At 41.0% G+C, this 144,179-nt stretch overlaps 5 protein-coding genes, 2 long non-coding RNA genes and 1 other non-coding gene across 16 annotated transcripts in view; 5 read left to right on the forward strand and 3 right to left on the reverse strand.

Moving 5' to 3' along the window:
• Positions 1-10,696: 10,696 nt before the first annotated feature.
• LOC129049683 (uncharacterized) lies at positions 10,697-36,969 on the reverse strand. 2 transcript variants are annotated; one of them, XR_010141744.1, is made up of 3 exons: positions 36,466-36,969; positions 13,033-13,194; positions 10,697-11,316 (listed from the first exon to the last, which is right to left on the reverse strand). It is a non-coding gene; the product is annotated as an uncharacterized LOC129049683 (long non-coding RNA). The 2 variants fall into 2 exon arrangements; XR_008512933.2 differs by lacking the exon at positions 36,466-36,969 and adding an exon at positions 13,620-15,029.
• ADORA3 (adenosine A3 receptor) lies at positions 14,991-95,970 on the forward strand. Of its 5 annotated transcripts, none has more exons than XM_024246761.2 (6): positions 15,034-15,214; positions 88,568-88,674; positions 90,299-90,646; positions 92,675-92,741; positions 93,481-93,581; positions 95,557-95,970. In XM_024246761.2, exons 1-6 carry the CDS (start codon positions 15,108-15,110, stop codon positions 95,625-95,627), a joined length of 801 nt encoding a protein of 266 aa, XP_024102529.2. In that variant the 5' UTR covers positions 15,034-15,107; the 3' UTR covers positions 95,628-95,970. The 5 variants fall into 5 exon arrangements, with proteins under 5 accessions (XP_054385541.1, XP_024102529.2, XP_024102533.2 ...); XM_024246754.2 differs by lacking the exon at positions 15,034-15,214 and adding an exon at positions 73,745-75,415; XM_024246765.2 differs by lacking the exon at positions 88,568-88,674 and having other exon boundaries at positions 15,073-15,214; positions 90,456-90,646.
• LOC129049688 (uncharacterized) lies at positions 41,549-43,415 on the forward strand. The gene is made up of 2 exons (XR_008512940.1): positions 41,549-41,724; positions 42,977-43,415. It is a non-coding gene; the product is annotated as an uncharacterized LOC129049688 (long non-coding RNA).
• Positions 88,907-89,013, forward strand: LOC112130962 (U6 spliceosomal RNA). Its single transcript, XR_002913130.1, has one exon. It is a non-coding gene; the product is annotated as a U6 spliceosomal RNA (small nuclear RNA).
• A 4,756-nt stretch (positions 95,971-100,726) lies between the features above and the next one.
• Positions 100,727-118,722, reverse strand: C1H1orf162 (chromosome 1 C1orf162 homolog). Of its 3 annotated transcripts, XM_009246370.4 has the most exons (7): positions 110,881-118,722; positions 105,177-105,252; positions 103,187-103,234; positions 102,378-102,447; positions 101,812-101,906; positions 101,465-101,514; positions 100,727-101,257 (listed from the first exon to the last, which is right to left on the reverse strand). In XM_009246370.4, exons 3-7 carry the CDS (start codon positions 103,221-103,223, stop codon positions 101,117-101,119), a joined length of 393 nt encoding a protein of 130 aa, XP_009244645.1. In that variant the 5' UTR covers positions 103,224-103,234; positions 105,177-105,252; positions 110,881-118,722; the 3' UTR covers positions 100,727-101,116. The 3 variants fall into 3 exon arrangements, with proteins under 3 accessions (XP_009244645.1, XP_054385553.1, XP_024087865.1); XM_054529578.2 differs by lacking the exon at positions 105,177-105,252; XM_024232097.2 differs by lacking the exons at positions 101,812-101,906; positions 105,177-105,252; positions 110,881-118,722 and having other exon boundaries at positions 101,465-101,589; positions 103,187-103,231.
• A 124-nt stretch (positions 118,723-118,846) lies between these two features.
• Positions 118,847-130,549, reverse strand: ATP5PB (ATP synthase peripheral stalk-membrane subunit b). The gene is given in 7 exon segments (NM_001131164.2): positions 118,847-119,260; positions 120,536-120,715; positions 123,297-123,422; positions 123,794-123,957; positions 125,669-125,814; positions 130,122-130,158; positions 130,414-130,549. Coding segments are annotated over 7 exon segments (771 nt in total). The 5' UTR covers positions 130,454-130,549; the 3' UTR covers positions 118,847-119,182.
• Positions 130,550-130,654: 105 nt separating this feature from the next.
• WDR77 (WD repeat domain 77) lies at positions 130,655-139,706 on the forward strand. 2 transcript variants are annotated; one of them, XM_024249574.2, is made up of 11 exons: positions 130,655-130,944; positions 131,196-131,381; positions 132,431-132,572; positions 132,863-132,912; positions 135,870-135,940; positions 136,073-136,127; positions 136,599-136,670; positions 137,212-137,320; positions 137,880-137,948; positions 138,583-138,658; positions 138,714-138,776. In XM_024249574.2, exons 1-11 carry the CDS (start codon positions 130,830-130,832, stop codon positions 138,774-138,776), a joined length of 1,008 nt encoding a protein of 335 aa, XP_024105342.1. In that variant the 5' UTR covers positions 130,655-130,829.
• Positions 139,707-139,820: 114 nt separating this feature from the next.
• Positions 139,821-144,179, forward strand: part of OVGP1 (oviductal glycoprotein 1) — a 25,727-nt gene continuing 21,368 nt past the window's right edge. The window contains exon 1 of the mRNA XM_009246382.3: positions 139,821-144,179. This exon is cut by the window's right edge and continues 8,612 nt beyond it. The gene's annotated coding sequence lies outside the window, so the exon portion shown is untranslated.

A 144,179-nucleotide genomic window follows, 5' to 3' on the forward strand; every position in this document is an offset into this window, starting at 1 on the left:
GCAACCGCTCTGCCATACCTTGCCCTATGCATCTCTTCATCTGGCTGTTTTTCTGTATCCTTTGTAATATCATTTGTACTAAACTGGTAAAATAGTTAATAAGCTGGTAAATGTTTCCCTGAATTCTGTGAGCCATCCCAGCAAATTAATCAAACCCCAGCAGAAAGTTGAGGGAATCTCAGTTTATAGCCAGTTGGTGAAAAATAAAGGTGGCCCAGACTTGCAATTGGCCTCTGAAGTGAGAGCAGTTTTGTGGGACTGAGCCCACAACCACTGGGATCTGATGCTATATCCAGGTAGATAGAATCAGAACTGGATTCTAGGATACCCAGAGAGGGTCTGCTGGAGAATTGCTTGGTGGGGGAAAAACACACATCTGGTCTAAGAAGTGTTCTGTATTGAGTAAATAGGGAGCAGAGAGAGTAGGAAAAAAAGTTTTTTTTTCCTTTTACACTCTGTTATTCTCTCTGGAAAACTCACTCCAGTACATTATGAGTTGGGTATTAGTAGTGAGTTCATATGTAATTTTTTTCTTGTGTTTTTTTTTCCCCATTGAAAATAAACTATTTTTGCAACTAGAGAAAAAATTTTCCTTATGACACTTACCCGTATGTCTGACCAAACCACTCCCCTCTTACTGGCTTTTCATTGCCCAAGCTTCTAAGTATGGCTTACAAGATCCTCTGTGAGTTGACCTTGATCTAGCTGTGTAACCTTATCTCTTGCTCTACCACCTTCCCCACACATCCTATCCTCTGGCAACTTCAAACCTCTTCCAGGTCTCTGACAAGCCATGCTGCTGCTCGTTTCTTGGTGACCCATGCCCACCAATCCTCCCCTTCCACCAAGTGCCCACACACAAAACACACACTCTAGAATACCTGGCCAATTCTCATTTCTCAAAACTCAGTTCAAACACATCCACTTTTAATCCTTTTCTTATTTAAGTCTCCAAACTAAAAGTAAACATGCTCTGCTTCATCACTCCTTGTCCATTTAGACATTTGCCAGAGCACCTAAGATACTTGATTATATTTATTTGCTGACTTATCTTGTCTCCCTCTAAGTGACTGTGGACTCCTTTAAGTGCAAAGACTGTGTCTTTTAGTTGACATACAGGAGGTGCTCAATTAAATATTCTCTAACAGAGAAGCAGTGTAGTAGAATTTAGGATGGGTGGAGAGAAGGGAAATAGGCCCACAGCCCCAACTGCCTTTATAAAGCCCGGCATTACTTCATGGGAATAATGTAATTAAGTGGGATAAGAAGAGAAAAAATTATAATAAAAGCCAATCACTTGATATGCTTTATGTCTCATTTAATCCATTATATAAATATTATTTTTTTAAATTTGGGAAACTGAGACTTCAGAGAGGTTAAGGATCTTGCCCAGGTGAAACAGCTAGCGAACCTCCAAAATCCAAGCTCCTAATCTAAACCCAATAATATATTTGATCTTACAGTTTGAATGAAGCCCTAAAAAAATCTGTTTATGGAGAAATTACCATCAGGGATCATCTTGACCACTTAACCTACAAGAAACTCATGTTTCTACAAAAGAATACCCATATGTCAGCTGATTAATCCAAGTTTTCAGGGTCTGGAATTTCTGCTATTCTTTTTTTTTTGAGACAGAGTCTTGCTCTGTTGCCCAGGTTGGAGTGTAGTGGTGTGATCTCGGCTCATTTCAACCCCTGCCCCCTGGGTTCAAGGGATTCTCCCGCCTCAGCCTCCCAAGTAGCTGGGATTACAGGCGCATGCCACCACACCCAGCTAATTTTGTATTTTTACTATGGACAGGGTTTTGCCATGTTGACCAGGCTGGTCTCAACTCCTAACCTCTGGTGATCCGCCCGCCTCGACTTCCCAAAGTGCTGGGATTACAGGCATGAGCCACCGCACCCCACCGAATTTCTGCTATTGTTTCATAATTCATCCTCCAACTCTAGAAAAACCACTAAAAACATAAACATCCCCAAGTGTTTGGATCCACATCTGATTGCCCCATGGAACTTCCTGGGTCTCAGGGGACAAGGAAAGTCTGACCTGTGTGTGGTCAGGTACCTGGAAGGGACCACATCTTGGAGCATAGTAAGAGCCTTAGTGATGCAGATTCTGGAGCTCTAGTAAATATGTTCATCTTAGGTAACCCAAGGTTGAGTTTGTTTTCCCTCTCCATACTCTTGGTTCCTCCCGCTTCCTAAAGCTCTGGCTGCAGGCCACGTGGAGGCCTACCTCCTAGTAGCTTCGTTAATGACTTTAGAGTCTGATTGAGATCAGGTGGCCTCCAAGCTGGCACCAACACCCATTACACTCTCCAAAGATAAGGAAACCAAACATTAGCTAGCCGGAGCAAACAGTGCCATAAGCACACCCACATGTTCCTCCCTCCCCTCACCCTTCCAGAGGAGCAGCAAAATGCCGCCCCTGTACTTATTAGCGTAGGGAAGTAAGGAACTAAATACAACTCAACTTGAACTATTTAAGTTCACTTTAACCCAGAGGGGGTCTCCTACAGAGAATGTTTTCTTTATTTTCCCCTGCTAAATCAAGTGTCTTCCTTTCTTCCTTCAGGAATTCTCCAGAAGACTTTACCTGCCTGAGCACTTTAACTCCATGGTCCTGAATTATTATATATATACTTAAGTGGCACTGCCATCTCTAGTCATGATATATACAAATATAGGATTCAATTTACTGAGTATTTTCTAGCCACTTGAGGTATTTGGTTTTGTGTCTTGTGTATCCAATGGTTTATAACTCTCCTTAGGACTCAGAAACCTATTTCTTCAGTGTTGCCTGGTGTGGTCCTGTAACCAGCAGCATCAGAATCAACTGGGAGCTTGTTTGAAATGCAGACCCTAGACCCACTGAATCAGAATTTGCATTTTAACAAGTTCTCCAGGTGATCCATATGCACTTTAGAGTTAGAGATGTTCTGGACTAGAATGTTGTTTGTGGATACACTCTTGCATGATCCCAGTGCAGAGAATAGTATGCAGGGCAGGTCCAGTTTTCTCTGTCCCCCAAGGTCCTCAGGTGTAGACAAATAATTCTACTGATTCCCTTTTGTATGTTTTTGTGTATATTATATATTTTTCAGTGCCCTGCTCAGATATTTTTATTATTAGAAATATTTACTGAGCATTCATGTGCTAGGTGATTTATGGACATTATTTCTTCTATTGTATTAGTTTGATAAGGCTGCCATTACAAAATACCCTAGGCTGAGTGGCTTAAACAGCAGAAATTTATTTTCCCACAGTTCTGGAGGCTAGAATTCCAAGATGAAGGTGTCAGCAGGTTTGGTGTCTCCTAAGGCCTCTCTCCGTGGCTTGCAGATGGCCACTTTCTCACTGTGTCCTCACATGGTCTTTTCTCTGTGTGCACGTGTGCCTGGTGTCTCTGTGTCAATATTTCCAATTCCTATAAGGACACTTGGAGGTATTGGGGGTTGACTTCAACATATAAACTTGGGCAGGGGGACACAATTCATTTAGCCCATAACAACTACGAAGTGGCTAATTATTATCACCCCCATTTTACAGATGAAGAAACAGAAGCTTAAAGATGTTTAGTACCTTCAGGCTGGGTATGGTGGCTCACACCTGTAACCCCAGCACTTTGGAAGGCTGAGGCCGGCATATCACTTGAGGCCAGGAGTTTGAGACCAGCCTGGCCAACATGGCAAAACCTGTCTCTACTAAACATACAAAAATTAGCTGAGTGTGGTGATGCACGCCTGTAATCCCATCTACTCAGTTTTAGACACAAGAATCACTTGAACTCTTGCACTCTGGAGGCAGAAGTTGCAGTGAGCCATGATCATGCCACTGCACTCCAGCCTGGGCAACAGAGTGAGACTCTATCTCAAAAAAAAAAAAAAAGATAAAAAAAGAAAGAAATTCGGTAACTTAGGTAATGTCATACAGGTAGTAATGATAGAGCCAGACAGAGCTGGAATTCATTTATTCATTTACTTCACAAATATTTATTAGAATATTTACTATGTGGCTTGCATTGTAGTAAGTGATAGAAGTACACAAATAATTATTCCTTCTCTCATAAAACATATATTTTTGTGGATTTTTATTTTGGAGTCTATATGCTTACACTATCTACTGCTATACCGATTCATTTTTTTGTGTAGCCACAGATCACATAATTATTTCTTGCCAAATTCAAAAGAACAGTATAGCAGAGCCACTGCCTTCCAAACAAAACCAGTCCCTGAATTTGGCTTCCCAAAAACCTATCTGGGACTATACTTGTTTCAGGTCAGTTCCAACTATTTCCTACAGTTACTGACTCATCTTAGTTTGTCTGGGACTTTACTAGTTTTAGCATGAAAGTGCTGTGTCCCAGGAGAAGTGAAAGGTCTCTACAGTGAGAATTACAAAACACTGCTCAAAGAAATCAGACATAACACAAGCAAATGGAAAAACCTTCCATGTTCATGGATCAGAAGAATCAATATCATTAAAATGGCCAAACTGCTCAAAGCAATTTACAGATTCAATGCTATTCGTATCAAACTACCAGTGACATTCTTCACAGAACTGGAGAAAACTATTTTAAAATTCATATAGAACTAAAACAGAGCCTGAATAGCCAAGGCAATCCTAAGCAAAAGGACAAAGCTGGAGGCATCTTGCTTCCCAACTTCAAGCTATACTGCAGGGCTAGAGTAACCAAAACAGCATGGCACTGGTACAAAAACAGACACATGGACCAGTGGAACAGAATAGAGAACCCAGAAATAAGGCCGCACACCTACAGCCATCTGATCTTCGACAAAGCTGACAAAAACAAGCAATGAGGAAAGGACTCCTTATTCAATATATGGTGCTAGGTGAACTGGCTAGCCATATGCAGAAGATTGAAACTGTACCCCTTCTTTACACTATATACAAAAATCAACTGAAGATAGATTAAAGACTTAAATGTAAAACTCAAAACTATAAAAACCCTGGAAGACAACCTAGGCAATATCATTCTGGACATAGGAATAGTCACATATTTCATGATGAAGATGCCAAAAGCGATTGCAACAAAAGCAAAAATTGATAAATGGTATTTAATTAAACTAAAGAGCTTCTGCACAGCAAAAGATACTATCAACAGAGTAAACAGACAAAGTATAGAATGGGAGACAATATTTGCAATCTATGCGTCTGACAAAGGTCTTATTTCCAGCATCTATAAGGGACTTAAACAAATTTACAAGAAAAAAAAACCCATTAAAAAATGGGCAAACGACACGAAAAGACACTTTTCAAAAAAAGACATACATGTGGCCAACAAGCATATAAAAAAAATCTTAATATCACTGATCATTAAAGAAATGCAAATCAAAACCACATTAGATACCATTTCACACCAGTCAGAGTGGCTATTATTAAAAAGTCAAGGCCGGGCGCGGTGGCTCATGTCTGTAATCCCAGCACTTTGGGAGGCTGAGGTGGGCAGATTGCCTGAGGTCAGGAGTTGAAGACCAGCCTGGCTAACATGGTAAAACCCTGTCTCTACTAAAACTACAAAAATTAGCTGGGCATTGTGGCGCATGCCTGTAGTCCCAGCTACTCTGGAGGCTGAGGCAGGAGAATTGCTTCAACACGGGAGGCAAAAAAAAAGTCAAAAAATAACAGATGCTGGTGAGGTTACACAGAAAAGGGAATCCTTATACACTGTTGGTGGGAGTGTAAATTAGTTTAACCATTGTGGAAAGCAGTGTGGCAGTTCCTCAAAGAGCTAAAAACAGCTACCATTTGTCCCATTACTCAGTATATACCCAAAGGAATATAAATTGTTCCACCATAAGGACACATGCACACATACGTTCATTGGAGCACTATTCACAATAGCAGACACATGGAATCAACTAAATGCCCATCAATGACAGATTGGATACAGAAAATGTGGTACATATTCACCATGGAATACTATGCAGCCATAATAAAGAATGAGATCATGTCCTTTGCAGGAACATGGATGGAGCTGGAGGCCATTATCCTTAGCAAACTAACAGAGGAACAGAAAACCAAATGCTGCACATTTTTTCTTATAAGTGGGAACTAAATGATGAGAACACATGGACACAAAGAGGGGAACGATAGACACTGGGGCCTACCTAAGAGTCGAGGGTGGGAGGAGGGAGAGGAGCAGAAAAAAATAATTGGTGGGTACTAGGCTTAGTACTGGGGTGATAAAATAATTTGTACAACAAACCTCTGTGACACGAGTTTACCTATATAGCAAACCTGCACATGTACCCCGAACCTAAAATAAAAGTTAAAAAAAGAGAAAGTTCTGTGTCCCAGTAACCTCTTCAGTCCTGAGAAAACAATGATAGTTGGTCACCCTCCTATTTCTTAGCCTGGGCCTTGAAAAGATAGAGGATGAGGAAAGATCAAGCATTGCATGAATAGGTCTAACTTCAGAATCGGAGCAGATCGATGGGGTAGTGAAACTTCGGCTTCACCCGGGCCTGTCTCTACTGCTGAAGTAGAAATAATCTGGTCCAGCCTATTGCCTCCAAAGATGGGAAGTGAATCAGGGGATAAATGGAACATCTCAAGCATTATCCATTCTCAGTGTAGGCATGCACGCTGTAAATGAACAAGATGATCTCTTGAGGTACTTCAGGCTGAGGAATCCTGAGTTGCAAACCTCCAAGCATCTTTCCTTAATCTCAGCTTCAATTCACAGCATGTAAGAAACTCGAATGGTAGGAAGCTGTGGGGTGGCCCAGGCAATCCTCTCTGAGTTTGCCATCTTGAGGAGAAAAGAATGCTGTGTGCTTTTTAATGCAAGAGCCTTTGGAATGTGGTGAAAGGAGCTTCTGAAAGGCAGCCAAATCCTACTACATAATTGATTGCCGCGGCATACGCCGGCTGACCTGCTCTGATACCTCCCTGGTGCTGATGCATCTTTCTGCTGCCAGTTGTCTCTTCACAACTTGCCCAGATGCAGCTCTGGCAAGCTTCTGCATATGGAAATAGCAGGTTTCTCAGCCGCAGAGGTGCCAAGGGCACTGTGCTGCAGCCCCGGCTTTCTGTCATTCTGTTAGCTCACAAGGATTCAATAAAGAGGGTCAGGGAATAAGGAATAATCAGAGAGCCTCATAATTAGCTAAATCTGGGAAAACTCCCAAATAAGAAATTTAGCCTTTTTAAATTACAAAAATAGCCAAAAATGTATGCCATTTTATCTATCCTCTCACCAAATTCAGGGTTATGTATGGAGTTGGGGTTATATGTTCTTCTAGCAGAATGACCTGTCCCAAACTAAAGGGTTTCCCATAATCTTTCTGATCCCAGAGATAAGGGATTTCTTAGCCATTTTTAGCCCCTCATCAGGCTTCTTGTGTTCCAAGCTAGTCAGTGAATTAACTGATACGTGTTTAATTAAGAACCTGTGTGCAATTGTGGTACAATAAAAAATATATTTAGTTTTAGTCTCTTGTTCAAGTCAAGAAGTTCCTAAAACCCTTGGAACTTCCCTGCTGACAGGAGTGCCTTTTGTTATTCACAAGGAACCCCTTTAACCACATCTGGATTTATGCTAATGAGATGACTCAGGTTGGAGCGCCTAGATATCTCCAGGATGGAGGCTGGTCACCAGAAAGGCTGAACTTTCAGTCCCATCCCCTGAACTCCAGAAAGGGTGGGAGGCAGGGCTCTTGAAATTGCTTATAAAAAGTCTTGAACAATGGGACCCAGGAAGCTTCTGGGCTGGTGAACACAGGGATGGGCTGGGACAGGGTGCACCTGGACAGAGCATGGAAACTCTGCATGCCCTGCCCCATACTGTGCCCCAGGCATCTCTTCCATTTGGCTATTCCTAAGTTGCATCTTTTAAAATAAGCTAGTAAATGTAAGCAAAGTGGTTCCCTGAATTCTGTGAGTCATTCTAGCCAATGATTAAACCTGAGAGGCAGTCATGGGAACCCTTGAATTTGTAGTCAGGCAGAAGTGCAGGTAACCTGGGCACCTGAAGTGGGGGCAGTCTTGTGAGACTGAGCCCTTACCCTGTGGGGTCTGTGCCAGCTCCAGTAGTTAGTGTCAGAATTGAATTGAATTGTTGGACTTTGCTAGGGTTTGTCTTCACCAAAACTCATGTTGGAATTTGGTCCCCATGTGGCTGAATTGGGAAGTGGGGCTTGGTGGGAGTTGTTTGAGTCACAGAGGTGGCTTCCTCATGAATGGCTTGGTGCTGCTCTTGTGGTAGTGAGTGAGTTCTTGCTGTGGCCAGACTGGGTTAGTTCCTGCGGGAGTGATTTGTTATAAAGCCAGATGTCCCTCAGGCTATTCTCTCTTCATACATGTTTGCTTCCCCTTTGACTTTCTCTGTCATGTTATGACAGCACAGAAACCCTCACCAGAAGCCAGGGCCATGCCCTTGAACTTCTTAGCCTGCAGAACCATGAGCTAAATAAACCTCTTTATAAATTACCCAGTCTCAGGTATTCCTTTATAGCAGCACAAAATGGACTAAGACGGACACCAAGTTGGTGTTGGAGAATTGAAGAATCAGTGTGGAATCCCTCCTCTGCCTGCTTCCCCACATTTGGCATCAGAAAATACAATGAACATACTAAGTACCAAGGAGGAGACACAAAAATAATAGATGGTTACTTACAGAGTTTACAATCAACTGCGGGTTCAAATGCACATGAAAAAATACACAATTCAAAGCCATTTTGATAGGTGCCCAACCTTCAACCTTGGTTTGACCTTGAAGTCCCTTTCAACTTTAGTGTATTTTCACTCTATGATTCTCAGGCACACAGACAATAGGACTGTGAAATGTCTCCTTGCCTCTTACGTGGCCTCTGAGGCTTGGTTTTGAAGCCTGTTTCCAGGAGGATCTGCCACACTCACCAATCACGACACTGGCATGGCAGTGAGAGCAGGGTGCTGGCTGTTTGCTCACAGGGCATTTGAGATCTCATGCCAAAATGCAGGTTAGGTTGGCACAACTTTGCCTGTCCCCTGGGACATTAAGAAGGTTCCCCTTTCTACACAGTCAGGACACAGCACTCAAGCAGTTTCCTCCCTGACATTTTACACTTTGCTTTTATATTTTCCCTGTCCAAGTGGAAGGAATACCACAGAGACTCCTGTTCTCACTGGGAAAAGACTTTTTAATATTTCTTGTTAATCAGAATCTTCCAGTGAGACCTTTGAATTCCTCTGTCCCCCAAACATTTTGTGGATCCAAAATTGCTAAAAAGTGGGAGATTCTAATACTTCTGAGCAGGTAGTACAGCTACCTGCACACCAAACACGATCTGAAGACTTTGGCCAAAGGTACCTCCTCATCTTAGAGAATGATTCCTTTATGTGGGCCTTGGAGACATTCATGAAGTCTTTGGAGGCTCTTAAAAGTGAACCCCAGAAAGATAACAGTTTAGAACCCTGGAGTCACCCACGTAGAAGACAGCCTAGGAATAATCTAGCTCATGTCCTTAATTTTCCAGTACAGAGACAGAACTTGATCTGCCTGGGACCTTGCACCCAGTACAGCAGCTGAGCTAGGCTATTTCTAAGTAAAGTTGACCCCTGAATAATGAAGGGGTTAGGTTAGGGGTGCTGACCCCTTGCATAGTTGGAAATCCAAGTGTAACTTTTTTTTTTTTTTTTTTGGAGACGGAGTCTCACTCTGTCTGGAGTGCAATGGTGCGATCTCGGCTCACTGCAACCTCCACCTCCTGGGCTCAAGATTCCCCTGCCTCAGCTTCCTGAGTAGCTGGGGTTATAGGTGTGTGTCATCATTCCTGGCTAATTTTTGTATTTTTAGTAGAGACAGGGTTTCACTATGTTGCTCAGGTTGGTCTCAAACTCTTTACCTCGTGATCCGCCCACCTCGGCCTCCCAAAGTGCTGAGATTACAGGCGTGAGCCACCGTGCCTGGCCTCCAAGTGTAACTTTTGACTTTCCCAAAACTTAACTACTAACAGCCTACAGTTAACTAGAAGCCTTACTGATAACACAGTCAACATAAACAGTCAATAATATGCAAAATAAAATTTTGTATATTATATGTATTATGTATTGTATTTTTATAATACAGTAAGCTAGAGAAAAGAAAATGTTATTAAAAATCATAAGGAAGAGAAAATGTATTTACTGTTAATTAAGTGGAAGTGAATCATCAAGAAGGCCTTTATCCTCATCATCTTCATGTTGAGTAGGCTGAGGAGAAGAAGGTGGAAGAGGAGAGGTTGGTCTTACTGTCTCAGGAGTCGCAGGGGTGGAAGAGACAGAGGAAGTGGAAGGGAGGCAGGAGGGGCAGGCATACTGGGTGTAACTTTTATTGAAAAAATCTGCATGTGAGTGGACCTGTGCAGTTTGAACCTGTGTTGTTTAGGGGTCAAATGTATTACCAGAACTCTTTCAGCATTATTAGGCTACCTCCCTAATGAATGAGCAAAGAATCATTAGCTAGCTGTGATTGGTATGGTTTGGATGTTCATTTCCTCCAAATCTCATGTTGAAAAATGTGAATCCCAGTGTTGGAGGTGGGGCCTGGTGGGAAGTGATTGAATCGTGGGAGTGGATCCCTCATGAATGATTTAGCACCATCCCCTTGGTGATGAGTGAGTTCTTGCTCAGTTAGTTCACTTGAGATCTGGGTGTTTAAAAGAGTCTGCCCTCCTCCCCACCACGTCTGGGTTCCTCACTGGCCATGTAACCTGCCTGCTCCTGCTTTGCCTTGCACCATGAACAAAAGCTCCCTGAGGCCTCACTAGAAGCTGAGTAGAGATGCCAGAGCCATGCTTCCTGTACAGCCTGCATAACCATGAACCAATTAAGCCTCCTTTCTTTATAAATTACCCAGCCCCAGGTATTCCTTTAAATAGTAATGCAAGAACAGACTAACACAGTGACTATGACCCTTGGGGGATGACTCTAAGAGTAGCCTAGAGGGGCTAAGGTGTGAGAAGGAAGGAATAAAGCCCAAGGTGGTAAAAGGACACTAAACATCATTCTTGCATTTCCCCTGGAAATATGGACAAGGAGGCACAGCAATGGCCCACTGTTTCTGGATATTCTGCTCAGGGGCCAGGCATAGGGAGAAACGGACCATATTTGTCTAAAGATCTTTATTAGTCTGCTCAGGCTGCCACAACGAAGTACCATAGACTGGGTGGCTTAAACAACAGAAATTTATTTTTTCATAGTTCTGGAGGCTGGATGTCCAAGATCAAGGTGACAGAAAATTTGGTTTCTGGTGAGGACTCTCTTCCTGGCTTACGGAGAGTCACTTTCTCAGTATGTTCTGGCAAGGCCTTTCCTCCGCCTTTCCACTGCCCTGCAGAGGTTGGGAGTGGTGGTGGGGAAGATAGAGAAAGAGTAAGAGTGACAGAGAGACACATATACGTCTCTGGTGTCTCGTCCTCTTCTTATAAGGACACCCATCCTATCAGCTCAGGGTCCTACCCTCATGACTTCATTTAACCTCAGTTACCTCCTTGAAGACCTTATTTCCAAATACAGTTACATTTGGGTCTAGGGCTTCAGTAGAAGAATTTTGGGAGGACATAATTCAGTCCACAATAGGATTGTCATTTTATTCTGGGGAGAATCTCCAGCTAGTAGTACAGAGTTAATCTACACAGTGATGAGACTTTTAGCAAGAACTGGGTTTGCCATTTACAGCCTTTCTAATTTTAGCTGTCAAAGTTTCCAGCTTCATGGGGCACAAAATGTTATCCAAAACCTGTTTTCTACCCAGTGTTTAAGTAATTCACGTATCTTACACATCCTGCTGGTGGCACATCCCTCAGGAAGATACCCAAGCAAGCACCTTTCACCTCAGGTGAGTTGAGTGCTCCTCCTCTCTGCACCCACTACACTCTGTGGATAGAGCTCTTATAACTGCATTCATAATGTAGTTCTACAATGACCTATTTATCTATCTCCTGCTCTGAACGGTGGACTTCTTGAGGGCAGGGCCTATGTCTGTTCTTATTCATGTTTATATCCGTATGTCCTGCTCAGTGCCCATAACCCATCAGCTGATATATGTTTAATGGATGAAAAAAAATGGCCTTCTAAAACTATTGATATACCATGACACTAATGAAGCTTAAGTGTCAGGGCCCCTCATTTGCATGAGATCCTACCTAGTGATTTTAAATTCATAATTGGATATTATTTTACTTAAAGAGACCCTTCCTCCTCCCCACTCCAAAAAAAAAAAAAAAAAAAACCCAACCAACAACTATATAAATTTTAGGCTCCACAAAACCTGGGCAAGACCCAGGTGAGATGGAGTGTGGCTCTATTTAATTTATGTTCCCTGTTTGCCATTGGAGAAGGAAGCACCCCAAATACATTTCTCCTTTCCTAAGATTATTTTTGAAAGATATAATCTTGTCACTTAGCCATCATCTGATCAAAGGAAATGAAAGTGCTGGAGCAGTGTACCTGGCAGCATGGAATACATTGACTTCCAAAAATTATACTAATCAAAGACAAACAAGATGCCCAGGTGAAATTCCAGGAGATGTTTCTTTATTCATAATGTTTACGGTCAGGGAGAAATATGGCCACTGAAGTCAGCCGTCACACCCTGCATCCCTTTAGGAGCTCAGTCATTTGCTTGGACACCCAGCTTTGGAGGGCAGTAGTCATTTGCTCCTCAGAGCCTACAGTGTTAGGGACTGATCTTTAAGCCATCCTGTTACCCTCATTCTTCATACCTATCCAATGACAAGTCTAGCCAACCTGACCTCTCATAATATCTCACATTAGCCCACTTCTCTCTTCTCCACTGTCACTGCCCCCGACTCTTGCTTCATTTTTGCAGCCAGCACTCACTGGTCTTCCTCCTTCCATTCTTGCCCCACTTCAGTGTATTCTCCACATGATAGCCAGAGTGACCTTTGCAACAATCCCAGCTGGCCGGGTGTCTTCCCTCGGTAGCTCCCTGTTATACTCACAATAAAGCTCAAATTCCCTTGAATTACACACGAGACTTTCAGACCCAGCTTCTGTTTATTTTTTCTTTCTTATCTCCGCCTACCTGCTTGCTGGCATTTCAGGACTCATCATTCTGAGTTATTTGTTCCTCCTCGAAGGTGCCATGCTCTGTCTGAGATCTGGACGTTGGCACATGTAGTCCCTCTGCCTTGAGGTTTCTTCTACATCCCTGGCTTGTCTCTTCCACTTTGAGTTTAGATTAGTGCTGTTCAGTAGAAATATTATGTGAGTCACATATTTATTTAACTGTAGATTTTGTAGTAGCCACATTTTTTAAAAGTACATGAGCACTAACAAAACAATCATGAAATCTTATGGGATGCAACGACAAAAGTAGAAGTAGTCCTACCAAAACTGTAAGGTTGAATTTAAAGGAAAAATGTTTCACACTGCTTCAGTTTTATATTTAAATTAATTAATATTAAACATTTGTTTCCCCAGCCATACTAGTCATATTTCACATCTTTGGTAACCCCACTGGGCCAGTGGTCTCCTTCTAAATGGCACAGGTTTAGACTTCAGTTTCTCTGACATCCCATCTGCAGTAGGTGCCCTCCATATGTTACTACAGGAATCAGGGCTTAACCCTCTTGCAGTACCAGTTACACTGTGATATAGCTGTCTGCTTACTTGCCTCTGTTCTTCATCAGACTCAGCTTCTTGACAGTAACGCCTTTGTCTTATTCATCTCTGTATCATCAGCACCCAACAATTCTGGCCTGAAATAATTGCTTGGTTTGTTTGAACGAGGTTGAATGCCTGAAAAACAACAATCTTCTATGGGCCTATGAGGCATTACAAAATCAGGTCCCTCACTTGCTCACTCTGACCTCATCTTCTACCACACTCCCCTTTGTTCATTCTGCTCCAGCCACACTGGCCTCCTTCCCATTCTGTGAATAACCTAAGTATGAGTGAAGCTTAGGGCCTTTGCACTATGTTCTCTGTGCCTGGAAAACCCTTCTCTTGAGGGCCAATTGGCTTTGCTTCTTCCCTTATTGCATTTAGGTGTCTTATTAAATCTGCCTTCCCTGACCAACTTCTTTCCAACATAGACCCCATTCTACCAGTTAATTTCCTAAGTTTATTTTTCATCACAATGTCCATCACCATTTGGCATGTTAATTATTTAGTTAGTCTGTCCCCACTGTAATGCAAGTTTCATGATAGCAAGCATGGGGGGCTTTTTCTGGGGTGATCAGTGATGCATTCACCCAAGTAAGTTTTTTTTTTTTTAAGAGTTGGGGTCTCGCAGGCTGGGTGCGGTGGCTCATGCCTGTAATCCCAGCACTTTGGGAGGCTGAGGCGGACGGATCACGAGGTCAGGAGATCGAGACCATCCTGGCTAACTCGGTGAAACCCCGTCTCTACTAAAAATACAAAAAATTAGCCAGATGTGGTGGCGGGCACCTGTGGTCCCAGCTACTTGGGAGGCGGAGGCAGGAGAATGGCGTGAACCCGGGAGGTGGCGCTTACAGTGAGCCGAGATCGTGCCACTGCACTCTAGCCTGGGCGACAGAGTGAGACTCTGTCTCAAAAAAAAAAAAAAAAAAAGAGTTGGGGTCTCACTCTGTTGCCCAGGCTGGAGTGCAGTGGTGGTGCAATCATGGCTGACTGCATCTTCAATCTCTGGGGCTTAGGTGATCCTCCTACCTCAGCCTCCCAAATAGTTAGGAATATAGGCATGAGCCACCATGCTACGCCTATACTCCCAACTTAGAATAGTTTCTGGCACCTAACAGGTGCTTGATAAATATTTATTGACTGCAGGAATGTTAAGACTATCACAGAGAAAGTTAGGGAATGGGAAAAGGCAATAAGGTACTCAGAAGTAGAGTCCCAGAAATTTCAATGTTTCTCCCATTTCAAGTTTCACAACGTCCAAATGGCTTGGAAAGCCACACAATGGCCAGCTTTTCATTGATGTATGTGTAAAACTTGAGGCAGGAGTAAAAAGATAGTCATGAGTTTTAGGAGCTTGAGGCTTTCTGAGTATGTCCAATTTTCTACTCCCAAAACCAGGGAATTCCTGGTTCTCTAATGGCAGAAGGGTTGGATGGGTGGAATGTGGCTGTTGGAAGCTTCTGTGGCAGTTGGTAGAGACCACCAGTTGGACCAATGGAAGGGACTCCAGCAGGACCCATTGAGCAGAAGGAGGCCAGGTGGGAAAGCTCCTGGGAAGAGCAGCCAGACTGGACACTGGGCTGCCCGAGTCCTGAGTCACAGTGAGTCATAGCAGAAAATATAGTTGCTGGGAGGCAGAGATTGGGGTCTGAGTCTGCATACTGACCACTTTGGAACATTTATTTATGATATGGGGCAAGCTACTTAATCAATGCTTTGTCCTAGCTTGTAAAATAGAGATAATTTGTATTCCCACAGGGTTGTGAAGATGATGTGACATAATATATGTGAAAATGCTCTGTGAACTGGAAAGTGTTTGACAAATACAAGTTATTAGCTCTGGGGGCATTTTCCCATGAATTCTCTCATCTACCTACCCTACACCTTCGATCACTGAATTTATTGTATATGACTCAGGGCTCTTGTAAACTGTTATTTTGCTATATAAAACTCAGGCTCATTTCTCCTGAATGTCCCTCAAGGTTCAGAAAAACAAACCTCAATCTGGCCTTGGAGAACTTAAGGAGCCACATCCTGACATTTCAAGGAATACTGTTTTCCAATTATTTCATATGTGAATGTCTTATCTCCCTAGATAGACAGTAAGCTGCTTGTTGTTAAGAGCACAGACTTCAGTACTGGGTTTATTTATTTATTTATTTTTGAGACAGGATCTTACTCTTTCGCCCTGGCTGTAGTACAGTGGTGCTAATCACGGCTCATCGTGGCCTCAACCTCCTGGGCTAAATCGATTCTCCCGCCTCAACCACCCGAGTAGCTGGAACTACAGGCACATGCCACTGCGCCCAGCCTCAGTATTGGGTTTAAGGTTTAGCTTTGCTTACTTACTAGCTGTGTAGGACTTTGAGTACGTTGCTTACTCTCTTTAAGCCTTAATTTTCTCATCCACAATATTGACATTATAATAATAGTTTATAAAGAGCTGTTGTGAGAATTACAAAAGACAATCTATCTAAAGTTCTTAACCCAGTACCTGGTACATAGTAAGAGACTAATCAATGTATCTTCTTGGCAATAGCTATCAGCACAAGGCTAAGCATCTACCAGTATTGGGCTTTTCTAAAATACTTGATTGATTGAGAACTAAAAGCAAACCAAAGAAGCAGAGTAATTCAATGCTAACCTTGGTTTTAGTCTTGCAGCCTATCAAGAGGAACTGAAAGGTGTACGGCCTTCTGATCCAGGCAGAGAAGTAAACAGCAATATAGAGGCAATTTATTTTCTTGGATTCACAATGGATAAATTTCATTTGAAACATGGCAGTGGGTTTAGGTAGAGTAAGGGAATATTGGCAATTTTAGTCCTGAAATGTTGGTGGGATGTTTATGGGACACAAGTATGGGGCAGCATGACACAAATTTTCTAGGACATTTTCCACTTTCAAATCATCTGTCACATTTTCAAACCACACATTTTGATTTTTGTTCAGGAAATCTGATGGACACAAATGCAGATGTACATGACCAATAATGATTAACATTTTATTTCTATGGTTATTTGTTTAATTTAATCACACAGACAACAGTTTTAAAACTCTTACTGAACTCTACCAACAGGTTCTAGGGGTCAAAGATAAGGTATAATTCTCGACCTCCTATTATGGTTGAGGAAACAGCCACATAACTGTACTGAAATGCTGAAGTGCTGTTCTAAGGGTTGCGTACAAAATGATATGGATGTGGAAGACAGGGGAAGATGTGGTGGAGTCAGAACAAATTTCACAGAGGAAACGGCATATCTGAAGAATAGCTAAGATTTGTCCACGTTGCGCACAAGAAAAGACAATCTCATAGAAAAGAAATGGCACAAGCAAAGACCTGGAGACACATGTGATGTTATTGAATCACAGGGTGGGGTGGCTGTCGCAGTTGAGAAAAAAGATTGAAAAGTTAGTTTGGGTTCAGAGTGTGGAGGGTTTGAATTCTATTGTAAGCAGAAATTTAAACTAGGGATGACCTGGTGTCAGTAGGGAGGGTAAATGCAGTAGGGAGAGGCCAGGGGCAAGGAGAAGATGAGGAGGAGTGTCGAAAAAGTCCAGGCCAAAAATGATTGGCCCTGAATTAGGACTATAGCCATGGGAATGGAGAAAGGGGATCAAATTCAGACATACTTCTGACAGAACGGACCCAACACAGGGCCCTCTTCCAATTATACGTACACACACGTACACACAAATACACACATGTATGAGAGAAAGACTCCATTAAGAGACATTTCCATAAATGAGAATGAAAAATTACAAAAAATTCTATTGTAGTGAGCAGTAGGAGAGAAGAGTAATTGCCTATGATTGAATAAAATTCTGTGACCTTCTGCTCTGTGTTTGACCTGACCTTGTGGCCTTGATGTGGAGACTATGACCTCTGCATCTCAGTTTGTATTTCCTCCTCCCTTCCTCCCTCCTTCCCCCAATACACACACAATCTGCTTCTGTGTCACATATTAATAATAGCTGCCAGCTGGTCACCAGATCCTCCATCTAAAATTAATGATTAGAGCTGGGCACGGTGGCTCACGCCAGTAATCCCAGCACTGAGAGGCTGAGACGAGTGGATCACTTGAGCCCAGGACTTTGAGAATAGCCTGGGAAACATGGCAAAACCCTGTCTTTACAAAAAATACAAAAATTAGCCAGGCGTGGTGGTGTGCACTTGTACTCCCAGCTACTTGGGAGGCTGAAGTGGGAGGATCATCTAAGCCTGGAAGTTTGAGGATGCAGTGAGCCATGATCATGCCACTGTACTCCAGCCTGGGTGACAGAGGGAGACCCTGTCTCAAAAACAAACCAACAAACAAACCAACAAACAAAATTGTGTAGGGAAGAGCTTTGAAGACGGAAAGTCCTATTATTTTCTTCTTCAGGGTATGGTCCTCTTTCAAGTCAGCCTTGTTCACTGGACACAAGGCGAAACTCAGCCTAGTATAGGATGGGCTTTCAGAGGATGACAGCACTCTTTCACCTGACTTCTGGACCAGCCAGAGATCTGGTGCGGTTGTTACAGGAGGAAGAGCAAATTGGGCTACAGGTCCTGAGGCAAGAAGAAAGGTCTGGCAAGGGTTTGGGAGGATGGAGGGAAATTGGCTGGATACATTTTCCTTGGTCTCTAAGACAATCAAGAAGTATTTACGCAGCCAGGTGCTGTGGTGTATGCCTGTAATCCCAGCAGTTTTGGAGGCTGCGGCTGGAGTATTACTTGAAGCCAGGAGTTCAAAACCAGCTCTGGCAACAAAGTGGGTCCCTGTCTCTCCAACAAATGGAAAAAAAATTAGCTGGATGTGGTGAGGCATGCCTGTAGTCCCAGCTACATGGGAGGCTGAGGCAGGAAGAGTGCTTGAGCTCAGGAGTTTGAGGCTGCAGTGAGCTATGATCGTGCCATTGCACTCCAGCCTCGGTGACAGAAGACCCTGTCTCTAATTAATAAGTAAAACATTTAAAAAGTATTTATTGGCTATTGTGTACCTGCTGCCAAGGGCTTCTTTCAATCTGTTCCACACAGTCTATTCATTTACCCAACAAATATTTGTTAAGAACTTAGTGAATATCAGCCCCTGCCTTAGGCCTTAGAAATACAGAAACAATAAATGAGACCAGGACCATCTACCTCTGCCCTCACTCTCCGTTCTTGATTTTAGCCAAAAGGCTGAGAACAATTGACCTCACTCTCTTTGTTAGTTCAGCTCTAAAGATGGTAAGACGAGGCTGGGCTTGTGTGTGGGTGGAGGAGTCTTCTCTTGTGCTCTCATGTGTTTAGATAAGTATGCTAAGAGAATGCTAGACAATTTTGTCAGCCTCACCAACTAAATTGTAATCTCTGAGTTTCCAGTGCTCAGTCTATTACCTAACACATAAGCAATGCTCAGTAAAAGAGTGTTGAATGAAAAAAATCGCCTACTCTGAGCGGCAATTTTTAACTCAGTGTTTGATGTGTCAAGGACCTTTGATCTTGAAGTGTGGGACAGGACAACTGATAAGTGCTAAATCCTACTGTGAAAATTCCACTGTTCAGAGTTGCAGAAATACAAGGCATACATGAGAGTAGACTTAGTAATTTATGCTGCATCTTTGATTTCACAGTGACAGGTGACCCAACACTCAGTCTCTCCCAGCATTAAGATTTGAAGCCACCTCATAGCTAGACTCATATTATGGCTTTTAGCCAATTGAAGGAAGGAAAGTTTTAAATGAAGCAGTCATTTTATTTCCCTAAGACTAGGAATGCAGTGATAGCAAAAGGAACATGGATGTTTTAAATATTAATAATAATAATTTTATATTTGCATAATGCTTATACTTTTCCAAAATATAGTTTGTGTCGTTGGATACCATTTGATTATATCATGATAGATAGGATAGAAATTATGATCTCCTTTCCAGATAAGAAAAAGGAAGCAAAGTGAGAAAAAATGATTTACCTAAAGACACACAGCTGGGTACTGGAAAAATTGGACTGCAACTCAAATCTCTTGATGACCAGTATTATGCTGACTTCCATATTTGGTTTTGGAGGCACTAAGTTTCATAAGGAAAAGGATTTTTTTTAGGTCACTGCTGAATTGTAAATGCCTAATAGTAGGTGTTCAATAAACATTAGTTTAATGTGTGAATAAATTCCTTCCTTCCAATTCTTTGAATCTGTTTTAATTGCTTTATTCCTAATTTCTTGTGTTAGTTGATTATCTCATTAATATTTGTGTTTTTTCTTGCTAATATAGGCAATTAAGACTGTGCATTTCCCTCTAAGTACTAGTTTAGTTGTATCCCACAAGTTTTGATATGTATTTTCATTATTATTATTTATCACCTAGTTCTAAATATTTTCAAATTCTAAAGAAGTTTCAATACATGTTTTTTAAAAATTATCTTTTAAAACTGGATATATATGGTAATTTAATTGCATTATGTTCAGAGAACTTGGTCTCTGTGAAACCGATTATTTTTAATATGTTAGAATATAATTTATGACCTCATATATGCTAGATTTTTGTAAAAGTATACTTTTCACTTGTTACTATGTTTTACATATAATCAGTTGGATCAAACTTATGGTGTTGTTTAAATAATCCCCTGTAGATGTTTTAAGCAGCGATTCTATCAGTTCCTGAAAGAGGTATGCTAGAATCTGTCGCAATGGTGGTGTATTTGTCAATTTTTTTGTAAGTTTGTCATTTTTTACTTTATATAGTTTAAATTTTATTAGGTACATAAGAGTTTAGAAGTTTATATCTTCCTGGGAAATAAAAACATTGATGGTTATGTAGTAACCCATTTATTTTAGCAAAATTTTTGTCTGATAGTCATGTATTATAACTACACAAGCTTTCTTTCAGTTACTACATTGCCATTCTTTAAGTTTCAACCTTTCTTTGTCTCTTTGTTCTGAGTGTTCACCTTATAAATAGCAAATGTGGATTTTAAAAAGTGTTTTTTTAAAATTATTTCCCTCCAGGTGCTTTGGCTTATGCCTGTAGTCCCAGCACTTTGGAGGCTGAGGCAGGCGGATTGCTTGAGCCCAGGAGTTCAAGACCAGCTTGGGCAACATGGCAAAACCCTGTCTTAAGAACAAAAAAAAAAAATAGAAAAATTAGCTGGGAGTGGTGGCACCTGCCTGTAGTCCTCGCTACTCAGGGAACTGAGGTGAGAAGACCACTCGAGCCTGGGACATGGAGGTTGCAGTGAGCCAAGATTATGCCACTGCACTCCAGCCTGGACAACGGAGTAAGACCCTGTCTCAAAATAAAAAGAAAAAAATTTCCATATTGACTTTTTTAACCCAAAGAATTTGGTCTGTTTATTGTAATTACTATTTAGATTAATTTCTGTTATCTAAATGTGCACTTTCTATTTCTTCTGCTTTTTCTGTTTGCTTATTCCCATTCCTTTCTCTCTTTCTTTTGGATTCGGACTTTATGCCTTTATTCAATTTTTTCCCCTTTAATAGATGTTCTATTCTTATAATGGTTACTCTAGAAATCTTAACATGCATAATTTTCTTAATACAGGCTAAAGCTATTTGATACATTTCTCTTCTAACAATTCAAGGAAGCTTAGAGTGCTGTTACTCAGATTAATCTCCCCCAATTTCTATGCTGTCACTGTTCACATTTCTGTTTGTTTTACTTCTTATGCCATAAATTAGCTATTTTACTTATTGTTTTATATAATCAATTGTTTTTAGATTTCTGTCTATGTCTGTACATTTGTCAGGCTATTTGTTTAGTATCCCTTCTAGCATCTCAAACCTTTTTTCTGATATCATTCTACTTCTCAGAATGTATTCATTAGAAGTTCATTTGGTCTATTAGTAAAGTTCCAATTTTTAATTATCCAAAATTTTCTTTATTTTCTTCCTTATTTTTGTAAGATTTTTTTTTTTTTTTTAATGGAGTCTCACTCTATTGCCTAGGCTGGAGTGCAGTGGTGCGATCGCGGCTCACTGCAACCTCCTCTTCCCGGGTTCCAGCGATTCTCCTGCTTCAGCCTCCCGAGTAGCTGGGACTACAGGCTGGTGCCACCACGCCCAGCTAATTGTTTTTGTATTTTTAGTAGAGACGGGGTTTCACCGTGTTAGCCAGGATGGTCTTGATCTCACCTCGTGATCTGCCTGTCTCGGACTCCCAAAGTGCTAGGATTACCGGCGTGAGCCACCACGCCTGGCCTTCTGTAAGATTTTTAAAATATATACATTTTTAGGTAAACTTATTTTTCATTTCAGTCTTTTGAAGAAATGATGCTTTTCCATCTGCCTTCCACTGTGGTGTTGAAAAATCAGTTGTCAGTCTAAATATCATTCCTCTGTAGGTAATATCTTTCTAACTATTCTTAACATTTCTCTTTGTAGATCTGTGGTTTTACAAAGACATTTTACAAAGTGTCTAGATATGTATTTCTTTTATGAGGGATTGTTTGTAATTCCTTAAGTAGAATATTTGCATCTTTTTTCAGTCCTGGAAAATTCTCAACCATTATTTTTCCCCAAGTTTTGAAAAAACTGTGGTTATATATATATATATATATATATATATGATGTAAAATGTACCATTTTAACTATTTCTAAGCGTACAGTTCAGTGACATTAAGCACATTCACATTGTTGTGCAATCATTACTACCATTCATCCCCAGAACTTTTTAAAAAGCTTCCCAAAGTAAAGCTTTATACCCATTAAACACTAACTATCCATTCCTCCCTCCCTCAAGCCCCTGGCAACCTATTATACTTTCTGTCCTAATTCTACTACTCTAGGTACCTCATATAAATGGAATCATACAATATTCATCTTGTTGTGACTGACTTATTTCACTTAGCATAATGTCCTCAAGTTTCATCCATGTCGTAGCTTGTGTTGGAATTTCCTTTCTTTTTAAGGCTAGATAATATTTTATTGTATGTAAATGCTACATTTTGTGTGTCCATTCATCCATCTATACACATTTGGGTTGCCTCCACCCTATGGCAACTGTGAGTAATGCTGCTATAAACAAGGGTGTACAAATATCTGTTCAAGTCCCCGCTTTCTATTCTTCTGGGGAGTCACATGATAATTTTATTTTTAATTTTTCGAGAAACTGCCATACTATTTTACATAGCACTTATACAATTTTACATTGACATCAGCAGTGCACAATAATTTCAATTTCTCTATATCCTCACCAATACTTGTTATCTGTGAGAGTGTTTTTTTTGGTAATAGCCATACTTATAAGTGTAAAGTGATATCTCATTGCGGGTTTTATTTGCATTTCCCTAATAACTAGTGATGTTGAATATCTTTTTATGTACTTACTGACCATTTGTATATCTCTTTGGAGAAATGTTTACTGAAGTCCTTTGCCCCTTTTAAAAATCAAGGGTATTTTGTTGTTGTCATTGTTGAGTTGCAGGAGTTTCTTCTGCATTTTATATGTTAATTCCTTATCACATACATGATTTACAAATATTTTCTCCCATTCTGTGAGTTTCCTTTTCAATCCATCAATAGTGTCCTTTGATGCACAAATGTTTTAAATTTTGATGTAGTTCAATTTATCGATTTTTTTCTTTTGTTGCCTTTGCTTTTGGTTTCATATCCAAGAAATCATTGCCAAATCCAATGCCGTGAAGTTTTCCCCTTATGTTTTCTTCTAAGAGGTTTATAGTTTTAATTCTTATGTTTAGGCCTTTAACCCATTTTGAGCTATTTTTTGTATATGGTATAAGGTAAGCATCCAACTTTATTCTTTTGTTATTATCCAGTTTTCCCAACACCATTTGTTGAAAAGACAGTTTCTCTTTGAATATTACCTTTTTAATCCCTCTTTTGGGAAGGTGAATAGGTACATATGTAGCTCTCACTTCATTCTCCATGTTTCTTAATATTTTCCATTTCATGATTTCTCTAAGCTGAATTCTGTAAAATTTCTTCAGCTATTCTTCAATTTACTAATTATTCTGGGTGAGTCTACTATTTAACCTGTCCACAGAGTTTTAAATTTAATTATTACATTAAAAATTTTTTTTCTGGATCTATTTGGTTATTTTTCAAATATGTCTGGTAATTTTTTTTTTTTTTAACAGAGTCTCACTGTGTCACCCAGGCTGGAGTGCAGTGGCACAATCTTGGCTCACTGCAACCTGAGCCTCCCGGGTTCAAGCAATTCTTGTGCCTCAGTCTCCCGAATAGCTGAGACTACAGGAATGCACCACCACACTCAGCTAGTTTTTGTATTTTTAGCAGAGACAGGGTCTTGTCATGTTGGCCAGGCTGGTCTCGAACTCCTGGCCTCAACTGATCCTCCTGCCTCGGCCTCCCAGAGTGTTGGAATTACAGGTGTGAGTCACTGTGCACCGCCTGTCTGATCATTTTTTATAGCCTCTTTTTCTTTTCTCCTATTTTCAATTAGCTCTCTTACTTTTAAATGTGTTATATATACTTAAAAAATATTCTGTAGCCGTTAATAACTACATTTAAAGTCTCGGTAGGTCATTTTTTCCTTACATGGTGTTTCTGCCGTCCCTTACTCAGGGAATTTTGTTTCCTTGTGTATTTTGTGACTTTTGTAAATTGTGAGCTAACATTCTTTGGAACTTTTTTAGATTCTTAGATTCCTGAGTGGAGAGAATTTGTGTTTGCTTTTGCCAGGGGCTTGGGGTCTACCAACCTGAATCACTTTGAAGAAACATGAAGGAAATATGAATTCAGGCTGTAACCTTATTTGAAGTCTCACAGGTGGTTAAAAATTCTCAAGAGAAGACTATTGGACCTTGTACCAAGTGCCATTATTTTTTTCACCATATTCCTTTGAGGGGTATATGTGTGTCTCTTTTAATTATTCACTGAGCATATGATCCTTTGCAATCCTGGATAAATGTTTGGGTTTCTAATCTTACTTTTGAATTTGCATAGACCTGAGACTTACTGTCCTGCAGCCAAGTGGCCACTGAAACAAATGCTCTGGATTACTGTGGACCAGCAAATGTTCTAGAACAGCTACCAGCTTCAGCATTCACCCTCCTCTTTAGATTTGTGCCATGCCACCTTTGACTTTTGAATATTTCCTATATTTTCTTGTCAGACAAAAGATGTTTTTAATTTTTTATCTGGTAGTTTTGAGAGGTTTTTAAGAAAGGTTTTTCAAATTGCTCTGTAATACTATATACCTCCACAGGTTCTTACAGTTCTAAACTCCGGGATGTTTCTAACTTGGTCTATGTTTTTATGTGTGTTAATTCAATTTTCACAAGAAGTCTATGAGATAGGTATTATTATTATAATTATTTCCATTTTAAAGATGGAGAAACTGAGGCATAGGGAAGTTAAGTAATAAGCCCAAGGTCACATAGCTAATAAGTGGTGGGAATCTAAATCTGGGAATTCTGGCTTTAGTGCATATGCACGTAACCATTCCAATAAGTCACATTCCATTTCTGCTTTGTGCCTGCACTCCTCCTTCTGGCTTACAGTCAGAATGGGGAAGCAATGCATGCCCACATGGAACCACTAGAAAATAACACAATATATATTCAAACTCTTTGTATAGGTTCTTAAGTTCTACAGATGTTTTCAGAAAGAGTGATCAACTAGGAAATTTCTTGACAGTTTTGGACTTGATACAGGTGTTAAGAGATGGATTTGAGTTGACTAAATAGGAAAAAAGGGAAAAGGAAAGGAATTCCAACAAAAGGGGGTGGAGTGGAATTTGAGCCTAATGTCGGAGGTAGAAAGGAACATCACAGTATATGTGTGAAAATACTGGTCTATGAAGCAGAAAGTCTTCTTCAAGAAGAAATAGATATTCAGCTGAGTAGGTAGGAAGGAGCCTGAAAGCCAGATAAAGAAATTTAGATGTAATCAGTAGAAATTAGGTTTAAGGAAGATGCCTTTGTAACAGCATACCGGCTAGAAGTTGTCAAAAACTGAAACACCTGAGATTTTACTCTGCATGTAAGCTAAAAAGTTATCCTGTTGCATGGATGATGGTGGAAGACGTGAGACTCCTGAGTCAGAGACAAACGACTCTATTAATCATAGCATAGTGGCAGCATGAATGTCAGTTTCATATCCATTCCGCATGCTCCTCGAATTCCACAGAGGTGATGCAGAATGAATGCTGTATATGTCATGAGTTTTTGCCAGAGCTGAGGAATCCCAAGCCTAGGAAACTCAAATCTTCTATAATGGAATGTATACATACCTGCCTAGCCTTTGCCTTGGAGAAAGACATTTTTATTATACTTTACAACAAACAAATCTGTTCTCTGCTCCAGAGGAAGACAGTCCAAAAATAAGGCCATCTGTGCCTCTGCTTACAAGATGGGAAGAAACATAAGAAATTCATGAGAAATTGTTTCCCAGTAGAAGTCATCTGAGAAATAGTAATCTGAATATGAAGTGTTTGGGACATTGCATGTAAGCTCCACAAAAGTAGAGATTTACCTGTTGTTAGTCTTGCTCATTGTAATAGTCCTAGAGATGAGTATATAATCTTAATAAATTTAGCTTTAATAAATGTTTGCTGGATGCATTTAGTGCCTAACAATTTTTGAGTGTTCACTATATGCAGGCCTAGTACTAATCACTTGACAAGTGTTAACTCATTTAATTCTCATAGCAATACTTTTATTATCTCATTTTACAGATGTTAAAACTGAGGCATAAAAAATTTTAAATGGCTTGCTCCAGGTTATACACATAGGAAGTGGTAGAGCTGGTATTCAAACACCAACATATGATTCCAGAACTGGTGGTTTTAAATAGTATAATAAATTGCCTCTCAAGGCCTGCCTGGTGGTGGTAGTGATTAAGAAAAATAGATAAAGATGACTTTTAAAGGAATAACTGGCTGGCTTTGGTGATTTTCTGGATACAGTGGATTAAAAAAATGGTGAGTTATGGTCTCTGTGAAGATGGTAGAGTAAGGTACTCTGAAAATGAACTCCAACATAAAAGCAACTACAAATTCGCCAAAAATGACCAGAATCTACTTTTTCAGAACGCTGGAAATTAACCAAATGCTTGCAGCAACTCAGGGAACACGTATTCAGGAAAAATAGCCGAGTCTTCATAGGAGAGACAGACTTGTGACATGATAACTTTCCTTCGTTCCATCTCTAGCTCCCCAGCTCAGTGGCAGATAGCCACTTGAAGATAACAGCCTGCATTCTAGCACCAGTACCAGAAGAAGGAGAATGAATGTCGTCATTTGGAAATATTTGTCCTTGGTTGATTGTCTGGTGACTCCCTAAGAGATGGGCTCAAAAGTCATGTTTTGTCTTGTTTCAGAGCTTGCCCAGCCCTAAAGTCACTATCTGGAGTCATTTGTTGAAAACACAAGTAAATGTTTTAGCCTTTGCTACTGAGACAATGGATAACAGTTGGGGCAAACAATAGATAAACCGAATATCTTGGGAGAAAAGCCTAAATGAGATGCTTTGGCGAATAAGGACTTTGAAAAGCTCTTACATTTCTGGAAATTTAGAAGGCCATGTGCATGCCGAGAACTGTTCACATGCTCAAGAAAGACCAGAGAAAGTCCCAATTTCTCCCCTCTAGTTTACCTGAGCAAACAGTAAGTGAAGGCCAAGGCCGAGTTGTAAACCGCTCTGCTGAGTGCTGAAGGCATGCCCCAATAAAGTCACAGAATCCCTCTGTAAAGACTCCATCTCAAACAAAAAAACAAAACAAACAAAACCAAAAACCACAAAACAAAACCAAAAAACCACTGCCACTGGTAATGATAACTACATAGATAAATATAAAAGATGTTATTAATGTATTTTTGTTTGTAACTCCCTTTTTTAAAATCTGATTTAAAAGACAGCTACATAAAGCAATAATTATAAATTTATATTGATGGAAAAACAATGTATTAAGAAGTAATTTGTGACAGTAACAGCATAAAGCAAGAAACTGAACTATATAGGAACAAAATTGTGTATAATATTAAAAGTAAGTTGGTATTAATCTGAATTACATTGTTATAAATTAAGATGTTAATTATAATTCCTAGGGAAATCGCCAAGAAAATAGCTCAAAAGTATGTAGTAAAAGAAATGGTAAAGGAATTAAAGTGGCGCCCTAGAAAAGTGTCTGTTTAACACAGAAGAAACTAGTAATGGAGGAACTGAGGTGCAAAAAAGATATAAGACATATACATAATACATAGCAAAATGGTAAAAGTAAGCCCTTTCTTTTCAGTAATTACATTAAATATTAATGAATTAACTCTCAAAAGGCAGAGGTTAGAAGAATGAATTAAAAAAAAAATCATCCAACTATATGCTCTTTGTAAAAGTCTCGCTTTAGATTTAAAGACACAAACAGGTTGAAAGTAAAAGAATGAGAAAAGATAAGTATTTCCTGCAAACAGTAGCAAAAAGAGAGTTGAAGTGGCTATCCTAAAACCAGACAAATGTATCAGACTTTAAGACAAAAATTGTCATGAGAGACAAAGAAGGACATTTTATAATGATAAAAGAGTCACTTCACTATGAAGATATAACAATGATAAACATGTATACATCTAACAATATGGAACATTCTCCAGGTTAAACTATAAGACAGGCCACAAAGCAAGTCTAAATAAATTTTAAAATGTTGAAATTATATAAAATATGTTCTCTGACCACATTAAGATGAAATTGGGCTGGGTGTGGTGGCATGTGCCTGTAATCCCAGCTACTCAGGAAGCTGAGGTGCAAAGACTGCTTGAGCCTAGGAGTTCAAGGCCTGCTGGGCAACATAGTGAGACCCCATCTTTAAAAATGTTGGAAGTCAATAATAGATGTAAATCAGGAAGGTTCCTAAATATATGGAAATTAAACAAATAAACTCTTAAACAACCAATGGGTCAAAGAAGAAATTGCAAGAGACATTAGAAAATATTGGGGTGAATACAAATGAAAACATAACATAGAAAAATGTATGAGATACAGGGAATGTTGGAAGAATACTTAGAGGGAAATTTACAGTTAGTTGAACACCTTCATTAAAAAAGAAGAAAGATCTCAAATCAACAACATAATCTTCCATTTTTAGAAACTAGAAAAAGAAGGGCAAATTGAACCCAAAGCAAGAAAAAGGAAGAAAATAATAAAGATTAGAGTGAAAGTAAATAAAAAAGAGATTAGAAAAATATTAGAGAAAATCAATGAAGCCAGAAGTTGGTTCTTTTAAAAGGTCAACAAAATAGGCAATCCTTTATGTATGCTGACCAGAAAAATAGGGAGAAAACTGAAATTACAAAAATCAGGAATAAGAGCAGGCACCTTACTATCAATCTTAAAGAAATAAAAAGAATTATAAGGCAATACTATGAGCAATTGCATGACAACAAATTTTATAATCTAGAGAAAATGGACAAATTTCTAAAAACACACAAAGTACTAAAACTCACTCAAGAAAGACTAGAAAATCTGGATAGATATATAAAAAGTAAACAAATTGAATCAGTAATCAAAAAACTTCCAACAAAGAAAAACCCAAAACAAGGCGGGCTGTGGTGCTCATGCCTGTAATTCCAGCACTTTGGTAGGCTGGGACAGGAGGATTACTTGAGGCTAGGAGTTTAAGGCCAGTGTGTGCAACATAGCAACACCCTGTCTCTACAAAAAAATTTTAAAAAGATTAGCTGAGCATGGTGGTGTGCACCTGTAGCTCTAGATACATGGGGGGTGCGGTGGAAGGATCTCCTGAGTCCAGGAGTTTGAGGTTTCGGTGAGCTATGATTTGTCCAATGCATTCCAGCCTGGGTGACAGAGAGAGAGAGAGACCCTGTTTTTTTTTTTTTTTTTGAAACAGAATCTCACTCTGTTGTCCAGGCTGGAGTGCAGTGGCATGATATCGGCTCACCACAACCTCTGCCTCCTTGGTTCAAGCGATTCTTCTGTCTCAGCCTCCCCAGTAGCTGGGACTACAGGCACATGCCACCACACCGGGTTACTTTTTGTATTTTTTAGTAGAGACGAGGTTTCACCATATTAGTCAGGCTGGTCTTGAACTCCTGACCTCAGGTGATCCACCCGCCTCAGCCTCCCGAAGTGCTGGGATTACAGGCGTGAGCCACCATGCCCAGCCTGACCATGTCTTAAAAGGGGGAAAAAAAGGAAAAAGACAAGAAAAAAAAAAAAGCCCATGACTAGATGGCTTCACTGATAAATTCTGCCAAATTTTCAAATAATTATCCTTGAGCTTTCACAAACTTTTTTAACAAAATAAAGGGCAGGGGATACTTCCTAACACCTTCTATGAGACCAATATTACCCTAATACTAACACCAGACAAAGACAACAGGGAAAAGAAAATAACAGACTAATATCCATTGTAAATATGGATGTACAAATCTTCAACAGAATACTAACAAATTGACTTCAGTAGCATGTGAAAATGATTATCTGAGGGATCTTCAAAAGTTCATGGAAAACACATATGAGAAGAGAATGCATGGATTTCAATTTTTTGCACTAAAATAAACTTGTACTAACTTATAACATGTCTGAACAGGATCTAGATTGAGGCACTAAGAAGGATAAGGCATCAGTTTGAAAAGAGCCCATATCAGAGCAACATGAATTTTGTTAAAATTGAAGCAAGAACAAACATCACATTTGTCGTGAAGCTTGAGTTGGAGAATGGTGAAATCATCGGTGCTTTACAAAAAGTTTATAGGGACAACGCCCCAAAGAAATCAGCAATGGATAACTCATTTTAAGAAAGGATGAGATGATATTGAATATGAAGCCTACAGTGGCAGACCATCCACATCCATTTATGAGGAAAAAATTAATCTTGTTTGTGCCCTAATTGAAGAGGATCAACAATTAACAGCAGAAACAATAGTCAATGCCATAAACATCTCAGTTTGTTCAGCTTACCCAGTTCCGACCGAAAAATTAAAGCTGTGCAAACTTTCCACTTGATGGGTGCCAAAACCATTGTGCCCAGATCAGCTGCACAAAACAGCAGAGCTTTCAAAGGAAATTTTAAACAAGCAGAATCAAGATCCTGAAGCATTTCTTTAAAGGATTATAACAGGAGATGACATATAGTTTTACCAGGATGATCCTAAAGACAAGGCACAATCAAAGCAATGGATACCAAGGGTAAAAAGTGGTCCATGCCAAGTGCAGTGGCTCACGCCTGTAATCCCAGCACTTTGGGAGGCCGAGGTGGGTGGGTCACTTGAGGCCAGGAGTTTGAGACCAGTCTGGGCAACATGGTGAAACCCCATCTCTACTAAAAACACAAAAATTAGACAGGTGTGGTGGCACATGCCCGTAGTCCCAGCTGCTCTGGAGGCTGAGGCAGGAGAATCTCTTGAACCCAGGAGGTGGAGGTTGCAGTGAGCCGAGATTGCGCCACTGCACACCAGCCTGGGCAACAGAGTGTGGCTCTGTCTCAAAAGACAAACAAACTAACAAACAAAAAAAGTGGTCCAGTCAAAGCAAAAGAGAACTGGTCAAGAGCAAAGGTCACAGCAACAGTTTTTTGGGATGCTCAAAGCATTTACTTGTTTACTTTCTGGAGGGCCAAAGAATGATAGCATCTGCTTATTATGAGAGTGTTTTAAGAGAGTTAGACAAAGCTTTAGCAGAAAAATACCCAGGAAAGCTTCACCAGAGAGGCTTTCTCCACCATGACAATGCTCCTGCTCATTCCTCTCATGAAACAAGGGCAGTTTTGTGAAAGTTCTGAAGGGAAATCATTAGGCAACCATCTTACAGGCCTGATTTGGCTCCTTCTGACTTCTTCCTATATCTTAATCTTTAAAAAATCTGTAAAAGGCACCAATTTTTCTTCAGTTAATAATGTAAAAAAATGGCATTGACTTCAGATTTCCAGGACCCTCAGTTCTCTAGGGATGAACTAAGTGGCTAGTATCATCACCTACCAAAGTGTCTTGAATTGATGGAGCTTAATGTTGAGAAATTAGTTTATATTTTATATTTTTTAACTCCATTTTCATGAACATTTGAAGTCTCCTTGTACATCACTACCAAGTGGAGTTTATTCCAGAAATGAAAGATTGATTTGATATATAAAAATTAATCAATATAATATTAATAGGATAAAGGGAAAAAAAAATCATCTCAATAGACACAGAAAAAGCATTTGACAAAATCCAGTACCCTTTCATGATTTAAAAACACACCAGACCAGAAAAAGAAAGGAAATTCTTCAATCTCATAAAGGTCATCTTTGAAAAACCCACTGCTAACATTATACTTAATGGTGAAAGGTTGAAAATTTCTCCCTAATATCATGAAAAAAAATGAAAATGACTATTCTCACTACTTCTATTCAAAGCTGAAGGATACAAGACCAATATACAAAAATTAGTTGTATTTCTATATATTAGCAATGAACAATCCAACAATGAAAGTAAGAAAATAATTTTATGTACAACAGCATCAAAAAGAACACAATCTTTGGGCATTATTCCACTTTACCCTTCTTAGGATGGCTATTATTAAAAAAAAAAAACAGAACAGAAAATAACAACGTTGGTAATGATATGGAGAAATTAAATTCCTTGGGAACTGCTAGTAGGAATGTAAACTGGTGCAGCCACTGTGAAAACCAATATGACAATTCCTCAAAAAAATACAAATAGAATTACCATATGATCCAGCAATTCTATTTCTGGGTATACATCTGAGATCATTAAAAGTAGGGACTTAAGTAGATATTTGTGCACCCATGTTCATACCAGCCTTATTCACAATAGGCTGGAAGGTGGAAGCAACCAAGTGTCTATCAATGGATGAATTGATAAACAAAATGTGGATATACATGCAATAGAATAATATTCAGCCTTGAAAAGGATGAAAATTCTGACACATTTTACAGTATGGATGAACCTTAAGGACATTATGCTAAGTGAAATAAGGCAGTCACAAAAGGACAAGTATTATGTGATTTCACTTATATGAAGTACCTGGAGTAGTCCAATTCACAGAGACAGAAAGGAGAATGGTGCTTCCCAAAGACTGGGAGAGGAAGGAATGGGGAGTTACTGTTTAATGGGTACAGGGTTTCAGTTTGGGAAGAGGAAAACAGTTTTAGAGATGGATGGTGGTAATGGTTGCACAACAATGTAAATGTACTTGAGGCCACTGAGCTGTACAGTTAAAATACTTAAAATAGTTAAAATGGTAAAACAAAACACCAAACAAATTGAAACAAGAAGAGAGGAAAAAATGATGGCAGTACTTTCTAAATCGCTCTGCAGTTTTAATGTAAAACTTAAAAAAATTCAAACTGCCTCCTTTTTTTTTGCAGAAATGGACAAGTAGATCCTAAAATCCATATGGAAATGCAAGAGACCTTGAATAACCAAAATAGTTTTGAAAAAGAAAAAATTGAAAGACTCACAATTCCGTATTTTAAAACTTAACTACAAAGCTACAGTATTCTAAAGGGTATGGTACTCGCATAAGGCTAGACATATAGACTAACTGAATTAAACTGAAAGTTCAGAAATAAATCCATCCACCTGTGGACAATTGATTTTCAACAGATTTCCAAGACCGTTCCAGGGGAGAAAGGACAGTCTTTTCAACAAATGGTGCTGGGACAACTGAATACCTACATATCAAAGAATGAAGTTGGACTCCTAGCTTACACTGTATACAAAAATTAAGTCAAAATGAATTCAATAACTAACTATAAGAGCTAAAATAACAAAGCTTTTCAAAGGAAACAGGTGTGAATCTCTGTGACCTTAGATTATGTAATGGTTTCTTAAATATGACACAAAAAGCACAAGCAACAAAAGACAAATAGAGAAGTTGGACTTCATCAAAATTAAAAACTATAATGCACCAAAGAGCACTACCAAGAAAGTAAAAGTACAAACCAGAGAACGGGGGAAAATATTTGTAAATCATATATCTGATAATAGTCTAGTAGCCAGAATACATAAAGAACCCTTAAAATTCAACAATACGGCCGGGCGCGGTGGCTCACGCCTGTAATCCCAGCACTTTGGGAAGCCGAGGCGGGCGGATCACGAGGTCAGGAGATCGAGACCATCCTGGCTAACACGGTGAAACCCTGTCTCTACTAAAAATACAAAAAATTAGCCGGGCGAGGTGGCGGGCGCCTGTAGTCCCAGCTACTTGGGAGGCTGAGGCAGGAGAATGGCGTGAACCCCGGGGGGCGGAGCCTGCAGTGAGCCGAGATCGCGCCACCGCACTCCAGCCTGGGCAACAGCGAGACTCCGTCTCAAAAAAAAAAAAAAAAAAAAAAAAATTCAACAATAAAAAGACAAATAATCCAATTTAAAAATGAGCAAAGGACTCGAACAGATATTTCTGCAAAGAAAATATACAAACGATCAATAAGCATGTGAAAAGCTGCTTAACATCATTAGTCATTACACAAATGTAAACTAAGACTACAATGAGATACCACTTCACATCCACCAGGATGGCTTTAATAAAAAAAAAAAAGGAAAAGTAAGTGTTGGCAAGGATAGGGAGAAATGGGAATCCTCATACATTGCCAGTGGGAATGAAATGGTGCAGCTGCTATGGAAAACAGTTTGGTAGCTCCTCAAAAAGTTGAACACAAAGTTACTGTATGATCCAGCAATTCTGCTTCTTGGTATATACCCAAGAAATTGGGTAATTTCAAAAATGGATGTTCATGTACGTTTTGAATGTATAATTCAAAAACATATGTTCACACAAAAACTTGTACACCAATGTTCATAGCAGTGTTATTCATAATAGCCTGAAAATGGAACAAACCAAATGTTCATCAGCTGATAAGGGGATAAACAAAATGTGGTATATAATGGAATGTTATTCAACTACAAAAATGACTGATATACTGATACAATACATGTTACAACATGTATTGTATCAGTATATCAGTCATCTTCAAAACATTATGCTGAAAGAAATAAGTTAGACACAAAAGACTGCATATTCTATTATTTCATTTATAGAAATGTCCAAAATAGTCAAATCCATAGAGACAGATTGTAGATTGGTAGTGCCAGGCTGAGGGGAGGAGGAAATTGGGAAATACGGGAAATACTCTGGAATTGGATAGTGGTGATGGTTGTACAACATTGTGAATATACTAAAAATTACTGAGTTGTACACCTTAAAGTTGGTAAAATGCTGAATTTTATATTATGTGGATTTGATCTCAACTTTTTAAAAAAGGGATAAATCAAAGATGAGTGACTCCACTTTAGATTTTATGCCTGCATAAATTTAGAGAATAATATTGCATTAACAGAGATAAGTTAGTTTGAAAAGGAGCCTGCTATTTTAGGACAAACGGCAAATTTGACTTTAAACATGTTCAAATGCTTCAAACTGAAGGCTCTACATTTGATTGGAAACTATGACTTCCAATAGATGCCTAGTGAGACTTCAGGATTAGAAATAAAATTTAGAAACCTTCAACACAGACTCTAGTAGCGACTGGGAGTATGAAATGCCTCCTAAGAAGAGAGCCCCGTCTTTGCCTATCACCATCTACTCTCTCTCTGAGAAGGCCCAATCCTTTAAAATAAACCCTTGCCAACTTCAAAATGGCCCACCGTGGGATAACAAAATGAATGAAATGTAGGAGTAGGGGTAATGCTATTTTTGTTTGAAGCTGTCCAATCTGCCGTAGGGCTTCTTCCCTCCTCTTCTTCCTCCTCTTTCTCCTCCCTCTCTTCCCCCTCCCTCTCCCCCTCCTCCTCTCCTTTTTCCTCCTCTTCTTCCTCCTCCTCTTCCTCCTTCTCTTCCTCCTCCTCTTTAAGACAGAGGGCCTAATCTTTTAATGAGGAAAATCTACTGTTCATTTTCTCAAAGCATTAAGACACCTAGAAAGGATTGTGTTAACATTTTGGTGAATACTCTCCATTGGGAGTTTTCAGCAGAAGAGTGATATGACCCAATGATGTTTCTAACAGATCACTCTGGTTGCTGAGTGGCGAATAGACAGGAGATGGTATTTGGTGAGACCGGACAGGATGGTTTTTCCCTTTTGGCAGTGAATCTCCTTGGAAATAAAATTTGTCAGTTGCTCTTTCAAAATCAGGTTCTTCCCTGATTTTAAGGTTAAATATATATATATATATATTTATACAACACACACAGAAACATGCACGCACACCAGAGTTCACACAGAATCACTGTAGTTTGATCTTTCATCAGTGAAAATATTCTAAAACCCTATACTTCACAGTTGAGTTACCAAAGAGCTGTCACCTGCACTGTGTGTGTCTCTCTGTGTATGTGTCTGTGTCTGTGTGTGTGTAGCAGAAATAATTTCTTCAGAAATATTCCAGATTTTATAACCCACTGGGAGAATCTACAGACAGACTTTTGATTTCTGTTTCTCATGGTTATAAAACAAATACATGGCCGGGCGCCATGGCTCACTCACGCTTGTAATCCCAGCACTTTGGGAGGCCGAGGTGGGAGGATCACCTGAGTTCAGGAATTCGAGACCAGCCTGGCAAACATGGTGAAACCCCATCTCTATTAAAAATGCAAAAACTTGCCAGCCATGGTGGTTCGTGCCTGTAGTCCCAGCTATTCCGGAGGTTGAGGCAGGGGAATCACTTGAACCCGGGAGGCGGAGGTTTCAGTGAGCCAAGACAGAACCACTGCACTCCAGCCTGGGTGACAGGGTGAGACTCCATCTCAAAAAAAGAAAAAAAAAAAAAAAACAAAGACAAGTTTTGAATCTAGGAACTGGTCTGGATGTAGACAAACATGTCCACTATGGTTAGTTTGCACATAAGAGAAATGCTCCCTTTACAGTGTAAGTCACAGAAGAAAGGGCATTCATACTTTCAGCTGCATGAAGTCTGTACTGCTGTAAATGAAATAAAAATTTCCCACCTTCTGTTGACTCTTCCAAAATTTCATTTCTCTCCTCCAACTCCTACACAGCCCTCAACTTGCTCTCTCAAGGACGGAGTCCAGTTTTTTACCAAACTAATGGAGGTCCTCAGGCAGCTTCCTGCTCTACCACCACTCAGCTGGCACAGTCCTTCACCCACGTGGAAGGAGCCACACAGACACTTCTCTTTTAACTTCTTTGCTCTTGTCGCGTCTGTTCGAACCGGCACGGTCTTATCCTGAAATATGGCCTCAATATGTGCCGCCAGTGTTTCCGTCAGTACGTGAAGGATGTCGGTTTCATTAAGTTGGTCTAAACGATCTTCCTTCAAAGGATTATCCAAGGCATCTACTCAGTGAAAAACCATGATAGTTCTTTGTACATAAAATAAACATTTGAAAAAAACCCTTCAAAAAAAAAAAACAAAAAAAACAAACTTCTTTGCATCACCCCGAGTTAAGCTGTTAAGAGAGGTATTCCTCTTTAAAGAAAGGAATGCTTATGGAATGAATGGTGTTCCTGGTGACACACCTCATAAAAATTCATCACCTTGCCTTTCCTCTCCAGTTGTTTCTTTTGAAGGCAGTGGATCTTTTGTTTCAATTTTGACTTAGGACTTTCTCGTCCTCTGCCATGTGCAGTTTTATTGCAGTCACTCACAGTTTCTTGATACTCTCCAGTTCCTTCCTCTTGGTGATGCTACTCTCTTCTGGGGTCTTCAACTTCTCAGGCTCTTTTATGGGCCCCTCGTCCCCTGTCCCTCCACTGAATGTTGGGTTTCTTAGGGTCTGCTTTAGCCTCCTACACTTTCTCTCTCTCTCTCTCTTTCTCTGTCTCATTTTCGTTGTTACTCTTTTACTCTTGTGATTATAACAATTGAGTACGTGTGAGTGATTTCCAAAGAGACATTTCTCCCAGAGTTTCAGACTACGCATCCTACTGTCTGCCAAGCATCACCACTTGGACACTTCATTGACACCTCCAACTTGGCATGTCCCAAATTACCTCCCCTACAAATTTATTGCTTCTTTTTAAAGTTAGCCTGCAAAACATCTACTGATTTTAGTTCCGTCATCACTGTATCAGTCAGAATTCTTTTAGGGTAATCATAGAAGAGTTTAGCTTCCTTATATAGACCTTGAGCTGAGAATGTAAAGCCCAGAGCTCATCATTTTCTTTTCTGAAGTTCTCCAGCACACTTAGAAGCAATTAATCAATCCCATTATGGTTTGTATTTTCACTGAAATATTCTATGGCAGCAAATACTTGTTCATCCAAAGCTTTCCTTCTATGGCAGAAGTCAGCAAGCTATGCCTCCTGGGCCAAATCTGGCTTGCCACTATTTTTGTAAATAAAGTTTTATTGGAACATAGCCACATTCATTCATACACATATGTCTGTGGTTGTTTTTGTGCTACAACCACAGAGTTGAATAGAGACAGAGACTATGCAGAGTCTAGGTGGAGTGTAAGCAGCAGAGACTATATGGCTTCCAATGCCAAAAATATTTATCATCTGTCCCTTTTCAGAAAAAGTTTGCCAGCCTTCATTCTATAGGCATTTGATTAAAGATGTCAGTGTGATAATTTGTGTAACTGTTTGCCACTGCATAATGCTAATGTCCTCTTAACCACTGGAAACAGGGCATTAGGAAAATCAGAGGATGAATTCCAAGTAACCTGGAACCTGTTTAGACAACTCATTCTTCAGGTTCTATACCCCTGGAATCTTGTCTGCTACCAAATTCTTTATAAGGGTTTGTCAGGGAAGCAAAACCACCAGAAGTTGAACCTTACACAATTGTGAGATGTGATTAGCTAGTCTCTGTAAGGCTGTTGTCTTTGTGTCTCATGCTGGAGCATGAAGTTTGTATGACTGGCAGTCAGGAAGTGGGAAGACGCATGTAAATGGAGAAAAGGAGGAGGAACAAGCTGAATCCTAGAACCACCAACTGGAACCCAGAAAGACGGATGGATCCTGTGTCAGTCTCTCTCACCTCTAACTTTGATGATATGGGTGTCTACAGGAGAAGCTGGCACACTTTGTCTTGGAGCTAAATACTCCCCAGCTCAAGAGTTAGAAAAGCTGAAGGAAGATCCAGGAGGAGGTGGAGAAGCTAACTGCAGGACTGGCTGCTGCCCCTTGCCAAAGAGATGAAGCAGCAGATAAATGACATCACGTACACGTGAGCTGCATCAGTGCCTAGTGCTCCTGCACCAACCCTTTGCATGTCAAAACATTCTGGGTGCTGCTTCACTTCCACCTTGCAGAACTCACACAAAATGTCTCCTATGGTTTACCCCAGCCAGAAACATATAAGGAAGAGCAGTCTGGGAAATAGCCATTTTAACCAAGTTAACAAATTACAAGCCACCATAATCACATTCCCAATTATCAATTGTAATCAAATTATTTAAAATTTAAAATATTTAAAATTTCTAATTAAATTATTAAATTTCAGTTTCCCTGTGTATCTGGTCTCAAGTAATGGTGCATCACTAAGTTTCTAAAGCTAAGTACCTAGATTTCTTCCTCTTCATCTTTATCATTAGTCACTCACCAAACATATTTAGGTTCTCAATGTGTTTCTAATGTCTGTCTTTTAGCGGGGAGCTAGCTAGTTAAGGCTTTCATTATCTTTTGTCTTATTGCTGTCGCTGCATCACCAGCCTCCCTGCCTCTCCTTTTGTCCTGCTTAAATCTGTCCCCTTTCTATGGCTGGTATAAGCTGCCTCAAACATAAATTGACCTGCAATATGCTTTCTCCATTTACTTCTCCAGAAAGTTATGATTGACAGTGGAGACTAGGAGTAGGGGGATATTGTGTAAGGTTATGAGTAGCTTCCTTGCTTTTTCTGTATTTCCTTGTGTTTTTTAATTGTGGTAAAATATAATAGCATAGGCCAGGCACAGTGGCTTATGCCTGTAATCCCAGCACTTTGGGAGGCCGAGGCGGGCAGATTATGAGGTCAAGAATTAGAGACCATCCTGGCCAACACGGTGAAATCCCATCTCTACTAAAAATACCAAAATTAGCTGGGCTTGATGGTGCATGCCTGTAGTCCCAGCTACTCGGGAGGCTGAGGCAAGAGAATTGCTTAAACTCGGGAGATGGAGGTTGCAGTGAGCCATGATCACACCACTGCACTCCAGCCTGGCGACAGAGTGAGACTCCGTCTCAAAAAAAAGAAAGAAAGAAAGAAAAGAGACGGGAACAATAGACACCGGGACTACTAGACCGGGGAAAGGAGGCAGGCATGGGCTGAAGAACATAGTATCAAGTACTATGCTCACTACCTGGGTGATGGGATTCTCTGTATCCCAAACCTCAGCATCACACAACATATCCAAGTAACAAACCTACATTTATACTCCATGAATCTAAAATAAAAGTTGAAATTATTTTTTAAAGAATTAAAAAAAATAAACCTAACACAACTGATAGGAATTCAGTGTCTCCAAGGCGAGGACCTATTGCTAAGGGTGGGATATCACTACCATTGGCAAGTGGGAGAGATCCTTTAGTGTAGGTCCTGGGGATCAGGCTCATTGGGGGTGTAGAATATATGAATGCTTGCAGAAGAATGTAAGTATCACATGTACTCCATAGAGTAGACTTGGGAAATTTCTCTACTGCCAGGTGATGACTATACAGGGCATCTATTTTAAAAAGTGTATAAAGTTCAGGTCATTCCAAAGGCCACTGGGCAAAAACCCAATTCCTCTGTGGTGTAATAGTCCTTTCCTGGAGCAATGCCAGAGGCCCTGTGAACCCTTTTTTATTCACCAGTGCATTTAGATGGAAACATGCTTTATGTAACTTCAATTCTCGAATTCTTGAGAATGTTTCTCCAAATGCCTTTCAATGACTATAGATGTTGCGATTGTTTTGTAGACAATATGGTTCTAAACCCAAAGGAGACTCAGTGGGCTTGGTTCCTGGCACATCAAAGGTAAACAAATGCATTTAGGACAAAATGAATAGTGGTAGATGCCCCCATGAAGGGCCAGATGTGGGGAGTAGGCTGACTCAGCAGCCACAACAAAAGAGAGACATCCTCACCAGAACCTCCTCCTCATGCGCTTTCAGAGCCCTTAGTCACACACAGATGTGTAGTGTTTCTAAACAGTGAGCCTGGTACTAGAAAGACCTTGCCATTTCTGTAGACACATGGAAGGGAGTGAGTGAAAAACTTCCCAGCTCAAATGCCCCTTCCCTGTATGGTCAACTTGAGAGCAAGGAGTCGCCCAGGTACAACCTGGTTTTCTGCACAGGATCTTGTCCATCATATGTATTTGATAAATGTTTGATATGAGATCCAATTCCAGAGGCACAAATTGTGTTTTTTTGGTGAAATTGATGTGGTTTTCTGCACGTCATAGGAAGTGTATTTTTCATGGCTGGTATCATCCATAACATCATCCTGATATGCTCAGTTTTCTGAGCCAACTCTTTTTAAAAACTGTGAAAATGCCATATGAGCTAACAAATAGCAAATAAGTGGTATGATATCCTAAATGCTTAGGAATTTAAGGAAAGTATTTTTAAAAAAAATAGTAAGAGGGCCATTTTAGTAGTAAGGGTACAGGGAGGAAAATGCCCTTAAATAAATGAATAGTAAAGTGGTCCAACACAAAAGATCACATCTGTTTTCATCCTGGTCATCATAGCCCCCATATGTTTCATATTGCTAATTATAATTGTTTTAATTTTACTTAAAATGTATTGTTCTAGATTAGGTATGTCTTTAGGCTCGGTAAAATAAGATTGCTCTTTCAGAGATGTAATATTTTTATTCCTTAGCAATTATGGAGTGAATCCAGACTACCTTCTTTTTAATTCTTTAAAATAATGGGGCCACTCCTTTAAAATAATAAAAGGGAAAGCTCTTCTTTAAAGATGAAATCTCTGGTGTCCTTTCTGATGTTCTAAGATAAATTTTAAAGTACTGCTTGGACTTTTGATCTCTTTGGTCTCATTTTCTCAAAAAGGGAAATTTCTTCTTTAAAAAAGAGTGCTTTATGAACATATCTTTTGTGTCATAATTGCTGTTTATACACCTGCCTGCATCACTGAATGATGCCCTGATGTCAGATGCTCAGCAAGTCTTCACTGAGCACCGTGGAGAGCTCTGTGCTGTGCTAGGAGCTATAAAGGAATCCAACACAAGATATTTATTGAGCTCCTCCACTCTGTTGGACATTGGAATACAACATTTAAAAGGATAGTCCCTATGTTCAGAAAGCTCAGAATCCAGGTGAACAAATAGGCATACAGCAATTTGGACAGCCTTGTGCTAGAAGTGAGTGCCCTGGGAGGAGTAAGAGGGAGGCATTGCTCCAATGGTGGGGAAGAGGGACTTTTCAGAGAGCAGGTGATACATGACTCTAGACCTTGAAGGATGAGTGCAATTTCACCAGTTAAAGAAGAGTTAGGTGAAAATAGTGGGGACATAAGTTTGGGTAGCTAAGGTGGTTGATGGAAAACTTGAAAACCAGGGGGAAGAATTTGAACCTGAATTGCTAAGTACTAGGAAGCAGTCAACTGCAGACTTCCTGATGGCATGACTGGTGCAATGTTGAAGGAAAATTGGCCAGACATAATGTACTGGAGACAGGTGGCCTGGAGGCAACCATGTAGTTCTTGCAACACCAGTCATTGGAAGGTGAAAAAGCTTGGGCCTGGGGGATGAATGAAGGATTGGAGAGGAAAGGAAGGGACACCACAAGGAAGAACAGGGCTTGGCACAGGGAAGGAGATGAATACATGCCTGTTGAGAGAATGAATATTTAAGTGGATAATTAACAGGACTTGAAGTATCAAAAAAAGGGGTGAACATGAAGCATGGCTATGACTCTAAGGATTTGAACATAAGTGACAAAAAAATGGTTCATCATTGCATTGACAGGGATTGGGGGTATGAGCGATGAAATGGGTTCAAAGAAAAAGAAATTCACTCTGTCCTGGTAAACTCCTGCTGGGTACAGTTTTGCTTCCTTCTCCTGAGTATAGGACTTAGTATACAGCAATTTATCGTAATCATTAATAGGAAGTTAATGGTGCAAGTAAGTAAGGGAAATGAGGGCACGGCTTTCAATGTTGTGTCCTAAGATGGCTCATCCTAGGGATTTTCCCGAAGTGCTGCTCAGGCTTTTGGCTTCTTTGGCCTCAGTTTCCTCACTGAAAAATGTGGAAGTTCATCTGTGTCTAGCTAATGTCCTTCTAATATTAATAATGAGTGACTCTTCTTTTTGTTGATATCAGTGTTTTTTTTCTCCTTAAAAAAAAAAAACTTAAAAAATAAACCCCAACTCTTTAGGCCTATTTCTTCACTCTGATGTGAGCAGAGAAAACAAATGTATGAGGCACAGGAGAAGCTAAAGGACTTATGAGCTGAAGGGCTATTTCTCACTGGTTTAGAGGATCCCGTTGCCATAAATGGAAGTGGTGTTTGGAGTGTTGTTTTTGCCATATCTCCTGGACTTAAATGGAACTAAATTCTCTTGCAGAGATGGAGAAGAGAAGGGAGGAGAGGAGGGGGTGCCTGAGCTGGAAGCTGGCTGCTGGTCTGTGCACTGAAGGTCCAAGTTCAAATATGCTTGCAGGAAAGCTTCAGTTCAATGCTCTCTCCTCATACAATGAAGCTGTTGTGTGTCCGGAGGCCGGGAGAAGGCAGCTGGATTTCCAGAGCCCAATGGCTAACATCTTTTTGATTCCTTTTGATTGTTCTCTGTTGGAGACATCACACAGGACACACTCATTTCTACGTGAGTCTGGAGAGTAAAATCCTAGCCAGTCATTGTTGTAAAGTCTCAGAAACAAGCAGCACATTCCAAACAGGAGTTATCGGCCCTCATTGGCACATGTTCTCAGTGATTGCTGAGCAATATGTGAATAACACCTTTCAGTAAGACAAGGGGCAATTAAACGCTGTATCCTCACTTTAAACATTTGCTCTGCCTACGATGACCATTTTAGGTGGGCAAGTTCTTGGACTGCTGGGTCCTTTTGCCGTGTTAGTTTAATTTTGGAAACTACCCCTACAGGAATGTCTTGAACAAATGCCCATCTGATTTCAAAAGTCCAGAGGGATTCCATGCCCACTGCTTACAGCATCTAATCAGATGGTGCCTGAAATGGCTCTAAACCTCTCCTTGGAACAATTTCTAGAGTGATACGTATATGTATATTGCACTAAGCGTCTGTGTGATATTTTTTCTGTGATTTCTCTTTCAACAGAACGAAGTGTAAGGAAGTTGGCACAAAAGGAAGCTGGAGTTTAGAGGTGGGGTGGGTGGATACATTTTGATACAATAGTTTACATTTATTCAGTGCTTCTCAGTGTCAGGCACTGTTGAGGTACTTTATGAATTTAATTCATTGAATCCGCAATATTAGTCTATAAGGTAGGTGTTATTCTCTTGATCACCTTAAAAATGGGAAAACTGAGGCACAAATAGGTTGTCATGAAGCTGATAGGTAGTTGAGCTAGGCTCCTAAATCTGGTACTTAGAGCTAGATACTTATACTAATTTCCTGTGAGCTGGGTGTTCCCCTAACTTTTGTGTCTCTTTGTTTCCTGATAGCCATGTTGTGTTTTAGTTCAGAATATAGCTCTTAACTGTTCATTGACTTTATGCACTGATTCCTATACATAAGATAAGTAGAAAGTGATGGGAGAGTAAATAGGGGGTGGAGAGTAAGGGAGGAAGTCAGCATTGAGTCCACACTCACACATATGCACATGCACATTCTCATACATGCACTCACACAAAACACACACACACACAAATCTGCCCCCTTGATTTTACACTTACATCATTCATGTGTTCCCAGAGGCTCCTTTCCTGCCAGGTTATACATAGACCTTCCCTGAGGGATCAGTTCTTCCCACTTCAGGTCATGGGAAGGGGCAGGAAAAAGATGACATTTTTTCAAAGGGCCTGCTAGAAAACCATGTTTGGAGAGAACACTTATAAAAATTGATCAATTAAACAGCAACCGTAAACACTTAACATCTAAGAGTAAGACAATGCAATCATCAATTCTCAGATCATGGCAGCAAACCAGTCCTGTCCTTTAGGAGCTCAGCATAGACAAAAGCAAACACCAGTTCTGATCTCTCCTCTCCCTGACATTCCTACAACCCAGGATGCCAAGATTGTCATTTTGGGACATGTTTTGTGATGTGCTGTCACGTACACTACAGTTTCTTACACCCTGGATTTAACAACAACTCCAACTCCTGCAATCATACAGTTGAATGCTGTGTTGTCATTACAATGAATGAGATTGTATTAATATTGAAAGATACCCATGATAGGTTCATTAGGTGATATAAGTTTGTAGAACAACATGCATGGCACGATTCCATTTGTATAACGAAGATAAAAATGCATGCATAATAGCAATAATAAAATACATAATGATATCTATATCGTTCTTATTATATAGAGGCATTATTGTGTTTTACATTTATTAACTTATCCTCAGAACAAATCTATGAAGTGGATACTAATAGTATCTCAATTTTATGTGAAGAAACCAAAGTATAGAGAGGTTAAGTAACTGGCCCAAAGTCACCCAACTAGTAGATGGGCAAGTCAGAATTGAAACTCAAGCATACTGGCTCCAAAGTGTTTGTTATTAACCAATATGCTGTACTGGCCGGGCGTGGTGGCTCATGCTTATAATCCCAGCACTTTGAGGGCTGAGGTGGGTGGATCACTTGAGTTCAGGAGTTTGAGACCAGCCTGGGCAACGTGGAGAAACTCCATCTCTACGATAAATACAAAAAATTAGCCAAGTGTGGTGGCACGCGCCTGTAATCCCAGCTACTCGGGGGGGCTGAGGCAAGAGTATCACTTGAGCCTAGGGAGTGGAGACTACAGTGAGCCTAGATCATGCCATTGCACTCCAGCGTGGGTGACAAAGTGAGACCCTGCCTCAAAAATAAATAAATAAAACTCTACCGTATGTAATGTGTAAGTACAGAAATATTCTAGACAAATACACAACAAACTGCTAATAATGGTTAGCCAAGAGATGTGGAAATGACAGGTGGGATGAAGGATGGGAAAGGATATTTTAATTTTATATACTTTTATACTTTTTGGTATCATTCTTAAACTATTTTATTACTTGTTTACAATTTTTAAATTCCATTAAGGAATGCAGATAACCATTGAATCTGTGGTAGCCTAGTTAAAAAGATTGAACAGATTATTTCCAGGAATCAAGGTATGGTGAGGAATTTGGATATTTAACACTGTCAGCTTCAATAACCCACACTTAAATATGAAGTCTCAGTGGAGGGGAAAAAACCTGTGTCCTCCACGTACAGAAATGAAGTATTTTGCATATTTAAAAAGTTAACCAATAATTATCCTTTTGGGGGACAGTCAGAGGGCCCCGTGGATCTAATCATAACATGCTTAGCTCCATCCTGAGACCAGATATTCTGGTTAGGAGGGGCAGTTACTGTTTTAAAGCAGGAGTGGTCTCTTTGTCTTTGAAAAAGGCAAAGACAGATTGTTCTTCCCCTCTACAGAGCAGTGTGGATAAACAGGGCCACCCACAACCACACCAGCGGGACACCTCAGGCTTCTGTGAGGTAATCTCATTCCAATAGATTGCAGAAGCTCTTTTACCAGGTCCGCTATCAGCTCATCCACCTTCACCCTTGGACTAGAGCTGAGGTTTCTGGAAGAAGGAGTGTGCCATTGCCTTTCATGCCAGGGCCTTCCTGGTACAGGCCACGGTTAGGCAACACTCAGCCCTGAGTGGTGTCCCACAGAGACCATCACCCCTTTCAGGGGCTCACAGGGTGCACTTTTATAAGAGGGACTGAGTTTCTTTTTTCCTTTTGTTCTTTCTTTTTAAAAATCTTAAAAGTAGAGACAGGATCTCGCTATGTTGCCCAGGCTGGTCTTGAACTCCTGGCCTCAAGCGATGCTCCTGTCTCAGCCTCCCACAGTGCTTGGATTACAGGTGTGAGCCACTGCACCCAGCCCAGGGACTGAGTCTCTGGAAAAGGCAGCCTCTGAAGGACCATCAGCCAAGTCCAAGAACAGCCATTCACTTGGAATACTTCTGGCGAGTGCAAATGAGATTTTCTTAGTTTTTCCTGGGCCTGGATGGACTTCATTTTAGGGCACGGCATGTTTTCACTGTGATAAATATAAAGAGGTGCCATCTTCATATCTCCTTCCTGTGGTTGAGGAGATGGACATGGGAGTCCAGAGAAACCAAGGTGGCTAGTTTGCAGAACAGAGTACTGAACAGGAGAGAGTTGTACCCAGAGAGAGAAAGCTTTGGAGATTTGAAGAGGGTCTCCCTGAAGCCTTCAGCTGAGTGAGTGCTGGTCAGCACACGCATGTGAGAAAACTACCTTAAGCTAGGAAAGGAACCACGCCCAAGAAGCAGAGTACAGGGCTATAATCTTTCCTCCCAGCCAGAGTGAAAACTTCATAATTAGTAGGGTTTTGGGTAGAACACTTAGATATTGATTGTCTCAGTGGTAGGACAAATTAGCCTTAGACCAACAGTTGCATCTAACAAAGTTTTTTTCCTTTGTTTTTCTTTATTTTTTGTTAAAACATTTTTTTTTTTACCTAACAAAGTTTAAAGGTAACATAATTATGTTCCAAAACAAAGCTTATAAATATTTATAGGAAGCCAGATGTGATGGCACATTCCTGTAGTCCCAGCTACATGGGAGGCAGACGCAGGAGGATCGCTTAAGCTCAGGAGTTTGAGTCCAGCCTGGGCAACATAGAATCTGTCTCTTAAAAAATAAATAAATAAATAACTTAAAAAATAATATTTACAGGGATACAAAAATATCTAGCACTAACAAGGTAAAATTCACAAGGCCTGCCATCCAACCAGAAAATCATCTGGCATGTAAAAGAACAGAAATCTGATTCACAGTGAGGAGCAAAATAAAAAGAAGCAGACCCAGAAATGACACATTGATAGAATTAGTAGACAACGTTTAGTAGTAGTTATGTATTTTATGTGTTCAAGAAGGCAAAGATAGAGCATGTTAGATAGAGACATAGAAGACATAAAAATAGACCTGATGGTGGGTGCAGCGCACCAGCATGGCACATGTATACATATGTAACTTACCTGCACATTGCACACATGTACCATAAAACCTAAAGTATAATAATGATAATAATAATAATAATAATAAAAGAAAAAAAAAGAAAAAAAAAAAAGAAAACAAAACAGAAAAAAAAAAAAAAAAAATAGACCTGAATGAAGTTCTGGAGATGAAAATGACAATATCTGAGATTTAACATCCAGCAGATTAAATACTGTGAATAAAAGATCAGTAAATGTGAAGACATAGCAATACAAATGATACCAAATGAAACATAGAGAGGAAAAATAATGTTTTGGGTTTTTTTTTTTTCTTTTCTGGAGACAGGTGTTGCTCTGTCACCCAGGCTGGAATGCAGTGGCATGATCTTGGCTTACTGCAACCTCTGCCTCCCAGGCTCAAGCGATCCTCCCACCTCAGCCTCCAGAGTAGCTGAGACTACAGGTGCATGCCACCACACCTAGCTAATTTTTCCATTTTTTGTAGAGACAAAGTTTTGCCATGTTGCCTAGGCTGGGCTCGAGCTCCTGAGCTCAAGCAACCTATCTGCCTTCACTGTGTCTGGCCTAAAAGAATGTTTAAAAGTGAAAAAGCATGAGTAAGCTATGGCAAAACTTCATACAGCCAAATATACTTGTAAATAGAGTTCTCTAAAGGAGAGGAGAAATAGGGATGGACAGCAAAAATGTTTGAAGAAGTAATGGTTGAGGAATTTCCAAATTTGATTAATGCTGTAAAGTCAAATATCCAAGAAACTTAATGAACCCCAGGCAAAATAAACAAAAAGCCTCATGAATAATTACATCAAGAAACATCATTATCAAATTGCTCAAAAGCAGAGATAAAGATAAAATCTTAAAAACGTTCAGAAAAAAAACCCTACATTACATATAGAGGAACAAAGATAAAAATGGCAGAAGACATCATGTCAGAAACAATGTAAACCAGAAGACTGTGGAACAACATCTTTAAGGTACTGAAAGAAAAAAATTTGTCAAAACCCAACAAAAATGTCTTTCAACAATGACAATTTCAGGCATTTCAAATGGCTTTTCCAGACTTATAAAAAGTAAGGGAATTTGTAACCAGCAGAGCTGTGCTACAATAAATGTTAAAGGAAGTTCTATTGGCAGAAGGAAAACAATATCAGAAGGAAATCTGGATCTATACAAAAGAATAAAGAGGAATGGAAATGGTAAATATATAGGTAAATATAAAAGATCTTTTATTATTTAAAAAATCTCTTTAAAAATAATTGTGCAAAACAAAAACAACATTATATTGGAAGGTTTATAACATAAAGAAGTAAAATGTATAACATTAACACAAGGAAGAGAAAATGGATATATTGTTTTGACATACTTTGTGTGAAATGGTATAATATTATTTGAGGGTAGCCTGTATACTATAAACCTTTTGTTACAAAAATAATAAAAAAGAGTTATAGCTAATGAGCCAACAAAAAAGATAAAACAGAATCATTTAAAATACTCAATTATAAAGACAAGGCAAGAATGTCTCCTATCACCACTGTTTTTCATTATTGTACTGGAAGTTCTAGCTAATGCAAAAGACAAGAAAAAAGAAAAAAAGGTATATAGATTGGAAGAAAGAAACAAAACTGTCTGTTTTTGCAAATGACATGATTATAGAAAATTCCAAAGAATAAACAGGAAAAAACCTCCTAGAATTAATAACCAATTATGAAGAAGTTTCAGGATGCAAGGTGAATATTACAAAAGTCAATTGCTTCTCTATACAAGGAATAAACAATTGAATTTTGTAATTAAAAACACAATACTATTTATATTATCATCCCCAAAATAAAATACTTAGGCATAAATCTAACAATATACGTACAACATCTATATGAGAAAAACTATAAAACTCAGATCAAAAATAAAAAAGAACCAAATAAATAAAGAGATATTCCATTATCATGGATAGTAAGACTCAATATTATCAAGATGTCAGTTCTTCCCAACTATATCTATAGTTCTGAAAATTCCACCAAGTTATTTTGTGGATATTAACAAACTGATTCCAAAATTTATACAGAGAGACAAAAAACCGAGAATAGCCAACACAATATTAAAGGAGAACAAAGTCAGAGGACTGATACTACCTGACTTCAAGACTCACTATAAAGCTATAATAATCAAGACAGCATAGTATTGGCAAATGAACAGACAAGTAGATCAGTGGAACAGAATAGAAAGACCAGAAATAGACATATATAAATATGGTCAATTGATTTTTGACAAGTGAGCAAAGGCAATACAATGTCTCCATTGTAAGAAAGATAGTATTTTCAACCAATGGTGATGAGCAAATGACATCCACATGCAATAAAATAAAATCTAGACACAGACCTTACATCTCTCACAAAAATTAACCCGAAATGGATTATAAACTTAAACATAAAATGCAAAACTATAAGATTCCTAGAAGGTAATGCAGGAGAAAATCTAGATGACTTTTGGATATGATGATGCCTTTCTATATACAACTCCAAAAGCATGATCCATGAAAAAAAAAATTGACAAGCTAGACTTCATTATAAAAAAACTACTTTTCAAAAAAACAATGTTAAGAGAGAATGAGGTGATAAGCCACAGACTGAAAGATAATTTTTGAAAAAGACATATCTGATACAGAACTGTTATCCAAAATATACAAAGAACTCTTAAACCTCAACAATAAAAAAATGAACAATCCAATTAAAAGATGGGCAAAAGACCTGAACAGACAGCTCACCAAAGATGATATAAGGATGGCAAATAAGCATATGAAAAGATGATCCATCTCATATGTCACTAGAAATTGCAAATTAAAACAACAATAAGATAACACTACACAACTATTAGAATGGCCAAAATTCAAAACATTGATAGCACTAAATGCTGGTGAGGATATAGAACAGGATGCATTCATTGCTGGGGGAAATGCAAAATGGTGAAGCAACTTTGGAAGACAGTTTGGCAGTTTCTGACAAAACTAAATATATTGTTATCATACTATCAAGCAATCATGTTCCTAGGGGTATTTACCCAAATGAGATGAAAATTTACGTCCACAGAAAAACCTACACATGAGTGTTTGTAACAGATTTATTTATAATTGCCAAAACTTGGAAGTAAACAAGATGTTTTACAGTAGGTGAATAGATAAATAAACTGTGGTACATGCAGACAGTAGAATTTTATTCAGTGCTAAAAAGAAATGAGCTATCAAACTATGGAAAGACATGGAGGGCCAGGTGCAGTGTCTCACGCCTGTAATCTCAGCACTTTGGGAGGCCAAGGCAGGCAGATCACTTGAGGTCAGGAGTTCGAAACCAGCCTGGCCAAAATGGTGAAACTCTGTCTCTACTAAAAATACAAAAAATTAGCTGGGTGTGGCGGCATGCACCTGTAGTCCCAGCTACTCAGAAGACTGAAGCAGGAGAATCACTTAAACCCGGGAGGCAGAGGTTGCAATAAGCCAAGATCACACCATTGCACTCTAGCCTGGGCAACAGAGCAAGACTCAGTCTCAAAAAAAAAAAAAAAAAAAAAGACATTGAGGAAACTTAAATGTATATTACAAACTGAAAAAAGCCTATCTAAAAAAGCTACATACTGTATGATTCCAAATATATGACATTCTGAAAAAGGCAAAGCTATGGGCAAATAGCAGTAAAACTAAGTTAAAAAAAAAAAAAAAAAAAGAAATAGGAGTGACTGAAGGCATTCATTGATCAAAAGTCAATTGTTACAGATAACATTATTCCCCTATTAATAAAGTATTTTAATGATTGGATCATTTTCATAAATAAAATTGATATATTGAACACATAAAAAAAAAAAAAAAAAAAAACTAAGTAAAAACATCAGTGGCTTCCAGGGGTTGGTGGGCAGGGAGGGATGAAAAGATGGAGCACAGATGATTTTTAGGCAGTGAAATTATTCAGTATGATTCTAAAACAGTAGTTACATGTATTACACATTTGTCAAAACCCAATGAATGAACAACATCAACAGTGAACCCTAATATAAAGTGTGAACTTTGGGTGATAATGATGTATCAATGCAGGTTCTTTCATTATAATACATGTACCACTCTGGTGGGGGATGTTCTTTCATTGTAATAAATGTGCCACTCTCATGGGAGAGTGTTTTAGTCCGTTTTCATGCTGCTAATAAAGACATACCCGAGACTGGGTAATTTATAAAGGAAAGAGGTTTAATTGACTCACAGTTCTGCAGGGCTGGGGAGGCCTCAGGAAACTAAAATCATGGCAGAAGGGGAAGCGAACACATCCTTCTTCACATGGCAGCAGGAGAGAGAAGAATGAGAGCCAATCGAAGGAGGAAGCCCCTTATAAAACCGTTAGCTCTCATGAGAACTTACTCATTATCACAAGAATAGCACGGGGAAACCACCCCCATGATTCAATTACCTCCCACTAGGTCCCTCCCACCACACATGGAGATTATGGGAACTACAATTCAAGATGAGATTTGGGTGAGGACACAGTAAAACCATATCAGAGAGATTGTGTGTGGCAGGGAGGTAGGGGGACATATAGGTACTCTGTACTTTCCACTCAATTTTGCTGTCAACCTAAGACTCCTCTAAAAAACAAAATATATTTTTAAAAATTATTCAAAATGCTTAATTCAAAAGAATGCATAAAAAGAGGAAAAAGAACCCAAGAACAGATGGAATAGAAAAAAAATGGCCAGATGATAGATTTAAATCCAATGATATCAATAATTACATTAAATCGAATTAAAAGGCAGAGATTATCAGATTAGATAAAAAAATTAAAAATCAATTCTATACTGCCTCCAAAGAGATTAGTTTTTGTTTGTTTGTTTATTTGTTTTGAGACAGAGTCTCGCTCTGTCTCTCAGGCTGGAGTGCAGTGGTGCAGTCTTGGCACACTGAAACCTTCGCCTCCTAGGTTCAAGTGATTCTCCTTACTCTGCCTCCTGGGTAGCTGGGACTACAGGCATGCACCACCATGCCCAGTTAATTTTTTGTATTTTTAGTAGAGACAGGGTTTCACCACGTTGGCCAGGCTGGTCTTAAACTCCTGACCTCAAATGATCCACCTGCCTCAGCCTCCCAAATGCTGAGATTACAGGCGTGAGCCACCGCGCCTAGCCAAAGAAATTAGTTTTAAATATAAAGACACAAATAGGATAAAAGTAACAAGATTAAAAATCATACACCATGGTAACATTCATCAACAGAAAGTTGCAGAGGTTCTATTAATATCAAACAAAGTAGATTTCAGAGCAAAGAATATTACTAGGAATAAGGAGAGTAATTTCATAGTGATAAAAAGGACAATTCATCAATAGGACCTAGTAATTCTAAACTTTTATGTACTTAATAACAGACCTTCAAAATACATGAAACGAAAACTGTTAGAAATGCAAGAAGAAACACACAAATTCACAATTATAGTCAAAATTTTAAATCCTCTCCCTCAGTAATTTTAGAACAAGTAGACAGGAAGTCAGCGAGCATATAGAAAGACTGAATAACACCATCAATAAACTAGGCCAAACTGGCGGTTATAGACCTATCCACACAACAACAGTAGAATACATATCTTTTTCAAGTGCACATAGAACATTTACCAATTAAACATAAGTTTCAATACATTTAAAAGGATTTAAATCATACAAACTGTTCTCTCAACACATGGAATTAAATTAGAAGTCAATAATAACAAGATAACAGGAAAATCCTAAAATATTTAGAAATTAACACATTTTTAAATAATCTACAAGTCAAAGAAGAAATCAAAGGTAAATCAGAGGCCAAGAGGGGTGGCTCACACCTGTAATCCCAGCACTTTGGGAGGCCGAGTCAGGCAGATGGCTTGAAGTCAGAAATTTGAGACTAGCCTGGCCAACATGGTGAAACCCTGTCTCTACTAAAAATACAAAAGTTAGTAGAGCATGGTGGCGTGCACCTGTAATCCCAGCTACTAGGGAGGCTGAGGCAGGAGAATCACTTAAACCCAGGAGGTGGAGGTTGCAGCAAGCTGAGATCATGCCACCGCACTCCAGCCTGGGTGACAGAGTGAAATTGTGTCTCCAAAAAAAAGGGGGGGTAGGGGGCATAAATTAGGAAGTACTTTGAAATAAATAAGAGTAAAGTAAAAATATAACATCAAAATTTGTAGAACACAGCTAAAGCAGTGCTTAGAGGGAAATTGATAGCACTAATTATCTACATTACCAAGTGTTCCAGAAAGTGATAAAACCATACTACTGACAAATTTATTTCACCCAGTGTGGTAGAAAAGGCACAACTCCAGTAAATATGTCATTAAAATTTTTTTTTTAAAAGAATAAGAAAGGTCTCAAATTGATTTGCTCAATTTTCACCATAAGAAAGAAAAAGAAGGCCGGGCGCGGTGGCTCACGCCTGTAATCCCAGCACTTTAGGAGGCGGAGGTGGGCGGATCACGAGGTCAGGAGATCGAGACCATCCTGGCTAACATGGTGAAACCCCGTCTCTACTAAAAATACAAAAAATTAGCCGGGCGTAGTGGCAGGCGCCTGTAGTCCCAGCTACTTGGGAGGCTGAGGCAGGAGAATGGCGTGAACCCAGGAGGCGGAGCTTGCAGTGAGCCGAGATTGGGCTACTGCACTCTAGCCTGGGCGACAGAGCAAGACTCCATCTCAAAAAAAAAAAAAAAGAAAGAAAGAAAGAAAGAAGCAGTAGAGTAAACTAAACTCAATGCAAGCAGAAGAGAAAAAATAAAGATAACAGCATAAATCAGTGAAATAGAAAACAAAAAAAAAAGAGAAAATCGTTGAAACAAAAGCAGGTTCTTCGAAAATATTAATAAAATTGATAAACCTTAGTCTGACTGATCAAGAAAAAAGATTAAATTAATAATATCAAGAATTAAAAAGGGCACATCACTATGGCTCCCATACACACTGAAAGGATAATCAGTAAATATTATTTACAATTTTATGCCAAGAAATTCAACAATTTAGATAAAATGGAACAAAAATTTTAAAGACAAACTGTCAAAGCTAAATAAATTAAATTTATATTACAAATTTTCACATAAAGAAAACTCCAAGCCCATATAGTTTTACTGGTAAATTTTATCAAACATTTAAGGATGAAAGATTACCATTTCCACATAAACTCTTCCAGAAATTGAAGAAAATACTTTCCAGTTCGTTCTATGAAATCCACTCTTTGTGACAACCTATTCAGTTTCCAGCATTGCTTTGTTGTTGAAATCAGACGACATTACAGGGAAAAAAAAAAAAATCATAGACCAATAGCTGTCATTAGATAAATGGGAGAAAAAAACATAAAATCTTTAGCAAAGTTGAGTCTAACAATATATAAAAAGGATAATACGGTACATAGTGTCCAAGTGGGCTTTATCCCAGAAATGAGAGGTCGATTCACTATGCAAAATCCAATTTATAATCCATATATTAACATCTAAAATAATAAAAAGCATATCATTGTGTCAATAGATGCAGGAAACAGTTTTTGACAAAATCCAATGTCACCGATATAAACTCTTAGTAAAGTAGGAATAGAAAAAAACATTCTCAATGGGATATAAGGCACCTGTGAAAAAACTACAACAAACATCATAGTTAATAATAAAAGACTGAATGCTTTCCCCCTAAGATCAGGAAGAAGTAAGCATGGCCACTCTGTCCATTTCTATTTAACATTGAGCTAAAGTCAGACAGTGGAATAAGGCAAGAAAAAGAAGTAATAGACATTCTGATTGGAAAGGGATGAGTATGACTTCTTTTTTTGCAGATGAAATGATTGCCTGTGTAGAAAATCCTACATAAGTTCAATACACAAAAAGTAATTGTATTTCTCTATTCTAGTAATGAACATGAGACACTGAAACTTAAGAACAATACTAGCCACGTGCGGTGGCTCACGCCTGTAATCCCAGCACTTTGAGAGGCCGAGGCGTGCAGATCACGAGGTCAGGAGTTCGAGACCAGCCTGACCAACACAGTGAAGCCCCATCTCTACTAAAAATAGAAAAATTAGCTGGGCATGGTGGCACGCACCTGTAATCCCAGCTACTCAGGAGGCTGAGGGAGGAGAATTGCTTGAACCTGGGAGGTGGAGGTTGCAGTGAGCTGAGATCACGCCACTGCACTTCAGCCTGGGTGACACAGCGAGACTCCGTCTTAAAAAAAAAAAAAAAAAAAAAATAGCACCAAACAATACTTAAGAATACATTTAATAAAAGGTTTGTAAGATCTGAACACTGAAAACTACAAAGAATTGCTGAGAGAAATTAAAGAATGACAAATAAAGTGGAGAGATATGGAGATATGATGTGTGTGTTCGTAGATAGTAAGATTATGTGTTGTTGAATTGGCAATTCTCTCCTAAACTGATTTGTCAATTTAACACAATCCAATCAAATTCCTAGAAGACTTTTTTGAAAAAATTGAAAAACTGATTTTAAAATGTATGTGAACATTCAAAAGACCTAGAATAGCCAAAACAACTTTGAAAAAGAACCAAGTTGGAGTACCAATAATACCTGATTTCAAGACTTTCCGTAAAATGACAACAATCAAGATGATGTGGTATTGGTATAAAGATAGACAAATAGATTGATGTAACACAATACAGAGCAAAAATGGAAATAAACCCATACCTATATGGTCAATTGATTTCCAAGAAAGGTGCCAAAACAACTGAATGGGTAAAGGACAATCTTTTCAACAAATAGTGCTGAAGCAATTAAATAGCCATATGCAATAAAATGAACCTCAACCCTTACCTCATACTATATACAAAAATTAACTTGAAATGTAATATTGACTTGAATATAAGACTAAAACTATAAAATTTCTAGGAGAAAACACAGGAGAAGGTCCTAGTGGCCTTGGGTTTGGCAAAAATTTCTTAAATATAACACAAAAGCACAAAATATACGAGCAAAAATTAATAAAGATGAAATCTTTTGTCCTTCATAAGGCACTCTTAAGAATGTAAAAAGTTGGCCACAAACCAGGAGAAAAGATTTGCAAATCTTATATCTGACAAAAGACTTATAACTAAAATATACAAAGAATTCTAACAACTTCATTAAGAATATGAATAACCCAATAGAAAAATGGGCACAAAATTTAATAGTTACTTCACCAAGGATGATATACAAATGTCAAAAAAGCACATAAGAAGATGCTCAGTCTCAATGGTTAGTAGGCATATGCAAATTAAAATGAGATACCATTACGTAACCACTACAATGGCTAAAACGAAAGCAACTGACCATTCCAAGAACAGGTGAGGATGTATGTGGAGAAACTGGAACTCTCATTCATTACCGGTGGGAATGTAAAATGACATAATCATTTTACAAGAAAATTTGGCAATTTCTTTAGTGAAATACACCCACTGTATGATCCAGTCATCCCATAACGAGGTATTTACCCAAAAAACATGTCCTCACAAGACTTCTTCACAAATATTTGTGACAACTTTATTTGGAATAGCCCCAAACTGGAAAAAATCCAGATGTCCATCAATAGGTGAACGCACAAGCAAATTATGATAGATCCACACAATGGAATCCTACTCAACATTAACAATGAATGAACCATTGCTGCACACAACAAATGGGTGAATGCCAAAGTTACACAGAAAATACAAACTAATCTGTAATAACAGAGAGCAGATCAATAGTTAGGGGATAGGGTGGGCAGGGGTGGGAGGGAGGGATTACAAAGAGGCATGAGGAGACTTGGGAGCGACGGCCATATTTATTATCGTGACTGGTGATGGTTTCACAGGTGTATACATATGCCAAAACTTGTATAAGTCAAAGCGTGCACTTTAAATACATGCAATTTATTGCATGCTAATTAGACTTCAATAAAGGTATACAACAAGAAGAATTCATTTCAGATTACTACCTACCAGCACACAAACATATAACTGAAACAAAAATACCATTGCTATGTACAATGTAATCTGATATATCCATTCCACTCCATTTAACTGAAAATGCAATGTGGTCATGATCCACTAAGTTGATTTCAGGATTCCTGAATGAGTTGATACCTGTAGTTTGAAAAACACTGTTTTCAGATATATTTGAAAAGTGAATGGCTTCCACCCAAAACAGTCTCTTAGTTACATTGACAAGCACCTCTGAGACAGCTTCTGCCTTTACTACTAAATTTCATCTCCCCTTCTATTCACCTGGTTAAGAAATTATACAGCCTTAAAGTAAAAGTCCTAATCTTCCAGTTTCCTGTACTGGAGACTGAGATTTACTCTCACCCTTTTGCCATCATCATCTTATTATCTTGTTGGGGAGATTGTTGATTTTATGATCTTGTAATAAAAACTTTTCTGTGATGACTCTAGTCAGGAGGAACACATGGGGAGCTTTTAGGGAACACTGAGATGGCAGCTACCTGACTGCACACCGTACTAAGGTTGCCAAGGCCTTTGGACTTCACTAACATGGGTAGCAGCTGCTGTTAACTATCGTTTCCTCCATAAAAGAAAGCAAGCTGGCTCTGGCAGTGAACCCACTCTTTATGACAACCTATTTAGTTTCCTACAGAATTTACTATTAGTTGTTATTGTTTTTGACTGTGCATCGAAGACCATAGGAAAGAGGTTCCTGTTTGTCCTGTTTGCTAATGTACAGTACATTAACAGTGGTTAACCGGGTCTGTGTACAACAGGGCCCAGCAAAGAAGAGAAAAAGGCGGCCAAGCGCGGTGGCTCACGCCTGTAATCCCAGCACTTTGGGAGGCCGAGGCGGGTGGATCACCTGAGGTCAGGAGTTCAAGACCAGCCTGGACGATATGGTGAAACCCCATCTCTATTAAAAATACAAAAATTAGCTGGGTGTGGTGGCAGGTGCCTGTAATCCCAGCTACTCAGGAAGCTTAGGGAGGACAATCACTTCAACCTGGGAGGTGGAGGTTGCAGTGAGCCGAGATCGTGCCACTGCACTCCAACCTGGGTGACAGAGCGAGACTCCATCTCAAAAAATAAAAAAAATTAAAAAAATAAAGAAGAGAAAAAGGCATTAAGCTCGAGGAGGGAAAGAGAGAACAAAAAAATGATAAAGAAACCTGGGCTTGGGTTAGTTGCAACTGTGCTGTGAATGAGTCTTCTTGCATGCAACTTGCTAATTATGTGCCTGGTGGTCTCTCTTTGATTACACATCTCTCCGTGTCACAGGCTGTGGAGTCATTTGCAAATTCAGTCTATTTTGTGTTCATAAAGATTTTAATAAATTAATCTGGAACCAAAAGGAAATGAAACTCAGGTAGAAGTTTGAGTTGTGATTCTGCCCTCAGCTCTTTTTAAACAATGGCTGAAGATAAGAAACACAAAGTGCTGCCATCGTTTCCCAAGACCATGATCTTCTCAGTGGTTCCAGAAGAACTAGTGGAGTAGATGCTCAAACCAAGCCTCGTAGCACACTCAGGGGACACAGGACTGTAAACAAGAGCTTAAATTCCTAGCTGGGGCTGGGTGCGGTGGCTCACGCCTGTAATCCCAGCACTTTGGGAGGCTGAGGTGGATGGATCACCTGAGGTCGGGAGTTTGAGACCAGCCTGGCCAACATGGTGAAACCTAGTCTCTACTAAAAATACAAAAATTAGCTGGGTGTGGTGGCAGGCACCTGTAATCCCAGCTACTTGGGAGGATGAGGCAGGAGAATCGCTTGAACCTAGAAGACAGAGGTTGCGGTGAGTCGAGATCACACCACTGCACTCCAGCCTGGGCGACAGAGTGAGACTCCATCTCACAAAACAAAAAACAAACAACAAACAAACAAAAAATGAAAATATTCCTAGTTGGGGAAGGATGGCCTAGGTCACAGTTGATTTAGCTCCAAAAACCTTACATCTAGATTGTGCTCTGACGCGTAGCCAGCGGTTGTAAGTTCAGAATTTGAACCATATTGGCATAGGAGAATCAGAACACATTAATGGTATTGCTTCTGGGCAAACAGATTTCAGTATCTAGTTCACACCTTCCTTATTTAGGAACTAGGAGAGAGCATGATGTAATGATCCTACTTGGACTTTGGTGTTAGGCAAAGCTTGGTTCAGATTCTATCTCTGCTGCCTGCCAGGCTTGTGACCTTGGGAAAATTGCTTAGCCTCTCTGAACTTTAGGCTTCTCGTTTAGATCACTGTTTCTCAACTGGGAGTGATTCTCATCCTCCAGATTCTCCCAGGGAATGTCTGGTAATGTCTGGAGACACTTTTGATTGTCATGACTTGGATGTGGGGATGCTACTGGCATTTAGTGGGCAGAAGCCATGGTTACTGCTAAACATCCTACAGTGCACATTCAGCTCCTCACAACAAAGAGTTATCCAGTCCACAATGTCAATAGGGTTGAGGTTGAGAAACCCCGGTTTAGAGATAATGTATGCAAAGTGTCTGGCTTAAAATAGGTAGATGCTGAATGAATGGTAACTACCATTGTCAAATGATCAGTTCAGTGTGGCTGATTAAAACCCAGATTCTGGGGAAATCAAGACCATCCACGTCTGTCTTATATTCAGAAAAAGTCCCTAACAGTGGGAGCTGCAATCTGTCAAACAGTTAGCACAGGTATAGCAAAAAGGTTAAAAGTGGTTCCTCTGGAGCCAGCCTGCTTGGGTCCAGATCCTGGCTCTACCATGAACTGCATATGTGTTCTTGAGGAAGTCACTGAACCTCAGCCTACTTATCTATAAAATGGGTACAAAATGATATCCGCCTCACAGGGATGTGTTAAGATACAAAAGAACCCAATCTGCATAGAAAGTACTCAACTAATATTTGCTGTTATTACCGGGGAGTCGTTATGAGGCTAATGCTGCGGGGGCACTGGTTTTAATAAGAAGCTCTGAAGTTTTTGATGTGGAGTATGAAGGGGAACACACCAAACAGAAATAGATAATCCATGCAGCAGGAGAAAAGTGCACCGACCCACTGAGGACCCACTGTTGGTTGTTGGGCAAGGTGCCAGGTGTCTATAACTAACATCTCATTGAATCCACTTCACAGCTCTTTGAAGTGGCTTTTATTAACCTCTTTCAGTCTCACTTTACAGATGTGAAAATAAGCTCAGAACAATTAAAGTAATTTGCCAAAACTCACACAGCCACTAAGTGGCAGGGCTGGGGTTTTGAATCCTAATGTGATTCTGGCGTGTGTTTTTTGTGGACTGAAATTCAGAAATGCTCTACTCAGGGCAAATTCTCAGAATATGAAACATTTAACCAGTTTTCTATATGTAAGGAAAGGAAGAGAAATTTAAAACCAAGCCTCTGGCTCTAGTACCTTGGCTACAACAAATGACCTGGGGTATGTAGAGAAGAGAGTGACAGGCAATCTGGACAGCAGGACGCAATTAACAGGAGCAGTCCTTACTTTTTTTTTTTTTTTTTTCCATTGACTACTGCTAAATCCAAGGAAGTCACTCTGTATTGCCATAGCAGCATAAAGCTACTTACAAAGAACATTTCTTGGAAATGTCTGAGGCCTGATAGCCTAAGAGAAAGGATATGGACTCAGTCTCTCCAGGAGAGATTTTTATCGAGGGTTCCTCAGACATCCTTCATTGCCCTAAATGTTTCCATGAGGCTAGCGTGTGCGTGTGTGTGTGTGTGTGTGTCTGTGTATACACATGCGCAAGCATGATCTTGCACTCCTGCACTTGGGAGGGAGGGAGGAAGGGAGACGAAAAGTGAGAGAGTGTAGGATGGGGTCATAATAGCCTGGGACTGAGAAGCCAGCAGAACCAGGGAAAGGTTCTAGGTAGTTGCTGTCGCCTTCCCCTAAGCAAACAGCTCTATTTAGATAAGATTGAGAATGGTGCCTAGAAAAAGCCAAAAGGTTTGATTTATCCCAAGACTAGCTGTGTTAAGAGGTTTATGCATCAACGCTCAGGGCTGGGGCCCTGGAACAAGTGTTGTTTCGTGGATTTCTGGCTTTCCTAAGGAGCCCCCTTCACCTTATCCCGTGTTGGAAGGCATCACACACTGCTCATCCCGGGACAACCCAGCCATCTGGCCTGCCTACTCTCTTTCAAGCTGAGGTCTTCTTCAGACTTCAGCTTTGTGGCTTTCTGCCTGGAATAATGGGAGCTGAGCCCTTCTCAGAAACCCTGGGCCCCACTCACCCAGCAGAAGCTGAGGAGGAGTTGGTGTCATTGTGTGTCCTTTGTGTTCTGTTGAGGGCGTAGGAGGGTCTGCTCTTCCCTGGGCAGAAATTCTCTCTCAAGTTCACTAACCTGGTTGTTTAAATTTAGGAGAGGAAACAGATGCTGGCTGGGGCGGAAGTCTAAGGAGAAGAAGGGGTCTTGGCAGTGGTTTGCTGAGGCTAATAAGAGCATGAGATGTGCTCCAAGCCCGGCCTCTGCTGATTTGCTTTTGGGGCTTTCTGACGTCGCCCTGAGCCATCACCATCAGAACTTGGCTTTTCTGCAAGTTCCTCCTCCTGACTGACCTGGAGGGGGGGCTATTTTTAAGTTGATCTTTGTGACTTCCTTTTGGCTCGCATTCCCACTCCCCTCTCTCAAATGCCCTGAGAGCAGCTTCCTGCTTAGGCCAACTTTAGCACAAGGTGCTGCCTGCAAGGCCCTGGGAGGTGAGGGCTGTCTGCCCTGGACAGCGGCCCTGCCAACAGGGGTGCTGAGGGCGCTGTCCTGGCAGGCAGGGGGCAAACCCAATTGCTCTCATGACGGGGTTGTGCAGAGGACTCCCAGCCTCCCAGAGACTCGCCTCAGATCAGTCCTCCAGCAGGAATCATGCGGTCCCACCTGCAGGTCCCGGCCGCTCTCTGACATATAAATGGTAGGAACGCCGCGGTCAGTTCCTCCAGTCTGGGCCGGGGCTGTGCTGACCTCTGCGAGCTGCGGGGAACACCCCTCCCTCCGGCCTCCCCGGCTCCCGGAGTTCCGGAGGAGTGCGTCCGGCCGGCGCAGCACCAGCATCCTCAAATTGTGTCTCGGATGAATCAGGTCGACAGTCCCGCCCCCTGCACCAGCCGCAGTAGAGCAAGGGAGAAGAGCCGACGCCACTGCGACTTCTGGGGGGTTGTCGGGGCCACAGTCCCCGGCGCCAGGGCCCCCTCAGCGCTGCTCCTGGGCCGTCTCTGTGTCCTCTTTCCCAGGCTCAGGGGAGCGGCCCGTGCAGCCGCGGAACCCAGCCGCTGCCAGGAGGCCCGGTGCTCATCGCCTCTGGCGCAAGGGGCAGCTGGCTGCTGCAGAGACCTCCTTCCTTGTCATCTGCTGAAAGGGGACTGGCAGCGTCCCCAACTCCCATCGGGGAACACCAATCTCTACAACCAGGGCATGAACAGCCTCTCAGCTGTTCCTCCTGAGAGGAACAGCCTCTCAGGAGGAAGGAGTCAGCCTCTCAGACTCCTTCCTCACACAAGCAGGGCTGAGGACCGCAGGCCACAGGGTAGGGAACTGGCACTTCCCCAAGGCGCAGGAGAAGCCAGGCTGTTTTTAGTAGGTGGGAGTTCTGGTTCAACGACCCCAGTGAAATCAGGCAGGAAGAGCCAGTCGATCTTCCCCCTTGTGCCCGCCACTGTGATGCTCAGAAAATCATTTCCAGGTTAGTCTGGGTCAAGAAACTAGTTCTCACTCTAGAGATTCCCTCCGCAGTGGAAGAGCTGACCAAGGGCTGTCTTTCTGTTGAATTCAGGATTCTAAACTCTCAGCCACTGTTTCCCATCTGCAGAAATGAGCAAATCTCACTTCTCAAGGTTGCAATTGGATTCAGTGAGGGGTTCCAGGCAGTGTAACACAGGCGACTGGGCATGGGACTGCCTGAGGTCAAGGCGGGCTCTGCCCTTTGCTAGCAGTGCAAACTTGGGCAAGTTGCTTGATCTTGCTCAATGTCAATATTCTTACCTGTGAAAAGAAGAGGTGATGAAAATGACAGTCTCTATTATAGGGCTATGCCAAGGATCAAGGGAGAGCCTCTGACAGAGTATTCCAAGGTTAATGAAAGATTAGAGGATGTGCTAGTGTGATCCAGGCCCCGAGAGAGCCCTGGAGTGTTACCATTATTGTGTTACTGCATGGGGAAGTCTGAGCATGGCTCCTGGCTTTAAGGGAGGCATGACTCTTTTTACCATGGCTTTAAGGGAGGCAGCATGGTATGATGTGTGTGTGTGTGTTCCAACACTGTATGCACACTCATATACTAGCAGTAAGGTGATGGCGGTTCTGGGTATGGTTCAGACTTTGCTGCTGCTTTTTTTTTTAAGTCAAGGTCTCATCCTGTCACCCAGGCTGGAGTGCAGTGATGGTGTGATCCTTGCTTACTGAAGCCTCAACCTCCCAGGCTTGACCTCCCTGACCTCCCAAGTAGCTGGGACTACAGGTGCAGGTCTATAATTTTTTACACCACTCCCAACCAATTTTTTCTGAAATTTTTTTGTAGAGACGGGGTCTTGCTATGTTGCTCATGCTGGTCTTGAACTCCTGGGCTCAAGCAATCCACCTGTCTCGGCCTTCCAAAGCACTGGGATCACAGGTGTGAGCTGCCGCACATCCCAGACTTTATTTGTAGCTACTACATCTACTCCCTCTTTGGGCCGTTGTCATCATCTCTGAAATGGCGAGTTGCACCTATTGCTTTCTATGAGCCATTTTGGCTTTACCACACAAGAGTTTAACATCTTAAATGATATTTATAAAAGGGTATGTGCATCCTCCCTTCATTTGGTCAAGACACTGCAAAGAGTGAATGTTTGGAAAGTAAAAGAAGGGACAGGGTTGTGAGGCCCATGTGCCTATGTGCGGTTTTCTGTGGAGGCTTCACCCTTTGCCCTCCTCCCTGAGATTCTTGGACCTTCTTCCCACAGCCCCTCCCACCAGCTCCCATGCAACCCCACCCCAACTAGGGGATGCCCTGCCTCCCTGCAGATGTTTCCAGTTTGCAGACAGCATGGAGTTCACGTTGGTCATTTGTTCCATTTGCTCAGAAACAACAGCTAGCATTATTGGCAGGAAATGGAGAGGGTGCCAACTCTGAGATAACACAAAAAGCCCTAGTCATGAGCACTAGGCGTGGGTGGGGTAGAGGGAGGGAGGGGGCATAGGATGGACCATCTGCAGTGACCTAGAGTTCTGTTAGCCCTGCTGAAGTCATGGTCACTGAAACCGTGTTGAACTTTCCTCTGGGACTGAGCAGGCCAGTTGACTTATCTTAGAGGGACAAGGACAGAATGAGATTTTTATCTTGGAGGCCTGGGAGAGACTGGAGAGCCTGGCTCCCCAGCCCAGCCCTGAGGCTAAACTCCCAACCTAGAATAAATTCTATTTATTTACTTCTTTGAAAGCAGAAATGTTTCCAGGGTTAATGAAAGATTAGAGGATGTTTTGTATTTCAGGTCAAGAGAAAATACAAATAAATGTAATGCAAATTAAATTACTGGCCTCATGTGCCTCCATGTTTGCCGATGTGCAGTTGTTTTGGCTGGAGTTGGCTGTAATATCCCCGCTTGTTGCTGTTATTCAGCAACCCTCACACCCTGTGCAGGAGGTGGCCCCTTTATAGTAGTGAGTAGTGCTGAGTGATCCGCCAGGCCTTCTAAAATGAATGACACTCAAGAAACAGAAACTGGGATTATTGCTCTGAATACTCTAGTTCTTGATATCTGGCCCTTAGAGGGCTTCTCCTGCAGCAACTGAGGGGGCCTGGGTGGCTCTTGGGGGCTGGTGACCTGGAAGACTAAATGTCTGGAAGCTGTGAACTGTCAGACCTGGGGCAGCCTTTCCCTGGGGTTCACAAAGTCCACCCAGCAGGCCTGCTTATGCTGACAAACCACTGCTTCTTGGCAAGGGTGGAGAAAGGAGAGGAAAATGTACTGCCTCCCACAGTGTCTTTTGGATACTTCCTATTTCTAAAGCTGGAGGTACCACTGGGGCAGTTGGAACAGGGATAGAGCACCTCCAGAGAAAGACTGAGACAATCAGCCCTGCAGAAACACAGGGTCTATGGAACACACCCTTGTGGCTTCCCAACAAGTCTGTATCTCACAGTTCAGTAGCCCACAGGGTGGTGAGTGTGGAATGACTTTCCTTTAATTCAACCTCTACCAAGCACCTTGTAAGTGGAAGTGGAGCACTGGTTGGGCACTGGAGTGGCTCTGACAGTGAAACATCAACCCCCAACCCCACCCAGCTGCAGCACTCACATTCCTGGTAGCTGCCCAAGGTGGTGGTGCAGGGGACCAAGTGCTGTGCCAACTGCCGTGCCTGGGTTACTTCATCCAGTCCGCAGAGGGGTATCTTATTTATCAAAGGGGGAAATGAAAGCACAGAGATAAAGCAGTTTGGCCAAGGTCATCCATTTAGAAACAGAGTTCAAAATAAGAAAGACGCAGCATATTCAGAAACACATGGCTGGAGCCTGAAAGTGATTTCTCCTCTGGAGCACATTGGGGTAAGCAGAGTGGGGCGGGCCTGATGCCCAGTGAGGAGGCACTAGAGTTCATGCTATGCTGGATGCACAGGTGGCTGTGTCTCACTGCAGCTGGACATCCATTAGGCACAGCTTGAGAGGGCCTGGAAGGCACTGCTGATGTGGGTAATGTAACTGATTAGCACCCACTATTCTGCCCACTAGCATGGGTTGACTGGCCAACTGGCAAAGGGCGAGTGCAGTGATGAAGAAGGAAGGGTCAGCTGTGTGCTTGATTGGAGGGCCCTAAGCTCTTTGGCCCAGGTTTCAGAAAATGGGGACAGAGTGACAAAGGAGCCAGTGAAGGGGGCTTGCTAGCAAAGAAACCTGGCTGCTTTTCTAGTTTTGACCCTGAACTGGCTACTCTGGGCCTCCGTTCCCTCTGGTGTTCCATCTTACTCCAAATGTGTTGTGTCCTAAAAACCCCATCATGAACACTGTGATTTGGGGCAAGATCAGTGGTCAGTGATCAGGAGTAATGTGTCAGACTAAGCTGGTAACTAGGGCCAGAGGTGGTTCCAGGTCTGGCAGATAGAATTGTGAACAAGACAAGCAAGGGGACAGACCAAAGACAAGCAAATGAACAAACGAGCTCTGACTGTGAAAGATGTGGCATACGAAATAAACAGAGAGGATGGAGAGAGCATGTGGATGTGTGTGTGTGTGTGTGTGTGTGTGTGTGTGTGTGTATAAAAGGCACCATTTGAGACAGATCACAGAGATGAGGGAATGAAATGGGTGGTTATAGGTAAAAATGCTGAAATAGCAACTGTAATGTAAATATTAGACATTCTGTCTGAGGGTTCCTTTAACTAGACCCAAATAGGTCACGTGGTGTTTTCTATCTGTACTGGTTTGTGATTGAAGTTAGAAGACACAAAAACCTACTTTTTGTTGAGGAGGAGGTCTTCCAAATATCCCTTCTGATTCCTCACTGGACATAGAGAGGTATAGCCAGCATTCTTACAGGTAAGGAGAAGACAGACCTGAGAATAATACATAATACATTCAACTGGAATTTATTGCAGGTTTCTTACGTGGCAGGTATATTTTAGGATCTTCGTGCTTTGGGGAGAAGGGGAGTGGGAGGAAGACACAAAAATGAATAAGACATAATTTCTTCATTTAAGGAGTTTACCAGCTAGTGGGAGAAGCAGTCATGTAAATAAATAACTACAGAATAGTGTAGTAAGTGCTCCAAGAGAGGAATGTGTAAAGCGATGTGGGAGTGCAGAGGAAGAAGCCATCAACTCAGCCTGACAGTAACTTCAGTACTTTGTGGAAATAGGTGGGGCACACACCAATAAAAATACATTCTTCCTGGGGGAATCATAGCATTATGGTTTACCCAGTGCGATTCCTAATGAAGCATTTCCTAAATATTGCTGGATGTGGGTGCCCGTGAGTGCTGTATTAAAAGACTCACTTCACATGAGGGGACATTTTCAGTCTCATCAGTTTTTTCTCTTTTGCCAAAATTGATCATTGAAAATGTTATTTTGGACCACTTGTGGGAGAAAAAAACCCTCACCCCCAAATCATGGGGGTTCTGACAGGTATTCCTGCATGACAGACTGGACCGATCAACCTTCAATATGCCTGAAAATAAATGAGTACTCCTTCTAATGTGAGTTCTACGGAGTTATTTCTTACACCTTGCACACTGCCAAAAATGATGTGCAGCTCCTCATGAAAAACAGGGCCTGACAGAATTACTAAAACTCGGGTGGTCAAGGAATGATATGGGGCACAAAGGCATCCTAGAAAACCTAAGTCAAGTGTGATTACCGAGACCGAACATCGGCTCTGACACTCCTGGCTGCTTACACACAAATGAATGAGACAAAGCTCTGCCACTAACCAGATGAACAAGGCAGTCTAGTTTATTAAGAAAAACGACCTCTTTTCTAGCACTAAAACTCCTCAGAGAAATTTATCCTATGAAACTTTATGTAAGAGACATAGCAACAGATAGTATTTTCGATGATGATGAAACGCCGAGACATACTTCATAGGACAGTTTTTTTATATTAACCTTTCATAAAAAGCAGAGGGACTAAGGTCATCTGGGAAGGCATTTCAGCAGGGAACTAAAGTAAAACGATTTTGCAGTGCTGTTGTCTGATCAGGGAGTAGACGCAGGAGGTGCGGGTAGGGAGTGTAGACGAAGGGCCTGCTGGCTGCTCTCCACGGGCCTGGAATAAAACTCTTGGCTGAGCTTTGACAGGAGCTGGAGAGTAGACAATTGACGCAGAATGCACGGCCTTCAATAGCTGGCCCAGCCTAGGAAGCAAGTCTACCCATTAGGATACCGAAGAATGTCTGCCCAAAATGGCAGTTTGGGTTTTGGCATAATTGATATTGGACTGTTTTTGTGTGGCTCATTGAAAGAGCCAGGGCTTTGCAGCCAATATAGACTTGGGTTCAGGCCCTAGCTCTGCCATTTGCTGCTGTGCTGCCCAGAGTGAGTCAATTCTCTCCTAGCCTTAGTTTTCTATCTGTGAAATGGATCTAATAATACTTCCCAGCAGGATTGATATAGAATTGTGACTGATGTATGCAAAACACCTGGCATAGTGCCTGGCACATGTGAATTGGCATTTTATCAATGGCAGCTCTTACAGTAATAATTATGAAAGGACCTTGTGCAGTAGGAGGGGAAGACACATGCCATCAAAATCAGGAGGTTGCTTATCTCCCACTGTGGCAGTAAGGTTTGCATGCAATTCCGTAAGAAGTTTCGTCCCATTTGGTAGGTAGCAGGTTAAAAGAAGGAGGCCAGGACATTGTCCTACTGTAAACATTTGGGATCAGTAGTTGGTATATCCAGAACTCATTCCTACACTTCCCGGTGTTTAGATAAAGGGCATGAGAATCAACATCAGGATCCAAAGTCTTCCTGGGTGAAATCAAGGGATGAGGCCCTACCACCGTGAATAACCCCTGATAGGGGTGGGGACACCTGGCCTGAGCACCCAGAAGCCTAGGACTGTGATAAAGAGGAGGCTGGGTGGCCAAGAGACATGAGGCTTTTGGAGAAATCTTGGAAGCTCTCCAGCAAAGGCTGGGAAGGTTGACCGGTGGGACCTGAGCTCACAGGAGGGGAAGGATAGGTCAGAGGTTGACGGATGCCAAGGGAAGGATCAATGATATATGTGGCTAAAAATTCCACTGCAACCCCCTACTGGCAAATCCCTCCTGGTCTTCGCCATTCTCATCTTAAGCGAGGAGACCAGGAGCTGGGCTCCCATCCTGGTGCTGCTTTTGTTTGTTTGTTTGTTTGTTTGAGAGGGAGTCTCGCTCTGTCACCCAGGCTGGAGTGCAGTGTTGCGATCTCACCTCACTGCAACCTCCGCCTCCCGGATTCAAGCGATTCTCCTGCCTCAGCTTCCTGAGTAGCTGGGATTACAGGCGCCTGCCACCACGCCCAGCTAATTTTTGTATTTTTAGTAGAGACGGGGTTTCACCACGTTGGCCACGCTGGTCTAGAACGCCTGACCTCGTGATCCGCCCGCCTCGGTCTCCCAAAGTGCTGAGATTACAGGCATGAGCCACCGCGCCTGGCGATGTATGATCCTGAGCAGATCACTCATTCCCCCTGCCTCAGTTTCCTCCTCTGTGAGATGAGATTGATGATACCTGCCTTGTGAGGTTGTTGAGTTAATTAAGTAAAGTTGATTGTGGGAGGAGCTTTGCACATGACAAAGCAAAACACAAATACTGTTTTTATTGGAACAGTCACAGGTTTGAAAGGCAAAGCTGCTTCTCAACCTTCCGGAGTCAGGAGGACTGAATTTGGTACTGCCCAAGAATATTCTATGGGATTGGATTGACTTTAGGCAGTTGGCTACCTATTCTCGACCCCTTTGCCTTCCCTTAATTCTCACTTCTTTCATTTTCTGCACCATCTGAGGCTGCTGGTTAAGCAGTTTCAAAGGAGCGTTTCAAGTTCTTCCCGTTTTCTTTCTCGGCAGCAGCCTGGGTCTCGAATGACAACAGAAACGTGCTGCCCTCTGGTGGCCACCATTGAGCATAGCGCCTCAGCTGGGACGCAGGAATCATTCTTTCAGACGCTTGAAGCTGATGCTACCGTGCTAAGTCTCCGGCAGCTGAAACGCTTCCCGACTTTCTGAGTGCCTTGAGTTCAGTTAGCTGAACCCTTCTCTTTCCCCCGGGGCCTGGAGACCTCCTGACACACTCGGTGTGGGTGAGGGGGTCTGGAGGGTGAGGCTGAGCGCCCAGAGCAGCTCCCCTTCGTGGGGCAGGATTTCCTGTTGCTCAGAGTGAAGGAACCTTGACCTCCCTTTCCAGGCCTCACCCTCCCTCCCACCAACACTGGCATGGAGTGAAACTCCTTGTGCGCAGACTACAGCCTGTGAGTCTTGGGCTGCTTGGATTGGCCTCAGTGGCTGGGCCCTGGTTAGAAGGCCCGTGTGGACAGCGGCTCCAGATCAGCCCCCAGCGCGGGAAAGCCCAGCCTGACCCCCGGGGCTTGATGGAGAGGCAGAGCCCGGAGAATGGTGGGGGAGGGGCCTAGGAAGCGCCACCTTCAGGGCTGACCCTGAGCACTTGTCTTTTCTAAGCCTCAGCTGTCGGCTGGCAAACATGAAGCTCTATAAAAATATAAGGCTTTGGGGAAGTGGTGATGGGGCCAAGAGGAAGTGAGCAAGCTGATTTTGTGCAACTCTGCAGACGGCCGTGGGGTGGGAGACAGCCTTGGGCAGAAGCCCCACCTTTCGCCTGCCTGACATCCGGTCTCAGCTGCCCGTGGACCAGCTCTAGGGCTCCAGAGGCCTTTTCCCTGGGCTCCTGCTAACACTGCATCTTACTGTTTTTGTAGGCTGGCAACTGGGGTTTTTTAGGCTTTTCTGAGAAGCTGCAAAGGATCAGATGAATCATCTCTCTTGCCAGCCTCTCAGATTGTTAAGCGGAACCCCAAGGGCAAGGTTGCAGCCTTGTGGTTGAGCTGTGCCCAGTGACATCAGACCCAAGTAGGCCCCAGGCCAGGGTTTGGGACAGGTGAGGCCTTTCCCCTCCAGTCACTCTTCCTGTGATTTAAGCCAATGGTTTTCTCCTAGATCTTTGCTTCCCTGATGGAGTTCAGGTTCTTTTAGTAGAATTTTAAAATTTATTTTTAATAAAAAAAAATAGAGGTGGGGTCTCACTATGTTGGCCAGGTTGGTCTTGAGCTCCTGGCCTCAAGCAATCCTCTCACCTCAGCCTCCCAAAGTGCTAAGGTTGCAGGCTGAGCCACCACACCCAGCCTCTTCTAGTAAAATTGAAAACAGCCATGGTCTTTCTTTTAGGTGGGAAATTCTCCTGAACCACAGTTAACCACAGTTAACATATATATATGTGTGTGTGTGTGTGTGTATATATATATATGTGTATATATATGTGTGTGTGTGTATATATGTGTATATGTGTGTGTGTGTATATATATGTGTGTGTGTATATATATATATATATATATATTTTTTTTTTTAAGAAAAAATTCGTACCTTGATCCAATAAAAATGGTTTCCTTTCTGGCCCAGAGCTCACGTTGGGGCCCCAGCCTTACCAGCGGCCTGCTCATGCAGTCATCTCTCTGGTCCTGCCATCTCTTCCTAGCTCAGAGCAGTTGCCAAATCTACATTATACTTGCGCTTTGTGCCTATAGTCTTGGTGGCTACTTTCTTTTTTAGATCTGAGAATACTGATCTCTACTGAATTTGATAGCATGGCAACATCAAACCCAGGGACTCCTTGTACTTTTGAAAGGTTTGTAGAATTTATTTGCTCATTTACTTACTGAGGGCTGCCATTCAGAACCTGGGTTCTGAAGCAGAAGCCTGGGTTTGAATGCTGGCTTTGCCACTGCCTAGCTTACAACTTTGGGCAAGTTATTTAACCCCGCTGAGCCTCAACTTGCTCAGCATAATGGTAGTATCTATTTCATTCGAGAGTATTGAATGAGTCTGTGAATATAAGCTGCTTAACACTGAGTAGTTGGTATGATGGAGAGCACTTAAGAGTCCTCGCTGATTTATTGTTTCCTTATATACCCAATGCCTAGTTTATGCCACCTGATTCACTGAAGTGTTTTCCTATTCATTCATCAAAAATGTACTGAGCACTGATGATCTGCCAGGCATCATAGTAGGGATGAGAAATGCAGAAATGGAAAGTGGTGGTCCCTGCCCTCCAGGAACTTACAGGCTAAGCAGGGAAGTCATATACACACAGCACAGTGCGGTCCCAGAGGAGAGGTGAAGACTGGGAAGTTTTCTTCAAGGTCCTGTTGGGGAACAGTCTTAGAGGAAAAGTATTTGTTTTCTAGGTAGACTTGGGGGAGAAGGGCCCTGCAAACCAGACAAAGAGTGTGTGCACAGGGGAGAGGAAGCGAAAGAGAATGACTCTGAGCCACGAGTTGCTCAGTGTAGTGCAGCCAATGGTGTCTGTGCGGACCCAGGTGACAGGAGACTGCAGAGGCTGGGAGACCCATCAGAAGGGTATAAGCCACTCTAAGGAGTCTGGACTTGATCCTGAGGCAATGCACAGACCAAATGGTTTAGAAGGGGCAGGGGTCATCCTGGGCATTGAGCTCTGGCGTGGTTCCTCTGGTTGCCTGAGGCGCCGAGTAGGAGGCTGCAGCATCTACTTGAGATGTGATGAGGCACATGACCAAGAGTGGCTGTGCGCCACGGGCTGTGGGTGCAGTGGTAGGAATGGGCAAATGAGGTGACCTTCTGCCCCAGCCTCTCTGTCCTCTTTCCCAGATTGCCTTTTGGTTTTCAATCTAGGGTCAGGTTCCAGGCCAAAATGTTAAGTGACTGTGAAAGTCCTTCCCCTCTGTTCTCAAATCACCCCACCCCAGCAGTGGTGGACCTTGTCTATTCAGAGAACATGAAGGAAGGGATTCCCTTGTTCACAGAAAAGAAACCCCCGTGGTATGTGCAGACAATTCTGAGGGTAGAATTCCCAGATGGGCAGAGGTGGCTGGGCTGGTGACCCTAAGTGTGTCTCCTGCCTTTATTCTCTCTTGTGGGTTATTCTTTCATGTGTTATCTTGCCTACAGCATGCTGTGTTTGGACACAAACCCCTTTCCTTGGTTTCTCTGATCCAGCTGAGATGGACTGATTCCAAAAGAACTCACCTACGTACTGGAGTAGGGGAGGGAGGGTTTTTTGCAGTGTTTAACCAAGGTTCAAAGAGTGCTATACAGTGAGAAAGGCTTCTTTTTTTTTCTTTTTTTTTTTTTTGGCAGCGTGCAGCCTCCTAGAAATTTCTCGTGGTAACTTCCTTCTCTGAAGCACAGATAAAGAAAACAATTACAGTAGAAACATTTATGAGGGACACATTGGAGGCTGATGAAGCTTTTCAAGTTCCAGCAGTGCAGGGATGTGGGCAGAACTGACATTGGAAAATACTAGAATGATGGAAATTCAGTTGGAGAGGACTGCCCTTTTTAATGTCTGGGGAGTTTGCTCAGGGAGAAATGACAAGTCTGGCGGGGATGAGTGTGGGATTTGGTAAGACTTGGATCAACTTGGGATACAGGGTGGGGGTCGGGAGCGGAATCAATGAATGATGCCGGAGCAGAGCAACTAACAAGAGGACCCTGATGAGCCCCAGGCAGAGGCGTCTCCTTTATGCCCCACTCCAAAGTGTTTGTTAGTAAACACCAGAACACCATTGTTGTTACTACTGAATTTTATTTTGGGCTGTACATATTTAGATGCTTAAGGTAAAAATGATAAAGCTCTCAAGCCACTGTGTGGGCTTGGGTCCAAGTGTTCCTTCTTGCTGCCTCTCTAACACGCCTGGTTAAAATAATCCCTTTGGGTGGTGCTGAGAAGCACCTGAACCAGGTGGGCTCCCCAAATAACAATGGCGTGCAAGTGTCTGGTTCCCAGAAGTTGGTGACTAGGTAAGCAGCTTCAGGGAGAGGGGGCTGATTCCCAGACAGTCACCTGTTCCTGCGGGGATGGGACTGAGGCTTGGGGAGTGTGGGCAGGAGGATATGCCATTTGATTCTGTTGCACACATTCTTTTCCCTTCTTTCTGTATGTCTGGTCATTCTGCTATTCTGTCGTTCCTCACATAGGTTGGACATTGGCCGGCTGCCAGTGTAAGGGCCAGTGTGATTTTGCTGGGGTGTGAGCTGAGAAAGAGAGGTGGAGGCTAAGCAGGTGTGATGCTTCGCAGAGGTGCTGAGTTTTTGTCCTGAGCAGGGAATCTTTGCTTATCCCTTTGACCAAGGATCTTTGCTGCAAAGGCTGGGTATCCGCTGTGCTCAGCAAAGCGTCAACTCGTGCAAGAGCTTAGCAGGAATAGTTCTGGCTAAGGTTAGGAGGCTGCCACCAAAGTCTCTTTTTTGTTCCTCTTCTTCTCCCGTTTGCCTCCTTATCATGAGATCTTTTTGCTAAGCTGGCAGAAAGATTGCATAGTCAGTGCTTCCAGCTCCACTTCCACCTGATCCTGCACTGTCATCTGGTCCCTGAATGAATGAACTCTGATACCCAATCTTGTCTTGAGCCCTCTCTGTGCCACTCATGACTCCTCTTCTGCTCTTTCCATCTTTTTGCTGAGAGTTCTGGGCTCTGTACTTCCTCTTAGCCCATCTCACTTCCTGAAACACCCCTGAAGAGGGTTGCTTATCTCGATGGAACTCAAAAAGCCAAAAAGCTGCAGGCAGAGGCCTTGAGGACATCTGTTTGGGGAACTAAGAGCAGCAGCACTTTCAGATTCAGTCCATATAGAGCCGTCCTACAGCGTTCTGGAAACTTGAGGATGTGCGGCGCATAAAGGGGCTGGAAGTGACCCACCTGTGATGAGCCCTTTCTAAGGAGAGGGGTTTCCAAGAGATCACCTCACCAGAAAAGGGTAGGAATGAGCAAGTTGGGAATTTTAGACTGTCACTGCACATGGACCTCTGGGAAGACGTCTGGCGAGAGCTAGGCCCACTGGCCCTACAGACGGATCTTGCTGGCTCACCTGTCCCTGTGGAGGTTCCCTTGGGAAGGCAAGATGCCCAACAACAGCACTGCTCTGTCATTGGCCAGTGTTACCTACATCACCATGGAGATTTTCATTGGACTCTGCGCCATAGTGGGCAACGTGCTGGTCATCTGCGTGGTCAAGCTGAACCCCAGCCTGCAGACCACCACCTTCTATTTCATTGTCTCTCTAGCCCTGGCTGACATTGCTGTTGGGGTGCTGGTCATGCCTTTGGCCATTGTTGTCAGCCTGGGCATCACAATCCACTTCTACAGCTGCCTTTTTATGACCTGCCTACTGCTTATCTTTACCCACGCCTCCATCATGTCCTTGCTGGCCATCGCTGTGGACCGATACTTGCGGGTCAAGCTTACCGTCAGGTAGCCTGTGGCGTGGGGTGGGCAGCAATTGAGACACCTGGGAAATGAGGCTACAAAGCCCAGAGCCCAGACTTTTTGAGTAAAAATGAATCCAAATTGGCCCTTGATGTTGAAAGAGGGCAATAAGTGTCTTTTTGTGATATGGTCTGTGAGGGGGTTAGCAACAATGAGCTGGGATTCAGGAGCTAGAATCAGAGGAATGCTCCAATCCTTTCTCCACTGACTAGGGGTGGGTGCTCAATCCCTCCAGCTATAATTACTAATCCTTGGCTAAAAATGATGAAATCTTGATGCATCTTTAATTAGTAGAAAATGCTCTTCAGTTTTAGAAATGATAAAAGCCTACTAGATAAGACTTATTATTTTAGGAGAAGCAGGCAGATAAGAATAAGAGGAGATAAACTGATGGTTCTGTTGTTTTGCAAATGTAGGTTATTATTTTATCTTTGCTTCCTATTCTGTGTCCACTTCAATGTTGAGAAAGGGATTCTTGGAATATATATATATATTCCAATATATATATTTATTATATTAAACGTATATATCCCATATATATTTATTATATTAAACGTACATATCCCATATATGTTTATTATATTAAACGTACATATCCCATATATGTTTATTATATTAAACGTACATATCCCATATATGTTTATTATATTAAACGTACATATCCCATATATGTTTATTATATTAAACGTACATATCCCATATATGTTTATTATATTAAACGTACATATCCCATATATGTTTATTATATTAAACGTACATATCCCATATATGTTTATTATATTAAACGTACATATCCCATATATGTTTATTATATTAAACGTATATATCCCATATATGTTTATTATATTTAATGTATATATCCCATATATTTTTATTATATTTAATGTATATATCCTATATATGTTTATTATATTTAATGTATATATCCTATATATATTTATTATATTTAATGTATATATCCTATATATGTTTATTATATTTAATGTATATATCCTATATATATTTATTATATTTAATGTATATATCCTATATATATTTATTATATTAAATGTATATATCCTATATATATTTATTATATTAAATGTATATATCCTATATATATTTATTATATTAAATGTATATATCCTATATATATTTATTATATTAAATGTATATATCCTATATATATTTATTATATTATATGTATATATCCTATATATTTAATATTTAATATAATAAATATATCCTATATATTTATTATATTAAATATATATGTCCTATATATATTTATTATATTAAATATATATGTCCTATATATATTTATTATATGAAATATATATGTCCTATATATATTTATTATATGAAATATATATGTCCTATATATATTGATTATATGAAATATATATGTCCTATATATATTGATTATATGAAATATATATGTCCTATATATATTGATTATATGAAATATATATGTCCTATATATATTGATTATATTAAATATATATGTCCTATATATATTTATCATATTAAATATATATGTCCTATATATTTATCATATTAAATATATATGTCCTATATATTTATCATATTAAATATATATGTCCTATATATTTATCATATTAAATATATATGTCCTATATATTTATCATATTAAATATATATGTCCTATATATTTATCATATTAAATATATATGTCCTATATATATTTATCATATTAAATATATATGTCCTATATATTTATCATATTAAATATATACGTCCTATATATTTATCATATTAAATATATACGTCCTATATATTTATCATATTAAATATATACGTCCTATATATTTATCATATTAAATATATACGTCCTATATATTTATCATATTAAATATATACGTCCTATATATTTATCATATTAAATATATACGTCCTATATATATGTATATTTTTCCTCCTCCTCCTGAGATGTGAGAGCTTTTTTCGTAAAAATATTCTTCATTACATGTGACCATATGAATAGAACGAACTGCCAAATGGAGAAATCTACTTCCCCAGGTGACCTAAATTGCATTGGTCTCGTGTTTCTCCTCACTTCTCTGGAGGAAAGAGCAGAGTGAGGGAGCTACAAACAAGCTTTAGATGTAGACAGTCTGGGTTCAAATCCCAGATTAGAGATCTGATCTTGAACAAGTTGTTTAACTTTATCTCCTTTGGTTTCCACTCTGTATCACAGTGGTTACGATGCTCGGAACTCAGACTTACCTTGTTTTAGTTTTAGCCCCACCACTTCTAACTTGTAGAAGTTACTTGTTTGTGTTTCACTTTTTAATCTACAAAATGGGGATAATTGCACTATCCTCATAAGATGAAATGCGTTAACATATGTAAAGCTCTTAGAAACATACCTGTCACACAGTCTGTGCTCAATAAATGGTGGCTATCATTACTATTATTTTCACAATTGCCATCAATAAAATTGAGGTTATAATAAAATATCTCCTGTTTGTTGTGAGATTTAATTGAGATAAAAATCTACTGATACTTAACTATATTTGTTTCCTTTTTGTGGTCTGTATAGGCTGCTGTCAGGAAGGACAGTTTAAGGAGAAAGGGGGACTCTTACTGGATGAGTCTTTAAAGGTCTCTGAAACACTTCAACACAATTTTGTAACTTCATTGATTCATTTAACTCAAATACCAAGTATGGATGCCCATGAAGATAGAGAAGCAGGAGCAGGCACAGGTAGAGGGGAAGTGTCGGGGAGGCATAGTATAATTTATGAGAATCTGCAAAACAGCCAAACAGAACAGTGCCAAGAACAGCAGGCAAGCTTGCTTTGAGAATATCATTTCTCACCAGGCAGACAATCCTAGGAGATTTTGATGAATCTCAGCTCCCAGGAATTGAATAATTCTTGGGCTTACACCTTATTGGGAACAGAAGGAGCAAACTGAGTTTAAGGGGGACTGAAACTGCTGAATTCACCTGTGGATGTTTTTGAGTTAAAAAAAAAAAAAAAAGAAAAAGAAAAGATAGGTAACTGTTGTATAGCTCTCAGGAAGTGGAGCCCTGAGTGGAGCACGTAAGCACTTGACTCTAGGCAACATCTTCCTTACCCATTCAAGAGTGTTCTTCTTTGGAAAAGTCCCCAGAGAAGTTTCCTGGATTTTTCTCCAATCGTTGTCTGCTCATCTTGTCTTCATATCCAGTGGAGTTTAGCTGGAATCACCATAGAATATCAATGCTGCCCTCTCTTAGCAGAAGATTGGAGAATTAAGAGAGTATATGCCTTTCTCACCTCTCTCTCTCTCCTTTACCAGCTCCATCTCCCCTACCCTTTAGCAATTACTGCTGTGGACTCACTGGCTGTCTTCATTCACACAGATACAAGAGGGTCACCACTCACAGAAGAATATGGCTGGCCCTGGGCCTTTGCTGGTTGGTGTCATTCCTGGTGGGATTGACCCCCATGTTTGGCTGGAACATGAAACTGACCTCAGAGTACCACAGAAATGTCACCTTCCTTTCATGCCAATTCGTTTCCGTCATGAGAATGGACTACATGGTATACTTCAGCTTCTTCACCTGGATTTTCATCCCCCTGGTTGTCATGTGCGCCATCTATCTTGACATCTTTTACATCATTCGGAAAAAACTCAGTCCAAACTTATCTAAGTCCAAAGAGACAGGTGGATTTTATGGACGGGAGTTCAAGACGGCTAAGTCCTTGTTTCTGGTTCTTTTCTTGTTTGCTCTGTCATGGCTGCCTTTATCTATCATCAACTGCATCATCTACTTTAATGGTGAGGTACCACAGCTTGTGCTGTACATGGGCATCCTGCTGTCCCATGCCAACTCCATGATGAACCCTATCGTCTATGCCTATAAAATAAAGAAGTTCAAGGAAACCTACCTTTTGATCTTCAAAGCCTGTGTGGTCTGCCATCCCTCTGATTCTTTGGACACAAGCATTGAGAAGAATTCTGAGTAGTTATCCATCAGAGATGACTCTGTCTCATTGACCTTCAGATTCACCATCAACAAACACTCAAGGGCCTATATGCCTGGGCCAAGGGATTTTTACATCCTTGATTACTTCCACTGAGGTGGGAGCATCTCCAGTGCTCCCCAATTATATCTCCTCCACTCCACTACTCTCTTCCTCCACTTCATTTTTCCCTTGTCCTTTCTCTCTAATTCAATGTTTTGGAGGCCTGACTTGGGGACAACGTTATTATTGATACTATTGTCTATTTTCCTTCTTCCCAAATAGAAGAATAAGTCATGGAGCCTGAAGGGTGCCCAGTTGACTTACTGACAAAAGGCTCTAGTTGAGCTGAACATGTGTATGGTGGTGACTCATTTCCATGCCATTGTGGAATTGAGCAGAGAACCTGCTCTCAGAGGATGCCTAGGAGATATTGGGAACAGAAGAAATAAACTGAGTTTAAGGGGGACTTAAACTGCTGAATTCACCTGTGGATGTTTTTGAGTAAATAAAAGCTAATAGCTAACCAAAGTGTAGCTCTTTGCTGGGGTAACTTGGGGCTTAAAGACCCAGCTGGCTGTCTCTGGCACTAAGCTTGCTTGCTACTTGGAGCCATGTGGTGGCATACTCACCTTCTTACTCCTAGCCCCAGAACACCCTGATCCTCATTCCTGGGTTCATCAGAGCATTTGTCAGCTTTATGAACCATTCATCTATTGTGAGAGAAAGAATCCTATTCATTTCCCCTGGTGTTTTGTTCTCATAGGAGTAGTGGGGGTAGGGCAAAAAGAGACAATGGATAGCTATTATTTGTTGAGCCCTTTTCTTTTCTTTTTTTTTTTTTTTTTGAGACAAGGTCTTGCTCTGTCACCCAGGCTGGAGTGTAGTGGCTCGATGGCAGATCATTGCAGCCTCAACATCCCTGGCTCAAAGGATCCTCCCACCTGAGCCTCCCAAGTGACTGGGACCAGGTACATGCCATCAAGCCCAGCTTATTTTTTTATTTTTATTTTTTATAAAGACAAGGTCTCTTTATGTTACTCAGGCTGGTCTTGAACTCCTGTGCTCAACTGATCCTCCTGCCTTGGCCTGCCAAAGTGTTGGGATTACAGGTGTGAACCACTGCACCTGGCCGTTTGAGCACTCTCTATACACTAAGTACTTTGCATGCATTATCTCCTTTGATCCTGACAATCTGTGAGGTAGGTACCTCACAGATGATCACAAAATGATCATCTCCATTTTGCAGAAGAAAAAACTGAGGCACAGGGAAGTTAAGTAACTTGTCCATAGTTTCATGATTAACAAATAATAGAGCCAGAATTTAAGTTTAACCCTGCCTTATAGGAGAACTCAAGCTTCTTGCCACCTATTCTCAGACATAAAGAGGAACTTGTAACATTAAAGCCCAAACTTTCAAGCTCATCTTATGTACAATTAACAGATAGGCACAAACTACAACTTTGTACGCTTGAGGACTTCCAGATTTTTGCCTTGGCTACTGTTGCTGATCTCTAATTAATCAGGATACTAGACAGGATAGAGTGCCAGTCACATCTTCTGAGCACTGAATGTGGCTCTAGAGATTCAAGGTGTCATCTCTGGTTTGATCTATCCAAATTTGCTGCTGTGAACTCTCACTTTCAAGACAACATTTTAGCTAGACAAGAGCAACAAGATGGAGATTTCAATTAAACAACATCAAAGTGGGTAAGCGTATCTGAAAATGAGATTAATTCTTAGCCAGTCCTGAAGGTTTATCCTGAATCTAATTTTAGGCCAGAGCCTGATAACCAAATTTACCTTGTTAACATTTCATTTCAGCAAAGGAGCCTTGCTTCTCCTCCTGTCAGCCCAGGAATCAAGAATCCTAGGTGTTTCCCTTCTGATTTGTGGTATTTAAAAGGCACTTCCAGGATGAGGCCCTAGGTTTATTCTAGGGCTTTGGGTGTCTCAGGCACACTGTTCACCTTGGAACAACTTTTGCCCCATTGGAGAAATGAGAGGAAGGGTCCTGCAGCCCTCAGTCTCCTGGTAATCCCCGCACCATGCTTCTTAATTTACAAACAGCTTCTAACGTAGATACACTATGTTGTACACTACGTTGCCATAGGAACACTTAACACTGCCTTGCTTTTTAATACTTGATTTAAATGGACCACTTCCCTCAAGACAAAACAACATTCTGTCCTGAGTCATTTGGTATCCTTAGCTTCTGAGTTTCGGAACAGCTTTTACTGTTTTCTTTTCTTCCCTCTTCCTCCTCCTCCTTTCTGTCTCGCTCTCTCTTTTTTTCTTTTCCTGATTGCCACAGCTTAGCAAATCCACTGATGGCTTGCTGGGAGTTGTGTTTTTTATCTTTGTCTAATGGGAATCTCCTGACTTAAGGTGTTCCATAAGCCCAGGAGTCCTCACAGTGAAAATAAATATCTTTCAAAGTAAACTCAAAAAAGATAAATGAAGAATCACTTGTGAGGAGCTTGGTTAGAAGTGACAAGATCCACTCTGGTTTCAGGTTTAGAGATTAGTGTCACAGGAGCCAGGCGCAGTGGCTCACGCCTATAATCCCAGCACTTTGGGAGGCCGAGACAGGCGGGTCACGAGGTCAGGAGATCGAGACCATCCTGGCTAAAACAGTGAAACCTTGTCTCTACTAAAAATACAAAAAATTAGCCGGGCATGGTGGCAGGCAGCTGTAGTCCCAGCTACTCAGGAGGCTGAGGCAGGAGAATGGCGTGAACCCAGGACGCGGAGTTTGCAGTGAGCCAAGATCGCGCCACTGCACTCCAGCCTGGGTGACAGAACGACACTCCGTCTCAAAAACAAAAAAGAGAGATTAGTGTCACAGGACTCTCCTAGGAACTCCTCTTCTGGCTTGCTCTCTCAGCTAAACGGTAAAGGATAATTGCAGGCTTTTATTCTAAAGGAATAAGATTAAAAAGGCCACCCAGACAAAACTGAGGTTTGCTTCCTCCCTTTCCTCCATATGAATAAGCTGGAACTAGGGTGGATGTTGAGCAACTGGGTTTATTTGCCTTATTTTAAAAATCAAGACAACTGGGGAAAAAAGTAGAGACCCATCTAATAAGAAGAAGCAAAGGCTATTTATTCTGAGCTTGCTATAGCAAGGAGGTCAGCTGTAGTCACTTGCATTTTGGCAGAGTCTCAAAGGTAGGCAGAAGAGTGGGAAACATTTATAGTAGCATAAAAACACAAACTTAAGCACATTAAAATTTTAATGAGTTTATTGGAGCATTCAATGATTCATGAATTGGGCAGCACCAGACTACAAGTGGTTCAGTGCTCCACCAAAGGAGGTGAGAGAGGAAACTTTCATGAGATATTTGTGAAAGTAAGACAAAGAAAATATGTTTTATTGGTTAAAGTGGAAAGTCCCTAGTTTGAGGTTAGTTTGGTGGTTTCTGATAGGTTAAGCTTAAGTTTTGTTTTACTGTTTGCACTGAGTTGGGTTTCAGTTTGCTTTATGTAGGAATCCAAGGCACCAGAGCCATCTTTGACTAATGGCTGTCCAATTAATTTTTTTCATCAGTGAAAAAAGGGAAAGACTTTAGGTGTGCCTTGATTGGAGGCTGTTGGCTTGGGGAAGCTGTAGGCAGGGTAACTAGAAGTGGGGCAGCCTATTTGATTAACTGGGGGCACACACACATTTGGCTTTCTTGGTTGATCCTAAGTTGAAACTGGGGACAAAAATTAGGGGAGTTTTCAGTTATTAATCAAGTCCTGGCTATTTTTTAATGTCTCTTTTTAAAAATTTTAATATTTTTATGTTTTAAACTTCTATTTTAGGTTCAGGGATACCTGTGCAGGTTTGTCATATAGGTAACTTCATAGGTTTGTTGTATAGATTGTTTCATCACCCTGGTTCTAAGCCTAGTACCCAACAATTATTTTTTCTGCTCCTCTACCTTCTCCCACCCTCCACCCTCAAGTAAGCCCCTGTGTCTGTTGTTTCCCTCTTTTTCTCCATGTTTTATCATTATTTAGCTCTCACTTATAAGGGACAACATGCAATATTTGTTTTTTTGTTACTGCATTAGTTTACTAAGGATAATGGCCTCCAGCTCCATCTATGTTCCTGCAAAGGACATGATCTTGTTCTTTTTCATGGTCACATAGTAGTCCATGGTGTATATGTACCACTTTTTAAAAATCCAGTCTGCCATTGATGGGCATTTAGGTTGATTCCATGTCTTTGCTATTGTGAACATACACATGTATGTGTTATTATGATAGAACAATTTATATTTCTTTGGGTATATACCCAGTAATGGGATTGATGGGTTGAATGATAGTTCTGTTTTTAGCTCTTTGAGGAATTGCCATACTGCTTTCCACAAATTAGTTATACATGAATTGAACTGATTTTATTTAGTAATTGGTTCAATTAATATACTAGTTGAACTAATTTACACTCTCACCAACAGCGTATAAGTATTCTCTTTTCTCTGCAGCTTCACTGGTATCTGTTATTTTTTGACGTTTTCATAATAGCCATTCTGACTGGTGTGAGATGGTATCTCATTTTGATTTTGATTTGCATTTCTCTAATGATCAGTGATATTGAGCTTTTTTTCACATGCTGTTTGGCCACATGTATGTCTTCTTTTGAAAAGTGTTCGTGTCCTTTGTCTACTTTTTAATGGGCTGTTTGTTTTTTTCTTGTAAATTTGTTTAAGTTCCTCGTAGATGCTGGATATTAGACCTTTGTCAGATGAATAGTTCGCAAATACTTTTCCCATAATATCTTTTGCTGTGCAGAGAAGCTCTTCAGTTTAATTGGATCCCATTTGTCAATTTTTGCTTTTGTTGTGGTTGCTTTTGGCCATTTCATTATGAAATCTTTGCCAGTTCCTATGTCCAGAATGGTATTGGCTAGTTTGCCTTCCAGGGTTTTCATAGTTTTGGGTTTTACATTTAAATCTTTAATCCATCTGAGTTGATTTTTGTATATGGTATAAGGAAGGGGTCCAGTTTCAGTCTTCTGCATATGGCTAGCCAGTTATCCTAGCACCATTTATTGAATAGGAAGTCTTTTCCCCACTGCTTGTTTTGTCAGTTTTGTCAAGGATCAGATGGTTGTAGGTGTGTAGCTTTATTTCTGGGTTCTCCATTCTATTCCATTGGTCTATGTGTCTGTTTTTGTACCAGTACCATGCTGTTTTGGTTACTGTAGTCCTGTAGCATAGTTTGAAGTTCAGTAATGTCATATCCTCCAGCTTAGTTCTTTTTGCTTAGGATTGCCTTAGCTATTTGGGCTCTTTTTTGATTCTATATCAATTTCATTGGTAGTTTGATAGGAATCACATTGAATCTGTAAATTGCTTTGGACAATATGGCCATTTTAATGATATTGATTCCTCCTATCTATGAGCATGGAATGTTCTTCTGTGTTTTGTAATTCTCATTGTAGAGATCTTTCACCTCCCTGGTAAGCTGTATTCCTAGGTATTTTATTCTTTTGTGGCAACTGTGAATGGGATTGCATTCCTGATTTGGCTCTTAGCCTGGCTGTTCTTGGTTTATAGGAATGCTAGTGATTTTTATACATTGATTTTGTATTCTGAAACTTTGCTAAAGTTGTTTATCAGCTGAAGGAGCTTTTGGGCTGAGACTATGGGATTTTCTTGATATAGAATCATGTCATCCACAAACATGGATAGTTTGACTTCTCTTCCTATTTAGATGCCCTTTATTTATGTCTCTTGCCTGACTGCTTTGAGTCCTGGCCATTTTGGGTTGATTGTTAAAGGGGCCATTGTTTGGCTTTCTGGCTTAAGGTAGCAATCTGACTTCCTGTAAGTCTGACTTACAGCAGGCTGGCTTACTATTTATTGATTAGCAGCTGGTTTCCTGAGCAGGTTGCTGCAGGTTCCAGGTCAGGATTCTATTTTCATATATGGTGTGGCCATAGTCCACTTGTATATTCAGTTTCTTTTAGCCAAATGCACAATTTCTAAAGAAACGCTGCTCTCAGCTACTATAGCTGAGTATGATGGGAATAAGAACACTTGGGCTGCATCCTCCTCCAACTACTCAGATGACAGATATCTGTAAAGACCCTTTGTAAATTCTAATATGCTCTACAGTTTTACAGTATTATAGCTATTGGGAAAGCAGCACAATGTTTGTTTTCCTCCCAGATTTACCATCAAATCATAGTGGCTCTAGTAGCTGTGTGAATGTGGGCAAGCTACTTAAACTTCTGAGCCTCCATTTTCTTCATTTGTAAGATCAGATTAATAATACCTGTGTCAAGGTTGTTTTTGTTTTTTGATTTTTACTTTTTCTTATGGAAAACTTCAAACATACAAAAGTGGAGTGACTGTCTTAGTCTGTGTTGCTATAAGAGAATATCTAAGGGTGGGTAATTTATGAAGAAAAGAGGTTTATTTGGCTCACAGTTCTACAGGCTATATAAGAAGCATGGTGCTGGGACCTGTTTGGCTTCTGGTGTGGGCCTCATGCTGCTTCCACCCATGGTGGAAGGCAAAGAGGAGCCAGTGTGCAGAGATCACACGGTGAAATCAAGGGAAGCAGGGCGGGGGGAGGTGCCAGACTCTTTGAAACAATCAGCTCTCATGGGAACTAATAGATTGAGAACTCACTCATTACCATGATGACAATGATGGCACCAAGACATTCATGAGGGATCCGCTCCCACGGCCTAAACACTTCCCGCTAGACCCCACCTCCAACATAGGGGATCAAATTTCAGCGTGAGGTTTGGAGGGTCAAATATGCAAACTATAGCAGACTAGAAGAAGGACTCCTTATTTAACTATTATCCTGTTTAGTAGTTATCAAATTATGGCCAATCTTATTTCATTTGTGCCTGTATCCACTTACCCCACCTGACTATCTTGAAATTTTAGATATTAAGTTATTTCATCTGTAAACTTTTCATTTTCTATTTCTAAAAGATGTTGTAAAAATTATCTGGTTTATTCTTATTGCCTATTTACCTTCCTATTTATACATCTAAATAGAATTAAAGTTAATTCTGTGGAATTAATACACCAAGTAATATTCAGAATACTAGTAGACACATCATTCATTCTCTGTAACTCTAGCACTTTCATTTACTTTAGAGATACTTTTTTTTTTTTTTTTTGAGACAGCGTCTCACTCTGTTGCCCCGGCTAGAGTACAGTGGCACTATCTCGGCTCACTGCAACCTCCGCCTCCCAGGTTCAAGCAATTCTCCTGCCTCAGCCTCCTAAGTAGCTGGGACTACAGGCACGCACCACCACGCCCGGCTAATTTTTGTATTTATAGTAGAGATGGGGTTTCACTATATTGGCCAGGCTGGTCTCGAACTCCTGACCTCGTGATCCGCCCACCTCAGCCTCCCAAAGTGCTGAGATTACAGGCATGAGCCACCGTGCCCGGCTAGAGATACTTTTTCATGTCTTGGGCATTTTGCTGATATCTGTGCACAATCCATTTCTCTTTTTGCTGCTTTCTTTGGTTTCATGTTGCCATCTCTGAGCAATGCTGAGTGTGTTTGTTTAGCATGAAGTATTGTCACAGATAAGGAATGCCTCTTAAAAATATAACAACAATATTTGCATTAATTATTCATTGCTGTGCAACAAATTACACCCAAAACTTAGAGGCTTGAAATAGCAATCCTTTATCATCTCTTATGGTTTCTATGGGTCAGGAATTCAGGGGGCATTTTGGTTGGGTGGTTAATGCATGGTGTCTCATGAGGGTGCTAGGTCTGCAGTTCTCTGAAGGCTTGACAGTGGCTGGAGGATCCACTTCTGAGGTGACTCTCACATGTCTGGTGAATTGGTTTTTCCATATGGGCCCCTCTGTAGCCTACTCAAGAGCATGGTGGCTGACTTTCCCAAGAGGGAGCAGCATGAGAGACTAGGGTGGAAGTTGCACGCCTTTTATGACCTAGCCTCTGAAATCACATGCCATCACTTCTGTCATATTTTATTGATCACACAGGCCAGTCCTGATTCATTGTGGGAGGCGACTACATAAGGGCATGAATTCCAGGAGCCACCGTGAGGGTTGGCTATGGCAATGCCATTATCACATCTCAAAAAATAAATCGAAGAATTATATCCTAATAGTATCACTGTCCATATATTCTAAATTGTTTGCTTCAATCAGGATCCAAATAAGTTCCACATATTATAATTTGTCATATGTCTCTTAAGTCCCTTTTGATCCATAGATTCTCCTTTCCTTGCTTCCTTTTTTATTTATGTAATTTATTTGTGAAACTCGTAGAAGTTTTTGATGAGGAACAACTGAGGTGATGTAGATAAAAACCTGCCATCATGAAGGCTTGCTGCTTGCCCACATGCTGACTTCACATGAGTTAGAGACAGGCTCCCCTTCCTCCAGAGAGGACATTGTTGCATAACTTGGACAATCTATGTATGACCCTTGATGGGATGTGCTGGCTCTGGGATGTGATAAGTAGCACCCAGCTTAACTTCACCTGAGAGGTGGTTCATTAATTCAAGCTTTTAAAGCCAGTGGTCAGAGCACATGAGTCCCATTAGAATCAGGAGAAGCTGCTGCTGCATAGATGAATCTCCTTGCTTTGTCCCAGCTCTTCTCAGGAAAGCTTTCAGGAAGTCTGAAGACCGCAGCCCAAACTGCAGCCACCCACACTTCCACCTGCTCACATGTTCCAGGTCCCAGGCACGCAGGCTACTGACAGCTGGCATGCTCCACCCCTGGCCGTACTCCCCAGATGAGCCTGCAGTGTCCACTTGGGAGCTGGGTTAGTTAAGAATCTGATTACTAGGATTCCTCTCAACTGTTTAAGAAATTGGGCCTCCAAGATTGGTGGACAGACAAAAGGAGTGGCCTCTGATGATGCCAGGACCATTGGCAGCAGGACAGGGCACAGTAGAGCACATACAAATGGGTACCAGTGATGGTTGTGTGCATGTGCTTTTCTGAGTGTGGGCCAGAGCCCATTTATGCGGGAGGGAGATCTCTACTGCCCACAATTTTCTTGGTTGCCCCGTCAGTAAGTTTATGTCTATGAAGAGCTTGTGGTGTGGTGCATTGTGCAGTGTACCTATACATGGCAGCACTGCTTGGACTAACTGGTTGTTTTCCCTTTTCACTGGTCTTTTCAAACCAGGATAAAGCCATATTAAGCTGAAGCATATCTGTTTCCCTTAAACAGATTCAGAATTCCTGGGCTCCCTGGGTGCATTCTATCATTCCAGTTGAAAGTTTGCTTCCTTCCTGTCATGTGGCTCTTCATACTACTCTCCTTGGCTCTCATTTCAGGTAGGATGGGGGACGGAACAGCTTCAGCCCTTTAAGCTGTGGCCTTTCCAGAGACTTTGCACTGAAGTCCTCACTTACTTGGAGTCCCTGCTGATTAGCTCAAACCATCTAAGGAGTGGGATGGGAAAATAAAAGGCGATGAAATTAGGTCTTGTCCATATTAGTTCTTGTTCTTAGCTTAGATAAGAGAGTTTGTGAGGAAATTGAAAAGCTTGACTAAAATGATGACTCTGCACTCGCTTTGGCAGCACATATACTGAAATTAGAATGATACAGAGTAGATTAGCATGGCCCTTGTGCAAGGATGACATGCAAATTCATTATGCATTCCATATTTTTCCCCAGCATCTCCACTAAAATAAAATAAAACGAGAGCTCTGTATTTTCTCTTTTAGTTCACCCAGGTTCCCCCTTCCCCCTTCTCCCCTCAAAAATATATGTGCACATATATGAGGACACGACTTTCCCCTTTCCACTTGTGCTTGACCCCAAAGATGAGACTTGGAACACTGGCCTTTTCCCAGCTCTGTCTGACCTTCAGTTGTGTGGCATTTAGAGTTGCTGAACCTTTCTCTGGGTCAGCATTCATACTTATAAACTGAAGATCATGCTATCTTCTTTGTGGGGTTGTTATGAAAACAAAATGTTATAAAGAACCTGAGCCTGCATCTTAATGGTCTTTGCTATACTTCTGGAAGGCTGAGAGAAGGATGGGCTCTGCTGTCTCATCTCATCTCCTCTTCTTGGTCGGACACTTTCCCCGCCATGGTCAAGCTGGACATGGTGTGCGTGACTTCCTCATTGTGCAATATCCTGAGATGATAGAGGTGCCTATGCTGGTCTTGTACGGAGGGAACATGAAGTTCTTATCCCCTAAAGACAGAACATGACTTCCTCTGTTTTCAGCCCTGTGCAGCCAGCAGAAGCTTCCAAACCTCACTTTCTTTCTGAGGGTGCTAAGGTGGGGTGGGAGCTAGGGACAGAGGGCCTCATAACAGTAAGCCTCAGGCTCTTGAAGGCCCTGGTCAAGCAATGGTAGGAGGCCTCCATATTTTACCCACCCTTAGGCCAGGGAAAAAAACTTCTCCAGGGTTGCTTTATTAGTTTGCTAGGGCTGTAATAACAACAACAGCAACGAAACCACAGTCTGGGCGGCTGAAACAATGGAAATTTATTTCCTTATGTTATGAAGGTGGTAAGTTCAAGATCAAGGCATCTGGCAAGTTTGGTTTCATTTTGAGGTCATCTCTTGGTTTGCAGATGACTGCCTTCTGGCTGTGTCCTCATGGGCCATTCTGCTGTTTGTATTGTCAGTGTCTTAATCTCTCCATCAGCTGAATTGAATTAAGGACTACCCCAATGACCTTATGTTAACTTAGTTATCTCTTTAAAGGCCTTATATCCAAACACAGTCACATTCTGGGGTCACTGGAGGTTAGGACTGAAACATATGAGTTTTGAAGGGGACATAGTTCAGCCCATAACAGTTGCCAGTCAAAAAGAGGCAAAAATCAGCCTCCTATTCTTTAATTAATTATCCTTCAGGAGGGCAGGAGCTGCAATGTTTTGAGAGAGCAATGGTTCCTGGGTGTGTGCATGTGTGCGTGTGTGTGTGTTTTCACAGATGCCATGGTCATGGATGAAAAGGTCAAGGAAAGCTTTGTGCTGGACACGGCTTCTGCCATCTGCAACTACAATGCCCGCTACAAGGATCACCCCAAATACTGGTGCCGAGGCTATTTCCGTGACTACTGCAACATCATCGCCTTCTCCCCTAACAGCACCAACCATGTGGCCCTGAGGGACACAGGGAACGAGCTCATTGTCACTATGTCCTGCCTGACCAAAGAGGACACGGGCTGGTACTGGTGTGGCATCCAGCGGGACTTTGCCAGGGATGAGATGGATTTTACAGAGCTGATTGTAACTGACAACAAAGGAACCCTGGCCAATGACTTTTGGTCTGGGAAAGGTAAGGAGCCTGCCTGGGGTCTGGCTAGATGTGACCCACAGCCATGGGTGTTTGCTGCTAAGAGAGCACTCTCTGAAGCCAGTGAGCCCCAACTCAGACTCCCACTGGGTACTTTGGGCCTGCCTGACCTCTCTCTTCCTCCAGCAAACATAGAGTGGTCATTAACAGTGCTGGGGAATAGCTGGAAGCTGGGGACAAGGAGGATGTCTGTGCCCTGGGGCACTTTTAGAACTTCTCTTCCCTTGCAGCAATCTGGTTTAAGGACCTTAGAAGAGGCTGACAGGGTCTAATAGACATGAGATCTTTATGTTGAAAGGCTTTGAAGTTGTTATTAAATGTCTGTGTGAGAATCGCTTGAACCAGGCGGCAGAGGTTGCAGTGAGCCAAGATTGCGCCACTGCACTCCAGCCTGGGCGATAGAGTGAGACTCAGTCTCAAAAAAAAAAAAAAGTCTGTGTGTCTTGTGGGTCTAGAATCTTGAAGATTAGATTCTTGAGAGGTGTCCGAGGCTGGAAAAAATGACCCATGTGCCTGGTAACTGTCAACTTAAATAATTTAATAATATACGGAGGTAGCCAGGTGCGGTGGCTCACTCCTGTGATCCCAGCGCTTTGGGAGGCTGAGGCGGGTGGATTGCTAGAGCCCAGGAGTTTAAGACCAGCCTGGGCAACATGGAGAAAGCCCGTCCCTACAAAAAATACAAAAATTAGCTGGATGTGGTGGTGCCTGCCTGTAGTCCCAGCTACTTGGGAGGCTGAGATGGGAGGATCATCTGAGTCCAGGGAGGTTGAGGCTGCAGTGAGCCGTGATTGCACCACTGCACTTCAGCCTGGATGACAGAATAAGACCCTGTCTCAAAAAATAATAATAATAATTTACAGATGTAAATATCGTGGTCCAACTAGTAAGCACCTATTTTGCTTTTAAGGAATGTGCAGTTTATATTTGGAGACCACTGGGAAGGTGTGGGTGGAACTGGAACCCATAGCAGAAAAGTCTGAGTTAACAAATTACGACTCTTGGCTGGAGCTAAGACATAGGATTTCCAGATGTTCACTCAGGTTCCTTCTGTTGAATGATGAAAATCTCCTTTTGCACCAGAAAACCTCTGTCTCTCAGACAGAGGACTTATGGAAGGCACTAGCCTATCTTTCTTTCTTTCTTTTTTTTTTCTCTTTCCCCTGTGCCTTCTTCTTGTTTCCATTTCTAGAAAGGATGTCCTTTTCTATCACAGTCCAGAGCACAATGCTGGTAGGAAAACAAACCAGAAGGGCTTAAGGGGTGCCCTTGGAAACCTATCCTCATGCTAGAAAGAGAGTTTTGCTAACACTTGACCAGTTAGTGATTGATTCAGCAAGCATCTTACAGAATGTAACATCGTTCACACCCACAGTGTTTCTACTTTGTGTGGTTCTGCTTTTACTTAACTGTGCAACTTGACCTGAATCTTAGGCTCAGATAAGAGAACGTTCCCACCTGAATATACTCCTTAGTTTAACTGAAACACAGACCTCTCCCACATCTTATCAGAGGGGGCATCATAGGTGGTCGTGGTGCCACTGCTCCCATTGGGTTTTGGTGGCTGTCATAAGAAAAACATGGCAATTACATCACCAAATGAGCAGTTCTTTAAGGATAGGATTGGTCCTCCTGTGCCTCTGGCATCCCCTCCTATGGGGAGGAGACCTCAGTTTGGGACTCTAACCATGGGCCACTTCTAGTCTATGTGGGGCCTTTGTTCAAATCTGGAAAAGGAGCCCCTTCCTTCAGGTGCATGGAGTCCAGTGGTAGGGTGCATGGCCTGGCAAGCAGAGTGTGGGCTAAATGTTGGCCCCTGCTTGTCCCCTCAGCCTTGTTCCCTGTGCAGGGCACATTTATACAACTGTATGTGGTGCTTCTGCTTTACTCTGAAGTCAACCAAGGGACTCACTCTCTGGAGATAGAATGACAGGCAGAGCTGCAGCTGGGAGGCAGAGGCAGGACCTGGCTATGGGCCTCACCTGACTTAACAAATCCTTTCTGATTCAGACCTATCAGGCAACAAAACCAGAAGCTGCAAGGCTCCCAAAGTTGTGCACAAGGCTGACCGCTCCAGGTGAGTCATAGTCTCAGCAGATGAATGGGCTTGGGGCGGTGGGGTGGAGGTAGGGGCTGGGGTGGCAACAGTATGATATGACAGTTGATTTGCACTGACAACTTTTCTACTGCACATTATTTCTCCACTTTAACTATGTATCCTTAATCTGAGTATTTGGTTTCTTCAAAAACAAAAATACAGTTTAGGACTCTTGGTTGCAAGCAGCAAAAAAGCCCTCTAGCTATTTTAATTAAAAGGGGACATTTATCATAAGGAGAGAGAGGTGTTTCAAATGCAGGAGCAGGGATGTGGCCACCCTTGGAAATTGTCAAGAGCATCATCACGAATTTACCTCAGTCTCTAATCTGCTTCAAATCTGTGTGTTTCCTTCCTTCTGTTTCTGTATTGCCCTTGTATATTTCTCTTTTTTCCCCTAATAGTCATCCATTTATGTTTCTTGAGTTTATTTCTCCTCCATTCAAGAGACTGGCCAGTCTGAGACTGGATTCTCCTATTCTCAATCCACAGTTAATTTCTGAGGAAGGGGTTCATTGGCCCAGCTTAGTCAGATGCTCAGCGGGTCTCATTGAGTGTGGCCCAAAGGACAGGGTCACTCTAAAGGAATACAGTTGCCAGAAGCTAATGTAACTGGGTTGGGAGGGTGCAGGGGTGCAAATCCCAGAAAAAGGGATCCAGAGCTGAGAACCAATAGGCAGTTTCTTCCAAGGAACATGAAATCTGCTGTGGTTCCTTCTAGGACGCCCATTCTCATCATTTGCATACTGATCATGGGTTTGGGAATCATCACTATAATCAGTCATTTGACCAAAAGGAGGAGAAGTCAAAGGAATAGAAGGGGTAAGTAGCTATTGTTGAGGGAGGGGGTGGGCCAGAATTAGAGAAAATGAAAGAGGTCAAGGAGCAGCTTTCAAATGAGTGAATGAGAGCCTCTTCATATTGCCTGGTCACCTGGAAACCAATGCAGCCAGCCATGGGCTGGAGTAGATATCTACTTGATGGTGACAAGGCATCACGAGAAGTGACAGAGGGAGCACTGGAGCTTTCTTAAGTGGATACATGTGTAGGTCAGGAAGGAAGGAGGTCCTGAGACAACCATACCAGGTTCCCATCTGCAGAGCCACCTACCTCCCCAGCACACAAACTTTGGGCTCCTGTCGAAGGAATGAGTTTCTGGGACCCCTGGGTAAGCAGGTATAGAAGAGTCTCCTTTTTCATATACACAGAGTATTGCCCTGTTGCCCAGGCTTGAGTGCAGAAGTGTGATCATAGCTCACTGCAGCCTCATGCTCCTGGCCTCAAGCCATCCTCTCACCTCAGCCTCTCAAGTAGCTGGGCCCACAGGCACCTGCCACCATGCCTGGCCAATTTTAATTTTTTTTTTTTTTTTTTTTTTTTTAGGCACTGTCAAGCTCTGTTGCCCAGGCTGGAGTGCAGTTGCTCGATCTCAGCTCACTGCAACCTCCACCTCCCAGGTTCAAGTGATTCTCCTGCCTCAATCCTGATCTTTAGGTCTCCCCATCCCTAAATAGAGAAGGGACTGTGTGCCCACCTTTCCCTTTAGGGCAGCATCAGAGACATGACTGGTCAGTAAGACAAGGCTGGTCTTACTGTTCAGAGAATCCTCCAGCATGTGGCAAATATGCCAACCTCTGAAGTGTGCACAGAGCAGAAAGAACCTTGCACAGTTGCCACTGTTTGACTAATAGTTTTGCATTTTTCTTTTTATGCTCAGAAACCACAGGAACACCTTAGGCAATGAAGAGTCTGTAGGCATAATTAAAAACAGACTGCAACTTCCCGTGGGTATGGAAACGTAGAAGAACAATATTTCAGAAAAAGACAGAAAAACACTCCTAGTAACCCTTGCTAGTGACACGCCAGGATCCATAGCCAGAAGTGTCTGAAATGCAAAGCAAAGGCTGCAAAGCCTCATACTTTCCCTGCGATATTTTGTTCCTGTGGTCAGAATAGGAGCCCTAAAAAAAGCAAAGTAGTGGCTCCCACAGCATTCTTGACCTTTTGTCCTCAAGCAGCATTGGGAACTGCGAAGGTGGGGCATGTGGACAAGACAATGCCTTTCTCAGGTCTGCCCAAGACCAGTTCCTTTGGGACACAATTGTAGTCTAGGTTTTTGCTAAAACCATTGTCACTTTTTTAAGGTGTGGCCTTGGGCAACTTTATACTTTTCTGGGCCTGTTTTCTTTTCTATAAATTGAGGGTCTCATTCTCATACTCCCCAATATTTTCATTCATTAGTTCAACAAAAAAGGACCATGCTAGCTAGATGCTGGGAATACAAAGATGGGCAAAAGAAATGCCATTTGTGTCCATGGAACTTGTAGAGGGGGAGGAAGACAAACTATCACACATCAACACCCAAATGTAACATTGCCACCTGGAGTCGGTGCTCTTAAGGAAAGGCACATGAAAGATGAGGCAGTAGAACTCAACGCTATTTCTTTTTAGCAAGAAGTTGTACAGCCTGTTGTAGCCATGGCCTGCTTCCTCAAACTCAGGCAGATGAAATGTGGCAGCCTGAACCAAGGCTCCTAGCTTTGACATTCTTGGGCTCTGAAGAAGTTCAGTTGTGTTCACAGAGGTGAATGAAAGCCCTGTGTACCAAGCCTTCCTATTGACTTTCCTACTGATGAGCTTTGCAGTAATGATATCTGATCTCAGCCCTGAAAATAAACTTGTGTTTAGTCCCCCATGAAAGCCCCATGACAGAGTTTGGAACTTTTGCTGCAGAAACACTCTTCAGGGGTAGGCAATAGATCTCAACTCCATTTTCCCTTTCTATTCCCCAACAAAGTAGGCAACTCTTTGAAGCCCTTCTCACGTGTCCTGACTCCAAAGGAAATGACTCCTACTGAACAGATGTGACTGAAGATTTCTTTTATTTAGTTCATAAATAAAGTGATGCTACAACAGAATAATCACCATGACAACTGGCCCACACCTCAGAGACTGATTCTGATCTCCCAAGAATTCTGAAGCACCCTCTATCCTTGACAACAATCATTTGCAGCCAGGTAACAACAGCGGTAGTCAGAGGAGCTATGATAGACCACAACCGAGCAAGGCTGCCCTCAAATAACATCTCAAGATCTTACTTCTTATGCATTCCATCAGTCAGAAGTGAAGAAGAGGTAGATAATCTGGATCGGGGACCAGGAAATCACTTGTATTTTGTTGGCCAATAAATTCCTAGCCATTGTTGAATGAACTCCAAGGTATGAGTAACTTCTAGGGTATCACTGTAAAAATATTTCTGGAAAAGTTTCTTTCAAAGAATAACATTCTAACTCATTTCTGAATTGGTATCAAATGCTGCCCAACCCAAAGAAAGGGAGATGGACTAAATCAGTGGTTCTCAGATTCTCCTGGTGAAAAGGCCATTCCTCTCATCCTTAATGGGAAACTGCCACCTGACTAAAGAGATGCTGCTTTTGATCAATGAGAAACCAAGGTGTGATAACTTAAGTGAAATATTCATTCAAATCAGGAAACACAAATCAAGAACAAGACATCAGCAGCCATGGGTGTGAATGAGGTTATATTGCCATTCATGCCAGAATTACCAACACTCTTAGCTCCCACCTGCATATCTACACCCTCTCTCCCCATATAGGGTCTCTCCTGCTATTTCTGGGAGTTCCCAGGGCCTCCCCTTCACTGTCTGTGCTGCCGTCATCGCAAGCCTGCTTTTCATTGTGTTATGATCTCTTCTAATGGGTGTGCTGGCCAGCCTCAGTCCTCAGGATACTCAAGTGGCCTTCTGGTCTGAGCAGAGTTGGAACAGGGAGGTTGTTTGTTGAAATGATTCTGCACATGCCCTGCGTGTTTATATCCAGACTCCCACAAAATCTTCCATGAACACACTTCCTTCAGCTTCCACCCTAACTCGTCTCCCCAAAGGTAGGGAATTCAAAGCTACTCAACGGCCTGATGAGCCTGATCTGACCTCCTTGCCAGAGGTCAGATCAAACAAAAAAAGTGCTCTCTTTTCCCTTAGCCACAAAACAGCCCCAATTCCTCCCCTGTGGCCCTGTATTGAATTTAAACAAACGGGATCATTAACCCACCAGTTCTGCAAATAGCAATCCAGTTTGGGTTCGGTTAGGACATTCCACTCTACAAGGCGAGATAGCAGACATAGACCTTCCGCAGCAGATGAAGACATCTACAGATGTCTTGGAAGATTTACATTCACGATGTCTGGAGAACCATTTCCCTATAGGTTTGTTCTGATTCCATGATCCAGGATTCAAGAGCTTTGTTCTGCTCTTACCTAGCAAAGATCTTTAAATCTGGGGTCAATCATTTAATTACTTATTTTATCCTCCAGCAAGGCTGGCTGCATAATGTGAGGACAAAAAACAAGACGCTGTTTAGGGCTATACCGTTAAAAAAAAAATGGGCAGCTTCAAGAAAACAGGAAAGAGCAAGTAATTTGATATTTCTTGTACAAGTAGATAGCCATGTGACAGTGCTTACTCTACTCTTGCAGCTATGTTTATAAGGTGCTGGCCCTGAACTGGAAAGCTGATATGGCCTCTAGCTTCAGGGATGGCAGAATTGTTTGATGTCAGCCCCAAGTTTGGGAACAGCTGAAAGCTCAAGAGGCCTCCCTGTGTGCACTTCCTACAGTCAGCGAATGGGAGAAGGTCATTCCTGGATCTCTGCTGCCCTCATGGGGCGGCTGCCCTGGTGGTGCTGTGGCCACCTCACTGAACTATCTCCCTTAAACCTGTTTTTCTTCTAGACCTGTTCACTCCCCCAGAGAGACTACCTTTTTTTTTTTTTTTACTCAAACTGTCTTCCACTGGCTTCTCCCTCAAAATCCAGCTTCCAGGAGCAGTTGCTCTCTCAGAAAGAGCATGCGCTCTGGATCATGTCACCTGACTCTTTGCCTTTCTCATCTCCTTGACACCGTAAGTGCTGTGGGGCGGCTTGATGTGGAGGGCAGATGCAAAGAATTTGAAGTCAGAGGACTTGATTTAAATTTTTGTTCTGCCATTTATTTTTAGCCAGATGTCATTGAGTAAATTATTTCATCTCCTTGGACTTCAATTTTCTTAACTTGATTTTGCAAATAATAATAAGAATTATTATTATTAAGACAGAGTCTCATTCTGCCACCCAGGCTGGAGTACAGTGGTGTAATCTTGGCTCACTGCAGCCTCAACCTCCTGGGCTCAAGTAATCCTCCCACCTCACCCTCCCAAGTAGCTGGAACCACAGGCATGCACCACCATGCCTGGCTAATTATTTTATTTTTTGTAAAGATGGGGTCTCCCTATGTTGCCCAGACTGGTCTCAAATTTTGGGGCTCAAGCAATCTTTCTGCCTTGGCCTCCCAAAGGACTGGAATTACAGGCAAGAGACACGACACCCAGACCCCAAAATATTATTTAATGTATTTTTGAAAGATCTGTGGTGGATGCTTCTCTCCCATTCCTGCTTCCTTTAGTGTAGACTGAGCTCCATTAAGGCAACACACCTTGGTGACCCCCCCCCATGGGAGGTAGAGGGGGCTGTCTGACATGGGAGACTGGGAATAGGAACTGGGCATACATACTTTCTCTCTTCCTCTTCCTCTTTTACTCTTTTGGGTGCAGCTTTGAAAGAGCACATGAGCTCTTCTGCAACTCCTTAGGGGAAGGTTGAACAACTGCATTGCTTGTTGGGAGGGGCGGGCTTGCTCTGGTGCAGCTTATAACTCCGTTGTGGAGTTCAGTATTCTGAACTTCTTTGCAGCTGTAGTATAAGCTCTATTCTCCAATGTTGACCACGTTCATAATAAAGATGATATTTTGGTTTCTGTCTGCTGAGTTCTCTTATTTGTATCTATATATTTAGGGATCCTCAGTCCCACAGGTAGCAATTTCCCCTCCCCAGAGGCCATCACCAAGACCGTTCATTGTGTTTTCTTCCAGAGGTATACTAAATATATAGATACACATATACTCTACTACATGTGAGTAGAGCATATTCATAATTCTGTTCAACAGCTTGCAATATATCATAGATATCTGTTTTTATTAGAACCTATAGAGCTACCTCATTCTTTTTAATGGCTACATTGCACTCAATGAACCAGTCCCCTCTCCATGTAAAATGAAGATTTACTCAATCTTTTGCTGTTTCAGAGAATTGAGCATAATGTATAAACGTGCAAACTCTGGAGCCAGCCTACTCAGGGTTGAGTTCTGGTGCCACTACTACTAGCAATGTGAACTTGGGCAAGTTACTTAACCTCTCTGTGCCTCCATTTCTGTATCTAAAATGAGTAATAATTGTAACCTCACAGTGTTCTGTGAGGATTCCATGAATACATGCCACGCACTTAGAATCGTACTAAAAGTGTAATAAGCCTCAGTAAGTTCTAGCCAATTTGATTACTGCTGCAATTCAAGTTATGTAGGCAATTTTCCATGTATTTGAGTAGGATAAATCCTTAGAAATAGGATTATTTATAAATTCTTAGAAAAGAATTTAGAATGTTATTGGCTATTACCAAATGATCTTCTGTGGTAGCTGTACCAACGTGCTCTCCCACCAGTAGTGTATGTGTGTCTTGGTTCCCCCCCAGTCTTGCCCACACAGTTAGCAAACTTTTTGAATTTTGCTAGTCTTACTGATAGAAAAAGTTATCTAATTGTAGTTGTAATCATTATTTCCCTTATTATGAGTGAAGTCGAGTATCTTTTCATATATTTGAGCCATTTATATATTCTTTCCTACAAATTGCCCATCCCTGTCCCTTGTCCTTTCTATTGAGTTGTTCATTTTTTCCCGTTGATTTACAAATGATCTTTATATGTCTATAAGATGCTTTGCAAGTGTTTTCTAAGTTTGTCATTTGCCTTTTGACTTTTTAATGGTACTTTGGACTTTTTAATTGTACTTTAGAAGTCAAGTTAATCTTTTCTCGTTTCTGGGATTTGTGACATACATTCAAAAGCATGCTCTATAAAAATATTTTTAAAAATTCTTTCATATTTCTTCTAGTGCTTTTATGATTTTTTTACAGTTAAATTTTTCACGTCTGGGATTTATTTTCATACAAGAAGTGAAATATGGATCCTACTTTATTTTCATTTACATGGTTATCTAGTTATCTTAATACCACTTATTGAATAAACCAATTTCTCCCAAATGATTTCATATGCCATCTTCATCATACTCTAAATTTCCTTATATATTTTGATGTATTTCTGGTCTTTAAATTCTATTCAATTGATTTATTTATTCATGTACCATTAAATTATTGCTTTAATTAGTGATGCTTAATAAAACAGGTACTTTTAGTTAGCTGCAAGGGCTAGCCTTCCCATATAACTTTAATTATTTATTTTTATACATTTTTCTGGATTTGCTGTCTTGTTTATGGTTTACATATGAAATTTAGAGTAAGCCTGCCCAGTGAAAAATCATCTTATTGATATTTTGTTGTTGTTCACCTTTGGGACTCATCTGATGATATTTTTAATGGGATTTTTATATGTGATTATTCATTGGGATTTTGGGGGAATTAATGTTTAGATTAATCTTTATCTTTGCTTCTCATATAATATTGTTATGCATACCTCTTATGCTATAGGATGGAGGTAGAAATCTCCATTTGCATAGTGCTTTATACAGTAGGGAGCTTGTGTTTGTGTAGAGCTCTTGGATGTATAGAATGCTTATGTATAAGATATTTCATTTAATCTTCACACTAAATATTAGTGGTAAGTGTTATCTCTGTTTTCAAGATGAAAGACTTAAGGCTTGAAAAGTTTAACAAGTTTGCCTAAATGAATGCCGCTAGTTAGTGGCAGAGTTTAGTACCTGCACCCCAGTCAAATCTGAGCTTATTTCCAAGTGCCATCACCTTTGGTGGTGTTTTTGGCTGTGAATGAGCTCCAGACTTTTAATCTTGACCTCTGGAGAAGGTGGCAGGAACAGACAAACAAATAATAAAGATGGAGGCAGCACTGTGGGGGGGTTTGACTTTATTTGAAATTCTTGGTAGATTGTTTATTTGGTTGACTCCTCCCAAGTTGATTCATGATGCTGGGTGAATACTCTGTGCACTGAGCTCTGTACCACACACTTTGGAAGGGTCCAAGGAAGGCAGTCTATGCCCCCAAGGGGCTCACAGGCTGTCAGTTCAAGCGGGTGGGCCATCAATCTTTTCTCTGTCCAGGAAAAGACTGACCATTGGTCTCCAAAGCTGTGGATAGCATTGCCAGATCACATCTAAACAACTCCAACTGCAGTTTCACACAGGTGGTGGTCCAAAATTTGTAAAAAAGGGAAAGTGATGTGTGAAGATAGGGCTGAGATGAGAGGAAATGGATTCAAGCCTCATTGGAAAAGCCGGGTTAGTTTGTTACTTTAATTTGAGCATAGACAATGGGGTCAAAGTCTGCAGAATGGTTCTCAGCCAAGTGATTGCTCTTTTCTTCTGAGAGTTTGAAAGTCGTGCTGGCATAGGTAAGTGATTCCCCTGGGATGGATGAAAGCTGCAGAGGGAGAAAAAGGAGGAATGAGTGAGTTCAGTTTGGAGCAAAAGGTTGCTCTTTACAAGCAACCTGAGCACTTTGGTCGAAGAATCACTTGCCCAGTGTCTGGAAATCAATACCACCATTCTAGTAGATAATGATGAGTATGGAGGGTAATTCCAGTGACGGTAGCCCTTCGCTGTCCCCAAAACAGTGTGGTCATCTTACCTTGGCCGGAGGATCTGAGTGAGGATCCGGGGCCCGGGGCTTGGAGTGACCTGCCATGGTGCCAGAAAGAAGAGGGACCCATCTCAGCAATGGGCCTGGGGAAATGGGGAGCCTCTCCCTTCGATCTTGGGTAAAGGGTGGGGTAGGGAGGAGGTGTTGGCAGGTGGGTGGGAGGCAGGGCAGAAGAAAAATGAAGGGATTTGAGTCTTCAGTCTGCAGACAGGGTGGGCTAAGCAGGTTTTATCACACTGCACCCTCCCCTACCTCCTGCTGTTACTCACTCATAGCTAATTCTAGTATCAATGGCAGAGAGAGAAGGGCTGTCCTATCCCTTGGAGACCACTTACATTTTCTGTAGCTCTTTATGATGAGGAAGATAAAGGCTATCAGCAGCAGTGTCAGTAGAACCCCAGCACAAAAGGCAAGGATTAAATGTTTTTTGCTGTTTTGGCAAAGAAAGGCAGAGGATGAACTGTTGGGCTTTTGAAGGCCTTTCCTAAAGAGTGAAACCTTTCCTGCCTATGGATGGACTCCTGAAATGGTTTTCACACTGATTAATGAAATTTCACCCAGTGGTTTTCAGCTTTTGCTTTTGAGTCTCACATCCATTTGAGGCCTCAGAGGCAGAGGAAGCTGTGGCCTCTTCCTCTCCCCTCCCTCAACCCACACAATGTTCATAATTCCCCACCCAGCAAATTTTACCTATAAGCTTAGGGGATCCATGGATCTCTTGAAGCTTAGGGGATGTCAAATTAAGAGCCATACTCCTGAGATCACAAACTGACTTTGTTCTTTTACTATTTCTAGTCCTTTCTCCCCAGTCTCCCTGCCCAAGTTCCCAAGCCAAGACTGTCAACACAACATCAAATCCCATGTGGTACAAGATGAAACAGATGGGAGAATGCTCATTTACTTGTGGTGGTTAGAGAGACAGGGTGCAGGGCTAGTTGTTGGGGCTGCTGTGGAGAGAGTGCCTTGTCTTTCTACAAGAAAACACAAAAGGAATTAGTGTATCTGTCACTTTTCATGATACCCTTCCAGCTTAAGTGTCCCCAGGTGCCCCATTCTACCCAAGCAACCAGTGGAAATTAAGGATGGGGCTGCAACTCTTACAAAAATGAGAGTACATTGTTTTTTAGATTCCAAGTACTTTTAAATGAAAATTAGAACTTAAAAATCAACTACATACATGAAATACAAGCCTAGTGTCCCTTTGATAAAAAAAAAAAAAAAAAAATCTCATGTGTTGCCCTCCTCAAAGATTTTAATAGGAACTCCTGAAGAGATATGCTCCCTCTAGCTTAAGGAAAGCATCTCCCAGCTAGGGAGAAACAACAAATGCTTCCCAAAGTCCTTGGGGAATTTGACCTTGAAACTGTTGCCCTTTTATGTTTGCTCTTTTTGCAGAGCAGCTATTAACAGTGCCTAGCCAAAAACAGCCACAGTGGTTTTCCCAATGCCTACACCACAAATAGGGGAGCAGGACCCACCCAGTTTGATATCGAGCAGAGACACCCTTTACTCAGATTTGGAGGGCCAGGCAGGTCTCTGTGGTTCCCCCTTTCACCCCTCCTGGCATTAGATTCTGTGTCCTGGTAAAATTGGATTATTCCAACTTCAGAAATGCACTAGCTAGTGCCTTTCCATTATAGCCCTTCAGCACAATTTCTAGTTATTTTAACTCAGTCGTGAGGCAGGTAATTATTCCTGTCGTAAACTCACCAGTGTTGGGTTTAGATGTGGAGCCACTTCCTCCCATGCTGTCATCCCCTGAGAATAAAACAAAGTATCTCTTAGAAAGCCTGGAAGGGAGAGCCAGCTTAAGGGCCAGCTCTGAGACTGTGATTGTCATATAAGAGTAGTAACAATGAGGCAATTTGTGGGTGTTCTAGTGCCATCAGTGGTCAACAATTCTTGTGTTGTTTCTGCAGCTCAGCAGCCAGCCTTCAGGTTTGCAGGTCCAGAAATTTGATCTTATCAGGGCACCAAGAAATGACTGATTTCTCCAGAACTGATTCCCACCAACCAACTCACAGGAGACTGATGTATATAAGCCAAAATAACATAAGGTACATGTTGGTGCAGTCAGTGAATTTTGCCTATCAGGGGAACACATAAGAATGCCAATGAAAATCATAAATTTGCTTGGTAAGCACTGAACTGAAATAAGTATGAGAGAAGATGAATGGATGATTTTTATATTGACTGCCAACTGGGTGTGATGTATCAATCTTACTCTTCCCTGGCATTGCTACATAAACTTTGACAAACTTGCTCTTGGAGACCCTTACTCTAGACCTCATTAAACGCTTCTAATCTGTTCAGGTATTATCTTCTCAAGTTTGCCAATATTCTTGTTTAGGCTTTATGTCAAAATATAAAATATCTAAAGGCAGAAAAGTGAAATCACCCAAACTCCTACTACTCATTAATATTTTTAGTGTCTTTCCTTTTAGTCAGACTTCCATGCATTTTTTAAAAAGCTAGTTGAGATATTTCTTTTTATAAGGGGTTATATCTTCCTTTTATGCTCAGCATTTTACCATACACATTCTTCTATGTCACTAAAAACTTTTTATAACATTTTTAATGGTGATGGGTCTTTCCATTATAGCTACGTACTATAACTTGCTTAATGAATTCCCCACTTACTGATAGAATTGTTTCCATTTTTATTTAAATCAATAACAATGAAACATATTTTTGTGCATAAAACATTGTATGCACCCCTGATTTTTTTTTTTAGGAAGCCAAAATTTTACTTCATATTTAGGCAAACTCATGGGAAAATGTTTTGGCTTTGTTATTTCTTCTACATTTTAAGGTCATTTCTTTAAACAAATGTCATCAATTATTTATTGTTGTATTGTTCAGCTCTCAAAAGTTAACTTCCAAGTCCTTGGACCTGTGGGAGGGTTGGGAGAAGGACACCTCATCTCCCTGTACCTGTTACAATAGCAGCAACAGCAACATTACCAAGTACCTTACAATTCACCAAACATTTTTAGATAATGCAATGTCGGATAAGAAAGGGGCCAACGGGAAAATGTGGTGAGGAATCTGAGCCATCCATGAGAATAGAAAGCCCACAGTCCGCAGCAGAATTGGCAGTGGCAATTTTTCTCACACTTTTTGCTCCTTTTCTAACTTGTAAGTCAATGGTGCTCTTTGCAGACCATCATAAAATATTGAAATATATGCTGGTGCTAAACAGAATATGAGCTTACACTAGGCTTTGCCACTGGAGAGGTGGAAGAAGATAGGATCATAGGTTTCTGTAAAATCCTGAAATTCACAGTAGCAGTTCCGAATTTACAAAAAGTTACCATAGCCGCTGTGAAAACGTTAGGCCACCCCACCCTAACTTTCACATAAATGGACAAAATCATCGCACAATACCACAGGGAAATAGCTACTCGCAAATCCAGGCCAAGAAAAGCAGGAAATACATTTCCCTTTCAGCACAACCCAAACATTTGGCAGAAGCATAAATTAAAATAGAAGCGGTGCTATATATACTTTTTCACGTTTCATCCAGCACTGCAGAATCTTACTGATTGCGTAAAATCCATCAACTTAATAGAACCATTCAAATACAACTCTTCCCGCACCAAAGAAAACAAGTGATAGAAACCACTAACAATTAGACGACACTTTCTTTTGGTTAGTGATTATTTAATCTAGATTAAAAGCATGTGGTAAATGCATTTACCTTTCAAGAAAAGGTCCGGTCATAGCACGACGCAATTGTCTAAGACCGAGCATTTCACTTGCTTCCGTTACTGCTCCTATGTTTCAGAAATGACGAAATAAAGATTACTGCCCCTGCCACTGCCAGCATCACGTTGTGTGTGGCAAAAATCTTGCTAAACTCAAGGGTAGACTTCCTCTTTGAGGTCAACATTATGATTTATTTAATTTTTTGAGACGGAGTCTCGCTCTGTGGCCCAGGCTGGAGTGCAGTGGCGCTATCTCGGCTCACTGCAAGCTCCGCTTCCCGGGTTCACGCCATTCTCCTGCCTCAGCTTCCCGAGTAGCTGGGACTACAGGCGCCCGCTACCACGCCCGGCTAATTTTTTGTATTTTGTTTAGTAGAGACGGGGTTTCACCGTGTTAGCCAGGATGGTCTTGATCTCCTGACCTCGTGAACCGCCCGCCTCGGCCTCCCAAAGTGCTGGGATTACAGGCCTGAGCCACCGCGCCCGGCCCAACATTATGATTTTTTAATCTTTCTTTTGTACCTTTTCTTTGTGTCTGACACATGAATGCCAGAAACATAAGGAAGTAAGACAGGTTTCTTGCTAATTAAATATTTATTAAGTGTTTACTTTAACCACTGTGCCAGATTTACTGTGGAGGTCGCATCAGTATGACATTATCATTGTCATCAAAAACCTTATAATCTCATCTATTCTAACCAGGGAGATGAGGCTGATAATGAAAAATGAAGAGCAAACAGTGCTAAGAGTTAAGTACTAGCTGTGCAGACTTCAAATGTGTTGAGTGTTAAGATCCCTTCAAAGGGAAGGCGAATCATTTCTTTATAAATATTTATTTGTAAAATAATATTAATAAATATACTCATTAAGTAAATGCTATAGGCCATACAGTGAGCTGGTGTTATAGGTTTGTTTTTTTTTTTTCTTTTTCTTTTTTTTTTTTTGAGGCAGAATTTCATGCTTGTTGCCCAGGCTGGAGTGCAATGTTGCAACCTTGGCTCACTGCAACCTCCACCTCCTGGGCTCAAGCAATTCTCCTGCCTCAGCCTCCCAAGTAGCTGGGATTACAGGCATGCGCCACCATGCCCGGCTAATTTTGTAGTTTTAGTAGAGATGGGTTTCATCATGTTGGTCAGGATGGTCTTGAACTCCTGACCTCCGGTGATCCGCCTGCCTTGGCCTCCCAAAGTGCTGGAATTACAGACGTGAGCCACTGTGCCCGACCAGGTTATATAGGTTTAATAACTGACCAGGTTATTACAGGTTTTTCAGAGAACAAGGCAGAAAAGTTCCTTGCCTCACAGACTCTACCACCTAATTGAGAAGAGAAATGAAAAACAAGTAAATGATAAGTCAATGACACATTGTATTAAGGGCCTTGAGGGAAAAAAAACAGAGTGCTAGCTAGACAGAATACACTGGGAGAATGTCTTTAGAGAAGATGGAGGACTGGGGAAGGCTTCTCTAAGGAGTGGACATTTCCACTTAGAGAACTCGAGGATGAGAAGGAGCTAGCCAGGCATAGAGTCTGGGGAAGAGGTTTCCAGGTGGAGAGAAGAGTAACTCACAGCTGGCAGAGCTGGAGAAATCAGGCAAGGAAGTATTCAGGTAAACCTTGAGCACGGATGGCTTTGGATGGATGGAGGGAGAAAGGGCTGTGGGAGGGGTGCCCTAGGCCCAGGGTTGGTTGCTGAAATTCAAGTGATGTATTTCTGGGATATTAGCACAGTTCAAGAGTGGAACATTTTGGCTGGGTGTGGTGGTTGACGCCTGTAATCCAGCACTTTGGGGGGCTGAGGCAGGAGGATCCTTTGCGCTCAGGAGTTTGAGGCTACAGTGAGTCACGATCATGCCATTGCACTTTAGCCTGAGTGACAGAGTGCTTAAATAAATAAATAAATAAATAAATAGGGAGGGGCATTTAGAGAGGGTGGGAGAAGAAAAATAGCTGACTTAGATGGATTGCAGCCAGATGGTGGAGAGCTTTAAATCCAAGCAAGATATATTTGAAATATTTAAAAAATAAACACTAAATATTTTTGACTGAGATATAACATGATAAACATAGCCTTTATGACAGATTGTACCATATCATATAAGATAAATTGTGGGTAGAGACAAAGAAGCTAGACGGTATGGTGATATTCTGGGTATTGTGTAGGAAGGGTGTAGGCTGAAACCACAGGGATCATAAAATTGGAGGACATATAACTTGGGACCTGGATATGGGGAATAAAACAGTAGGATGAGTCAATGATTACTTCAAGTTTTTGAATCTCAGTTGCTGAGATAATTCATTTCTTCATTCACTTACTCCAAAACATTTATTGAACATTTACTATGTGCTGTGTACCATTCTAAACTTCAAGGATATTATGACGAGCATGAGGGGCTGCCTTCATGGAACTTTCAGACTAGTAAAGGAGGCCCTCACCACACAAAGAAATGGTAAATTGTGATTGTTAAGTGTGCTGTGAAGGATCAGAACCCTGTGCCATGGATGCCTACAACAGAGGAGAAGAGGACCAGGGAAGACTTCCTAGAGCCAAAAAAATAACAAAATGACCCAACACTTAAGCTGAAATATGAAACGTGAGTTGCAGTTCCACTAGACCAAGAGGAAGGGAAAGTTCAGAGGGAATAGAACATTTAAAAATCCTGTGCCAGAAGGAAGGTAGGAAGTTGAAGGGCAAAAAAAAAAAAAAAAAAAAAAAAAAAAAAAAGACTAGTTTGACAAAAGCTGAAAGACGAAGTATGTGAGGTGGCACTGGGTTGTGGGCAGAGGGTGTAGCATGATGAGGATGAGGTTGAATAGGCAGGAAGGGGCCAGTCCGTCACAACTTTTGTCTTTAAGAGAAGTGGGTTTATCTGTACTAAAGATATTTAAGCAAGGGTGACATGATCAGGTTTGCATTACGGAACAATCAATAAAACTGGAGCAAACAGATTGGAAGTTAGCCAGAACAGATATGAATAGACCAGTTGAGAGATTACTGCAGTGATGCAGTTGAGGAGGGTAATAGTAATGTGGACTAGGATGGTAGCAGTAGAGATGAAGAGATATATATGGATTTGGGAGATATTTAGGAAGGTGGCAGCAAAAACAAGGGGAGATAAAAGATCAGACAATGATCAAAGACACAACCAAAGGGCAAGAAGGAGGAAGAGGAGCCACAGAAGGAAACAGCGGTATTTCAAGACTTAGAGGGAGGATTAACTAATTAATCAGACATTTACTTAGCACCTACCCAAACACCCTGTCAAGCTCTGGAGGTTCAATAATGAGTAAGACAATAGTTCTTGACTTGTGGGATCTGTCTGTTGTAGAGAGACAGATATCTTCATTCATCTACAAAAGCATGTTCCAGACTGGCCAGTCACATAAATAAGCATAATGAAATATTGTAGATGTGAGACATCCGTACAGGATAGAGTGAGATGCAATGAACAAAGGGGTCAGGCTACACGATAAGGAGGGAGGATAGGTGTCAAGAAAAGCCTCATAGAGGAGACAATGTTTGAGTTGCACCTTGAAAGATGAATAATTTTCTAGGCAGACCGAGGGAGGAAGTGTGTTCCAGGTAGAGGGACAGGGTAAACAAGGGCATGCTTTGGCACGATGGTTGAGTTTAGGGAAATGCAAGTATTTCACCATAGGTGGTGCTATGGGGAATGAGGATAGGATAAGGGTGGGTAATGGAAGAGGAAAGGCTGGAGAGGATAGATAAAACCAGGTAATGGCGGGCCCTAAACATATTTTACCCATATAGGCAATGGAAAGACTGCTGAAGAGGACTAACACAAGCACATTTGGGTTTAGGCAACAGAGTGTAGGGGGGACTGGTGAGGTGCCAGACAGTGGGTGAAGAATCCTTTGGTGTTGCAGAGTTCCAAGTGAGAAACTAGGATGATCTGAATAGAGGCAATGGCCATGGGGAAGAAGTAGAGCAGATAGGTGATAAGTCTAGTCATTTATTAGGTGTGAGAGGAAAGTAAGAGAGAGAGGGGAGGTGGCGATAACTACGTTTCCTGCGTTGTATCCATCAACTAACGTTGAAAATATAAAATAAAGTGTTATAGGATTGGGAAAAAATAATGAGTTTAATTTTGGACACATTGGGTTTGGGGTACCTGTGGAACATTTAGGTAAAGATGTTGAGAGAGCAGTTGGATGCACAGATCTGGGGCTCACAAAAGAGATCTAGATTTGTGTGGTAGACAGTACTAGTTCTCACCGATAACCAGTTCTCCTCTCCTTCTTGTGTGGAGCCTCCCTTGTGGTTGGGTAATGTCATGTGACAAGTTCTGGCCAATGGGTAGTGAATGAAGTGATGCATGTCTCATTTAGCCAAAGCATTTAATTGCTGATGCAAAACCTGCTCTGACCCCCTCCCACAACAATGGAAATTTTATGATGGGAAGGTGAAGGTGAGAGTTCTAACCCTGGATCATTGAGTCAACATATGGAGGACAGTTTCTCTGGGGAGTCACTTGGACCCGCAGTACACTCTATATGAGCAAAAAGTAAACTTTTCCATATTAAGCTACTGAGATTTTGGGTAGATCTTTTCTTTTCTTCTTCTTCTTTTTTTTTTTTTTTAAGACAGGTCTTACTATGTTGCCCAAGCTGGTCTTGAACTCCTGAGCTCAAGCTATCCTCTCACTTCAGCCTCCCTAATAGCTGGGATCATTGCACCTGATACGTGCAATGTCACACACCTATGATCCCAGCTATTGTCTCATCTCACTTAACCTAATCTATCTTTCCAAACACAATTTGAGGTACAGATTAGGAAGTCACCAGCATACTCATGATAGTAGAAGCCATGGGAATGGATAAGGTAATCCATGTACAGTATGTATTACAGAATGAGAATAAAATTCCTAGGATAGAACTCTGAGGAGCACCAAGATTTAAGAGGGAGGCAGAAAAAGTAGAGTCAGCTAAGGAAATTGAGAAGAAATGGTGACAGCAGAAATAGCATAAACATATGTGATTAGGAGCCAGAGGAGGAAAGAAAGGAAGGAAAAGCTGTGGCCACCTGTACCAAATGCTGCTGAAAAAGAGAGGCCAATTAACATGAGGACTGGAAAGAGTTGACTGGATTTGGCAATTAAGAGATCATAATCTCTTTTGCTTAAGTAGCTTGGGGTTTGGTAGTAGTAGGAAATTTACCTTCAATGGGCTGATGAGTAATGGAAATTCCCAGGCGTATAGCAGATTAGGTATGTAAGGAAATCCTCTTGTTAAAAAACATAACACTTGTTGGATAAAATATTTTAAACACCATAATTTAGAAGCACATGGCTAAAGTAGATGTGGGAAATCCTCAAAGAAATAAGAAAGTTGAATGAGACCCGAAATGGGTGTTTGCTCTGGATATAGCTACCAATTTTTGGTGACCTGAAGGTTGGGTTTAAAGGCCATGTTTGCAAGGTTAGGAAACCAAGTCTAGAGCCTGCACAAAGGTGGCGATTTGGATTGTACCCTCTGAAAAGGGACCCCTGGTGGGTGAATGAGGAAAAAAAATCCATGCCACAGATGGAGGTGGTGGAGACCTTTGCTGTATTAGTTTTCTATTGTTGCCTAACATATCACACATTTAGAGGCTTAAAACAATACACATTTATCTTATAGTTTCTATGGGTTAAAAGCTTGGACATGTTTTATCAAGGTTCTCTGCTTCAGGGTCTCACCAGGCTGTAATCCAGGTATTGGCTGGGGTTGTGTTCTTATCAGAGGCTTGACTAGGAGAAGATATACTTCCAAATTCCCTCTGGTTGTTGGATGAACTCATTTCCTTGTGACTTATATGACTGAGGGCCCTGGCTTCTCACTGGTTGTCAGCTGGAGTCTGTTTGCAGGTCCAAGAGGCTGTCTACAGTTCCCTGCTTTGTGGTTCTCTCCACAGGCAGTTCACAACATGGCAGTTTGAATGCCATGGAAGAGTCTCTCTAGCCTGTTAAGACAAAGTTGTATATAACGTAATGTCATGATGGAAGTGACAGCCTGTCACCTTTGCCATATTCTATTGATTAGATGCAAGTCACAGATTCCACCCACATTCAGGGGAGGGAGGATTATACTTGGGGTAACACAAGGGAGCAGAGATCATGGGGCACTGTAGAATTCTGCCTGTCATACTTGCTTATCTCAAGCTTGGCTCTGGATAGAAGGGGACAAAAAGAAAAACAAAACAAAATACCTTTTCCTTGGACATTCCTAACCACAAACCTAACTTTAGGAGGTTTTAGGCCAGACTTTGTACTGTCTGTGGACCTCAAAATTCCAAGTTTAAATTGGTTGTTTAAGTTGGACACTGGGAGAAGAAAATGCAAGTTATCTGTAGAAGAATGCCTCTTCGACCAGGTGTCAAAGACTTCCACAGACCCATTTCCAATAAATATGAGCTAACAACAAGACAAATCACAAAAACACAAAAAGTAATCAAGCCATCATGAAAGAGACAGCAGAAATAACAAACCACAAATGTTAGACACAGAGACCTGCAAAGGCTGTAAGTACAAGAATGATCAGATCCAAAATAAAAGTATGCTTAATATTTTTAAGTAAATAAAGTGGATATTGAAAGTGTAATGATGGAACAAAAAAGTACTAAAATAATCAGGCAAATTTGAAAAGAAATAAGTAGAATGTAAAGATATTAAACCTATCATTGAAATTAGAAATTGCTGTGTTTGATGTGTCCCCTTCAAAATTCATGTTGAAACTTAATCCGCATTATGATGGTTTTGAGAGGGAAAGCCTTTTGGTAGATGATTAAGTCATGAGGACCTTGCCCCCTGAATGGATTTAGCATCCTTACAAAACGGCTCAAGGTTGAAAAGAGTTCTCTCTTGCCCTTCTGTCCCTTCTGCCATGTGAGGACACAGTATGCCTTCCCACCAGAAGGTACAGAAGCAAGGTGCCATCTCAGAAGCAGAGAGCAGTCCTCACCAGATACCAATCTGGCTGCCACCTTGATCTTGGACTTTCCAGCCCCCAGCATTGTGAAAAATTAATTGTATTTTCTTTATAAATTATCCAGTCTCAGGTACTCTGTCATAGAAGCATAAATGGACTAAGATAGAAATTCAATAGTGGGGATAAATAACAAGTTTAAAACATTTGAAGGGAAAAACAGTAGACTAGAAACATAACACAGGCAACAAGATAAAACATAAAAGAGAGATTAAAATATTAAAATTTCTAGAGTGATCATTATAACAGAAATAGAGTAACTCAAACTATTAGAGAAAAAAACAATTGGAATTAAATTAGTCAATCCAAAACAATGAATAGCAAAAACCAGAATAGGCTACAAAACAGAAAATATAAAATATCTTAGTGGGAATGAATCAGAATAGAACAGTAATTGCTAATTACAATAAATGAAAATGGACTATACTCTTTAAAGTCAAAGATTGCCAGATTGAATAAAAAATCTGCTATATGCTGTTTGAAAATATGTATCTAGAACTTAAACAGCCATAGAGGTTGAAAGAAGGATGAAAAGTTACACCAGGAAAATGTTAACAAGATAGCTGGTATATTCATATCAGGCAAAATATACCTTAATGTAGACACTATTAGTTAAAAAAAGAGATCATCATTACATACTGATAAAAGCTTAACTCAGTGAGAGGAGATAACAATTCTAAACTTATTTGCTTCTAGTTACCTAAACTATAAATTTATAAAGTAAAATTGACAGAACTATAAAAAAAGCCCCAAAACAAACAAACAAAAAAAACAAACTTAACAGATCCGCTGCCAAATTAGGAAATTTAGTTTACATTTCTCAGTATTTGGTAGATTAAGCAGACAAATGTTGTAAGTATATAAATTTGTGTAACACAGTCAGTAAGATTAATAAACATATATAAAACCCTGCATATGTTATCTGGAGAGTACAGATTTCTTTCAAGAACACCTAAAACATTAAAAATTGAACACACTGGAAGCCAGGGGCAGGTAAACTTTTTCTGTGAAGGGCAGATAGTAAATATTTTGGGCTTTGTGGAGCATATGGTCTCTGTTGCTAGTACTCAGCTCTGTCAACATGATAACAAAGAAGCCACAGACAATATGTAAATGAATGAGTGTAGCTATGTTCTAATAAAACTTTATTTATGGACACTAAAATTTGAATTTTGTATAATTTTTATGTATAATATTTAAAATGTAAAAATCATGCTTAGCTTCCAGGCTGTACAAAACTAGGTGGCAGGCCAGATTTAGCTCACAGGTTATAGTTTGCTGACACCTGTTTTAGGCTGAAAGTGACTCTCAATCATTTCAAGTTGATATCATACGGACCACATTCTCTGACCAGCCCGTAATTAAGTTAGAAATCAACAATAAAAAGAACTGAAAGAACAAATATGTTTAGAAATTTCAAAAACATACTTTTAAGTAAATCATAGGTCAAAAAAATCATAATTGAAATTGGCCCTTTCTCACCAGTCTCCTTTGCCTGCTTGATTTCCTCCATCCAATCTGGCTGAGACAGCCCTCTCTTCTTACTCCATACAATTTTCCTATGTTACCTTAGCCATTCCCTGGACTTACTGTCTATATGCTAATGATGCCCTACTTTGTTTTTTTGGCCATTACTTTTACCAGATCTGAAGCTCATTTCCTCATGTTGCCATAGAACCATCTAATTGTCAACTTATATTCAACAATAAAACTGAATGCAGTAGCTTCCCCCTTAAAACCTGCTTCTTCTCCTCTATTTTGTATCTTAATTAACAGTACCACACAGCCAGAACCCTACGAGGCAATTTACATGCTTTCCTCAATCTCACATCCTCCTCTCCTCCTATCTACAAGCAAGCTTTGTTAATTCAAACTCTAAAATCTTATGGCAAGTCTCTTCTTTCTCATTATGGCCATTCTCTCCCAAGCCATATCAGGTCCTCCTTAGACTACTCTGATAGCTTCCTAGATGCTCCCACCACCTACTCTTACTATTTTCTACAGTCTTACAGGGGTCAAACGGTTGTAAAAAGAAAACGCAACAAAACATAAAGACAATTATGTAGCACAGACTGTATGTGGCCCTCAGAGTCTGACCCATTACAATCTGGCCCTAAAGAGGAAAAGTTTGCTGGTAACTCTTTTAATACATTATCCATACTTACCTTGCATAAAGTCTCTTAAAAAAACACAACTGGCTTTCCATTATTAAAAAAAAAAAAAACATAGAATTCTTTAATATGGTCAAAAAGGCCATAAACGTGCATAATCTGGATGATCCACTTCTCCAGCATTATCTCTCACACCCTCCCTTTCCCTCTCTGTGCTCCATTCATTCATTTCTAGAATTGTTTTTCAAGGTGCCATGTTCTTTCCTATCTCAGGCGCTTTGCACAAGGTATTAATATTCCCTCTGTTTGATGATCTCTCTTTTCTACAGATACCAATTTAAATATTACTTGCTCCAGAAGGCCTTTCATAATCTCCTACACTAGATTAAGTTTACTTATATATGCACCTACCACCCTACAGTTTTAACAATGGCAACCCTTATACTAGTCTATGTCTACATTGCTAGACTGTAAAGTCTGTGGAGATGAGATGACATATTGTCTTATCTTAATTTCTAGCAGTAAGCATGACACATGGTATTTTTTTTTTTATAAATGATTGTTGAATGAGCTTCCTGTTCCCCCAGTGAAAAACTTCATTCTTTCAAGGTCTATCTTTATCTTTCTAGTTTCAATGGAAGATGTTTACCTTCTGTTAATTCCTGTCATCTGAATATTATTCTCTCACTTAGGGATATTACTATGTGTATCTTCCTTCACTGTTTTCTTTTCATCCTCTTCTTCCATTGACTTTTTCTTCATTCAAGCCTCTTATCTTAAAACAACATTCCCCTGAGCCAACCTTTGGTTCCCTCTAGTTACTGGGGTGAGAAATGTTCTGGAAATTATTCTATATTTAAGTCAATTTCTTCATTGCTGTTCAATCCTTTTAACCCCATGTAATCTTCTTCTGTCCCTACCATTCAACCAAACTACTGTAAGGGCATCAAAGACCTCTAAGCTCTTAGCTCTAATTGGCACTTTCAGTCCTTCTCTTAATCTCCCTAAAAAATTGGTTACTATTGACTCTTCTTAGATGAAACTCTCCACTCTCTCAATTTTACGACACTACTCCCCCCTGGTTTTCGTCCAATGACTGGCCATTCCCACTTTTGCAGAATTCTTTTTTCTCTGCCATGCCTCAAACATTGATGAGTTTTCATGGCTGTATACTTAGCCCTATTCTTTCCTTTCCTGAAGCACAGTTTCCCCTGTATTACAAATCAGTGAATAGTACCTCCCTTTTCTATTCTCTCAAGCAAGAATCCTGACTCAACCTGATTCTTTCCTTCTTCCGTATTCTCCTCAGCCAGGTCCTACAAATGTTGCCTTTAATATTTCTCGTCAATTCTTTCCATCTGTACTGCCAAGGCCTTTGGTTAAGGCCTTCAATGTCGGTTAGCCAGAATGATCCAACAGCCTAACTAGTCTTGCCTCTCCAAACCACCCTCTGTCGCTAGTGATTTTTCTGAAACAAAAATCTAGTCATCATTCCTATTGCTTAAAACTTTTGGGAGGCTGCCCTCTGTCATCACAAAATCCAACTTCTAAGCACATCATTTAAGAACACTAATATAGGCCAGGTGCTGTGGCTCACGCCTGTAATCCCAGAACTTTAGGAGGCTAAAGCCAGCAGATTGCTTGAGCCTAGGAGTTTGAGACAAGCCTGTGCAACATGGTGAGACCCAGTCTCTACCAAAAGCCCCACAAAAATTAGATGGGCGTGGTGGTGCATGCCTGTAGTCCCAGCTACTCAGGAGGCTAAGGTGGGAGGATCACTTGAGCCCAGGAGGCGGAGACTACAGTGAGCCGAGATTGCACCACTGCACACTCTGGCCTGGGTGACAGAGCCAGACCCTGTCTCAAAACAAAAACAAAAACAAAAAAACCCAAAAAACCCTTTGGGAAGCCGAGGCGGGCAGATCACGAGGTCAGGTGATTGAGACCATCCTGGCAAACATGATGAAACCCCGTCTCTACTAAAAATACAAAAAATTAGCCGGGCATGGTGGCAGGTGCCTGTAGTCCCAGCTACTTGGGAGGCTGAGGCAGGAGAATGGCGTGAACCCGGGAGGCGGAGCTTGCAGTGAGCAGAGATCGCACCACTGCACTCCAGCTTGGGCAACAGAGTGAGACTCCGTCTCAAAGAAAAAAAAAAAACCAACCAAAAAAACCCATTAATATAATTTATTAAATATTTATATTTCACTCAAACTTGAGAGTTTTTAAAATGTCACACTCCCCTACATCTATGCTGTTCCATCTTCCTGGACTCTATGTAATCCCTGAGACACCCTCTTGGCTAACTTCCAAATGCCAGCTCAGACACCATTTGTTTTCGAATCTGTCACTTTCCCTCTCTCTCTGTTTTACTTGATCTCCTGGGGCTGAAATCTTTAAGCATTATTCATTCAGGTTAACAATTATTGACAGGATAGTTATTGTGGTGGTTTGTAATGTCAGCTTGGTTAGGCAGAACTACATTTTCCAGAATTATCTTCCCTCAATGTTCTGGTTAGGGTAAGCCACAAGTCTTGAGCAAAATTTGGAGGATGAATGTGAAGCAGCAGCTGTTTTATAGCTCATACATGTTGTGTTAGCTCACAAGCTGCAGCTGGACAACTTCCCATCCTTTCCCTGGATCACTCTTGTTTCTCTAACCAGGTTTCTCTAAACCACATGTTTGTGTTGGATAGGGGGTTATACAGGACAACCACTATCAAGGCCAGAGATGATAAAAACTGACATGGGTTTGTCTGTGCTTGTTATTTCCACTTGTTCTTAACTGCCTCCCATTTTACATCCATCTTCCCTTAACTGACTGTGGTGTGGACTCTAAGCTCCAGCATCAGAAAGAACACTAACAGCTTTACAGATTGTTTAGCTCCCACAACAGCGTAGTCAAATTCCTTATATATAAACATATATTCTGCTTCTCTGACTGAACCTTGACCTGGATGATGTATATTAGGGAAACAAGAGGCTGGTGAGACTACCTAAAATGGTGCTTGCCACACTGAGAGCACCCTGTGCTCAAGTTTGTATTATCACATATTCTTGCTGTCTTCCTAGTAGATATTTAACTCTGAGTTAAGGACTTTTATCTCTGTATGATCACTGCATTATGTTGCTTAGCACAAACTAGGTGTTTTATAATTTTTTGTTTAATCAATTTGAAATAACTGCTGATCCAATCAAATTATCTTTAAGTAACAAAGATATCAATATTAGATTAGTACATTAGCTACCAATATTGACTCAAATGATTATTACATAAAATCTTAGGAAGTCAAGAAAATAGCAATTACCCATGATAAATATTTTCAAGTATTTCCTATTACGTAATTTGCCATTTGAATACAAATAAATCCTTGTACAAGCATGGAGAATCAAATGCAGATAAACCTATGAAGGGAAGAATTTTCTAATTTATCTACAGGATTTTTCTTCAATTTAAAAAAAGATTGTAAGATACACATAAAATTTACCATTTTTAAGTGTACCATTTAAGAACAGTATTAAATACATCCTTAATGTGCCACCATCACCACTATCCAGCTCCATAACTCATCCTGTAAAACTGCATAACGTCCTCAAGGTTCATTCATGCTGTAGCCAGTGTCAGAATTTTCTTCCTTGAAGTGGAATAATATTCCATTGCATGGATATACTACATTTTGCTTACCCATTCATCTACTGATGGCCAATTAGGCTGCTTCTATGTTTTAGCTATTGTGAATAATGGCTGCTATCACCATGGAACACAAGTATCTCTTCAAGACCCTGCTTTTAATTTTTTTGAGTATATATGTTGACTGGGATTGCTGGATCATGGTATTTCCATTTTAATTTTATGAGGAATCACCACACTTTTCCATAATGGCTGTACCATTTCATATTTCTACGAACAGTGCACAAGTGTTCCAATTTCTCCACATCCTTGCCAACACTTGTTATTTTCTATGTTCCTGATAGATGTCTGCTGGATTTTTTTTTTTTTTCCTAGATGGAGTCGAGGTCTGTTGCCCAGGCTGGAGTGCAGTGGCGTGATCTTGGCTCACTGCAACCTTTGCCTCCTGGGTTCAAGCAATTCTCCTGCCTCAGCCTCCTGAGTCGCTGGGATTACAGGCGCCTGCCACCATGCCCGGCTAACCTTTTGTATTTTTAGTAGAGATAGGGTTTCACTGTGTTGGCCAGGCTGGTTTCAAACTCCTGACCTCAAATGATCCGCCTGTCTTGGCCTCCCAAAGTGCAGGGATTACAGGTGTAAGCCATTGTGCCTGGCCTGCTGGATGGATTCTTAAGAGTGATTTTATGACACACTGAGTCCATAATATTTTCTATAGGCATACTACTAAAATAAAGTCAATGATATGAATTGATATATAATACTCCATTTAGTTATTTTAAGAGTACTAGAAAGCTTTACATATCTTATAACCTATCAGCCAGAAATAGTTCACCACTGAATGGTCTCATAAACAAGACAGTAGTTCAATGACATCTTTAATTTTTACCCATATGACAAAAGCTGAGTATTTCAGAGAATTATACAACTTGAAAAACCTTGTTTCATTCAATTGTCACTTTATTGCAAGATGGTAGAATTAATTACAAATTTAAACTATAATCTGGTAATCTTTAGTCAGGCAGCAAGTTTTTATAAAGGCAAACTGCTTATTCAGAAGTGATCATGGAACAACTCAAAGGCAGAGCAAGAAGGATGAGAAACATCTGACTGGCCGATAGAGATTTCGTTCTCTCACTATATGAAACAAATTTTTCATTTTTAGGAAGGGTAAACTATAACTTCAGTAGACACCAACACAGAAAGACTTTGTCAAATAGACTAGTTTCCATTTAGTCAGTCAACTGTTTCTAGCTGTCTCAATTGGGATAGATATATTTACATAACTGGCTGTGCTTGAGCCTTCTTTGCCAGCAGCTTTAGGTCCGCAATGCACTTGGCAATTGTCTCCTTTTCCTGTGACAAGGAAAGAGAAATCTGCTTAGACCTTTCCAAAACATAGAAAAGTATAGAGTACAAACACCATTATTCTAAAAGACACCTCCTACCAGACCAGAACCTCAAGATGATTACTGGCTTAACACTATACGGCTACTAGACAGGTTTAGAAGTAAAATTAATTAACATAGAGGAGATACAATTTATTTTAAGCAAATCCAGGGGGTTAGTTAAAATTCCCTGGCTCACAGCTTTTATGGGTGAAACCTGTATAGAATTTGAGGCCAGATATTCCTGTAACCATCTGCCACTGATGTTGGCTTGTACAACTAACAGTTGCTTGAAGAAGACCAATTCAACAAATATTAGTAATATATAAATGTTAAGAATGAAAATAATTTTTAATCTCTTTTCTAGACTTCTTTTGTATTTTCTGTTTCTTAAGTAAGCATGTATATTACTTTTATGTAAAAGACAGTTTATCAAAAAGAGAAAAAAACTTTGATAGACACTGTTTTTCTAATCCTATATAGGTTATGCTGAAAACGACCAGAAATACTTAAATGTTATAAACTCGAGAAAGAAAAAAAATCAAGTCATATTAAAGCAAAAATATAAATGAAAAAAATTAATTCAGTTTAAGCAAATAGAAAACATTTCCGTTCAAAACAGACAAGTTATGCAGGTGAAAAGAAGAAATGGAATGTCATGGCATTAGAAAATGGAAGGGGCTTAGAAATAGCCTTGTTCAGTCTTTTATTTTTTGAGGCAGGGTCTCGCTCTCTCACCCAGGCTGGAGTGCAATAGTGCAATCACAGCTCACTACAGCCTATGCTTCCTGGGCTCAAGAGATCCTGTCACCTCAGCCTCCTGAGTAGCTGGAACTACAGGCGTTTGTCACCGCACCCAGCTACTTTTTAAATTTTTTGTAGAGACAGGATCTCGCTATGTTGCCCAGGTTGGTCTTGAACTCCTGGCCTCAAGTGATCCTCCTGCCTCGCCCTTCCAAAGTGTTAGGATTACAGGTGTGAGCCACCGTGCCCAGCCCAGTCTATTTTATAGAGAAATTAAATATATCAGTTAATGTTACCCAAATTTAAGGAAAGAGAAAAGCCATCCTGACAGGTATGCAGCATCTTCCTGCTTATCACTATCCAGAAAAACAAACCGGGGTTACACTGCTACTTCTAGGCTAAAGACTCCTTGCCAGCTATTCCTACCTTAACGAAACATCAGCAGATACTTGTTAAGAGATACCAGTACAACGTCAGAACCTACAAAAATGTTGTGTACCTGCTGTGTGGAGATGCTTTGCACCACGTGCTTCTCCACCCAATTTACCATGTGTTCTTGTTCCTTTTGACGCATCATGTTCTGCACATATATATGATAGTCCAGGCGATTCTTTACTTCTTTATATACTCTATACAGTCGTTCCCGGTAAGTAACTTCCAAAGCCATAGCAATGTTATTCTGGGGCAAAATTAAGAAATGATAAATATTGTTTGTATACTTGAAGGAATACTTCTACTCTGAAGATTCTGCCAGTGAGAATGCCCCACTTCTTTTGTATTTTATGTGAAGTGCTTTTATTTAATAGATAATATGTACCTAGAAATTATAACAGCATATGGCAAAAACATATTTAAAAGTGTATGCTGTATGAAATAAGTCTCCTTCAGCCTCCCCCATAGGCCATTAATTCCTGTATTTCTTGTATTCCCTTCCAGAAATATTTAATAAAAATATAGGTATACCCATCAAAATACAGGCATATACACATCACTTTTATTAATTATGACACACAAACCTACCTCAATTTTAGGTTACACTGGATTCCACTATACTGGTATTCCACAATTCATTTTTTGGTACTACAAATAATGGTGCATATATTGTAGATCTGTCTTTGTGTTTATGTCATAATACTTGCTGGATCAAATAATAGTTAACATTTGTAGCGTACTGACTACGCTCTAAACACTCTTGTGTTTAGATTCAATTAAACCTTGTAACCAAACCATGGCATAGTTATTATAATTGTATCCATTTTGCAGTGAGGAAACTGAGGCAGAAGTTAGGAAACTTGCCCAAGGTTACAGAGCTAATAACTGTGAAGCCAAGATCAGCATACAGGCAGTAAGGCTACATAAGGCCAAGCTCTTATATATCTCTACTCGGCTAACCCATTGGCATCACAAACCAATGCATACAAAACTGAAGGCTATTGGCAACAAGGCAATCAGAATGATCCTTCAATGACTTTCTCTCATTCAGAGTCCAAGCCAAAGTTCTTATAGGAGCCTAAGGTCTTTATATATCATAGTCCCAGGCCACCCTCTATCTCCTTTTATTCTCCCCCAACCAATTCTACTTCAGCTGTATGGGCCTTCTTACTTTTCCTTGACTATATCAAGCAAACTTCCAGGTTTAGGGCATTTGCAACTGTTCTTCCCTCAGCCTGGAACTTATTTCCCCAAAAATCCACATACTTTGCACTATTAGTTCTTTCAGGTCTCTGCTCAAATATCATATTAGAGACATTTCTTGAATGCCCTATAAAAACAGTGACTCCCTCCTCCGGCAATTTTGTAGAAAGGGAGTCTATGTTGCCCAGGCTGGTCTCAAATTCCTGGGCTCAAGTGATCCTTCCGCCTTGGCCTCCCAAAGTGCTGAGATTATAGGCATGAGCCAATGCGCCTGGCCTGCAATCTTTTTAATACCAGTTTATTTTTCTATCTAGCATTTATTACCTGTTGACATTTGCAACTGTTCAATTATTTATTTTCTGTGCTTCTCCCAAAGGCTGGCTAGAAAATAAGACTCCATGAAGGCAGAAGCTTTTTGTTCTGCACTATATTTTCAGCACTCTGCCTTGATCAGAATATCTACACAGGAAGAACTCAATAAATATCTATCAAGTAAATATAAATAAATAAAAACCTAAATTACTATCATTTGACTCTTAGGAAAAAGCTACATTTTCCACCATGGTTTTTTAAAAAAGCCAAAATATATGTATGCATGCATTCACGTGTGTGTATATACTATGCAAGAGGCAGGAAGCATTCTCCCTTTGTAACCTAAATATACATGGAATTAACATTTTCTGAGATTTTCAAATATCCATGTGCTTAAGAGTCTTTAGAGTTCTTGTTTAAAATAATACAGATTCTGGATAGCCCCTAAGAAAGGTTCTGATTCCATAAGTCTTGGAAAGGGACAAAAACTTAACACCAAAGATAACTCTAATCCATGTGGTACTGAGACCACATTGGCCAAGATGCTAAACATTTCAGATGCTTACTCTATCTTAGCATCTCATTTTTCATTTTATTTTAATACAAAACTTCGACATAACAGCACCTCACTTTTAAATATTAGCCATAAAGTACAAGGCTCAAAATAAAAACAGTAATAACAAAATACTTGAACATATTCCTAAAGATTGTTTTGGAAGCTGCATATTTTAGAATCTAATCATGTTCTGACCATGATAAAAAGCTCTACTGCTATCTGAATTTGGTGTGTGTGTGTGTGTGTGTGTGTCCTGCCTGCTTTGTGGATTTAGAATGTGCAGTATCAGATTTCCTTACAGCAAAGTGTGTGTGTGTGTGTGTGTGTCTGTCTGTCTGTGTCCTGCCTGCTTTGTGGATTTAGAATGTGCAGCATCAGATTTCCTTACAGCAAAGATGTTAAGATGTTCTTGTAGCAAATGTGTATGAAACACACAGGATGTATTTTACCTAGCCTTCCTTACGCAGTGCATGCCATTTTTAAATCAGCTTTAACTTAATAACTATTTCCTTTTGTGTGGATCCAAAATGTTTTTTTAATAGCTTCTATGGTTTCTAATTTTATAATAATTTGAACTATTTTTCCACTTGACAGTTCTTAAACGTTTGAATAGCTGTGAATGCCAACTCCTACACAAATCTTCTCTTTTCTAAATAAAATGTTCAATCTATTTAACCATTCTTCATAAAAAATTCTGAATTTAAAAAAATGCACACAACAAGTAACTTCATTCTTCCTAGAAATTTCTGAAACCTACCCTTTGCACATCAAAAAGGTAATGGCGCTTCTGAACCAGTGCCTGTTGTGACTTCTCCATATCAATTGCATTCTGGATTTGTTGGATGGAAGTCTGCTTCGCCTCTTCTAGTTGGGCAAGTTTTTGCTACAATTGTGATAGCAACAACAAAGATCAGTGAAAGCACAAAGGGTAAAAAAAGGAGATTCATGCTTCTTCAAAGTTGTATCTCTCATTTGTAAAAACACCCACAAAGAAACATAGAAATGCACAAATCCTTAAAAAGAATTGCCCATAATAACTATACAATATCTTTTGAATGATTAAACTATAGAAAAGCTAAAGTGTTTAGTAGATATAAAAAAATTATCTCAAATTAGTAACCAACATTAACACTTATTTGAAGCATTAGATTCATTTCTATATGTTGCTCCCCTAACACTCATATCAAAAATATCACTAGATGACCTTCATGTTTCTGCTAGTCTAAAATAGGAAATAAAGTTTATGGTTCTTACCTCATTGAGTTTATCAGCAAAGTCTGCAACAGCGGGACCATATTTTTTAATTCCATAGACCATTACACCTATTAATGATAGGGCAGTGAAGGTCTCTGCGCTAATCACATATATTTCTTTGGATAAAGCGTACAAGATAAGCCCAGTTCCGAGTACATAGGGTCCTAAAAGAAGAAAGAGTTATTTTATGAATGGATATGCTATGCCTAAAAGAGGGAAGATAGAAAGGTACTTCTATATTTGATTAGCTGAAGGCAAAGTAATGACTTAATTAGATTCAAAGACAGAACACTGGATTGGGAAGCAGTATGGTAGAGTTGAAAGAACAAAGATATGGACTCAGGGACATCTGTATACTGACTCTACAATTTTAAAGAAACTGAGCAATCTAAATAATCTCTGAATTTAGTTCCTTATTTGTAAAATGGGGACAGTACCTTCTTCAGTCTGATAAATTTGAGAAATAATGTTAAGCACAATACCCCACACAGTAAATTAAACTATTCTACAAAGATGTCAGATAACTTTCTGAAGTAATTTGTCCAGCAAAATATACTATTTATTGAATGGGACACTAGACCAGATAAAATTTACACAAGAAACAAGCAATAAACAACTACAAAGTGATATATATATAAAAAGATGAATAAATATTAGGATTCTCAATTCCTGTAGCACCTAATTACAATGCTTCAAATATGGCTTTTTCTTTAACCAGGCCACGTGTTCTGAAAGGATGCAAACCATGATTTACATTTCTTTAGTCTTTCCTCCGCACCTCACAGGATGTAAGGGAGGCCCAGAGCAGGCTTTTAGGAAAGCATTTCACAGTATTTCTGAGAATCATAGGATGGCAGGATGTATCATGAGAATAACAGGGATACAAACTCAAATACATTTTACCCGGTTTCCCATACAAAGTTCCAACAGTTTTTTTTTTTTAATTGCCTTTAATATACAAATTTTAAATAGGAATTTGCAAGAAACATCTATCATATGTAACATTTTTATCACCTATGGAAGTCTGAGGAGACTAATGTTTCTAGCAATTTCAGTTAGGAAAATGCTACTTTAGGTGACTCCAGGGCTAAAAAAAAAACAATCTTTGGTTTCCAATGTTCCAGTCATAGCAATACTTGGGTATGGGCCAAGAAAGGCAGTACATGTAGTAGAGAGAATCATAAACTTAATCAGGGGACTCTTGCCTTACCTGGCTTCATTTTTATTCGTACCCTTTTCATTATCTAACAGTATATTATACAGTTGCTCTTTTCTTTATTGTCATCCTACAACAGAATGTATGTTCCAGGAAAGCAGGCACTTAACACTGTTCAACACTGTATGGCTGCAACAGTGCCTGGCATAGAGCAGGCATCAAAAAATTTGATCTACTAACAGAGATAATGCTGTAAAATTAAGTTAAAATCCCAAATAAATTTATACCAAAGACAAGTTGAAGCAATCAAATCAATTGTTACAATTTCCTTTTAAAAATAGCTGACTTGCGGCTGCAGGTGGGTGGCTCAAGCCTGTAATCCCAGCACTTTGGGAGGCCAAAATGGGTGGATCCCACAAGCCCAGGAGTTGGAGAATGGCCGGGCTACATGGTGAAAGCCCATCTCTGCAAAAAAATAGAAAAATGAGCCGGGTGCACGCCAAGTCCCAGCTACTCGGGAGGCTGAGATGGGAGGATGACCTGAGCCTGGGGAGGTGGAGGCTGCAGTGAGCTGTGATCTATCACCCCATCCTGGGTGATAGAGTAATACCCTGTCTCAAAAAAAAAAAAAAAAAAAAAACCAAACAAGAAAACCCACCTAACTTGATTTTAGTGGTGCCATCAAAACATATTATCAAAGACTAGGCAAAAATGCTCACCTGTTACACCAGTTTTAGGATAAAGAAACTGGAAGAATTCCTCAGGGATCAGTCCATAACGAACTTTTCCTCCATATTCAGGAAGAGGTGGTACAGGCGCAAGGTGTGGCTGCCCTGTATGAAAAGTCCTTGTTGCCTGCAATACCCTACAGGTAGTAATTGTACAAATGTAAAGCCTGTTTCTTTAAGGAGAATACAATGTATGAATAATTAGCAGAAACAATAAATAGGGTTGATGATTGAGGCTGTTTCCTAACTCTCATAATGGAAAGAGAATGGACTAGGAAGGTTAGGGTCCAGTAATCAGCTGTAACAAGAGCAAAGAATTAATCACAGACACTTAACCTTCTACCCAATACTGGAATCCTTTCTATCAGCCTTGCAGATCATCTGTCTAGCACTTTGTATGTCTATTATTAGCACTGAAACATGTAAGAATGTGGACATGGCAGCCAGATAGACATCTTGAGTTCAAATCCTAGACCTGCTCCTTGACTTTGAGTAAAGAACTTAAGCTTTTGTAATCTCAGATTTCTCTCAGTAAAATGGAAATAGAATACCTTATATGGTTGTTGAGAGGATTAGTTGAGTTAATATATGTAAAGTACTTAGAATGATGCCTGGCACATGGAAAAGTTCTACGTAAGTGGTTAGCTATTATATGCCTGATATGTTGTAAGCTCCTGGACCTTTTTGAATACTCTCTTTGATGAGAGTGCTAATGACTATATGTAACAGACTTTTTCAGTACTGGGTAGCTCTAATTATGTTCATCTTTGAATTGAGACGCTACATACATTCTTGGAACCTCAATCCATTCTTAGTTCTAATTTTGCTTTTCTATGTAAGATAACACACATGTACCTGGGTCAAACATCTGTTCCCTCACAATCCTGATTGTCCAAAAGGACTTCTCTGGTTTTGTCTTTTTTTTTTTTTAAATGAGGTATACAGAACTGAATATAATACTCTAAGTATAGTCTGGCCAATTTATTCATCCTACAAATACTTATTGAGAACTTGCTATTGCCAGTACTGAGCCTGAACAATTGAACTATTATCAACAGTGGATTTGGAAACTATTCTTGTATTAAAGCAGCTTAAGACTACACTTTTAACAGTTACAGCATACTGATGTCTCCTTAAGTTTCTGATGAAATAAAATCTAGTCCCTTCATATCTGCTGTCATTTAGTCTCCTTCAAGTTTTCAGTGTATTTCTGTCCCACTTCCTACCCTCCATTCCTCCAATCTCTCAACCTCTATCTCCTTGTAATATATGAATTTACATTATTTCATTTATTTTGGTACAATGCTTATCTTTTGAATATTATGTCTGCCTCCAAATATATTAGCTACCCCACCAGGTTTTGAAATCTGAGAATCATGCTTGAGATTCCTTCATTTACATCAAGGTTTCTCAGTTCAGCACTACTGACGTTTGAACTGGATATTTCTTTGTTGTAAGAGGTTGTTCTGTGCATTGTAGAATGTCTGGCAGTATCTTTGTGGCCTTTATACAATATATACCAGTAGCCCCTCCCTCCCCGACCCATCCAATGGTAACACTGAAAAATATCTCCAGACATTGCTAAATGTCACCTGCAGGCAAACCACCCCAGGCTAAGAAGCACTGATTTAAATCATAGCACTAAAGGGTATGCTTAGGCTGACAAGTCTCCCTAACTAGCTACCTTAGTTCAAGTCCTTATCACCTCTTGCTTAGTTTAACAATCCAAAACCTGGTCTCTCTGCTTATTTTATTTTTTATTTTTTTGAGACAGAATCTCACTCTATCACCCAGGCTGGAGCACAGTGGCATGATCTCAGCTCACCGCAACCTCCACCTCCCAGTTTCAAGCGATTCTTGTGCCTCAGTCTCCCGAGTAGCTGAGTAGCTGGGATTACAGGCATGTGCCACCATGCCCAGCTATTTTTTTTTTTTATTTTTAGGAGAGACAGGGTTTTGCCATGTTGGCCAGGCTGGTCTCAAACTACTGTGTTCTACCATCTCGGCCTCCCAAAGTGCTGAAATTACAGGTGTGAGACACTATACCTGGCCTCTGCTTCTTATTAAATACCCCAACTTAAACCCAGCCCACTCACATTACTGCCAATGTTTCTAAAATGAAAATCTGACTTGAAAACTCAACAGGCTCTCTCCTGCCTACAGAAAACTACTTAATATAACATACATAATCTACTACCTGTCATTTTTTTTTTTTTTGAGACAAGGTCTCACTCTGTCACTCAGGCTGGAGTGCAGTGGTGCCATCACTGCTTACTCGTAGCCTCCACCTCCTGGGCTCAAGCCATCCTCCCACCTCAGCCTTCCCAATAGCTGGGAGTACAGGCATACAGCACAATGCCCAGCTAATTTAAAAAATTTAAAAAAATTTTTTGTTGTTTTGTTTTTGTCTATGTTGCCCAGGCTAGTCTCGAACTCCTGGGCTCCAGTGATCCTCCTGCCTTGGCCTTGGGATTATAGGCATGAACCACCACTGTGCCTGGTCCTGCCAAATTTTATAACCTTATCTTCCTTCATTCTCTTACTCTCCTGGAATTACTTAACAGCTCTCAAAAACAAAGAAACACCACAAAAAAATTGCCTTATGCTGCTCCTTCTGTCTTGTATGCCCTTCATACCATGACTTTATAGCAATGACTATCAAGACCAATCAGGAGCAATGACTACCAAGACCAATCAGCCTCCAGATTTGTAAAGCCCTCCCCCCATTTTGGGCTAACATTCATTCTTTTAATCAATAAAACATTAACTGACTTTCTACTAATGCTAGGCACCGGTAACATGGCAATGAACAAAGCTCCAGCCTTCAACATTCTAGTGGGGGTATGGGAAGGGTGAGTGTGTATCTCTATACAAAATTTCAGGCAGCTCTAAGTGCTATGAAGAAAAACGGAGCAAGGTAAGGGGATAGGGAGCAACAAAATGGGGAAGAGTTTTTTGGTAGGGAGTCAGATGACATTTGACCCAATGATCTGGGGAAAAGAGAGAAGAGCAAGTAGAAAGATATTGAGGCAAGAATGCGCTTGGTAGTTTTCAGAGGAACACCAAGGTTGGAGAATGAGCTAAAAAGAGAACACAAGGAGATGGTGTCAAGAGATAGGAATGGATCAATTCATGTTGGACCTTCTGGGTTATGCTAAGTTGGGATTTTATTCAAGTGGGATGGGGAACTCTGGAAGGCCTTGGTTGACATAATCCTCCTGGCTATTATGAGAATGGGCTGTAACGGGACAAGAATAGAGATGCAAGACTAATTAAGAGACTACTAAAATACCTAGGTGAAAGTTTACGGTGGTTCCTAATTTAGCGGTAGTGGAAGCAGCAGTCAGAGTCCAAATTTCCAGAGGAAAAGGTTGCTGAGGTACTGGACATGGAGTGTGAAAGAAAACCAAGGATATTCCTTGTATCTTGTAAATATAAGTTATTTACTACCTGATATTACAATTATTTGTTTACAAGTCTGTATGGGGTCCTTTTTCTTCTAAGTTGGAAGCAGTCAATTATAGCCTTACTTTTTGCATACATGAAACTTAATTATAGATAAGACCACTTTTTCAAGTCCATTCTTTTTCAATTTGAGTTACCCTATTTTGCAAGCTTTAGAACTAAGATTGGAAGTAAAAAGAGAAATCTCTAGGAAAATGGACATGTCTTATGGAACAATTTTAACGGTAACAGCTGCTAAATTTACTAAGCATACACCATGTACCAAGAACCGTTTTTGAGTTTCACAGCAATTGTCTCTTAATTCTCAAAAGCCACAATGCACTATTATCGCCATTTTGTAGATGAGGAAATTGAGGTCACACAGCCAGTAAGTGGAGGGGCCAGGGCCCCTGTACTGGCTGTGGAGCCCTCACTCTAAACCAATACTCTAAAGGTGCCTCCCATTCCTAGACTGTGAGCTCCATGAGGGCAGGTAATTAGCCATACTCATTCTTGTATCCTTGGTTATGTGTTTAGGCAACATAAATTTTTACTGAATCAATGAATGATTTCTCTGATTGTTATATGGCAGCAAAAACTAGATATCTGGGAAACCGACTGTAAACAACATGATTTACTGTTTTATTGAACAAAATTTGTTCTTGGATATGTAATCTACTCCGATTCAGGCTGTGGAAGCTACATGTCATAAGGTCCCAAGGGAAGGTCACAAAGGAGAGAGGCGGGTATAGAAGATAGCAAAACCAATCTCTAGTTTAGTTAGAATATGTTACTTACCCTGTTAAAATCTTGGTCATTAGGTGATATGAGAGCGTTCCTGGCAGTTACAGGAACAAGTGTCTTGTCTGAAAGAGGGTTTAAGTGTCCCAAAATTATCGGAAAGAAATTTCTGACCTAAAGCTAAGGGGGTGGGGGCAGGAATCGCGAAATAAAAGATAGTAAAAACAAAGACGAAAGGGAGCATTATCCTCACACTTACCCTGGACCTAGGAAGGCTGCATTCTTCAGAGAGGAGGCTGCAGATAGACAAGGCGAAGGTCAGCAAAGTCAAATGAAATCTGGTTTGCCCCTTCCTCATCCCCGCCAGGCTCTATCACTAAGGCTATGTACCCCTCTTTCCCGTCCCTCAAGACCCCACGCTCCCTTCTGAGCTGCACTGACCACTCGCCGCTCAGGCCCGTGTCGCTGCGCCTTTCTCCCCTCCCTGTCACCCCTAGATTCGCTTCTTTCCAATCACTCTGATAGTCCAGAGCAGGGTCTATACCCCTCACCCGCTGTGGCGGCGGCGGAAAGTACCACCCGGGACAGCATGGTCAACGAAGGTCCAGGTAGCGATCTTAGCGTCCCTGTGACCCCGATAGGAGAATCTGTCAGGGCAGGAGCAAGATGGCCGCTCACAAGTCTCGCGAGATGAAAATTTTGTTCTCTTCCTTCAACTTTCCTCGGGAGATTAAAAAAAAAAAAAAATTATCGCGAGAAGAGGCAAGTAACGCTGAGAACCTATTGCAGGAGGGCGACAGCCGGAAAGCAGGATGGAGCCATAGAAGCAATTCTCGCGAGAAGTAGAGTTGCCGTAGCCTCGGGAGAGGGGCGGAGGCTCAGAGGCGCACCACGTGGGGTGTGCTGACGGATCTGTGTCTCCGGCCGGCGTCCCGTTTGAGTCTAGGTTGGAGTTGGAACCGTGGAGATGCGGAAGGAAACCCCACCCCCTCTAGTGCCCCCGGCGGCCCGGGAGTGGAATCTTCCCCCTAATGCGCCCGCCTGCATGGAACGGCAGTTGGAGGCTGCGCGGTACCGGTCCGGTGAGCCGAGATCCCGGGCCTGGGAGCTCCCTTACCCCGGCCCAGGGCGCCCTTCCCCGGAGACTGACCCTCCCAGCCCATCCCCGCCCTGCATGTTATCCTGACCCCTGGGTCGCGTCACCGAGCTGCCCCCAGCCCTGCCCCGCGTTCCTGAGCTCAGATCCAGACCCGGCCCGAACACTGTTCTGTGCGGTCTCCATGGAGGCGAGCCCTTCTACCCTTCACGCGCTGACAGCTTGTACCCCCCGTAGATGGGGCGCTTCTCCTTGGGGCCTCCAGCCTGAGTGGCCGCTGCTGGGCCGGCTCCCTCTGGCTTTTTAAGGACCCCTGTGCCGCCCCCAACGAAGGCTTCTGCTCCGCCGGAGTCCAAACGGAGGCTGGAGTGGCTGATCTCACTTGGGTTGGGGAGAGAGGTATTCTAGTAGCCTCCGATTCAGGTGAGTCACTTTCCCCTCATCCACCCCCCCACCCCCAGGTTGAACGGTAGAATGGAGGCTTGGGGTACGGGTAGGGTTGAGCTCAATATCTAATGTCCTATACTCGTTGCTTGGAGGAGCCTGAGAGTGTTGGCCCCGAATGCAAACTCTTGTGTAGATGGGAAATACCTTTTCTAAAATTCTAAATTGTCTGGTGAGATTTCCTAGAAAAATCCGTAACAAAATTAAGCAACGGATTGGAACCATTTTTCTTCTGTGTAACCTGCCCGTTAACCCCCGCAGCCCAGACCAAGCATAATCTTGATTTTAAGATGACACTGAAGCCAATCTGTGCTACATGTCTCTTCCCATTTCTTACCACTTTCTTGTCTTCATTCTGCTTTCTTTGTGTTGATTGTTAGGCTTAGCGATGCAGGCTTTGGCATTTTTTTTTTTTTTTAAATCAGAATTTGGAAGTTGGCCGTCATTGCATGGAAGTTTAAAAGTCCCACTTTTTGGTAGATTTAACCTCACTGACAGTTGAGCTTGAACACTACATAATCAAGACAACTTTTGGCAGATTCTCTATACTTAACCAGTCACTGTGCAAGACGTTCAATTATTCAACATATTTTTAAAGACTCTGCAAGACATTTATTCAACTAGTTCAGCAAATACTTACTAGTGTCCAAATAATGGGGAAGTGTTAACATCACTGGATAGTGTGCTGCTTAAACAGTTGTGGAAACTTCATCCTTGTCCCCTTGTAGCTCATTTTCCATTATTCTCTCACTAAAAGCAGATAATGAATTTTACAGACTGTTCCATGTTTGTCTTTTTCTAGAAGCTTTCTGCACCTACTTGTCTGGGCTGTCATTAGGAACACAGTAACGCAGAATAAAGTCAAAGGCTCAAAAATTAGCTAGACTCTCCAATGATGTGGACTTTGCTTTTACAGGAATAGCTAACTTACTTTGTTAATTTAGTGACAATGGCTCTTTGAATCCTAGAAGTGAATTACTGCCTTGGTGTAATCCAAGCTCATGTTTTCCTTACCCTACCCCCAACAGGTGCTGTTGAATTGTGGGAACTAGATGAGAATGAGACACTTATTGTCAGCAAGTTCTGCAAGTATGAGCATGATGACATTGTGTCTACAGTCAGTGTCTTGAGCTCTGGCACACAAGCTGTCAGTGGTAGCAAAGACATCTGGTGGGTCTCTGTTCTCATTGCTCCTGTCTCTAAGCCTCCTGTGGGTGCCTTTCCTATCCTGTTAACCTCATTAGGTAACATTTTGGGCTTATTCTAAGAATCCAGTGACTTATTTTAGCATGTCTATAAGGTTTCCTTAGGGATTTTGCAGTCCATCGTAAGTAGACCATAGCAGCAGTCCAAGAGGCAAAGACTTGGGGAATGTTGATTACAGGAAGTTCTTGTTTGAACACGTTTTTATGTTGATAGTGTAGGTCAAGATTAAATGTCTGTGTGCTTTTGCTTCTTAGCATCAAGGTTTGGGACCTTGCTCAGCAGGTGGTACTGAATTCATACCGAGGTGAGTATTCTTTCATTTTTAGCCCTGGTGTTAGCTGTTGTGTTTTTGGACTTTTTGAACTTTGCTTTGATGTTAGGAGCAGCAATTCCATGTTCTGATAGTTTTCTTGTAAAACAATAGTCAGGCTCCAGTATCTACCCCTTGTCCTTTTCTCAATTTCCTTGTTTCTTTCTTTTTTTTTTTTAATTCGGCTAGTCAAGTGCAGAAGTGAAAAGGGAGGAAAGAATAGAACAAGGAGTTTAATCTGTAACTGACTGAACAATCAAGATAACTCGCTACCTTCAGACCAGCCAGTTTCACTGTTTCTATTGATGGCCTCACCACCTTGGCAACACAGGGCTCAGACTCTCGGTCCTTTTCCACCCCTTCTGTTTTCCCACCATCGGTTGGCCACTAAGTTCTTTTTAGTCTTTTCCACTGGTCAGTCACCTTCCTGTCCATTTCTATGCCCGTATTCGCTTTCAGGCTTTACCTTACACAGGCAGTGGCACTCATCTCTCCACCAGCAATCTAGCTCTTTTGGTCTTTTATTAGTTTCTTGTGGCCTGTGGATTAAAATCCCATTTTCTTGTCATGGCATTGAAGCCCTTTTACTCCATTTCCTCTCTTCAAGCTTACTAGATCCTTGACATTCTTGAGGGATAAATCTTGAGACTTTTAAATCTTGAACTTTTGAGTATTTACCTTCATAAAATGTCTGTTTTCTGGTGAGAACCATTACTTTTTTAATGCCCCTCTTTCTGCTCACTTTCATTAACAGCACTAGTAGTTGACTTTATCTTGGGAGCCATTCTTTGTGAAGATAATGTCTAGAGCCTTAATGTGTACATGGTTCCAAGATTTAGATGCTGGGGGATCCCTGTGGTTCTCTCAGTGGCTAAGTGCCTTTCCCTGCCATTTCTAACTTCAAAGTACATGATTAAGTTATAGGCCAGAGAAATCACAGACTCATATCCAAGGTCCAGTATTCTGGACCTTCAGGGTCACTTGCAAATAGTTTTACAGTAATGTTGAATGCCCAGCTGTGCTCAGTGGCTCACGCCTGTAATCCCAGCACTTTGGGAGGCTGAGGCGGGCGGATCATATGAAGCCTAGGAGTCAGAGACTAGTCTGGCCAACATGCCGAAACCTTGACTCTACTAAAAAGTACAAAAATTAGCCAGGCGTAGTGTTGCACATCTGTAATCCCAGCTACTTGGGAGGCTGAGGCCCGAGAATCGCTTGAACCCTGGAGGCAGAGGTTGCAGTGAGTTGAGATCACGCCACTGCACTCCAGCCTGGGCGACAGAGTGAAACTGTCTCAGGGAAAAAAAAAAGTCAATGCCCTAGGTCTATTATATTTGCTTTTTATTTCTTAGACATATGATGTGCTTTCCTGGTTAATGCTAACTCTTTTTCAGCATTTCTGCCATGCAGCCTTTTTGTTAGTTCTTTGTGTTTGTTTCTTATTCCCCCTGCTGAATTCCAAATCCTTTATTATTTTTCAATTTTTTGTAGAGACAGAGTCTTGCTATGTTGCCCAGGCTGGTCTCAAATTCCTGGGCTCAAGTGATCTCCTGCCTTGGCCTCCCAAAGTGCTGAGAGATACAGGCATGAGCCACTGCACCCTGCCCCAAAACCTTTGAGGGTAGAGGAAGCATGTATTCATCTTCTGTACACCACCATGGTGCTTGTCCCACAGCTTTGCTTTTTTCAAGTGAGCAATAAATTCCTTTTCTTACTTCTTATCCTGTTGGCTTTCTATGAATTCTAGGGCTAGGAAAGAACTATGGAAACTGGTTTAATTCCATCCTTCTGCCTCAGGGAAGGGCCACATTCAGACTACCTGGGAAAGTCTGGTAAAATGACTGTAGAAAAGGTTTCCACAGCTTCTAATTAACATGTAGCAGTGACTTTAAAGTTTTTTACATGTAGACCTCCTAAAACAATTTTGAAAATCTGTGCCCCCTCATACATTTTTAAATTGATACCTAAAAAGACTTACTTAAGTAGTTGCAGAGAAGGTAATTTCTGGCATATAATTTATTGTATACTTATTTCAAGCATATATTTGTCAAAATTTTAGATTCGCAGATTAACCCTACTTAGTTTGTACGAATGTCTACCAAATAGCCTAACTGGCAAAAGCCAATCTGCATTGTAAAGCCAGTGGACCAAGTTAGACTAAATTTTCTGTCAGAAAAAGTCTGACTTTGTTTTTAAATTCAGATAAAGTTGTTCAATATGTCCTTATCACAATGATCTATCACATTTTTTAGTTCTCATTATTAGACAGAAACAGAGTTAAGTCACAGAGCCATACTTGTGTTTGTGGTGTGACTGAAACAACATCAGCCCCCTTCATTGAATTTTACCTAGATGCTCTTTCATTTTGCTCTTTGGTTCTTACGGAAAAGCCCCTTTTGTCCCTTAGTTTAGAACGCTTATATTTTTATACCCCTGAGCATTGTACTGTGGAAAGATCTGGGATGAATGACAGGTATGTGTTCTTTCTATAAAGTGGGAGAAGGGTGATTGAAAACAGAGGCAGTTCAATTTTAAGAAAGAGAACATTAGAGAAATTGGCTCTCTTAATACTATTAGCACCCAGAACTCCCTCAAAAGTTTTTGTATACTACTTGGAGGTGTGTGTACTCCAGTATGAAGACTGCTATTCTAGAATTATTTAGCCCTCACATCTAGGATGCCTTAACTGGAAATTCCTTTGTTCTTCTTACTAAGCCCCTAATTTCTCATTCATTGTCTTCACTAATATATTTTTTTTTACAAGGCTTTTTAGATTTTATAAGTCTATAAACTTCTCTTAGCTTTTGTCTAATCCATAATCTCCCACAAAACTTGTTAAATTGCATCATGAGACCAGCCCTCCCTCCCTCCTGCCCCTTAATTATTCCTGGGCTGGCCCTCTTGTAATGCTTCAGCTTATTTTCTATCATATTACCCTTTCTCCTTTATAGCTCATGCTGCTCAGGTCACTTGTGTTGCTGCCTCTCCTCACAAGGACTCTGTGTTTCTTTCATGCAGTGAGGTAAGAGATAGCTCCTTCTTCCCTGGACACACTCCAGCCGTCCATAGGCCAAAGTCTCTAGTGTGGAGACTTTCTGGCCTGCAGCTGCTCCTTTGGATTGTGAAATCCTTTTTCTGTTCCGCCTTCCTCTAGGACAATAGAATTTTACTCTGGGATACCCGCTGTCCCAAGCCAGCATCACAGATTGGTGAGTCTGAGATTCATTGGTGGGAGAACAGTACTTGAAACCCTGATAGAAGAGACTGTCTTTGGCCAGTGTCAAAGCATAGTTGCTAGATGCCCAGTGTAGTTACTGTGACATGAGTGACATAATCTCCTTCTTTTCCAGTGAGGCTCTACTAACCCCATTCTGTGCAATGAATACCAAGAGGAAGGGCCAGTTCCTGGGTGGGTGATTTACTTTGTTAGATGGGAGGACAAAGGGGCCAGAATTGTTATCGTCAAGATTTGTGCCTGAAATTTGCCTGTGACTCGTGTCCAGAAAGGGCAGGAGGCTGGTGGATAAATGGTTATGAGGCTCAAGGATGAGGACACTGCTGCCTTAGCAGGGTTTGGGAAATCAAACAAAGGTGCTCCCAGGATTTAGAGTGTTATCATTTGAGAAACTGCTTCTTCTGTACTCTGAGTTTTGGTCCAGACCCTCGTCTCTCCTTTGCAGGGTGCAGTGCGCCTGGCTACCTTCCTACCTCGCTGGCTTGGCATCCTCAGCAAAGTGAAGTCTTTGTCTTTGGTAAGGCAGCATGTCAGACTTCATATTGACTCTGGGAAAGGGGAGGAGGAAAGAGAAAGAGCTGACTCCACAACACACAAGGCCCTTGTTGCTCAGTCTTAGCCCACATGTATTGAGGGTGGGGAGGTGGGGTGATGCCAACGTAGTTTTAGTGTAGTTTTGGAGAACATGATTATTTTCCCAGTGGATTTGATTTTTGATTGATTGATCCAGCTTCTGTATTCTGGACATGGCTATAAGTCAGTGAGCCACAAAGCAAGTGGATTGCTATATAGTGAATTCTGTTCTACTGTGGATAGGTGTAGAGCTATCGTGGTCATGAGGCTGTGTATATGGTGACATAGTTTGTGGTTAAAATAACTGCTTCATTCATTAACTTAATTTTCATAATGATCCAGTGACTTACTATTCCTACTTTGCAAAAGAGAAAACTGATTGCTCAGAATGATTAACTTTTACAAGCTTGAGGAAATAGTATTCAAATCTTTGGCACCAAAGTCCATGCTCTTAATCACTATGACATGTTCCTTCTCTTCTACAGGTGATGAGAATGGGACAGTCTCCCTTGTGGACACCAAGAGTACAAGCTGTGTCCTGAGCTCAGCTGTACACTCCCAGTGTGTCACTGGGCTGGTGTTCTCCCCACACAGGTACTGTTCTTTGTCATCAGGGGCCTGATGGGTATAAATGGGAACAGTGAGGGTGTGTGTTTATGTTTTCAAAGTGTTAGCTGATGAAGTAGTTCCTTAAAGCAGACAGTGTTCTAGCTGAGGTTTCGGAACATCAAAGATCTCTTAGGTGTGAAGTGGAATCCTTTGAGAATCAAAGGATTTTTCAGATTAGATGGTTTCTGTCTGAAATGGCTAAAATGTGATTTCATTCCTGCCCAACACCCAAAATGGTTAATATTGTGGGCTTCTAGGACTGTAAGATTGGAAAAGCCTGTGTTTCTGGGTTATTGCTGAAGCTATAGAGAGGGACCAGATGGGATGGTTAGTTGCCAGGATGGTTGTCAACCCTAACTTTGCTTCATTTCCCTCATCTTTACTTGAAACTTTTAGTGTGGACTTGTAGTAGCCAGATTAGCCAAAAGTGGGAATCAGGCTGCCTTTCCTGGGTCACTTTACAGTGGCGGCGGGGCCGGCCCAGTTAAGGTTTTATCTTGGGATCCAGGCTTGACCTTTCACAACCCTCTCCTCCATCTGATAGTGTTCCCTTCCTGGCCTCTCTCAGTGAAGACTGCTCACTTGCTGTGCTGGACTCAAGCCTTTCTGAGTTGTAAGTGTGAAGTGGAATCCTTTGGGAATCAGGGAAGGGGAGCAGTGGGTGGGCGAGTCATTTTCCTCTTCAGAAAAGTGTGTTGTGCTTTTGGAGAACAGATTCTCCATCTGTAGCCGAAGGGACTTGGTAATGGAAGCAGGCTGGCTGTTGACCCTCTGTGTTCCTGGGGCACATTCACAACCCCAAGGACAAGCCGTGTCCTTGGTAGAAGGGGGTGGTAGGTGGAATTTTTAAGTCTAGCCCTCCAGCGCTCTCCCACAAGGGGGTGGCAGTCTACCCTTTCACATAAAGAACTGCGTATGAAATGCAGCCTGCTACAGGGTAAAAGGCAGCACCTGGAAGACCTGAATTGTACTTCCCTCCTTGCTGTGATTTGCTGCCTGTTACTGCCCCTCATCACTGTCTTGTTCTATCCAGCATTTCTTCATCTATGAAAATAGAGGACTGGATTGGATGACTGATAACATCCACTGTGGATAGCTACACTGCTATCCTGGCGATGAGGCCATACAGTTGGTGAAATGTGTGTAACACACCCAAAAAATGTGCCCCAGATGTGTTAGGTTCTCTTTTTTCTCCAGGTCTGCTTTTCTTGTCTCTACTCTGCCCCGACTTTTTTTCTTTCTTCTAGGTTTAGAAGCCAAGCCCACAGAGACTTTGTGAGAGATGCGACTTGGTCCCCGCTCAATCACTCCCTGCTTACCACAGTGGGCTGGGACCATCAGGTCGTCCACCACATTGTGCCCACAGAACCTCTCCCAGCCCCTGGACCTGCGAGTGTTACTGAGTAGATTGGATTTAAGACAAAAAGCAAGTCCCCCATGAGTGTCCACTTCTTTGCCCTGCCCTCTCAGCTTATGAGACAACACAGGAGCCTTCTATAGTGTGTTGATACGCTAGATCTGTGCCGTTAATAGGCATCGTCTCTCAGCCTAAGGGAGGCTGGATTCTGGGTTCCTGTAGTCACAGGGAGGAAAAGCTTTCTTAAAAATGGACATGTATGTGCGTGTGAGTGTGTGTGTAGATCTATAGTTTTTGGTAGTGGCAGGAATAAAAAAAATCCATCCTACATCTTCCCTAAGCACTGCCTCTCTCTCACCCCCCAAAACAAGTTGACGAAAGGGTTTTATGTAGCTGTCTATGAGGAATTGGCCATGTCTGGGTGGGTTATGGGATGTGGGCATCCCTGGGTTCTTGGAAGCAGCTCTTATGCTACTCATAGAGATGGGATTGACTTTATTTTTTTATAGTGCTTAATTCACCATTATGAGAAATGCTTCCAGTCACAAAAATGCAGCCCAGCTCACTTTGAGGAAGAAGCAGGACTTGGTACGGTTTTACACAACTCCTTACCATTAAACTGAGTCAGAAATCCATTTTCTGGCTGAATAAAAAGTTTGGCTTGCCTGTGTAATGCCCACTCCCTTCCCCCCGGCTCCCTAGTGATGGGACATATATGAGAGAGAAGTGTTTTTCTATCAGAGACGCCATAGGGGAAAGTTTGGGGATGAAGGAGAGCTTCAAGATGTTTCAATTAAGTTAGAAAACTGACACAGACTGTTGAGAAATCTTTGCCACTTTTCCCACCCCAAAACAGCCTGGGGCCTGACATCTTCTGCCCTGGGCCCCTTTCTCTTAATGTGGAAAGTCTGAATGCAGTATTTATAGACTTCTTAGGTTTTAAAATCCAGTATCAAGAAGAAAATCAGAAATACTGGTTGGTGAAATAAAGAGTTTAGGCATTGTTGGCCTGTCTTTTTTTGAAGCATGTGTGTTATGTGTAGTTAGACATATTTCACCTATGTGAGTCATCATGGTGTTGGTCTTGTAGCCCATTATTTTTCCTGTGCTTCCCCAGCTTCCCAAAGTAGCTAGTTAGAACTTAAGGTAAACATTTATTCTTGGGTTGGTGGAGTGGATATTGCCAGTTAGGAGTCATGGATCAATTACTGATTATATTGAAACTAAATATAATCAATTATGTACTTTTGAGCTTTGCAGGTTCAATTTAGGTAAAAATCACATTATGAAACTGGGAAAGTCTGAAGGAATATGGGCAAAATATTTCTCAGTAAAGCTTCCATGCTTCACCCTTGACATGATTACCCTTGAGTAAAACATGGGAATTTGTAGTTGTGTGATCTTGAAATAGAATGGGTAGGTACAATCACTTAAGTTCTGCCTCTCAAAGATAAAACTTTAATTTTATGGACACTTAGAGAAAGTAAGGGGTGGGGGAGCTTGAGGTGAGTAGGAATTTGCATAGCCCTTTTCTTCCTGGACTTAAGAATGATGGAGAAAAAACTCAGTGAAAGAGATAAGGAAGGAAATGTGTGTATGTGTCAAGGTGGTTACAATATGGAAGGGAAGCATAGGTTTTTTTTTTTCTTTTTTTGAGATGGAGTTTCACTCTTGCTGCCCAGGCTAGCGTGCAGTGGCATGATCTTGGCTCACTGCAACCTTCGCCTCCTGGGTTCAAGCAATTCTCCTGTCTCAGCCTCTTGAGTAGCTGGGATTACAGGCGGCCACCACCATGCCCAGCTAATTTTTGTGTGTTTAGTAGAGACAGTGTTTCACTCTGTTAGCCAGGCTGGTCTCGAACTCCTGACCTCAGGTGATCTGCCCGCCTTGGCCTCCCAAAGTGCTGAGATTACAGGCATGAGCCACTGTGCCCGACCAGAAAGCATGGTTTTTGAAGGACCATATTTTATTGTAAAAAAATGTTTTGGTTCAGATAGATCTGTGCTGATGAGAGTGATTCACATCTATCAGTGACCACCACCAAGATATTTATAAACGTTATCAAATACAGTAGGAAGAACAACCAGCACAATTTTGGGTAAATGTATATGTTGCAGTGAACAAAGAAGATAGTTTAAAGTAAAAGATGACCACAGAATAATTAGAAATGGTACTGTCACATATGGGATGATTTGCTAGGTCCTTCACTTGAGGATAGTTCTAGTAGAGTGAGTGCAGAGCTGATGACAGGCTGAAATGAGATCAATCTATTTGTTTAAAAATATACAAATATTTTGCATTTAATTTCATTGGTTAAAATGTCTAAACATTAGAGTAAACCCATTTCCCTATCTACATCCTTACTCTGAAGTCCACTAATCAAACCTACTCTTCCACGGCTGTTCTCTGGTCCACCAAGAGCTATGAGGCTCACCCCTTGGATGGTGCTCAGAACCACAAGGAATACTGAAGAAGGCTTGCCTATGATTTCAGGTGGCATCAGACATTGGGCTAATTTTCAAGGTGTCTCTCCTTCCCAACAGGACAGTTGGAGACTGGTTCTTTAATAAATAGCTATATGGACCTTACTTACTGCTTCACAATCATATTACAGCAGCAAAAACACCCAAGCTCTAACTGCTCTGGGCCTCCAGCCATGTTTCCTCCAGATAGCATGTGAGAAAGGACAGGAGATTTTAAAAATCAGATTGGACTTCAGAGGACTCCAAAACTTCTTGCCACATCTAGACCTGAAAGTAAAGAGCTCTGATTATTAAGAGGCAGATTCTCGTTGCATTTGGACAGCATGAGTAATGGTCACACTGAACACATTAGAATCAGTTGTGAAATTGATTTTGTTTCAAAAAAGGATAAGCAAGCTGTAGTCTCAATTTTGAGTTAATTGAAATTTCTCAAAAACTTCATCAACAGTTCACATGATACAGTTTTGGAAGAGTAAACAAGGTAAGCAGACAACTCTGGGACCCCAAACACATTTTCTTTTTTAGTTCTCCAAAGATAGGCATTTCTGGAGTTTTGGTCTCACTGAGTGATCACAGGACTACTGCAATCCAGGGAACTGAGGGAGCTGTGAGCATCTGAGAAGAAAGGTTAGCTCTTGTTTTAAGTTGTAGAGACAACTTAAAACAAGTTGTGACACAATTAGTGATCCCATAATCTTTTATCATCTGGTACAACATTTAATATAGTAGCATTCTACTTACTGTGGAAACTCCTTGTTTCACAAATGATGTTCTGCAGCTTCAATATGTAATGGATGGACCATCAAAGTTCAAAATATAATAAGGAATTTAATTCCCAAACAACATCCTTTAACATTCTGGTGAAAGCCCAGCCAGTGTCACTGGTTGAAAGTGCCTTCAGTGGATATAGCTATAGTTCACCTGTCCTTGTGATCATGAGGTACCAGATTCCAGTCAAGCATTTCACTTTGGGAGGCACCACGTTGTAAGCATTAGGAATTTCAGTTGCAAACTAATTTTCCATTCTGGTAGTAACTCTTATCTGGAGTGTCAGCTAAGTCATGAAAATTGTTTAGATTAGAAAATGCACTTTTTATATACAGCCTAAATTAGCTTCATGTTCTGTAGTTTCTGCAGCTTGTCTCAGAAATCCTCTGAGTAGAACTGATGTATGAGACCTTTTAAGACCATTATCCAACTGCAGTTTGCTTGGCAGAGTTAGCATTAATGCAACCTTTGATCTAGGCACCTGGAGGCAGGTAAGACAGGCTCTGCGTGCACAACCGTCCCTGGACCTGTTGTGGCGGACTCCTTGAAGCAAGGTCAACTTGGGCCTTGTTTGAGTTTTTAAAGTCTTTTTTTTTTTTAATGTAAAATTTGTCATTTTAACTTTTTAAGTGTACAGTTCAGTGGCATTAAGTTCATTTGCATTTTTGTGCAGCTTTCAGCACTTCGATCTCCAAAACTTTTTCATCATCCCAAACTGAAACTACTTATTAAATAGTAACTCCCCTTCCTCAAGACCCTGGCAATCACCATTCATCTTCGTTACTATAAATTTGACTATTCTAGACATATATGTAAGTGGGAGCATACAATATTTGTTTTTTTTTTTTTTTGGAGGGGGGTTCTGGCTTAATTTTATAAGGTGTTAACTTGTTCCTCAAAATGTGTTCTATAAACTGGTAGCATTTGCATATCCTGGAACTTGCTAGAAATACAGAATGTCCAGATCTACTGAGTCAGAATTTACATTTTCAAAAGCTTCCTACGTGACTCATGCATATTAAAGTTTGGGAAGCACTGACTTAGATTACTTTTTGAGAATTCCAGATGGGTCAGAAACCAGACAGAAATACTCAGTAGTGAGAAGCTATGGTGTGTCAGAAGCTGTTAGGCATTTCGTGGTTTGGTAGTGAGCAAGACAGATACAGTTTTCCTGTATTCAGCGACTTAGTCTAGAGAGACAGGATGGAATTAAGTGTTCAGGTGCTAACCAAAAGTAAAGATTCGTAGAAAACAAGGGTTCATATCCCAGTCATCAAAGTGATAAATTTTCCCTGCTTAACATTTAGATTAAATTTAAAAAGTAATAATTAGGCCAGGTGTAGTGACTCACACCTGTAATCCCAGCACTTTTGGAGGCCAAGGTGGACATATCACTTGAGCTCAGGAATTCGAGACCAGCCTGGGCAACATGGTGAAACCCCACCTCTACAAAAAATACAAAAGTCGGGCATGGTTGCGTGTGCCTGTAGTTCCAGCTACGCAGGAGGCAGAGGCAGGAGAATCACTTGAGCCTGGGAGGCAGAGGTTGCAGTGAGCCAAGATTGGGTCTTTGCACTCTAGCCTGGGCGACAGGAGTGAAACAGTCTCAAAATAAAAAATCAGTTGACAAACATTGTGTCTATTCAAGGTATACAACATGATTATTTGATAGACATGTAATGAGTTATCACAACAAGCAAATGGTACACTCAATATAGTTTCGGAGGGTTTATTTATAAGGGGACTAATTAGAAAGGTTTGGAAATGGTGTAGGAGAACCAAAGGGCTAGTGCCCAAGGGCAAGGGAAGGGAGCGGTTACCTGAAACTGGAAGAAAAGATAGTTTTGTAGAGCATCTGCTTTGAGAGCAGCAGTGACTTTTATCAAGAGATAGAGTTACCTTGATGCCACATCACGGGGTGATCCAGGAGAATGAATACGCTGATTTCTGTCCTCCCTTCCTCTACTCTTCCGTCAGGCTGAACCCAACAGAGCCCATTTGATGTAGCCCAAACAGACAGACTTTCAGGGGCAGCAAGGAAGGTGGAGAAAGATGGGAAATACTAATAGAAGGGCAGTTGGAAAATATGTTTAGTCTACCTTTTTGCCCCTTATCACCCTCTCTTGTCCTTAATATAGGTGAAATTTCATGTCCTTAACACAAGAGATGCTTAGAGTCCCATCAACTATTTTATCATTATGGGGTGATAACCATTTGTTCGTGCTTCCATCTTAAA

Source organism: Pongo abelii, chromosome 1 (assembly GCF_028885655.2).
Source record: "Pongo abelii isolate AG06213 chromosome 1, NHGRI_mPonAbe1-v2.0_pri, whole genome shotgun sequence".
Classification (NCBI taxonomy): domain Eukaryota; kingdom Metazoa; phylum Chordata; class Mammalia; order Primates; family Hominidae; genus Pongo; species Pongo abelii.

Bases quoted from the DNA above. Each gene is read 5' to 3' on its own strand.
- ADORA3 (XM_024246754.2), top strand. From the start codon at position 75,066: ATGCCCAACAACAGCACTGCTCTGTCATTGGCCAGTGTTACCTACATC. The intron at 90,647-92,674 runs GTAAGGAGCCTG...TTTCTGATTCAG, and splicing joins TGACTTTTGGTCTGGGAAAG to ACCTATCAGGCAACAAAACC. The intron at 93,582-95,556 runs GTAAGTAGCTAT...TCCCCAACAAAG, and splicing joins AAGTCAAAGGAATAGAAGGG to TAGGCAACTCTTTGAAGCCC.
- WDR77 (XM_024249574.2), top strand. From the start codon at position 130,830: ATGCGGAAGGAAACCCCACCCCCTCTAGTGCCCCCGGCGGCCCGGGAG. The intron at 130,945-131,195 runs GTGAGCCGAGAT...TACCCCCCGTAG, and splicing joins GGCTGCGCGGTACCGGTCCG to ATGGGGCGCTTCTCCTTGGG. The intron at 132,913-135,869 runs GTGAGTATTCTT...TCTCCTTTATAG, and splicing joins GGTACTGAATTCATACCGAG to CTCATGCTGCTCAGGTCACT.
- C1H1orf162 (XM_054529578.2), bottom strand. From the start codon at position 103,223: ATGGGAGGAAGTGGCTCCACATCTAAACCCAACACTG. The intron at 102,448-103,186 runs GTGAGTTTACGA...GTTTTCTTGTAG, and splicing joins CACATCTAAACCCAACACTG to AAAGACAAGGCACTCTCTCC. The intron at 101,515-101,811 runs GTAAGTGGTCTC...GCACCATGGCAG, and splicing joins CATAAAGAGCTACAGAAAAT to GTCACTCCAAGCCCCGGGCC.